The 144,179-nt window shown below is 43.3% G+C and overlaps 1 long non-coding RNA gene across 1 annotated transcript; it reads right to left on the bottom strand.

Moving 5' to 3' along the window:
• Nucleotides 1–81,565: 81,565 nt before the first annotated feature.
• Nucleotides 81,566–82,711, bottom strand: LOC137432149 (uncharacterized). Its single transcript, XR_013622487.1, has 4 exons — nucleotides 82,570–82,711; nucleotides 82,328–82,480; nucleotides 81,865–81,994; nucleotides 81,566–81,644 (listed from the first exon to the last, which is right to left on the bottom strand). It is a non-coding gene; the product is annotated as an uncharacterized LOC137432149 (long non-coding RNA).
• Nucleotides 82,712–144,179: the final 61,468 nt, after the last annotated feature.

Raw genomic sequence — 144,179 nt, 5'->3', positions numbered from 1 at the left:
GGGGGGGAGCAAGTTCCGCAGGGGAGGTGGCAGGCCCCCTGGCGGGGCAGAACCTCATCTGGACCAGACGCCTTCGTTGTGGATCCGAAACGTTGATGGACTTTCATGTTCTGAGCCCTCAGGTTCCAAGCACGCACCACACGACACGTTCCCCAAATGCACGGGCGAGGCGCTATGGGCGCACGGTACGCCCTTGGGAGATACCCGCATTACACGATTGTCTTTCAATAAAGCCCGATGTGGCAGGTTGTCTCTTGAGATACTTTGTCTCGACGAGACAAGAGGAAGGTTAATTGTCAGGTAGCTGATTTGTTACTGCATGAGCTCTGTTATAAATGTTGTTTGAAAATGTTATTTCATAGTTAATAAAAAGGTTTTCGCTTTGCCATAGTTTAAAATGAGAAATACACGCTTCATCTGTGCAGAACAGATGGCTTTGTTGTATACGTGCGTTCTTTACAGGCCAGATAGCCTTGTCGTAAAACTCTCTCCTTGGCCCGCAAACGGCGTCTCGAGCCGCGGGCAGGAATGCGGATTATATGTGTGTGAAATGTGATCCTTACGTGGGATGCTTGAATTGTAGACATAGACCTTTCCTGATAGACTGTTAAAACATTAACTATACTTCGTATAATCAAAATGACGCTTGAGTTACGATAAATATGCTCTGGATTTAAGTTTAAATAAGAAAGTGAGCTGAAAGGTACATTCAACACCTGGAACTCATCAGTACGACCTCATACATTTTATGGCCTTATCAGGACCAGGAATGCAATCCCCCTTCAGTGAGTTATATTTCCTGTCACCTCGGAGCCTTGAAAACATATCTGGTCCGGATCCTAACGGTGCTTGCTTCACTCCTCCAAGACAAAAGGACGGATGACGGTGGGGAACATGGCCCACTGGGGATGCCGGTGGAAGGACCCTTAGCCCAGTTTCTTTGTCCTCTCGGACTCTAGCAGAGATTCTCTGATAAAGTGTGCCTCTATATAAATGAACTGCGAATCGATGTGTCTTTAGGAAGGTTGACTTGGCATGTTGTCCTTTCATGCTGTAGATGTCTTGCTCCCTCCCAGCTGTGTAATTGGTATTTAATAAACGTTTGTCATTCTCAAACTGATGGTGGAATTCTGTTACGATCAAGGAGTCACTCCCGACATATATATATATATATATGTATATATATATATATATATATATATATATATATATATATATATATATATATATATATATATATATATATGTATATATATGTATATATATATATATATATATGTATATATATGTATATATATATATATATATATATATATATATATATATATATATATATATATATATAATTATATATATATATATATATATATATATATATATATATATATATATATATATATATATATATATATATATAGATACATACATACATAAACACACAAGCATATATTCATATAATATATTTATATATTTATTTATATATCTATATAAATGACATATAAAGGTAGAATGAATGAATGAGTGAATGAGTGAATGAATGGGTTGATGTTGAAACATGCTTTAATCATCAAAATTTATGCCATGAGGGATTTTTGTCCAAAGTTTGTGTATCCAAAAGGACTCACGTTTCAGAATCGTGGTGTGTGATCGATTTGTAATTGATTCAATGGCAGAGATTTGACGGTGAGTCAGCTTTAGCGTGGCTCTTCTTTTTATATGCATCTTCTACACATATCACACATCTTACACACATATCACTGTACATACTTGTCTGATATACATGTCTGTTGTTTCTGTAGACTAAGAAGAAGACCTTTGTTGGTCGAATGCTTGTCGAGAATTAAAGATCGACCGTCCTGAAGCTACGCCAGCGTCTGATTTAATCCCCCGATTATTTATTTAATGCAAATGAGACGCCCTGCTCGTACTGTGGAGTTTCTACTATTTCTCACAGTTATATATATATATATATATATATATATATATATATATATATATATATATATATATATATATATATATGATGGTATCTGTAATCTGGTTCTCCAACCTAATGAGCGGATAACATGACGTCATCACCATGCACGTCCGCCTTGCCTGCAAAGTTCCAGAGGAACCATCTAGCAGTGCGTCATTACGGATTATAAATACAGATACTGTCACAAGTGCATGCAAAACTCACAGTTACCGACCTTTTGAAGGTTTGTTTTGTTTTGTTTTGCATGTTTTGCATGTTTTGCATGCACTTGTGACAGTATCTGTATTTATAATCCGTAATGACGCACTGCTAGATGGTTCCTCTGGAACTTTGCAGGCAAGGCGGACGTGCATGGCGATGACGTCATGTTATCCGCTCATAAAACAAAACAAAAAAAAACACATGAATACTGCTCAGACTTCCAGGAAAGAAGTCGGAATTTCAAAAAAGTGGGAATGGGGTGAATTAACGGGGATATAAAAGATCAAGGTTTTGGATGGGGGAAGACAAGAGAAGGTGGTGAACAGCTGCTTTAAAGACCTGGAGGGAGGAGAGGGATTGAAGAGAGTGAGGGAGCTTGTTCCAGAGGCGGGAGAAAAGAGGAATGAAAGAGTGAAGGTGTTATTAAATTATTAAATTTACTCGTTATTAAAACTTTATCTTTGATAGAATAAGAGGATATTGCATTCATTAGGGAAATGTAAAGAAATGCTTGATGAAATAAATCCAGATCTAATTTTTATGTTAAATTTACTTGATGGTTTGTAATTGGAGGGATGTGTTGCTAACTTAGTGTTAAGTGTCTCCGAAACAGCTAAATTATCATTCCTATCAATATATATTTTTTTACAATGATCTACTTCAATATAACTCTGACGTCCTACTGTAACGGGCGTGTCTGGACAATAGCTCAGCTTCACATGTTCATTTTCAAAGTTCACATTCACACCAGTGAGGTACCCAGTATTAGACCTAAATTAATAATGTAGACTTTAAAGGCTGGCAAGATGGCGAAGAGGTACACACACTCACCTCTAAGATGCCTTGTCTGGGTTCGAATCCAGACCCAGCTATAAACTGCCATCCCAGTGTTTCACAGGTAGAATGATTAATCAATGTGTGCGCCTTGGACACATCCCCTGGATGGACATTAAGTGAGCGTTCTGTCTGCCAGGATTCGTGGTTGGATGTTTATGGTCCCATGGTGTCGTTCACCAAACGTGGTTGAGCCATTGTGAGCACCATTGCCAAATCCCTATGGTGACTCCCCAAGCTTGAGCGGCGGCCCGACCAGAAGTGTCGTGCAGCAACTATCTCGGCTGCACCAACGCTCTACATAGGGCATGGCACCTGATGAAGATGATCCTGCATTATATTGCACTGGCAGGAGTACCCAGCGTTGCCCGGTGATGTTATAAGCCTGTTGACATTTTGAAGGAATATATTTTTTTTGTACACCGCTCCTTTCCTATGCCATCTTCAGGCGCTGCATGACGTCATTGCCGGGAACCAAAGGGGTCTCGGCAATGACGCACGCTGAAAGGGCGTACTCAGTTTTCACTCTGGTTGTTTGTTTGTTTGTTTGTTTTCTTGTTTGTTTGTCCGGGCGATATCTCAGCCATCATTTGAGCTGGGAAGCTGATATTTGGACACGACAGTGACCAAGTGATTTGACTGTAAAGGGTATTTTTGATTTATTGATTAATCAATTAATCGATTAATTATTTATTAATTAATCAATTAATTCTTTAATTTTTTCGATTAATGCCCTATTTAATTAATTTTCAAAAAGTTACAGCTTCGGATGAAGCACTGGTGGTTTAGGTATGTTATTGGCCAATTGATTAAGAAAATATTTTATGATTATTATTTATTGATTTTAATTATGCAATTAATCAATCAATTATTGTATACCTCTCCCTCCCAATACAGCCTCTATGCGCTGGAGGATGTTATTAATTTATTTGGCATGGGGGCAGTGTACTGTGAATGTATCTGTACTTGTTTTCTTCTTTTCTTTCTTGTTTCTCCGGGCGATATCTCAGCCATTTGAGCTTGGAAGCTGAAATTTCGGCACAATAGTGAGCAAGTACTTTGGCAACAATGGAATATTTTGATTTTTGATTAATCAATTAATTGATTAGTTATTTAATTATTATCGATTAAATAAGTACTTATTTATTTCCTTTCTCATCTGGGTAATATCTCAGGAACCTTTTGAGCTCGGAAGCTGATATTTGGACATGACAATGACCAAGTGATTTGGCTGTAAAGGCTATTTTTGATTTATTGATTAATCAATTAATCGATTCATTATTTAATTATTCGATTAATGACTTAAATATTTTTTAAAGCTACAGATTCGGATGAAACAGTGGTCGTTTAGGTATTCCATTGGCCAATTGATTAATTATTTAATTATTTAATGATTATTATCTCTTTATTTCCATTATTAATCATTTATTTATTTTCTTTCTCATCTGGGCAATATCTCGGGCACCTTTTGAGCTAAGAAGCTAATATTTGCACAAGGCAGTGACAAAGGATATAAAGGATATTTTTCATTTATTGATTAATCAATTAATCGATTAATTTATTTATTGATGAATAAATTATTTACGTTTTTCGATTAATGACTTATTTAATTAATGTCCAAAAAGTTACAGCTTTGGATGAAGCACTGGTGGTTTAGGCTATTAGCCAATTCATTAAGAACATATTTAACGATCATTATTTATTGATTTTAATGATGCAATTAATAAATTATTGTACACCTCGACCACCCAATACAGTCTCTATGAGCTGCGCGGCGGTATTGCCGGGCACCGAACGCGCCCCGGCAATGTCGTGCTGGAGGATATTTATTACCCCCGCCAGAGGAGACGGTATTGCATTTGAGTCCGTTTGTTTGTCTGTTTGTCCGCACAGAATAAATATGATTTTCTCGTTGGTCCAACCGTTGGTCCAATTGACAGGAAATTTTCACCATAGGTGCAAATCCACCTGTGTAATTTTTTATGATAATTATGACGTCATAGGCCACGTGGTTCGGCCGCCATCTTGAAAAAATCGCAAAACTTTGCACCTCTATATCTCGGAAAGCGCTGAATAGAAAAAATTGAGACATGGCTCATTGTAAAGAACTCTCCATGGGAAATAAAATATGTTAATGATGATGTCATAGGTTCCTCCATTATGACGTCATAATTCGACAAGTACAAAACTTCATCTGATCAAGATGAAATTTCTTGAGCATAATCTAGGAATAAATTAGTTTAGAAAAAAAGAACGATGACGTCATCGGTCACATGGTTCGGCCGCCATATTCGTTTTAACACAAAAGCCTTAAAAACCACTGAAAATACATCCTGGCGAGGGTTTGCAATCGCTGATTGCTCTTGTTTATTTGGCATTAGGGAGGTGCACTTTGAATGTATCTGTACTTTTTATTTTATTTTTTCTATTCCTCTATTTATACCCAATAAGGAAAATTTATATTTAATAGGATATTACCTCCACACATACACACACACACACACACACACACTAATCGGTGATAATTAAATGTTACCTTTCATATAGCTACAAAGGCTCAGGCACTTTAAAGCGATTTTTTTTTAATCCCCTCAAAAAACACCTTTTTCTGTTTTTAATTTTTTTTTTGCCTAAACACTCCCTGATACTCACTGATGAATCTCTCAAAGTTTGATCAATATCCGTTCAGCCATCAATGGCAAAGGGCGACACACACACAGACAGACAAACGGCTCTCTTGTAGTATAGATTTGTTTTGGTAACCTTGTGCCTTCATATAGTGATTTAATAAATTGATGTCTTATTCTCATAACACACTAAAATTAGAGCTATCTTTTTGGACTTGTCATCTACAATGGATAAAAATCGAGATCTTAAAAAGCAATCCCTGGGCACACGAAAGGCCGCACGCCAAAGATGGCACATGGGCACATTTTCTTTGGTTGTCCAATCAGCCGCACACTTCGAAATGCAATTTGGTTTTTTTCACCTCGGTTTTCTGGCATGCCATTCGTTGGATTTATACTTTGTAACGTTTCAATATTCATAGTTGCGATTGTTCGCTTTTATGGGAACATTTTGTCTCGTATCGGCGGTACACTTTTAATCAGGACTGAATCGGAGGCTTATGCGACGAACCACTTTCAAGTCACGATGTACTTCCATTTGACTGCGTAACACTTCCACAAATAAACAAAACTGGTTCAGATAATGCCCATAAAGTGTCAAAAGGACATGAAATAATATCTGCTTTGCTATTAGAACAAATCTTGATGAATTGTATTTTTTAATCCAATTGGAATTTGAAAGATCGCAGTTGAGCCTTGCAAAAATAAATAAATAAATAATTAGGTAATCCTTTTAAAGATGGAAGTATAAAAAAACCGCTGTTTAAAGATGTTCTTTTTAAAGATGTTTAAATGTTTATGTTTAAATTTTTAAATGTTTAATGTTTAATTTTTAATTTAATTTTTTTAATTTAATTTAATGTTTTAATTTAAGTTTAATTTAATGTTTAAATTAAATGTTTAAATGTTTAAATAAAGATGTTTAAAGATGTTTAAAGATGGAAGTATATCAAACGAAAAAGTTTTTCTGAGTTTGTTTAATGACCTGCCAACCGAGGAATTGATGTCTCAAATCTCAAATGTAAGATATCCTGGTGTCTCCAAGAGCTGCTGAGCAGTGTAAGTGAGATGGCATAAAATGATAGAGCGGCGCTCGACAGATTTACGAGACAGCACGGAGGATTTATAAGATGAAAGCAAAACAATGTAAATGACATTCGACGTTTGACTTAGGAATCTCGTGCTCCCGACTGGCATGGCCTCTCACTTTAACAACCTTGATCTTCAACTACAGGAGCAGCACAAACTGGCTTGCATCAGTAAGAAAGCTGGAATGGACTTGTTGCAAAACTGGAAGTTGTTATTACGGAGGAGCACGTGGAACAGCGTTTGTCTGCCCGTCTAGTGTATGTATATATGTACAAACGTACACCAATCAGAGCTGAGGTCTGGTCACATGACAGGAGGACAGCATTTAGTAACCATTACAGTTGCATATTTTACAAAAAGGAAATATAATAACCTTATGTGGAACGTTTTGGGGTCTCAGCAGGTGTTGTAAGGTAAGTCGGAGGTTTCATAAATTCCACAATACAATTATGATTTTGAAATGCGATCGACACGGATCTTGTTCCCGAGTCCAGAAGTGAACAGATGAAGAACTTTTCGCTGATTTGATAATACTAGGGCATGCCCGTACTATATATATATCTAAAATTATATCCCCCCCCCTCTATTTACATGAAATGGTTTGGTCCATGAAATGTTTTGGTTCATTCGCAACGCCAAAGCGAACGGCGAACGCTTTACATGAAATGGTTTGGTCCATGAAATGTTTTGGTCCATTCGCAACGCCAAAGCGAACGGCGAACGGCTTGCGAGTACAGTGACAATCCCCCCCCCCCCCCCCCCCTCTATTTACATGAAATGGTTTTAATTAGTTTTAAAACATAGTTTAACGCCAACATATGGCATGCCCGTACCCGTACTATCCGTAATGGCGCACGCTCTCACAGGAGCTCCGGAAGGTCGCATATCGCAGGAAAGCGAAAGAATCGCAAATTAGTTTTAATTAGTTTTAAAACATAGTTTAACGCCAACATAGCGCCAACATAGTTTGCCGACGGGAAATAAATGAATACGCTCTCAAATGTGCCATCCGAGGCAGAGTCTGTTCGCCACGTTCGGCACACGTGATAGCTCGCTGCTCTCTGATTGGTTGAATCGTTTTTTGGACATAGCTCGGTAACTACTTCTGCGATTAATTTAAAACCTTGAAAAGGCACATCCTCGGGTCCCCAGCAATATACCTGGCAAGTTTCAAGTATATCGGACCGGTAGTTGTCGAGAAACAGCGGTCACAGACAAACATACATACAAACATACAAACATACAAACATACAAACATACACACAGAGATTGCTGGAATTATAGATAGATCTCAATACAATCGTGATTTAACATCATATTTTGATATTTAATATATTAATACTATAATATTAATTTCTGATTGGAATGATGAACGATGCTGTTTGGAATGAAAATATAGAGATATTGAGTTTAAAGCAGAATGAGGAAATGACGTAAGGGTTTCCATCCGTGACATTCGCGGATTCCTCATTTGCAGTTTCGCCATTCATTGGATATTGCAACATTCAGACCGAGTACGTTTTTTGTGCAAGTCATTCACGAACCTGCTGTCAATGACTGACGTTCGACTGAAGGTGGCACAGGAATGTGGAATATATCGAATATTTTAAATTAATTCTTTATTTTCGAACTGGTATCGCCACCCAGGTCATACTATCCTCTTCAACTAAAGTATCAAACAAGCCTGGCTATGCCGTTGTTAGACTTTGTCTTGTTTTCTCAGGATATTTTCCTTAAAAGTTCCACTCATAAAGGAACTAATACAAACACGTTGCGTTGTTGATACCAATGACATTTTGCAAAAATGTACACACAACAACTGCATTTTCTGAGAGGTTTCAAGATCCCAAACGTTTTTGATTGTGCAATTATATTCTTCTTTCCTCTTCATGAAAATAGCCAGCCATTGCCATATTCTTCCATGTTATCCTGTATTTTCATTCCCGATTGTTTTGATTCTCACTGACTCTCCCATTCTGTCCACCCACACGTTTCCACATTTACCCTGTTTGTCGGATTTTCATGTCTTGGCTTTTCACGCTCCTCGTTTACTCAGCCTACTCTTTATCTTGTCTTCTTCTTCTTCTTCTTCTTTAACCGCCACAACTATTCCCACATTATTGTGGGTTGACCAGAAGTTTTGTCCCAAATCTTTTTTGCTGTCCTGTCTATATGTTCCTAATCTTGCCTGTATATCTGATCCTGTTTGTTACTCCCGCCAGGGAGTGATGCATTCGATCGTGTCCGTGTGTGTGTGTGTGTGTGTCCGTGTGTGTGTGTGTGTGTGTGTGTGTGTGTGTGTGTGTGTGTGTGTGTGTGTGTGTTCGTGTGTTTGTGAACAAGATATCTGCAAAAGTTCTGAACGGATTTGGATGAAAGTTGGTGGGATGATTGCCCTTGGCATAAGGAAGAATTGATTAGTTTTTGGTGAAGCTCAGGATATTATTCCGGTTCCAGGAATTGTTTGAAGGATTGTTTACCATTGGAAGAGAGGGCTCATTTTTTTTTAACATTATCTTCTATGTATTCTATATTTAACATTGTGATATGAAAATAGTTTTCATATTTGTTGTGAATGTAGTTTAAACTCGTGGTTATGCGTTAGAGCGGTGTATTTTGTTAGCAGCGTTGTCTTCAAGGTTTTTTTTTTTCTAATAAAGACATATTCTGTCATTTTAAAAGCACCAAAGTGTGTATTCGGTTTCCCTGTTTCATAAAATGTATCGTTTGATACGTATAATGCTTTAAAACTGTTTTTTTTTTTTTTTTTTTTTTTACCTCAGAAGAGATCAACATTTACCTCAGCGAATGTCAATCGCGGTGTCAGTATTTGATGAACTTATAAAGACTTAGGTGAGTTAAAGTGTGACAAGCATGTGCACGGGATTCTTCCCAGAAGAATGAGTGGTCGCATTAGCTTGTACGACTTAAAATGAGCGAGTTTTGTTTTCACGTTTGGGCCAGTTTTACATGTTGTATCCCTAAGGAATGAAACAAACGTTTTCCTGGCTTACAATTTTATTTGAAGTCACACATGCCTCAAAATACACTCACTTATATAGAATTGAACGCTGAATCCGAAAATGTAAGTGAAATTGCCTTTTGTTTTTAACATTATCTTCTATATATTCTAAATATATATCTGTGCAGTGTCTGTCTTGTGTTGTCTTGTCTTGTGTTGTCACTGAACTACTCCCTCAAACTTTTGTGAAATCGTACTATTTCAACTTGACCCACGGCAGGAGTATGCGCTCTACTGAGTGGCGTTCTAATAATTTATAGCATGTTTCCATCCCTCCCTTGTACCAAATATATGGCTCTATATCGCCATAAGTCATCATCACTCCTTTCTCTTTCTTTTTTTCTCTTCTTCTTTCTTTCTTTCTCTTTCTCTTTCTCTTTCTCTTTCTCTCTCTCTCTCTCTCTCTCTCTCTCTCTCTCTCTCTCTCTCTATATATATGGTGACCTCGACGGTGACCTCTCTCTCTATCATAGCACTCCAGCCTCCTCAAGTTCTGATCACCAACATTCAGAGGGGTCTAGTTGACTTCTTCTGGGGAGGCCACCACTGGCTTAAGCCAGATGTGTTGTGTAGACCACGTAATTCAGGTGGTCAAAACCTGGTGCACATCCCTAGTCGAATAATGGCTTTTCGGCTAATGACAATAAAACGTCTGCTGTACAGCGAGGTTGTGCCCTGGCGTCCTCTCACGAATACCTTGCTCAGGCAAGTAGGTGGAATGGACTATGACCGGGAACTTTTCCTTATGGACTTGAAGCAGGTCGATAGAGCTCGGCTCCCTGCATTTCATCGGTCTCTCCTGAACGCCTGGCAAGCTCTAGGAGTGCAGCGGTTGGAGATCTCTTATGATCCCAGGAGGTTTGTGCATGAGCCATTGTTCCAAAACTCACTATTCGCTGAAGTATCTACCAGCCGAGCTTTTATGGAACATTTTACGAACAATGGGATTAATAAAGTGCGAGATCTTATGGAGCTATCCTTAAAGCGATGGTTGTCTGCCAGCGCTGTTTCTGGAAAAATTGGCTTGCGTTCAATTAGAATAGTGAGCAGGGTCATAAAGATTGTATCCCAGACTTTTTTAGATTTAAACATTGGGTGGAATGGGGTAAATGAAGAAGTAGACTTTCGTTTACCTTCCCTGAACTCTGTCACTGCCCAGGAACAACATGGTGTGTTTTCCTCTCACAGCGAAGAATCCAGTGTGTTCCACATCATGGGAAAAAGGGCAATGTATAGAATTTGTCTGGAGGTGTGCTTACCGGGCTGTGCAGCACCCTTAAGGAACAAGTGGAAAGAGTCTTTACCTGCAGGAGCATTTCTCACTCCAAATTGGGATGAAATGTACAGGAGTCCTACTGTTGGACGTACAGGAGACCTAAATTGGAGACTGGTCCATCACGCCCTGGCCACACAGGTGTTAGTTCAGAAGTTTAACCCTGCTGTGTCTAATTTATGTCCTTTTTGTGGTAATGTTGAACATTTGTATCATGTGTTTATTGAGTGCAAGAGATTGTCATCTCTGTTTCTGTATCTGAGCCGAATCTTTTGTAAATTCAAAATTGTTTTTTCTGTTACAATCTTTGTTTATGGACTTGCATGTAATACTAGGAAAAACTCTGTGATTTTTCTTTAGAATTTTTTGCTTGGAATTGCTAAGCTTGCAATTTATAAAACCAGAAAAGCCAGATTAGGTAGTGGAAAAAATGAAAATGCACTTTTTTGTTTCATCGGGATGGTGTCAGCACGTATAAAGCTCGAACATGCTTATCATATAAACATGGGGAACATTCTTGTGTTTGAAGAGTTATGGGGCATGGGGGGTGTTTTGTGCAAATGCATTGGAAATGAGGTTGTGATTTGTATGTGAAGTGGAGTTGGAATACTTTGGGTTTATACTTTTATAATAAAAGGACAAAAAGTCAAGTCTCTCTCTCTCTCGCTCTCTCTCTCTCTCTCTCTCGTACCATACTCTTCACAGAGCCACCAACGCAGCTTTCTAAGCAAGGCTTATACTGTTTGCCATTGTCTTACCAGCAGTTGTTATGGCAGGAATTTGGCTATGGTGCCGGCGATAGCTGGCCTACTCTTCGCAGGGAACAATGAGGGATCTTTAACGTCGATCAACTAACGCTGACAGATGGGACGCCTCTTTACCATCCAAGGGATGGCACACACATTGATGAATCACTGTTTGTGAAATACTGGGATGACGGTTTGTACAATACTGTTGTGGATATGAGAATGTTTTTTTTTTTTATTGTTGTGGTAAAATGTTGTTGTAAAAGGTTGTTGTAAAATATCACCCCTCCTCCCTCCGTTTGTGGTTGTATAAAGGTCAAAGGGCGTTCCCGTAGTTAGTCCATAAAACATACATGGAGGACACGATATATCTTTTTTTTACAGTTATATCCTTATTATGTGTATTAGTGTAAGGCTGTGTCTTCCATTAATTGAAATACTCCATTGCACCAGTGAAAGAGATAGATTCCCTTCATTCCCACTCCCAACACTTCCATTCCCCCCTTCCCGTCAATTGCAATTCGCATTGCCAACTGCATGTTGGGCGGTTTTCCCTTCATCCGCCATTGACCATGAGGCAGGGTTGGGGGAAGGAAGGCGGGTCCCCACCTCGTCAGAGAGGGGAGGAGTGATCCAGCCCCACTCGACCAACCATGAACAAGGGGTTTGGCTTGAGAGGGCGGGGAGAGAACGTTTGGGGGAGGTTCGCAAAGGTTGAGGGGCGGGGCCTATATAACCCACGGCGGGGGCGTTCCCAAGAGAGATGCACTTTGAGTTGGTCTGAGTCGGTTGCCAGAGGAGGGTCAGTGGTTGCGTTGGTTGCGGTGGTAAGGAGTCGGTGGTCAGTTGGTTGCGGTGAGGAGTCGGTGGTGAGGAGTGAGTGAACCAAGAAAGAGTTGAGGGTTTGGACCAGACGAGTGGGACAAGGCCTGGCAAAGCGATTTAATTGGAAGCACAGATTATGATTGGAAGAATATAGCTAGTTCCTTTACCCCTAATGCCAGTTGGTGTACGTTCTCGTTCTCGTTCTCGATCTCGATCTCGATCTCGATCTCTCTCTCTCTCTCTCTCTCTCTCTCTCTCTCTGTACTTTGTTGCAGCTATTTTGACTTTTGAGACCCACTTTTGAACTAAAAGCTTTCGTGGATATTTGTATGGTTCTCTAAAAAAAACTATAGTGCCTTTTTCAAGCAGTTAGGAAGAAAAGAATCAATAATTGTCAAATAATGTGTGCCATGCTGTGATTTTCTCCGAGCAATACCAAACATTCTGGTGAAGCAACCCACACAAAAATCTAACATAAGTGCTCACACAACTCTGCACCAATTAGGTATTTATCCCACTTGCACATGCTCCCTCTGTCTTAACCAAATCTTCAGTGCAGCCACTTTCAATTCATCAGCACCTCTTCCATTCAAATTTAAAGCAACTTAACTCAGTTCATGCGAAATTGTGACAAAATAACGTGCTGATTTAACAAGCGTTACGCCTAGGTCCCCCGTCATTGAAGTGATGTGAGTTGACAAAGTGGAAGACGCAAGGCGGCCCTCTTGGATTTTCACGTGGCGACCCAATTTTCAATAGCGTTCTCCCTTATGCGTAGATACACCCACCCACCAGATTAGAAGTTAGTAGTTCGTTTATTTTTCAAGATATTTCGCTCACAAGGTTCAGACATACATGGCGTCAGACATACATGGCGGCGGCCATCTTGGATTTTGACGTGGGTTGCACCCACACACCAAATTAGAATTTGGTCCTTCGCTTACGCACGCACGCACGGACGCACGCATGCACGCACGCACACACGGACGGAGGGGAAAACCATAGTCCCCCTTTTGCTCCGCGGTGCGACGGGGGACAAAAATGGCAGAGTACCCTACTGCAAAGCCACAATGAGCCGGCAAAGCCAAAGCCTCTTGCCACTATTTTACCCATCACTTTTACCCATTCACATGACATCAGTAGGTTAGGTAGTTGGTAGTAGGTAGGTGTAGTAGGTACCGTACTTAGTTCAAAATGACACCATTTGCATTCTGGGTGAGATTAAAATTTATAAAATTTCCTTCTTGATTAATTCGGTGAATTCCGTCTCAACTTCGGATATTTCCGGCCATGAAAAACTATCCCCTACGGCCTCGAGATTTCTAAAAAATAATTCTTCGTCAATTTTAGAATATTTGACGCCGTTTCCAGCCTCCAAAACGCGGTAATATTAATAAGCTTTTTTGAAATATTTTTTCAAATGCTCGAATCTCATTGGTTCCGGTGTTCGGTGATGATTTTCGTTGAAGATAACCAGGGCCTGTGTGAGCCCGGGGAACGAGGTTGGTCTTAAAGTATTTTAAATACAAATTACAGGTGCATAAGATTGTAAATCAAAAAAAGACGGGTGAAACAAACTCCTATTGAACCTTTTCTCAATTCTTATGCATACTTCCGCATCCGCAAGATGGCGGCCTCCATGGAGCGATTTGGTTTTTGAAATATTTTTTCATATGCTCCAATCTCATTGGTTCCATTGTTTGGTGACGATTTTCGTTGAAGATAAACAGGCCCGTGCGGGCCGAGGTTGGTCTTAAAGTATTTTAATTACAAATTAGAGGTGCATAGGATTGTGAATCAAAAAAAGACGGGTGAAACAAACTCCTATTGAACTTTTTTCAATTTGTTATGCATACTTCCGCATCCGCAAGATGGCGGCCTCCGTTGAGCGATTTGGTGCGTCAAAGCTTCGAAATTCTCAAGGGATCCAGCAAAATCTGGCTTTTCAACATAATACGTATGCGTTCATTCACAACACCGGCTTCACCGGCTATTATATTCACTTGAGACTAGTACCTAACCCCTACCCCTCTCCACCCCATTAACAGTTTCTGGGAAGGGTTAGGGGACAATAGATTTCACGTTTCCCCCAACCGTCTGCTTATATGTACTTAAAAGGGATAACAGTGCATTCTTTTTTGCAATATAAAATTTAAAAAATGGTGATTATGAAGGAGCTGGGGCTCCCACGTCGATCGGAAGAATGGACGCGACAAAAAGCTGGAATTCATCGAGTTGCTTTAATCAAACCAAACACTCAGGCACTCTGAAAAGCCCGTTTATCGGGCAGCAATATACATACATATTATCCCGGAGCGTTTGCCCAGGAAAAGCGAGAGGGGGCGTGGCCCAGCGTCCCGACCGAGGCCTGGCAAGTTGAGCGCGGGCCTGCCCGGGCGTCCTGGACGAGCCCGGCATGGTGATCGCTCCGCGTCCTTGATAGGTGCAAGGCGATTGTGAAAACCCAGCGGTAGCCGCTACACACGTCCCCCCAGAATCGACTTGCACCGGCAGGGTCAATTTGAGGGGGGTCCTGATGACTCGGCCGAAGCGACCCCTGGCGGGTCGTGGGAGGGGGTCCGGTGTGGTGGTGGGCGGTCGAGTGGGGGGCACCGTGGACGAGGGGCGGCCTCGCCGCGGCGGAAGGGCCACCCGTGGTGGGTGGTCGACGTCCACGTGCGCCGGCTTGAGGCGGTCCACCGCAATCCGGTCCGACCTGCCGCCGATGTCGATGACGAACGACTTGTCGTCCCGTCGCAGCACCCGGAAGGGCCCGTCGTACGGCGGCCGGAGTGGCCCCCGATGTGCGTCGTGACGCACAAAAACATACTCTGCTGTGCGAAGTGCTGGGGGGACGTAGGACTGGGGGTCACCGTGGTGGGATGTTGGCACGGGGGCAAACCGTCGGGCGGCCTCCTGGAGGTCCGAGCGCTGGTGAGCTGCGGACCAGGGACTGGTAGCGTCGGGCAGGAATTCGCCCGGGACGCGTAGCGCCTGGCCATAGACAAGCTCGGTGGTGGATGCCTGGAGGTCCTCCTTGGGGGCCGTGCGGAGGCCCAAAAGGACCCACGGCAGCCGGTCGGCGCAACCGCCGTCTTGAAGGCCGGCCATGAGCGCGGCCTTCATGGAGCGGTGGAATCGCTCGCACAACCCGTTTGCTTGGGGGTGGTAGGCCGTAGTACGGTGGAGCTTGACCCCCAGGTTGCGGGCGACCGCGCCCCACAGCTCGGAGGTGAACTGTAGTCCGCGGTCTGACGAGATGTCCGCCGGTGCGCCGAAGCGGGCGACCCAGGTGGCGATGAAAGCCTGCGCCACGTCGGCGGTGGTGGTGGAGACGAGGGGAACGGCCTCCGGCCACCTGGTGGTCCTGTCCACCATGGTGAGCAGGTGTGTGAACCCCCGTGACGGGGGGAGGGGGCCCACCAGATCCACGTTGACGTGGTCGAAACGTCGTTCGGGCACGGTGAAAGGTGCCAGCGGGGCCTGGGTGTGTCGGTGGACCTTGGCCCGTTGGCAGGCCGTGCAGGTGCTGGTCCAATCGCGGACGTCCCGACGAAGGCCGTACCAGACGAATCGCGCCGACACCAGCTTCTGGGAAGCTTTCCGGCCCGGGTGGGAAAGGCCGTGGAGGGAGGCGAAGATGCGGCGTTGCCAGGTGACGGGCACGATGGGGCGAGGCTGGCCTTGGGAGACGTCGCAGAGCAGGACAGTGTCCGCAACGGGGATGTCGGCCAGGCGGAGGCCCGTGTCCGCCGCCCGGAGGGCTTGCACCGTGGTGTCGGTGGTTTGGTCCGCCGCCATAAGCGCAAAGTCCACGCCCAGGTGGACCGCGTTCGCGCTGGCCCGGGAAAGACAGTCGGCCACGGCGTTGTTTTTGCCGGCGACGTGCCGGATGTCCGTGGTAAACTCCGACACGGCGGAGAGGTGGCGCTGTTGGCGGGCCGACCACGGCTCCGTGACCTTGGCCATGGCGTAAACCAACGGCTTGTGGTCGACGAACGCCGTGAAAGGTCGGCCCTCCAGGAGGTGGCGGAAATGGCGGACGGCCAGGTGTAGGCCGAGGAGCTCCCGGTCAAACATGCTGTATTTGAGCTCGTTCGGCCGGAGCTGCCGGCTGAAAAAAGCGAGTGGCTGCCAAACCCCGTTCACCCATTGCTCATGTACGGCGCCCACCGCGTAGTCGGAGGCATCCGTGGTGAGGGCGATGGGAGCGTTGAGCACCGGGTGAGTGAGCAGTGTTGCGTCGGCGAGGGCCCGCTTTGAGCTTTGGAAGGCCGCATCCATTGCTGCGGACCAGGCGATGTCATGCTTGGCCGGCTTGCCCCGGAGGGCTTCGTAGAGGGGCCGCATGAGTTGAGCAGCGCGGGGCACGAAGCGGTGATAAAAATTCACCATTCCCAGGAATTCCTGCAGGGCCTTTATGGTGCGGGGACGCAGGAACGTGGTGATGGCCTCGACCTTGGTTGGCAGCGGCACGGCCCCGTTCTTGGTGATGTGGTGGCCCAAAAAATCAACGGCCGTCATGCCGAAGTGGCATTTGGCCGGGTTGAAGATGAGGCCGTGCTCGCTGAGGCGCCCGAACAGTGTTCGGAGGTGGAGGAGGTGCTCGGCCCGGGACGTGCTGGCGACGAGGATGTCGTCCAGGTAAACGAAAAGGAACGGCAGGTCACGCAGCACGCCGTCCATCAAGCGCTGGAACGCCTGAGCCGCGTTCTTGAGACCAAACGGCATCCGCAAGAATTCGAATAAGCCGAACGGCGTGATGACTGCCGTTTTAGGGACGTCGGCCGCCCTGACAGGTACCTGGTGATATCCCCGTATGAGATCAATTTTCGAAAAAATGACCCGTCCCGCCAGACGGGCGGAGAAGTCTTGGATATGCGGGATCGGGTACCTGTCGGGGGTGGTAGCGTCATTGAGATGGCGGTAGTCGCCACACGGGTGCCATCCACCCCCCGGCTTTGGCACGATGTGCAGTGGCGAGGCCCACGCACTATCGGAGCGCCGCACGATGCCGAGGTGCTCCAATGCGTCGAATTCGGCCTTCGCCACGGCAAGCTTGGCTGGGTCGAGGCGGCGGGCCCTGGCGTAGACTGGCGGGCCCATGGTTGGTATGTGGTGCTCGATCCCATGCCGTACTGCGATGGCCGAAAACGTCGGCCGCGTGAGGGCCGGGAACTCCGTGAGCAGGCGAGCAAACTCGTTCGCCGCCGGGACGGCGCATGCCAGCTCGGTCGGCGCGGAGCTGCTCAATGTGCATACCAGGGAGCTGAAGGTTTCGGCGTTGATTAAATGACGCCGTTGGACGTCCACCAGCAGTCCGTGTGTGCAGAGGAAGTCGGCGCCTAGCAGAGCCATGGGCACGTTTGCGGTTACAAACGTCCAAGCAAAGCGTTGGCCGCCGAAGCAGAGGGTGACGTTGCGCAGGCCGAAGGTGCGGATGGTCGATCCGTTGGCCGCAACCAAGGAGGGGCCGCAAACTGCGGATTGCCTGTCCTGGTCAGAGGCGGGTATGACGCTCAGTTGGGCGCCGGTGTCGCACAGGAAGCGCCGTCCAGACGCTTTATCCGTGATGAACAGTAAGTTGCCTGTGTGGCCGGCACTCATGGCTGGTAATGAACGCCGCCCGGCCGTTTCCCGGCCTGCCGAAGGTGCACGGGGGTCGGCATGTCCGGGCCTTCTGTCCGAACCTGGCATGATAGTAACACCACACTTGGTCAGGTGGAGGCCCCGGTCGTCGTGCTGGAGGTGGTCGGCTCGGTGTAGCGGCCGCCAATTGCGTCGGCAGTTCGGTCGTCGACCGTGCCGGGTGCTCGGGTGCCATGGGTGTTGCGTTGGACGGCGGTGGGTCCCATGTCGCCGCTGCGATGTGCTGTCCTGCGGCGGAGATCTTGTCGGCTTCTCTGGCAAGGGCCCGGGGATCTGTGATCGTCGTGCTTGCCAGGGCGAGGCGTACCGGGTTAGGCAGCTGACAGAGGAACAGCTCCCGGAACAGGAATGCCGGAGAGTGCTCGCCGAGCAGTGAAAGCATGCAGTCCATTCGCTCGGAAGGGCGCGTGTCGCCGAGCTCGGGCAGGTCGAGCAGGCGCCGTGCGCGTTCCGCCGATGGGAGGGCGAAAGCATCGAGGAGAAGCTTCTTAATCGCGCCGTATTTGTCAGCGGCTGGCGGGCTCTCGAGGAGGCTCAGGGCGCGGGCCGCGGTGGCCGAACCGAGCGCTGCTACCACATGGTGGAAGCGGGTGTCGTCGGCCGTGATGCCTCGCAGGTCGAACAGGGAATCCGCCTGTGCGAACCAAACCGCCGCGTGAGCCTCCCAGAAGGTAGGCAGTTTAAGGGCGACTGCCGTGTCCATGTCGGTAGGTCACCAATGAAGGAGCTGGGGCTCCCACGTCGATCGGAAGAATGGACGCGACAAAAAGCTGGAATTCATCCGAGTTGCTTTAATCAAACCAAACACTCAGGCACTCTGAAAAGCCCGTTTATCGGGCAGCAATATATATACATATTATCCCGGAGCGTTTGCCCAGGAAAAGCGAGAGGGGGCGTGGCCCAGCGTCCTGGCTGCGGCCTGGCAAGTTGAGGGCGAGCCTGCCCGGGCATCCTGGACGAGCCCGGCATGGTGATCGCTCCGCGTCCTTGATAGGTGCAAGGCGATTGTGAAAACCCAGCGGTAGCCGCTACAATTACACCGTTATTTTCTCCTGGCAGATTTAAATATGAGCATCTCCATATGTAATCTAAATATCTGCATGCATTGATTATTGATATCAGCAAATATAATGTCTGCATTGACTGCACGACCTACATATTTAAAGACCAAAAGCTTTAAAGAAGAATTGTGAGGAGATAGACCAATATATCATTGTGAGGAGGCATATATCTGGGGAAGGGTATAAAACAATTTCTAGTGTTGAAAGTTCCCAAGAGCACAGTGAGCTCCATTATTAGGAAATGGAAGATATATGGAACTACCCAGACTATTCCTTGAGCTGGCCGTCTGACAAAACTAAGCAACCGAGCAAGACGGACCTTGGTTAGGGAGGTTACCAAGAACCCAATAACCATTCTGACAGAACTACAGAGTTCCTTTGCTGACAGAACTACATATACATACATATACCAACTGAAGTACCAGGCATTGCCTGGGGGAAATCAATGAAATATGTATTTCAATATTTCCTGCATGACAAATTGGGGAATGTTGGCTTTATGGATTCATATGAATTAGCAATCTTGGGCATTGTAAATTGTGCGTGGACCACTTTCCCTTCTTTTAACTTATTTTAAATCTTGTTTTCTAAATCTATCTATAATTCCAGTAATCTCTGTGTGTATGTATGTATGTATGTCTGTATGTCTGTGACCGCTGTTTCTCGACAACCACGGGTCCGATATACTTGAAACTTGCCAGGTATATTGCTGGGGACCCGAGGATGTGCCTTTTCAAGGTTTCATATTAATCGGACAAGTAGTTACCGAGCTATGTCCAAAAAACGATTCAACCAATCAGAGAGCAGCGAGTTATCACGTGTGCCGAACGTGGCGAACAGACTCTGCCTCGGACGGCACATTTGAGAGCGTATTCATTTATTTAACGTTGGCAAACTATGTTGGCGTTAAACTATGTTTTAAAACTAATTAAAACTAATTTGCGATTCTTTCGCTTTCCTGCGCGTTTGTGCACGCTATGGCGATTTCTTTACCAAACTCCGCAAGCCGTTCGCTTTGGACCAAACCATTTCATGTAAATAGAGGGGGGGGGATTGTCACCGTACTCGCAAGCCGTTCGCTTTGGACCAAACCATTTCATGTAAATAGAGGGGGGGGATTGTCACCGTACTCGCAAGCCGTTCGCTTTGGACCAAACCATTTCATGTAAATAGAGGGGGAGGATATAATTTTAGATATATATATAGTACGGGCATGCCCTAGTATAAGAAATCATTACAACCTCAACACACGATCTTCCCAAAATATATTACTCGATCACTGCCGGAAAAACCGGGCAGTGTATAGGCCACAAACTCACTCAAGGCCTGAACATGGAGGTGTTGTAATAAACCTATGTAAAGCAATCTTTTTATTAACAGGTGCACATGTAGACAATATAATAAGAAAAATTTGTATTATTGACACCAAATCACTACAACCTCAACATACGTTCTTCACAATCAATATTACTCAGTCGCACCTGGGAAAAAGAAACCCAGCAGTGTTCAAGCACGAGACCTGATCGAGGCCTGAGGGCCAATTATTTGGATTTATCTGCGGTCAATTTTTTTTTATCCAAACATAGCTCTCTACCTTCCTCTGAATGAAAGAGGAGGCCATGCAAAGTTTGGATGCACTGGTTCCTGCAGGGTCTGAATGCAAAAACGAACAAACAAACAAACAAACAAACAAACATACAACACAATATTTCACTTCCACATAAAGAACGGACTTATTTTACTCCTTAATCTTCATATTTATTAACCCTCTTGTTACATGGCAATGAACGCGAGAAAGACTTTCTTCTTTATTTATATATTAGATATGTACACTAAATAAGCAATTTCAGCTCAATTGCATTCTGTGAAAAAAACAGAAAACCACCCACTGCATGAAGCATCTGTCAGCTGCTACAATGCTAACCTCAGTATCAGTCAGGCTTCAAAAGCCTTATACTGGCAAATCGGCTTTTATTAGTCCCCTACCGGTGTACACCGGAGGGGAATATAGGTTTGCACGCCGTCCCTCCGTCTGTCCGTCCATCAGTCCGTCAGTCCGTCAGTCCATCAGTCCGTCACGCAAAGAACAGTTTTCCGGACTTTTTTTTTCTAAACTCTTAATGCTAATGATTTCAAACTTGGTACATGGTTTCCTCATGATAAGTTACAGATCAAGTTCGAACTCCACGACGTTTCGATCATTTTTGACAAAGTTATGGCACTTTCAACTTTGGTAATTCTGATAATTCTGATGATCCTTAACTCAATGCCATTTTAAGTTTTAATTTCCTTTAAAAACCAATTTCTCTGCAATAATAGGACCGATTGAGATCAAATTTTCACCATAGGGGGCATTCGGTCTGTATAATATTTTAATGGTAATTATGATGTCACAGGTCACGTGGTTCGGCCACCATATTGTTTTTCGTGAAAACACGAAAACCCCTTTTCCTCTGCAATGGCTGAACAGATTGAGGCCAAACTTTGCAGGCAAAATCGCATACCCATGACGAACAAAAAAGTCAACGAGCATGATGGCATGCGTCACACGGTTTCAGAATTATGACGTTTTTAAGCATGAACCTTTAAAACCGAGCTCCTCCGTCATTTTTGATCCAATCGAGGGGAAACTTCACAGATCTGTTCAGCACTAAAATGTCCTTTTGGAATTTGCGATAGGGCACGTGGTTTGGCAGATATCGTTAATTAAACGAAAAAAAAAAAAAAATGGATATTTCTTGTTTATTTGAGAGTTCTCCTCAAGCCGCACTGCACACCCTCAGCCTCGTCTCGCGAACGTCAATAGCGCGACAAAGCACGCACTTTCGGGGAGGGGCGGAGCCAAGCCGAGCAACATTTATATATACACATCGATCATTGATCGTGAACCGGAAAATATAATAGATTACTGATATTTAGGACTCGAAAGGTTCTTTATCAACAACCTATTTTCTCGTGCTTCTGCTGACCTGTCTGCAAGGTGTATAAATCGAAGTCCCGAGTGCGAATCACAGGTGATCCCGTCCTGAGGTAATTAGCGATTGGGAACGATTCAGAACCTGTGGGTAAATAACCCTTGGTAATTTCCCCAACAGTTTTCTGGACGACAGACTGCCGGTAGGGGACATGTATTGCAGCGCAATACTCAGAATGCTTGTTTATTTAGAGCTGCACCTTGGTGATGTGCCTTTGTTTGACCAATTGTTCTCCTCCTCCTCCTCCTGCTCCTCACCCTTCCCCTCCCCCATTCTCCTCCATCCTCCCTCTCCCCCTTTTTCCCCTCCTCCCATTCCTCAATACTCTCCCAAATTAAGTAAATAAACTGATAGATTTAATTAATTTGGTGTTGATATAACACAACCATTTTTGTCCAAATGACCTCCTACTGTGTCAATGTTCTTTGAGTATCTTTGTATTTTCAATTGCTGTTCCATTATGCCCAATATATAATTATGTAAAGATATATATTTTTAATCCACATAAGTATTTTAGTAGGGATATAAAAAGAGCTATTGGCTCAATATTGTTGCGGTTCTCTACGCCGCCCTTAATCCCCCTATCAAGGGGGGATTAATCCCCTTGTCTTTACTGGGCTCGGCGGAAGCGAGACTTGAGACGTCCCTCCCGGACACACGCGGAGTAGGGTTTCGGGACTACTTCTCGCTCGTACCTAATTCCCCGCGCTGCCCTGGGAGCGAGGAAACAAGCCTCGCATGAACCACGTGTGATGTGAGTACGCCGAGCGGATTGCGTACAAGTGGTCCATGCAGTCTTACTTAGTGGAACCCGATTGGAGCGATCTTATTTGTGCCACGCTTAGTCAAATGAAGAAACCACAGAAACGGTCGAATCAGGAAGAAAGGAAGAACAAATGGTTTAATGATTTCCCACACGTATATACAAGTTCAAGGACGAAGAGACACAGAGCAATCCTTTAGCAGTCTTAACTTATCCCTTGGACAACGGGCCCGTCTAACACTCACACAGGGAATTGCAGATGGGCAGGTGTTCCCCAACGCGTCCAGCGATGGTCCCTGTCCGGCTCTCCACGGTCCCCGGCACGTCCCACGAAGATGGTGGCAGACGAAGGCAGAGACTCGTAGCGCGTCTCTCAAACAAACAGATGATGGGGCAGAACGGCAGAGGGCGGACTTTAGCGCGGCTGGTGGTTACTCAGCCTTGCTCACTCGCGCGCCTCAAACGCGCTGTATTCGCTTTATAAGCACGTCTGGCTGCGCCTGCGTATATCTAGTGTTCGCACATGTGGCCAACTCCTCTTCTTCGATACACTCCGAGCTGGTTAGCGCGTGTGTTCTCGTGCAAGTTCTCTGCTCAACAGCTTTCACCGCTCATCAGGTTTGTGGAAGTGTAACTCAGTGTAACATATTGATTGGCCCTGGTAACTTATTAATTAACCTGGTAACAAAGCAGATACATTTTACATGCAAACTCTGTTAAAGACGAGTTTGTAAATGAGTGTCAGAATGTGTATGAACAATGTAATCTCTTGAAACACCTGGTCAAGGCCCCAGGCTAGAGCACCCCCCCCCCCCTGCTGTGTAAATGGAAATCACAGCAGGAGGGGAGCGAGCTGATGCCAGGACTCGGTGCGATGCATGACCTCGGGACATTAGCGGAGAGGAGATTAAGTCCAGTTTGGCGATATAAACGAGAGAAAACGTTGAGTAAAGTAGACTTGTCCTCAGAAGCCCTGCCCGACGGAACGATGGAATGAACGAGTACGGCGCTGCGGAAGAACATCAGCCGAACGAAAAGGACAATGGAAAAGAGTTAATCTCAGCCATTGAATAATGCGGTATTATTTGGTAAATGGAATGAAGTGAATAATAAACCAGACCTTTTGTAAACCTGAGTCCGGTCATTGGAGTCCTGTGAGTCATACACGAAATTCTTCCACAATATGGAGGCACCGCTGAAATCAATTGTACAAGCAAGTAAAAGGTGAGTGTGTCTTGTTTAGTCCAATATGATTTACGAACTTGGAAGTTATGTGTACATACATGGGGGAGCAGGTGGTCTGGGGCTTCTTTGCGCACCGATGCCGCGATATAGGTGGCGTGAGCCATCACGAATGGGATTTCGATAAACGACTGTAGCAATTTATTCGTTTTTTTTTCTAAATGATTTCTGTAAATACGTATTTTTGCGCTGGTTATTAAAGGGCCTTACTGTGACCTGGAAGCAAACGGAGCAAGTGTGCACCTTGCGACCGCTTGCTTCCAGGACGTGTAAGGCCGGTACACTCGTTTACCCACCTGCACACGTATAAAGTACTACTTTTTTTTTGCACTTGTTCAAAATACTCGACTTGCTCGTCGAGCGAGCAACTTGCTCGGCGCTCTAATTCTGTATTATTTAGTTAACCAGTTTGTGTGAAACCTCAACCTAAATATAAAAATTGATCTGCTTGATGTTAGTTTAAGGGCTGTTCCAAATTTATCCTGATTATGGTATTGCGACAAAAAGGCTTATATCTTGGGAACGACTGGTCGGATTTAGACAAATTAAAACTCGTTCGATCAACAAATAAATTCATGACAGACAATCCCACCTCATGCCGGTCCAGAATTACTGTGAAAGATGAAGATTGGATAAAAAAAAAAAAAAAACAAAAAAAAAACACTCCCTCACTGTCCCTCACTGTCCCTCATGTCCATTCTGACATGGAACCAGTGTTGTTGTTTTTTTTTTGACGAAATTTGCCAGATAAATAGCATGAGTGGCACGACGAAATGATTGGATTTTGGTGAAGACCCAGGTCACCGGGTGACGTTTCGTTGCTAGCTGTTCAGCTAGCAAAATTTATCCTGACCGATTCAGTTCAAACTTTGAACAATCGGATCCGGGCTGTTGTCAACGACTCGTCAACAACCTCAACCTAAATTTGTGGGTAACAACCACCCTCTGGTCGAGGCTCATAGAAGGGGTGATGCTTACTGATTCGGCACGCTTAAAATAGGTGTTAATGGTGGGATGTCAGAGGTTTTGGCGTGGGCTTAATAGTCACACTGTTTGGAAAATAATGCTCGATGCAACATGATCCTAAAAAGAACCCATCCCTACATCGAAGGATCAGGAAGGGAAGGAATGGAAAATTTGAAGTATTAAAGTTACGGAACTCAAAATGTCTGGGTTTGGATGGAGTCATTAAAGGATTGAGTCATTCATTGGTTTGATGATGGTCCTAATATTTTGATAAATGTTTGATAATGGTCCTGGTGATTTTAGTCCTAGGAATAATATATGCTAGTGGTTTGTCTGAAGGTTTTAATGAGATCGGATTTTTATCTATCTATAATTCCAGTAATCTCGGTGTGTGTGTCGGTCTGTCTGTATGCGACCGCTGTTTCTCAACAACTACCGGTCCGATATACTTGAAACTTGCCAGGTATATTGGTGGGGACCCGAGGATGTGCCTTTTCAAGGTTTGAAATTAATCGGACGGGTGGGTCCCAGGGTGTGGTCGCCGTGCTCGCGGGCCGTTCGCTTTGGCTCTGCGGATGGACCGAACCATTGCATGTAAATAGAAGGGGGGTTCTGTGGTCGTTCGCTTTGGCTCTGCGGATGGACCGAACCATTGCATGTAAATAGAAGGGGGATTCTGTGGTCGTTCGCTTTGGCTTTGCGAATGGACCAAACCATTGCATGTAAATAGAAGGGGGGGTTCTGTGGTCGTTACTGCCACGTGGTTTCAAAGTTTTGTTGTTGTTGTTTGCACGCATGTTTTTTGCAAGCACGTACGGGCGAGCACGTACGTGCGGGCACGCCCTAGTATATATAAATTGAGGTAATATTAAGTTATGGAATTAATTGCTTTCAACAATGCAAAGGGTGACAAAATATGGGATTTTAATGGGATTTTTTAATGGGATATTGGTTTAGGAATGTTTAGAGGTCATTGCAATGTGATAATGACTTGTGACCATTTGTTGTCGAAACGTTTGGGACCATTCAAATGTTGTGTTTTGCTAACGTTTCCACAACGTCGCTACAACGTTTCACTTTCGTTGTTGCAACGTTTTGCTCCAACGTTTTGGGAACATTCAAATGTTGTGTTTTGCTAACGTTTCCACAACGTCGCTACAACGTTTCACTTTCGTTGTTGCAACGTTTTGCTCCAACGTTTTGGGAACATTCAAATGTTGTGTTTTGCTAACGTTTCCACAACGTCGCTACAACGTTTCACTTTCGTTGTTGCAACGTTTTATTCCAACGTTTTGGGAACATTCAAATGTTGTGTTTTGCTGACGTTTCCAAAACGTCGCCACAACGTTTCACTTTCGTTGTTGCAACGTTTTGCTCCAACGTTTTGGGAACATTCAAATGTTGTGTTTTGCTGACGTTTCCACAACGTCGCCACAACGTTTCACTTTCGTTGTTGCAACGTTTTGCTCCAACGTTTTGTGAACATTTAAATGTTGGGTTTTGCTGACGTTTCCACAACGTCGCTACAACGTTTCACTTTCGTTGTTGCAACGTTTTGCTCCAACGTTTTGGGGACATTCGAATGTCAAGTGAATCGAATGAGAATTCAGGAATTATTTCATTATTAACGATTAATGAAGTACTTATTTAATTAATTACATTTCTTATTACATTACAGTAATTACATTACAGTAATTACCTGAGGTAATTACAGTAATTACAGTTCCGGTAATTACAGTAATTACAGTAATCATTACAGTAATTGCAGTAATCTTATTACAGTAATTACATTACATTAACTCAGGCACCTTTTGAGTAAGGAAGCTGATATTTGGACATGACACTGACCGAGTGATATGGCTGTCAAGGAAAAATTTGATTTATTGATTAATCATTTAATAAATTAACTCGTTGATTTATAAATGACTTATTTAATTAAAAGTCCTCAGAGACACATCTTCGGATGAAATACTTGCAGATTGGTTATGCTATGAGCCAATTGATTAAGGAAAATATTTTGTGATGGCCATATTGGCAATTTCATGGCCATATTCGTGGCAACTCAGTTAGTGCCACTGCACCTTTAAAATGCATCCCTGCGTTCATTTTTCGATCGATTGAGTTGAAATTTTGAACAATCGGATCTGGACTGTCGTTGTTAACGACTCTAGCACGCACTCGTCCAATCAGGATGGAGCGGTATGGTCCCCGGATCATCACTGCCCGCAGTTTTAATTAATTTTACTTTTTCTCTTGGGCATATAATTTTGAAGACATGCATGTCATGATAGAGGAAATGTTTGTTCTGTTAAACGGAATAAATGTTGTTTATTTGTGTGGGTGTGTATTTTTGTGTATTTGGATATATTTTTCACGACTAATTCCAGTTAACATCCTGCACAATTTGCTCGTTTGCTGGCCGAGTCGAAATTGCGTTGAGTTTCTATGGCATGCGCCATTAAAAGCGCTGTGTAATGGTTGAGCTCCCTTTATTTCGTTTTGGTCATGCGGATGAGCAAACAAAGTGACAAATGCTGCGACTGGAGCAGTAAAGGCGATGTTTTTTAAATGGAAACGATTTAATGAGGAATTAAAAGTGGGAGGGGGCAACACCACGCATACCTCTTTTGAGGTGTGTATAAACCCTGGAATATTTCAGCAATCAATACGATGCTGAAATGATGTAATTTATTGTGTAATATGGTCGACCTTGGGTTTGTTTGGGTTTGTTGTTTATTTTTGTGGGTGTCTATTTTTGAGTATTTTGGATATATTTTCACGACTAATTCCAGTTATCGTCCTGCAAAAGGTCTGCTCGTTCTTTTCCTTTGAGTCGTAAATTCCTGTTGAACTCTCATTAAAAAGCGGAATTAAGTACGCTGTGTGATGATGGAGATCCTTGATGACGAATCAGGAATAGTGAATGAGCAGACAAATATCACGGATGGTACACCAGATAGGGAAAATGTAGATGAAACCCCTTTTGCTCAGGTGCTGTGTAGCGCTGCACAAAGATCCATATGAGCGGGGCCTGGGTGCTGTGTAATTAGTACACAAAGAACCAATTACTAGGGTGCTGAATAAACACAAAGATCCATTTTTGGAGCTGGTTCTCCCGGTGCTGTGATTTATTCAAAGAACCAAAATCTTGTAAGAATTAAGATATGATTTGTCGACATCATAAATACTTTAATATATGTAACGATTTTTGTAACGATCATCCTGCAAAAGGTCTGCTCGTTCTTTTCCTTTGAGTCGTAAAATCCTGTTGAATTCTCATTAGAATGCGGAATTAAGTACGCTGTGTGATGATGGAGATCCTTGATGACGAATCAGGAATAGTGAATGAGCAAACAAATATCACGGATGCTGCGGCTGGAGCAGGGGAAGCGATTTTTGAATTGTTCAGTGATTATTCGATATTGTTATGACTTATTGTCAATAGGTATACTAAGTGGCCATGAGGTAGCCTGTTGCTATGTACAGTTTTATTCTATTGTTGATTATACCACATAGCTGTGGTGATAAAGGAAATGTTCGTTTTAAATAGATGATTATGATAGGACCATGACTATAAAATCATGATGATTATTATGAATGATATCATAGGGTTCAAATGCAGAATGCTGCATGAACTTGGGAAAGAACTTTCAAGCCCTATGGGATAAATTGGGTATTACAAGCGATGGAGTTTCAAAATTTAGCATGATTGAAGAAATTTTACAGTCTTATTTCAGGAGTTTTACGAAATTTATATTGCCAAGAGATTTTGGATACTATTAAAAGAAAAATGATGAGATGTTTTTCCCAATGAACTTTAATATCTGCCATCCATTTTGGCTGTCTCACGAATGAAGGATGAGTTGCCTTTAGTGGTTGCAAAGAAAATTTGTGGAGACCAGGCAAAATGGGGAAATATGTCAGATATGACCCTAGGACAGGACGGTGATTCATCAATTAACATGAGGTACGAACCAGAGGTGACGACCGATGAGATTCGATCTCAGTCAATGGATGGACCTGTCCTGACATCATTGGGGAAAGGGCTTAGGCAAGGAGTCATCCAAAATGATTAATTTGATTTATTGATGAATATTGATGAATTAATTGAAATTGAATAATTGATTGAATTGTTAATTGATTGAATCTAATTGATTGAATTTAATTGAATAAATTTAACTGAATAAATTGAACTGAATAAATTGAATTGAATATATTGATTGTTTGATTAATGAAAATGCGGTCTCAAGAAAGAAGCTTTGATATCTTTGCGAGATATTATCAATGTGGAGACAACCTGGGAAAATTGAGCAAGGTGGTGAGTTTATATACAGATATATATGTGCGGTTACCATTGTGTGATTTCCCCGTCAAACAGAGCGGACACCTGAGGATTCACCCATTTCATACTGACCCTCCGGCTCATCTGCAAATACTGATCTGTGAGATTGGATTGTGCAAAAGCCACAGCTGAGGGAGATTCTCTGGAAATCACCGTGTGAACAGGTGGAGAGACCCTTCCTGGAGGTACGAGTGAAGCTTTAGAGGAACAAACTACAACACATCCAACGCTACTTTGATAAAAGGCAGAATGGGAAATGGAGCCTACAAGAATACACAAGGACAACCAGAGATTCCACAAAAAGGTACTTGTACACATCATATGTACGACCGTTATGGTGCCGAAGCTATAAGGCAGGTCGAGAATTGGTATTTGTGGACAAAGGGACATGATGAGGAGTTTCCAAGATATGGTACATTTGAGCGAAGTCGATTGGAAAGATTAGAACAAAGATTGAAAGCCAGAAAGAGACAGAATCTAACGGTAGACTGGCTTGCATTCCATCTTTGGGATGGTGAATCCAGACAACGGGAACAGCAAGAACAGATAACGGATGTAGAATTTAAAATAAAAAGGATACAGGATACAGTGGAGGAGACAAATGCACAACTGCCCTCGAAATTAGGAATGAAAGTGACAGTTGTCCCATCTGATTTCCAGTTGTCTCCCCAAAAAGGACGGTACAGAGAATTTTTTCGTGTTTCAGGAGATAACGAGAGATTGCAGTGGCAACTCAGGGATGTAGAGATGCAGCCCAGCAATACAAGTGCACAGGTGCACAGCCCAGGTAACGACAGAAGCCGGTGCTTCAACTGTGGAGAGATGGGACACTGGATAAGGAGATGCCCATATCTGAGCAGAAGACAATTTCGACAGGGAAACCAAGGACAAAGAAACCAAGGACAAAGAAACCAAGATCAAGGGTACCAGTGCTGACCGATACCTCAGACAATGATTAGGCCTTCATTGCGACAAATCCCAAATGACGATTGGCCTCAACAAATTAGATTACTGGACAAACATGAATAACTGTCGATGATTCTTGTGTCTGAAAAGTTTTCAGAGCAAGAATGATTCATTTTTCTTTTTGCTTGTTAACAAATTAATAATTAATTGATCAAATGCCAAAATTGGATCTTCTATTTTGGGCACAGCAATTTTAAATTTACAAAGTTTGGAACAATTGCGTTGCAATTGTTGGCAAACCAAGTAACAAGAGTCACATGATGATCAGGTGGGAATTTCGGACTATTGTTCCGCACAATTGATAGGTCAATGGTCGACTGACATGCAAATGGGTGTGTAGTCAAAATTTGGATAGATTATTGTGAAGGCAGAAAGGGTAATTTCAATTTGACATCATAAAGGTTTTCTAAGAATGGACTTTTGGTTCATTTGTCTATAAGCATTTTGAATTTGATTGACAAATTTTATGAAATTGAAATAAAATTGACACCCATCTGATCTGTAAATAATGGTTCCAACGCAAACAAATATGCATAATGCATGTGTGTGTGTGTTTTTGTGTATCAATCTTACAAGATTGTTGACACCGACAGTGTGCCTGTCTGGAAATGGATAGTTATATGTGGATGGGATTGGGAAATGTGGATGGGATTGAATATCCAGAGAATCCATAAAATAAAATAGAAATATAATTTGATTATGAACATTATCTCTTTTGTCAAGGGAAATGGAATATAAAAAATTTGATGTGCTGGGTTATGAGCAGCCATTAATTAATAGTAAAATTGTGAGTAATTTTGGGATTCCATTTTTGATAGAATGTATATGAGAATAACATCTATTTATGGATATGAGCTTCATAAAAGGAAATGAGGAAGTACAAAATCATCCAAATTTGGGAGAGGTCTTACACTGACTTCCCAGAATACTCTGCTCATGGATTTTATATATATAAACTTGAATTTTATCAGCATATAAATTGTGCTGTATGTATGGATGTGTTTTAGGCATAGATGATATGGGAAAAGAGTAAAGAAAATTTTGCTGGTTTGAACTATTGTGGGTTTTCAGTTCTGGAGTTTAAACAAAGTCACTGGTTAACAGATGAGAAAGGATAGTAAATAAATTATTCTCTGCTGGGCAAATTAAGTACGATATTACTAAGACTTATGAGAGCTATTGTTCCGCCTTACAGCAGTGGAAAATTATTGGAAAAAATTAGATCCAACATAATGAATCTATAAAAGAATGTGATAGGGATAATATCCTCAATTTGTACTAATTATTTGATTGTGGGTAAAGGAATTAAGTCATCGTAGTGGATTGTTAACAGCAGCCTGAAAATGTCCTGAGAGTGTGCATCCATGTAATCAGAAATCCCAGATTTGTTTTTACAAACAACATTTTGGTAGAGGTCTTGTGTGGAACACTTCCTTGGTAGATAAAAAACGGTACTGCATGCTGGCAGCCACTTTTGCGGCCAGTTAGGCCAAACAAATTGAGAGGAAATTGTAGTTAAATACGTAAGTTACACATGGCTATTTGTAAAAAAAGGAAATTTGTTGAGATGGGAAACATTTTTTCGAAGGTTTATTAAGGTGTTATAATATGACATGTGGCAAGGCAAACTATTGGATGGGAAAATTAGATCTGGCTATAGAATAAATTTATTGACCCCTTGAAGTTAATCCTTCGAATCATTGTTTCACTGGCATTTTTGTTCAAATTGGAAATAGTTTGGTAGAGCTTTGGTTAAAACCTTTGGTTGCGGTATCTTGGAACGAATTGATAAACCATAGGAGATTGATAAGAATAGAAACAAATATGGACCCAAAATAGAAAGTTGGATTCATGCCTCTCATTGCAAGCAAGCACATGGGGCTAAGGTGGACGATCCCACAGAAAATGAGGCTGCACCTAGCAGCCCAGCAGAACATTCAGTGGTAGAAAAATGATAGTCGTGATTTACAGTCATTTGAATTACATTTTAACACCCCTTGCATTGATAAACATTACATTTTCAACATGTGATATTCCTACTTGGAATAGTGACATTTATTTGCCTACATGACATACAATTATCTACTGATATTAATACAGCATGAGTGAAAAAAATGTATCACAACTACACTCATGATCAGGGGATTGAGTTCAACCCCGGGAGATAGGGGGATCAGGGTAAGACAAATAATCTGATTATGTTACATATTAAGGGATTTTCTTTATTTACCTTTTAGGAAGCTTGTTAGTTTGGTATATAATGTTAAATGTCATCGACATATAACTATGTCATAGGTATGAACATATACAAGGAGTAGCAGACTTGTTTGTTGGTTTAGTAGTTATATTGGCAATTGTTTTAGTGGTGGCTTGCTTGAAAGCCTTAGTGACGGTGTGTTTGAATAAGGTAACCAACAACACGATGATAACGCATGAAGTGACAAATGAGGAAAGAAATGTGGAACCAGAAAAGGAAGACTTTTATGGCAACATAAACAGTAGAATTAAGATAATGGCATAACGACAATGTTATGAGTTGTGTCAATTACAATATCAATGAACTCATATCACCACGAGTGACACACTGTTAAAAAAAAAAGAGGGAAAAGAAAAAGTGGAGAGGAATTATGGTAATAATACATTATGCTTAATTTGTTGGTTTGGGAAAATTGTTGTTGGGAATTAGGTATTCCCGTTTGTGATTGTAATCATATACAATGCTATTCTTAGTTTAGTAATAAAATACATACCTGATTGAATATTATTTGTGTGACGCATATAAATGAATATAACTTTTTGAGTTAAGGAAAAACAACAAATTGTTGAATGTGAAACTGTCGGAAGATATACATGATTATGCTGATTTCATGGTAAGATGTACCCTATCTGATTCAGTGTGTGCGGAAAGCAGATTCAGATATGACTGAGCATAAAGATAAGACGAGATCACATTTTGGAGGGATTGCTAACGGAATTGGGAAGAAGTTCGAGAAAGAAAATTTGTGGCTAAAAAATGAAGTTAATCGTGGCATACACCCTCTTTCTCAAAGAATGATGAAGACATTCTCCCGTGTAACTTGGAGATGAATGCTTACCTTCACCAAGGAAATTTATGTGACCATTTGCCTGGATCACACTGCAACATATGAAAGAAAGGCGATCACTTACTCTTGTTCGAAGACTTCGAACATTCACCACATCAGAAGTTGCAGGACAACGACATTTTACCTGCAACCTCTGTGAAATGCGGGGACATATGTTATTACTTCACCAACGTCCGGGGAACCAGCATGGAGCTGCAAAAACGGCTGTGCCCTTGTCACAACAGCTGTGCACGATTCTGCTGGTTGCTCCTGGTAAGGACCATGAATGACCTGAACACCATGGTCCCAACATCAGTGTGGATGCATCCGGCATCCCTGTTCCACATCTTGCTGGCCAATCAACGTCACACCAATACTTGCTGCCCACTCACAATGAGGGAGGAGGCAAGTCGACTACAACTGGGTGAAGGCCTTGTTCAAGGAATCATTATGGTTCACAGCAAAAAGTGGCAAGAATGCTACATGGAGAGAAGGGTCAGTCTATGACTCCGCAGTGTTACCACAACAGCGAAATCCTACACGAAGTAGTGCAGGAGCTATGAAGACATTAGGAGAAAATGTTTCATACCTGGATTCAAACACAAGTGATCAGCCCTTCCTTTCAAACAAAGTCAACATTTGTGTGGAGGCAAACGTTTTTTGCCAGATGGTGCAGATGCTTTACAAAACTTGAAAATGAAGTGAAATTGTTGTATCTTGGTGATGGTGAAGTGTTGTTTTGAAAATATATTTGTGATGCAAATGCAATAGATTGAACGATATGGAAGAAGTCAATGACCAACGAAATGTTTTGTGATTCTTGCAGGATGACGGTGTATGCCTAAGGGAATTTGATTACCAAAGTGATTGATTATTTACTTATACTTGTAATGATGTTTACTAGTAGTGATTGATTGTTTACTTATATTGATGTTTAGATTAATGGTTAATATAAACAAAAACAAAAAGATGAGGGAATTGTGGAAGTGTAACTCAGTGTAACATATTGATTGGCCCTGGTAACTTATTAATTAACCTGGTAACAAAGCAGATACATTTTACATGCAAACTCTGTTAAAGACGAGTTTGTAAATGAGTGTCAGAATGTGTATGAACAATGTAATCTCTTGAAACACCTGGTCAAGGCCCCAGGCTAGAGCACCCCCCCCTGCTGTGTAAATGGAAATCACAGCAGGAGGGGAGCGAGCTGATGCCAGGACTCGGTGCGATGCATGACCTCGGGACATTAGCGGAGAGGAGATTAAGTCCAGTTTGGCGATATAAACGAGAGAAAACGTTGAGTAAAGTAGACTTGTCCTCAGAAGCCCTGCCCGACGGAACGATGGAATGAACGAGTACGGCGCTGCGGAAGAACATCAGCCGAACGAAAAGGACCATGGAAAAGAGTTAATCTCAGCCATTGAATAATGCGGTATTATTTGGTAAATGGAATGAAGTGAATAATAAACCAGACCTTTTGTAAACCTGAGTCCGGTCATTGGAGTCCTGTGAGTCATACACGAAATTCTTCCACAGGTTCTTTCGCCAATCCTTTTGCTGCAAGTCCTCTACTGTAAGTTCCGTGTTCCTCTGCGAGTCCTGTGTTCCTCTGTGAGTCTCTCGAGGGCTTTCGCGCAGCCGGTTTTATAGCTACGCCCCCCGAACCTTCTGGAACTCACTCGAACCTTCTCACCACGCCCTCTGACGCCACGCCGCCGTCACCACCTCCAAGCTCTGATTGGCGGCTCGTACTTACCGTCATCGCTTCTGCCGCTCCGCCCTCGACTCCGCCCCGACCTTCCTAGGCCTGCCTCGTGTTAACTCGCCCAATTAATCAACCAATGCTTAGCAAAATGGATCGAGCCTATGGATGTAGAATGATCGGTAGAAGTAGGGCCTATTCTCCTGGCTCTATTCAACGCAGCACTAATAAAGGAAAAGGACTAAGCTTACAAATACTAAGACATAACTATACTATCGCGAGGCTACATGTTGCTTATGTGACTAACTATGGGGGGCAAATTTTAACCTTTATTAGGCTCACTTGACAGACTCAAAACCGCAACAATATATAACAATTAATATAGATCCAGTTATTTCCAAACAATAAAGTCTTCTCATTTCCAGATGGAATGTGAAAACACATCATATAGAGCAGCAGGATAATTTTATCTTATTCAGTCAAGTAATTTCTTATGCAGAAGCATATTAAAAATGTATGATAGAAACGTTTGGCAATCTAGTCTATGATACGCTATATATATTTCGCTTCCACATAAAGAACGGACTTATTTTACTCCAAAATCTTCATGTTTATTAACCCTCTTGTTACATGGCAATGAACGCGAGAAAATAACGAATGTAATGATTGTCTGCATGCAAGCATGATTGCGTTGCAATTCTAAAACAGAAATGAAATTTCCATGTTGCACAGACACGGATTGGAAGAAATGAAGTTCAAGTACATTAAAGTGTTTTTCATTTCAGTTAAATTCCCCCTCCTCCCCGCCACACTCTTCCGCCCCTTAATTTACCTCCAAATATTGAAGGAAGATCGAAAAGTGCATTGCAGCGGATTTACAACATCCATTTGTTCCCCACGTCGTGCTTTTTTCCATCGGAATCCATACGAAAATAAATTCTCCAATATAAGTGCAATCTTTGGTCAAATTATGTTTCACAAGGCGAGATTTCCCCATTGTAGAACTTGAAGACATTTTAATATTCTGGAAAAATGTCTCCCAGACAATGACATCATATGTCTGTAAATTTTACATTTTCCTCTCAGGTCATCGAGGTTATGAAATCATGAAAACGAACATAATAAACTAGAACAATGCGACTGTGTCGCCAATAAGCCTCCGCATAGTCCCACAACAGGTAGATGCCATCACTCTGCATATGTATGGGTAGTGGATTACGTTTGTGAAGTTTCGTGTTGATCGGATAAGGTTCGTTTTTCTATCCAAAATGGCTGCCAAACCACATGATCTATGACATCATCATTTTCAAACTATATGCAACAGTGATGTTAGATGATATTTGTAAAATTTGCATCAATAGGGTGAGCGGTTTCAGAAATATAATTATTTTATATTTTCCTTCAATCCAAAATGGCTGTGAAACCATGTGACCTATAATGTCATAAATTTAATATTTCTATACAAATGGGTCATAGATAATGTGCATGCAATTTCAGATTTTTAGGATAAGGAGTTCGATTAAAACATTTTTGGCTGGTATACCACTTCACCTATGATGTCATCATTATCATGTTTTTGTTCACCATTGGGAGTACTTGACAATGTGCGAAGTTTCAAATTTCAAATTTTTCCATTCAGCGGTTTCCAAGAAATATTTTTTCATTATATGCATTTAATCCAAGATGGCCGCCATACCACGTGACATATGACATCACATTTATCATAAAAATATTCTGCATGGGTGTCACTCCTACCCTGAAAGTTATGTCTCAATCAGACATGTGGTTGCTGAGAAAAACGAGGTTTAGCCCGGACGGACGTACGGATGTACGGACGGGCAGACGGAAGGACGGACACCCCGAAAACATAATGCCGGAGGCATAAAAATGGCAGGTAAATCATAATCATTGTGCGAACAGCCGACTCTCATTAATATGAACACTCAGAAATGTGCCACTTCTTAGTGATTACAGGTTTATTGATTTTTTTGTGTATATAATGAATATATATATATTGTTGCGAATATGGAATTTGGCCTCCATATCCGCTTGTAAATATTCCCCTATTTTCTCCGATACTCCCCAACTCTCCCTTACCCCATTCCCTAGTCCCATTGTCTGTAAACAACACCCATTAGAGCCGATCTTCCCCTTCATCCCCCCATTAAATGTCGTGCCCAGGTCCCCCGCACCACACGTAGACAATTATAGGCCATCTTGCTAGTTATTCTTAATCTATGTCAGTTAAGGACTTGTTTCCATTAATTATGACTCTTCGTTGCACCAGAATGTGATTATATGGCACCTGTTAGGAAGTTTAGGACCTCCCCATACCTCTCCGCATCTCTTCCCCATGAAGAAGCGCCAACTACAACAACAACAACAAAAGAGGGGGGCGGCGCGGTGACGGCATGGGGAGTGGGCGTCCTCCTTCCGGCTCGGTTAGCCACCATTGACCACGCGCTCCACGGGGTTACCACGAAGGGGCTCCCTGTCGGCCCCTCGTCAAGGGCGGAGCCGGTAACCCCCGCACCCAATGAGAAGCCATGGGCCGATGCCATCTGGGGCGGCGCTAACGAGCCGAGGGCGTGTCACTCCCCGCCGGATATACGCGGCCCCGCGCCGGACGTGACGTCAGATGCGCCCCGAGCTTGGAAGGAAAAGACGCCACCCTCCCGAGCGCTGAGCGACCTCCCCAGCTTGAGACCAAAGTCGCGACCCACAAGCGCTGTGATACCTTCACGCATCTCTGGACACCACCGTACGTGATCCTGCCCTGAGCACAGGTGCACCTGGAGCGATCGCTACCCGCTTTCCTGGCCATCAAACCCCGTGTGAGTGAGCCTTGTCCCGCGTTTACCTGTCGTCTGTCCGGGGATAATATAAGTGTGTTTAAGTGCCCACCTTCCTATGTTTCCCTCTTGTCCCTGTAATCTAAACCTTCCGCAATTGTAATAACAACCTTTGAGAACCGTATCCCTGGTGTCGTATTGTGTGATTGTAATCCAGCCGGGTGTCTTCTTTTTCTTATTGAGCCAGCATAGCGCGATTAGTCAACCCCGGGTGCAATCGGGGTAACTTGTACGGATACGGCGGCCATCCCGCTCGGCCCACCATACCATCAAAGTCGTATCTGTAACAATTGGTGTCAGGAGTGGGATTCGAGGCCCGACCAAATTTTGAAGAAAAAAAAAAAACGAATAGAGGAAAAAAAAAAAATTTGGTCAAAATTTGGAGCGGCCGAAATTTGTTTTGTTTTACGAAACTCGAATTTTGCAAGTCGCGCTATGGCGGATCAAGACGGCTGGGGTCCGGTAGGGGAGAGTGAGGTAGGGTCGATCCAGGACCAAAATGAGGGACAGGAGGAGAGCGAAGCAGTGAGGGCGGCAGGTTCGCAAAATAGCGCCGTCACGCACGAAGAAGCGGGCGCGCAAAATGGCGCCTCGCTGATCACCGCGCCAGCGACCGTGGCAGCGCCCCCGATGGATTGGGGCCTTTTTTTCATACAAATGAAGGCCCTTATGGCCCAGAATAGCGAGAAAATGAGGGAGGAAACGAGGGCTGATAGTGAGCGGTTGGGAAACCGGATGGATGCTCAGGGTGAGCGATTGGAGGGCCAAATGGGGGTAATGAGGGACGAAGCGAGGGCTCGGAGTGAGCAATTGGGGGTAATGAGGGACGAAGCGAGGGGTACCAGTGAGAAGTTAGACAATAATTTTGAGGAGTTAGACAAGAAAATTGAGAAGTTAGACAATAATTTTGAGGAGTTAGACAAGAAAATTGGGAAGTTAGACAATAATTTTGAGGAGTTAGACAACGGGATAAAAGAAGTAAAGAATGGGTTAACGGGGGTAGAAAACAGAATGGCCGCTCAAGAGAATCAAATGGAAGGGATGCAAAAAGGGTTAGAGGGGTTAGAAAACAGTATGGAAGGCAAATTGAGGGACATGAGGGACCAAGCGGAAAGGGAAGTTAAACAAATGGAGCAGCAGATAGAGGGGGTCAGAATGGGGGTAGAAACCAAACTGGATGCTCACAGGGAGGAAATGGAGCAGATGAGGGTGGCATCTGGGCAGGAGATGCAAGTGATGGGAGAGCAGATCAGAAGAGGAGTGAGTGAGGAGGTCGGAGGAGTGCGCGAGGAGGTGAGGCACTGTAGGGAGCACATGGAGAAGGAGGTGAGAAAGGGGACTGTAAAGTTACAGGGGGGCATAGAGGTCCTGACGCAGGAGGTGGAACAGCTGACGGAGGGACAAAAAGAACTAACGGAGCAGGTTCAAAGGAACACTGCGGTATTAGGAGGGTTAAAAGTGACACAGAAAGAACTAAAAGACGACTTGATAGCGACGAAGAGGGAATGTCAGATGGTACGTGAGGGACTGACAACGAGGTTGGACGAGGTGGTAGAGGTAATGGAGACGAAGGACCGGCAGGTGAGGACGCACATGGAAACGGTCAAGGTAGCCTTGGAGGACGAGCTTGAGGAGACGTACCGGGGAATAAAAGAGGTGAGGCACAAATTAGAAGAAGTGGAAGAAGGGGTGAGCGAAATTAAGAAGCGACGGAGAGGGGATAACAAAGAGATAAAAGAGGAGATAAAAGAATTGGTCCAAAGTCTGTGTTTGGATCGTGATGTGCTCGTTAACCGGATGAGGGATTCGCAGGTGATGGAGGAGAAGCGAAGAGGAAGAGGACCCGGTGTAAGTGGTGACCAATATGGTCGTGCGTATGATGCGCCAGGGGATTTAAGAAGCTTGGGGGTCGAGATAGACCCGGGTGTTCGTGAGAGGCCGTTGGTGAAGTGTGCGACAGGTCTGGTGTGCGAAAATGGAGGTGTGCAAGAAAGTCCGACTCTGGGGTGTGTGAGGAAAAAGTGCGTGCCAAGGAGTGAGTGTGCTGGCGAGAGTGAGTCGGTCGTAGCGCGTGTGCGAGGGAGCACATGGAAGCGTGGTGTGGTGAGTGTTACAGAGGGTGTGACGGGAGAGTGTGCGCAGGAGTGTGCGCGAGAAAGGTGTGTGACGGACAGGTGCATGAGGAAAGAGTGCGCGGTCAGAAGTAAGGAAGAGTGTCCACCTGTGGTGAGTGTTACAGAGGGTGTAACGGGAGAGTGTGCGCGAGAAAGGTGTGTGACGGACAGGTGCACGAGGAAAGAGTGCGCTGTCAAGAGTAAGGGTGAGTGCGCTGTCAGGAATGGAGGTGGAAGTAGTGAGAGTGACATGGAGCGTGAGTTAGTTGTGACAGGTGAGGGAGGATGTACACCTGGGATGGAAGGATGCACACCTGGAATGGTAGAGCGTGAGTGGGAATGCACGCTGGAGTTGGTGGTGAGGCACGTGGTTGGGTGTGCGAATGAGAGCACACCTGTGATTGTCACAGAGGAGGTGACTGAGGAGGGGGCGCGAAGAGGTGTTTTGGTGAGGTGTGCGACCAACGAATGTGTGCCAAAGTGTTCGGTGGTCAGGTGTGTGACCAAGGCTGTGAGTGGAATGAGAGTACCTGGGTGTGTAAGGAAAGGTACGAGGAGCATGGGCACGGCTGGATGTGTGAGCAAGGAACGGGCTGCGGGGTGTAAGCATGCAGGTGAAGCATCGACGTTACACGGGTTAGAGGTTAGAGCGACTTTTAGCCGAAGCAGGCCCTCGGTGCGTGCCGGGCCTCGCTTTGAACGGCCGCGTCCAGGCTCCACTAGGCGGAGCTGGCAGCCCGATAGAAAGGGTCGTCATGGCGACCACCTTTTGTTGAGGCAATCCGGCAGGTCGAGATCGGGACATTGGATGGCTCCACGCCGAGGTGATGCGTGGGATCTCGGCCCGGGTAAGCCCCCGTCCCTGCACCGAATGCCGGACGCATCCAGCCGCCGGCACAAAACAACCCGTATCCATTGCTTGGCTTTACGAAGCCGGGCTTTGGACAGGAATTGGCGCACCGAGAGGTATTAGTGAGTCGACTGGGTGATGAGGTTAGTGTTTTGGACCCAAAATTGGAGAAAAACAAAATTTGATGATTGGCAAGGGATTGGCAGTAGTGATTGGCAGATGATGAGTAGTGATTGGCAAATTTTTGATTTATTGAAATTTGATGTGCAAAATTGGTAGTGAGAGACCCCCGATGTGGTGGGATGGCAAATCCACCATCCTTCCCATGTGTGGGGGGCAAAGGAGCAATAGCTTATGGGGTGTATGGCAGTGAAAACTAGCCCGGGTGGGTTAGGTTATATTGATAGGGATCTAGCGAAGATGACAGTAGGTGATGTTAAGTTTAGTTAGTGACTGATACCTGTAGTGGGGACGCAGGTAGATTAGTGTGGATGATAATGACGTGGGAGCGCAATAGTTTAAAGGGACGACTGGGAAGCGCAAGTTTCAGAAGGGAGTAGTTAGCTGAGATGATGCTGTGTGTGTGAGAATTGAACAGGTGTGATTGCACAGGTGTGCAACTGGACAGGTGTGTGGAGCAGTGTATGAGTAGTGAGTGTGTGGATCAGCGCGAATGCGCTTGGGGAGAGAAGGGTGCAGGTGGCACCAGGTGTGAGAGCACAGGTGTGCAGGTACAGGTGTGTGGAGAGAGTTGGAGTGAGTGGTACGGAGTGGTGTGCATGGTGCGAAGGTGTGGATGGGGGAAGAGTGGACCCCTTTCACGAGCACCCGGGGCGGGTAGTGTAAGTGTTAGGTAGAGGGTGCAGGTAAATTGTGGTTGGATATTGGCATTTGTGGTGCGGTTGCAGAATGGTGTTGTGAATGGGTGCATTAGTGTTGTGGAAATGGCTGGGCGTGTAGCCTGTTAGTGTGTGTAGTTGGTTGGGCACTCCACCACTGTGAGGATGTCGGCCAGGTGAGGCCGCAGGTGGGCTCTGGGAGCCGGTAGTTGTGAGTGGGTGCCTGAGGGTCCCGGGTGTGGATCGGGCAGCCCAGTGCCAGAGAGGGCACGGAGTGGGGAGAGAGCCAGAGGGCCTTCCCCAGGTAGTTAGGTTAGGGTGAGGAGCAGGTAAGCTCGGAGGCAACTGCAGTGGTGGAGGTGTGCAGGTGGGTAGACCCACTGGGAGAGGTACACGCCGCAGCCCAGAAATTGTGCGAGGGCACCGGGAGATGAATCGGGGGAGTGAGACCCCAAATTGAAGAGCACCACAGTTTGGCCAATGGGAATTGGTTTTTAGAACCCATAGTGTAAGAGGGCCAATGGTTTGGCCGGAGAAAGCCCCCGGGTAGTGTAAAGTTGTTAAAGTCATTTAGGAGATAGTTAGGATTGATGAACCTGTCGCACCATACGCAGCCACTTGCCTGTGGTGATGATGATGACTCCACACCTGTGTTTTCTTTGTTTGTTGCAGGAAATGAGATTGCTGTGAGGATTTGTGAGACGCATCACGACGTGGATGAGACATTGGGGTGATTCCATCTCTCCCTCCCTAGGAGGGACTGATGATGAATTGGTAATGGCAAATTATGATGTTGAGTTGGAGATGGCAAATTTTGATGAGAGTTGAAAATGGCAAATTTGATTGGTTAGGAGGGAGAGAAGACGAATTTGGTTTATGGGAGGAACGGGGAAGACAGTAGGGATGTTTGTTGATTTGTAAAGTAGATGTTTATGGGTAGTGTTGTGTTGTGTGGATACAGTAAGGGGTAAGGGAGGGGCCATGTAGGTTACCTGGTGGGGGGGGGGGCGTACGATAGGAACGTACCTGTCTCACCTGGTTCCCATGTGCCCCCAGTGTGCATCACCTTACATTGCGTGCACTTTTGCGCCCTTACCACCTTACTCACTTGTTTCTTCTGTTGTCTCCCACCTCCGAGGATCTGGCTTTGGGGTAGAGAGAGAGGAGAGAGAGGTGCTGGCGACGCAGTTGTGGGCCTGCACTTTCGCTGTTCGCTGCCTGGATCGGTACACCATATGGACCGCAATGTTTGTGGCCACCCACAATGGACCGCAGTTCGGTTGCGGCCAAGCACCACCCGGGGATGGACCTATGGGTCAACGTGGCACCTATGCCATACAGGTGAACCACTTTTAGTTAAACACCAAGTGCACCACAAGAAGAGCAAGAGACACCTGCAGGGTTAGGGGTTGTCGAATTTATTTTTATTCCAATGAACAATGGTGACTGCACCGATTGGTGGTGGGGTGGTGCTTTTGATGCTGGGGAAGGGTGCTCTGCACGTTATTAAAGGCCGTCGGCCACAGAGCACTCGTGGGTTGGTGTATCGATGTTGGCAAGCGCGCTCTCTCTATGCATAACATCTGCATGTGTTCCTCCAAAAACAGGTCCTGGATCGTAGTGTAAATAGCAGCGTAGTCTTGTAAATAATGCTCCCTACCGGCTGTATGTTTAGTTTGAGAATTCTTTCCGGATTCGGTTATCCTGTGGGTGTGTTTCTGTGAGGAGAAGGGTGCAACGTCGCAGGGGGACATATTTACTCATTTGTGAATATCTGTAAAACTGTCGCACTCAGGGTAGAGTTAATAGTAGAGGGAACTACATTGCGTGCCACACTAAAGTAGGTAAAAATTTATCGGGTCGGGACGCCCCGAGGGTAGAGAAGGGTGCAATGTTGCGAATATGGAATTTGGCCTCCATATCCGCTTGTAAATATTCCCCTATTTTCTCCGATACTCCCCAACTCTCCCTTACCCCATTCCCTAGTCCCATTGTCTGTAAACAACACCCATTAGAGCCGATCTTCCCCTTCATCCCCCCATTAAATGTCGTGCCCAGGTCCCCCGCACCACACGTAGACAATTATAGGCCATCTTGCTAGTTATTCTTAATCTATGTCAGTTAAGGACTTGTTTCCATTAATTATGACTCTTCGTTGCACCAGAATGTGATTATATGGCACCTGTTAGGAAGTTTAGGACCTCCCCATACCTCTCCGCATCTCTTCCCCATGAAGAAGCGCCAACTACAACAACAACAACAAAAGAGGGGGGCGGCGCGGTGACGGCATGGGGAGTGGGCGTCCTCCTTCCGGCTCGGTTAGCCACCATTGACCACGCGCTCCACGGGGTTACCACGAAGGGGCTCCCTGTCGGCCCCTCGTCAAGGGCGGAGCCGGTAACCCCCGCACCCAATGAGAAGCCATGGGCCGATGCCATCTGGGGCGGCGCTAACGAGCCGAGGGCGTGTCACTCCCCGCCGGATATACGCGGCCCCGCGCCGGACGTGACGTCAGATGCGCCCCGAGCTTGGAAGGAAAAGACGCCACCCTCCCGAGCGCTGAGCGACCTCCCCAGCTTGAGACCAAAGTCGCGACCCACAAGCGCTGTGATACCTTCACGCATCTCTGGACACCACCGTACGTGATCCTGCCCTGAGCACAGGTGCACCTGGAGCGATCGCTACCCGCTTTCCTGGCCATCAAACCCCGTGTGAGTGAGCCTTGTCCCGCGTTTACCTGTCGTCTGTCCGGGGATAATATAAGTGTGTTTAAGTGCCCACCTTCCTATGTTTCCCTCTTGTCCCTGTAATCTAAACCTTCCGCAATTGTAATAACAACCTTTGAGAACCGTATCCCTGGTGTCGTATTGTGTGATTGTAATCCAGCCGGGTGTCTTCTTTTTCTTATTGAGCCAGCATAGCGCGATTAGTCAACCCCGGGTGCAATCGGGGTAACTTGTACGGATACGGCGGCCATCCCGCTCGGCCCACCATACCATCAAAGTCGTATCTGTAACAATATATATATGTGTGTGCACTACTGGTCAAAAGTTTGAGAACGCCTCAATTTTTCCAGTTTTTATTGAAATTTACGCAGTTTAATGTCTCAATGTCCTCTGAAATTAAGCATAGAACAAATAAACAATTGGAGATTTAAAAAAAGAAATCATAGAATCATTTTGTTGAACAAAATTTAATTTGAATTTTTGACTCAGCAAAGTAGCCACCTTTTGCAGATATAACCCCCGAACACACTCGTGGCATTCCTTCTACAATGGAAATCAAATATTGTTCGGGAAGTTCTTCCCAACACTGTTGCAGAAGTTCCCACAAATGTGTTGCACTTGTAGGTTGCTTTGCTTTCACCCTCCTGTCCAGTTCATCCCAAACCAGCTCGATGGGGGTTTAAGTCTGGAGACTGTGCTGGCCATTCCATGATTTGAAGCCTCCCGTCTTGTTATTTTCCTCCCGAAGGAAGTTTTGACATAGCCTGGAGCGGTGTTTAGGGTCATTATCTTGCTGTAGGATGAACCCCTGACCAACTAGGCATATACCAGCATGGCGCTGCAAAATGCTGTGGTAGCCCTTTTGGTTCAGGGTGCCAGTCACTATGTGCAAGTCGCCGACTCTGGATCCAGCAAAAGAGCCCCAGACCATCAGGCTTCCTCCTCCATGTTTGACAATTGGTGTCACACACTGAGGAACCATCCTTTCGCCTACTCGACGGTGTACAAAAACCCTGCGTAATGAACCAAAGATTTCAAATTTTGATTCATCGGTCCTAAGACCGGTTTGATTCATTTTATACAGACAGGAGGTTTGTAATCATGTAATCAACAGAGGTTGGGACACCTGCAGGAAATGTTTGCATCAACTTTCAAGGCTTAATTTACTTACATTACTGCAGAATAGCTGTAAGTTGTTAACCCATTACTTGTTCTCTGAAGAAGGCCTTTTTTTTTTTCTTTTTTTTTTACAATTTAACTGTGCAATTTACATAATTTTCCCGTTTTTGCTAACCTAAACTTTTTTTTTAACCTCGAGCAGTTTACTGCTTACCTTTGTACAATTTCAGGTTATTTACTGGACATTAAACTGCATAAATTTCAATAAAAACTGGAAAAATTGAGGTGTTCTAAAACTTTTGACCGGTAGTTTATATATATATATATATATATATATATATATATATATATATATATATATATATATATATATATATATATATATATATATATACAGTCATGTGAAAAGGTAAGTACACCCCATGTAAAGTTTTGACTTTTTCAACATATTTCAACATACAGCTATTTGATCTTCATTTCAACAATATTGATAGATAAAGGTGATATAATATAACAAATATCATGAAACACTTACATTTTGTAGTCCATTTTATAATTTAAATAAACATAAATGCAAATTTCGCATGTGGAAAAAGTAAGTACACCCTTGGCTCCAATAGGTGGTATTGCCCCCTTTGGCAGAAACAACCTCAAGTAGGCATTTCTTATAACTGTCTACCAGTCTCTGACATCGACTGGGAGAAATTTTTGCCCACTCCTCCATGCAGAATTCTTTCAGGTGTGTGATGTTTGAGGGGTTTCTTGCATGCACAGCTCGTTTCAAATCCCCCCACAACATCTGGATGGGATTTAGATCCGGGCTTTGACTTGGCCATTCCAGAACCCTCCATTTCTTTCTTTTCAGCCATTCCTTGTTGGATTTACTGGTATGTTTAGGGTCATTGTGATGTTGCAAGGTCCACCTCGGTTGAGCTTCAACTTTCCGAAAGATGGCCTCACATTATCCTCAAGCACCCTCTGGTACAATGAAGAATTCATAGTGGATTTCTATGATGGTGAGCTGCCCAGGCCCTGATGCAGCAAAGCTGTCCCAAACCATAATATTTCCACCACCATGCTTTACAGTTGGTATCTGGTTCTTGTGGTCAAATGCTGTCTTTGGTTTTCGTCCAACATGTCTTCAGGTACTGTGGCCAAATATCTCCACCTTTGACTCATCTGTCCAGAGCACATTGTTCCAGAAGAGCTGGTCTTTGCCTAGGTGTTCATTGGCAACCTTTCGTCTTGCCCTGATGTTCTTTCTGGACAGCAATGGTTTCCTCCTGGCACACCTCCCATGTAGATCAAATTTGTGCAGCCTCTTTCTAATGGTTAACTCGTGCACTTTGACATCAACAGTAGCAAGAGCTACCTGTAGGTCCCGTGATGACATTCTGGGGTTCTTAGAGACTTCTTTCAGCATCTTGCGGTCTACTCTCGGGCTGAACTTGCTGGGGCGGCCTGGCCTGAACAAGTTGGCAGTTGTTTGGAATCTTCTCCACTTGTAGATGATCTTCCGGACAGTCGAATGATCGATTTCAAATTGTTTGGAGATCTTTTTAAATCCGTTGCCAGACTCGTGGGCATCTATAACCTTCTTTCTGAAGGCCTCAGAGAGCTCTTTTGATCTCGGCATGGTGACGCCGCACACTTCAACAACAAAGAGCAAACCAAACTAAATGTCTGAGGTTTAAATAAGACAGGTTCCTCCAAGATCCTCTCTAACGATGTTCTAATCATTTGCACCTGAGCTGGTGCACCTGATTCTAATTTTAGGTATTTGAAGTAGTGATAAATGTCGGGGTGTACTTACTTTTTCCACATGCGAAATTTGCATTTATGTTTATTTAAATTATACAATGGACTACAAAATGTAAATGTTTCATGATATTTGTTATATTATATCACCTTTATCTATCAATATTGTTGAAATGAAGATCAAATAGCTGTATGTTGAAATATGTTGAAAAAGTCAAAAATTTACATGGGGTGTACTTACTTTTTCACGTGACTGTATATATTACTGTCGTGTCGCCGGTGATTAAGATCACGGGTGGCAGATAGCCGAACAGTATGCTTGAGTTCCGCGATGCGTAGTCGAAACTGGTGGATGGTCTGTTGCGCGTTTGTGAGGGGACCAAAGTTCTTACCTTGGTGGCGGATGGCCGCCACACGGGTTTATTCCTCGAACCCACAACACAGGAACAAGACAAGGAAAATCAACAGCACAACAAATTGAATGCAATAAATAATCCCCCCCCCCCCTTCACATGCCTCCCCCCCTTCACATGCCTCCCCCCCTTCACATGCCTCCCCCCCAAAGCCCTCTCCCTCCCACAGATCTCTCGATGTCTCCATGTCTCTCGGTCCCTGCTCTCAAATGTTGTGTTTGTGTCCTTCCCCCTCTCTCCCCATCTTGTCTACCGCTCCCGATGTTATTTGTTTTATGTGTCTGTTTGTCTTTCTGTGTGATTAATGTTCGCTCTTTCACGAGCCTCGATCTTGTATACAAAAAAAAAAAAAAAAAAAAAAAAAATGGTTTAATGAAATAAAGCACAGAAATACAGACTTGGCATTTAATATGGATTTTTTTTTTTGTGGGGGTGAACTTACTTTTCAAGATGTCTTAGAACCAAAAGTTCATTGGAATTATGTTGAAATTATTCTAGATTTTGTTAATGTGACCTTTAAAAGAAACAAAAACCACATTTGACATTTCGAAACAAATAAATTGATCCTTGAAAGTGATGTAGACTGATATCGAACTCAATTCATGGACAGTACTGTGTTAAACTTCTGTACGTTTTCCAGAAGTATCTCTTTGTTTTGCAAATTCGCCAAAAATTTTTTAAAACAAAAACAAAAGTTAAATTACGACTGGGATTACGGACAGTAAAATTACAGTTCAGTACTCCGTGTAACCCCCACGAGCATTCAGACAGCACGTACACATCGAGGCATGCTGTTCACGAGATTTGCCAAGGTTTGGACAGGAATCGCTTGCCATGCAGTGACAATAGCCTGCTGCAATTCACGCACAGAGGTCGGGTGCTGGTCCAAGTGGTCGATTTGACGCGTTAATTCTGCCCACAAGTTCTCTATCGGATTCATATCCGGGGACATGGCAGGCCACTCCATATGCTCTACACCACGGTCAGCAAGAAAGTGTTGGATCATGCGAGCACGATGAGGCCATGCATTGTCATCTTGGAAGACAAAGTTTCCTCGAAAGGCTGCACAAGCAAATGGAAGCAATGTTTCTTCCAGAATGGCCCTGTACTTGAACTGATTCAGGTTTCCATTCAGAACAACCAGCTCAGTTTTGCCCCCTGCATGAAAAGCAGCCCAAACGGTCTCCCCACCATCTCCAGCTTGGACTCTTGGCACTATATAATCTTTGTTGTAGGCTTCCTGCACTTGTCTGCGCACTCGGACGTGGCCATCTTGAAGATAGACCAGAAATCTAGACTCGTCACTGAAGATCACGTGATTCCAGTGTCCTGGCTGCCATTGATGGTGCTCTCTGGCCCACTGCAATCGGCGCTGGCGGTGTTGTCTGGTCAGGCGTGGCTTTCTCAGGGGATGCCTGGCACGATAGCCTGCTTAAACCAGTCGTTGGTTGATTAGCCTTCTGAATACAGACACATTTGTCAGTTGCTGCCACTCAGCCCTAAGCCGATTAGCTGACTTGGTACGGCCATTGCGGACTAACCAGTGCAGCTGGCGATCATCCCTCCTTGTGGTTCTGCGGGGACGTCCTGGCCTCGGTATTGGAGTCGGGACACCCCTCTGAGCATTTCGTTTCAGGATCTTTGACACCTGACCTTGAGTGATGCCATACTGCCGAGCAATAGCACGCTGTTTCATGCCGTAATTTCGTAAAGCCACCACTCCATGACAAACAGCATTGTCGAGTTGACGGACCATCTCCAGAGGAAGCGGCAATAACTTTTGGAGATGTGCAGCAGTTGTTTTCCACTAATACAGAACACAACAACCCTTGTATACCCGACTGTGAAGCCAATCATCAAATGCACCTGTCCGTACATTTTGCCACGCCACCTGTGATATAATCCTGTTGTTGACCTCTTGCTGCAACAGACAATCAGTGACATGGTTCTTTTAACAAATAAATCACCAAAGTGTAAAAGAAACTCACCAGATTGATATACTGAGTTAAGAAAGTAAACCCAAGTCTAGAAGAAAAAAAAATTCCATATTAAATGCCTCGTCTGTATAATGAACGGTGAGGTAAATCTATAATCCTAACTTGAGACACCTCCACTCAGACACGAAAACAGACAGGGGAATGATTAAATCAAATAAAAAGAAAATCCTTCCCCCCCCCCCCCCCCCTTTTATTTGCCGGCACTCAGCTCTGGTCTCAACGAAGTCGTTGAATAACGTCGGCAGTGCGATGTGGCCCATAGCTGCGCGCGCGGGAAACGCACAAGATGGTGCGTAGTTCCTCCTCACTGCACCACAAACGTGAGGCAATTCGTGCGGATGGTCCTGCCTCACTTTCCACTCCCTCCGAAACGCAACACAGCTCTAGCTCCCACGAGAAACACCACAGTTCACCAACACCCCCTTCCTTCATGATGAGAGAGTTCCCAAAGCTCTGCAGAGTTCTCCTCATGAGCCACCCGAGAGACAAAGGACAAAGCGTGACCGCCTGATCCAACCGCCAGCACCAGAGAGAGAGAGAGAGAGAGAGAGAGAGAGATAGACTGATCCTTCTTCTTCTCTCGAACCTGCGCTCTGACATCACACTGACGTCATGCCGACCAATCGTCAATTTCAACCCAATTGCTCCAGATCGGGCTCGACAAACCACGAAGTTCAGGGCGTGGTCTGCCTGCCACGATAGTTTCAACGCCCCTCATCCCACTCTGGAGGTGTGACATTGTTCCTTAGTATTTTGGTCGGATGGAGTTCGTTGCCTGTCAGTTACGAACCTTTAGAGGCGGGGTTTAATTGTCCGATCGGGAATGTTCGGCACTATGTTGGCTGTTGTGGTCAATGTTGCTGATTGCATGGCTGGCCGAGTGAATGTAAAAAAAACATAAGGGAAAATCACAGGAAGCAATTACACACTGGGAATTATCCTTAAGCCCTATTTAACTAACACAAAACCACCCTCCATGTGGTGGCACGTAAACACTTAAGCTCACAGTTTCCCTGCTTATGTGTATCGAAATGTCTCCTACGCGTCCACGGTTCATGCTAATACTACACAATTCTACCTCCTCTATGGTATGTCATCCCTACCCCCACAAATGTAACATTATAAATGAATGATACCGGTGCTGGCGTTGCCTGGTGCTGTTCTAATCTTATTGGCATTTTTAAGCAATCGATTTATTTTATATGCTATGTTTTGTGGGTGCCTTAAACATTTCCATAAACCTACTAATGAATGGGGATGGCGATCATTTAATATTACCTTTCACATAGCAACAAAGGCTTAGGCACAACAAAGGCAGAGCGATGAAAAAAACAAAAATTCAAAAAACATCCAACTCTTTTTTTTCAAATTTTTTCTTTTTTTAAATTTGCCTAAAATACTCCCCGGCACTCACTGACGAACCTCTGAAAGTTTGATGAAGATCCGTTAAGCCATCTCTGAGAAAACTGGCGACACACACACAGACAGACACAGAAATGGCTCTCTTATAGTATAGATCAAGGCTTGTGGAATAGCTGGAGCAGAGGGGAAAGGAACTAAATGGAAAGGGGGAAAAACTACGAGCAGAGTTGAAGAGAGAGTGTAAGATCAAGGGGATGGAGAGAAGGATATTTGGAGGTGAACTAGCTGCACACAAGCTGAATGAAACTCAGCAAGAAGAGGCTGAAGGGTAATGTAGGGATGAAACAGAAAAGGAACAAACCAATTAACAAACAAAAAGAGGTGAGGGAGACAGGGTAAAACCTCAATAACCTTGAAAAATGGAGCCCTTGGGAATGGGGTTATTTGGGGTAAAAGATATCTTGAATATGGATGGGGCTGACTCAGTTAGTGGTGAAGAGCGCTCTTGAAGCCCTGGAAGACAATGGGTCTGAACATGCTGAGGAAGTTGATTCTGCAGGCGAGACAAAAGAATAACAGATGAGTGGAAGTGAGCAGTGAGCCAGGATTTTAGAGAGGGAGTCAGGGTTAGTAGCAGCCCGTGTGCACCTTGCATTAGCCTGCGAGGAACAGAATCAAGAGAGGGCGGTGGGTGCAAGACCAAAGAGGAGGTGTAATAATACAGTGCGATTTGAGAGTAACAGGCACTGTGTCTGGGCAAGGCAAGGTGTGACACAGTCAAACTTCAACCCAGTTGTTATAAGAAACACAAACAATGGCAAAATTAGAGGTGTGTTGATGTGAAAAATACTAAGCACTTTGAAAATGCCACTGTGCCAATGTTACCTGAAGCATGTTGTGATTTTATCCACCTTTGTAAGGATACACTGGGGAATGATAAATAGAGCTCATTATTAGCTGATAAAAGTTTGAATGCAATTAATCCTTGTCAGAGGCAATGTTGTAAGACTTTATTGCTTACAATACCGGTACCTCATTTGTTGCGACATGAAAGTTAATTATGCTGACAATTTTGTTTACATTTCATCAATTATACCACATTGTAAGGATTTAATAGATATTCCATTGACAATTTGAGTTAGCTTGTTTAATTACCATCCCTTTCTCCCCTCTTCCCCCATCATCCCACACTCTCTCAGCACCCTCCTCATCCCACCCCTCTTAACTTCCCCCCACCCCACACCCTCCGAACCTCCCCTCCACACCGCATCCCCTCCCCCAATTTCACCCCAGCCCCACACACCACCACAGCCACACCCATTCTCAGTTTCCTCTTGGCCCGCCCCTCTCAGCTTTCCCCGCCCCTTTACTATCACGGTTTCTCACCTGCCACTCCCTCTTACGGCTTTCACACCTCCTCACACCCTCCCAGCTTCCATCTCCCCCCTCCCCCCGGCCCCCACAAGTTCACCCCAGCCACACACCTTCCCAGGTTCACCCCAGCCCAAAACCCTCCCAGCTTCGCCCCATCCTCGCATCTTCTCAGCATCCCCTCATCCTGCCTCCTCTCGGTTTCCCCCTAGCCCTCCCTCTCACAGTTTCTCCCCGGCCCATTCCCTCTTCGGTTTCTTCCCTGCCCTTTCCCCTTCTCCCCACCCTCACCCCCCCCCCCCCCACACCTTTGCCCTAGATATGCACCCTCTCATCTTCGCCCCAGCCCTGCAATCCTTTCAGCTTCCCTCTCATCCCACCCCTACCATCCCTTCTTCCAACCTCTATCCCCGAACCTCCCAACCAATCCCCCATCCCTTACCCTCCAAGCCACGTACCAATCCTGCACCATCCCAACATCTCCTCCCCTGTCCATTACTCTGCTCCAATCTGACAGCTCTCTCAATTCAGGCTACGGTCGATAAACTGGACATCTTCTGTTGGACATAATTATTCCTCCCATAGGACATCCCTCACTCCTTAATGTCTCTACCTGCCTATTGTCTCCTTCCGTCTGATCGACCTGAGCCCCGATCTGGTGGTGAAGTCACACTCCACATCAAGAACTCCAATTTTTACTCCATGTACTGCTCTAATACCTCCCAAACCCCAGGAGTACCTCTGGCTGCGACTTCCCTTCCATTTCCACCTCATGTTTGCTGTGTTGTACCTTTCTCCAATCAGTGACGACTCCATCTACATCTGTCTCTTTTACCAACTTTTAACATGGAATTTTTTATTCAACAACATGGAGCAACTTTAAACCACTCATCCCAACTTTCATTTCCTCACATGTGGTGATTTCAGTTGTCACAATGCAACTTCGCCAGGTGATGGTACCTCTCTCACCAGCCATGGCACTTCAGCAAAGGATTTCTGTGACTCCATGGGACTCATTTAATCTGTGAACTTCACAACCCAGGTTTCCATCAATGGGAAATCCTCCCTTTTGGATTTTGTTATGACCAACTTTCCTCGCCAATGTCTGATGCTCTTCCACTACTCAAATTGGTTCATCTTAACATAATATGCTTGTGAAGGTCAAATCTCTCTACCCATTCTCAGAAAACGGTCTTCGTGCCGGCATATCTGGCAGTTCACTGAGGCAAATGACAGGGACAGCAATCAGCCATCTCTCTTCAAGACTTGTCTCCCATATCAATTGCCCCTGATATTAACTCAGCCTGGAAATTCTTCCACAGAAACCTGCTCTCCTTTATGCACAGATTCATCCCATCTTGTGTTCGAGTACCCTCCCAATACTCATGCTTAAAGTATACCAACTGAAGACTGTAGTAGGAAGGTTGACTTGAAACAACTTGCATTCTCTTCCTTGAAGATAAATCTGACCGAACGGAACTTCAGATCATTCCACAAAGTCTGCAACAAGTGCGTCTATTGTCAGGAGAGCTAGAAAACAACATCTGTCCAATCTCAAGAATTAACTTTCAAACTCGTCTCCGTCTTCTAAAACCTGGTGGTGCCTGGCTAAATCCATCACTGGTCTCCCCCTCCATCCCTTTCCTCACTTTGAATGACACCATAGCTGACTTCGCCCGTGACAGGGTTGTGTGCTTCAATTCTGTGTTTACTTCCAAATATTGTGTCCCCAGCCACTGCTCTCTGCAGCCACCCTTTTGGTGGGTACAGTCTTACACCTGAGAAGGTAGAGAAGTTTCTGGCAACGCTCGAGTCTGCAAATGGATGGACGGCATCAGCTCGTGTGTCCTAACATGACCACACTGTGGTCACAACTTGCAACACAATATTATATTATATATATATATATATAAATATATATATATATAAATATATATATATATATATATATATATATATATATATATATATATATATATATATATATATATACAGTCACGTGAAAAAGTAAGAACACCCCATGTAAAGTTTTGACTTTTTCAACATATTTCAACATACAGCTATTTGATCTTCATTTCAACAATATTGATAGATAAAGGTGATATAATATAACAAATATCATGAAACATTTACATTTTGTAGTCCATTGTATAATTTAAATAAACATAAATGCAAATTTCACATGTGGAAAAAGTAAGTACACCCTTGACACTAATAGGTGGTATTGCCCCCTTTGGCAGAAACAACCTCAAGTAGGCGTTTCGTATAACTGTCTACCAGTCTCTGACACCGACGAGGAGAAATTTTTTCCCACTCCTCCATGCAGAATTCTTTCAGCTGTGCGATGTTTGAGGGGTTTCTTGCATGCACAGCTCGTTTCAAATCCCCCCACAACATCTCGATGGGATTTAGATCCGGACTTTGACTTGGCCATTCCAGAACCCTCCATTTCTTTCTTTTCAGCCATTCCTTGGTGGATTTACTGGTATGTTTAGGGTCATTGTCATGTTGCAAGGTCCACCTTCGGTTGAGCTTCAACTTTCCGACAGATGGCCTCACATTATCTTCAAGCACACTCTGGTACAATGAAGAATTCATAGTGGATTCTATGATGGTGAGTTGCCCAGGCCCTGATGCAGCAAAGCTGCCCCAAACCATAATATTTCCACCACCATGCTTTACAGTTGGTATCAGGATCTTGTGGTCAAATGCTGTCTTAGGTTTTTGCCAAACATGTCTTCTGGTACTGTGGCCAAATAGCTCTACCTTTGACTCATCTGTCCAGAGCACATTTTTGCAGAAGTTCTGGGCTTTGCCTCGGTATTCATTGGCAAACTTTAGTCTTGCCCTGATGTTCTTTCTGGACAGCAAAGGTTTCCTCCTGGCACATCTCCCATGTAGATCAATTTTGTGCAGCCTCTTTCTAATGTTAGACTCGTGCACTTTGACATCAACAGTGGCAAGAGCTACCTGTAGGTCCCGTGATGACATTCTGGGGTTCTTAGAGACTTCTTTCAGCATCTTGCGGTATGCTCTCGGGCTGGACTTGATGGGGAAGCTTGGCCTGAACAAGTTGGCAGTTATTTGGAATCTTCTCCCCTTGTAGATGATATTCCGGACAGTCGAATGATTGATTTCACATTGTTTGGAGATCTTTTTAAATCCCTTCCCAGACTCGTAGGCATCTATAACCTTTTTCTGAAGGCCTCAGAGAGCTCTTTTGATCGAGGCATAGTGACGCCGCACACTTCAACAACAAAGAGCAAACCAAACGAAATGTCTGAGGTTTAAATAAGACAGGTTCCTCCAAGATCCTCTCTGACGATGTTCTAATCATTTGCACCTGAGCTGGTGCACCTGATTCTAATTTTAGGTATTTGAAGTAATGATAAATGTAGGGGTGTACTTACTTTTCCACATGCGAAATTTGCATTTATGTTTATTTAAATTATACAATGGACTACAAAATGTAAATGTTTCATGATATTTGTTATATTATATCACCTTTATCTATCAATATTGTTGAAAGGAAGTTCAAATAGCTGTATGTTGAAATATGTTGAAAAAGTCAAAACTTTACATGGGGTGTACTTACCTTTTCACGTGACTGTATATATATGTATGCATATATATATTGTTACCTTTGTAGGGGGTAGACAATGATTACCTTAGAACCAGGTAGATGTATAGATTAATGTGCTCTGGCTGGCGTGAAGAAGAGGAAACACCCCATGTTATAAGTAGGGAATTTGTATTGGACCGGACTGTCGGGTTAAGCTTGTACCTTCATCCCCATCACGAGGGGTGGGGCTTGTTAATTAGCTTAGCGATTATGGATAAATTAATTCCCAGTGTGTCGTTACCTATGTAATCACCCAGCACTCGCGAAGCGAAAAGCAGTGTTAAGCAATCGGGTGCGTACGTGTGCCGTATGTGTGCCGTACATGTGCCGTGTCTGCATTTTAAAAGTTCATTTTCTCGGCAACCGTTGGTCCGATTGATATTAAATTTTACCGTACGAGCGACTCTACCTGTAGATTTTTTTGCCGATAATTAGATGTCATAGGTCACGTGGTGCGGACGCCATCTTGGAAAAACGTTACACTTCTATATCTCCCAAACCTCTTAATGGAAAAAAATTGAAACATGGACCTTGATCTATGCAACAATTGCAGCTTGATCTATGCAACAATTATATTAGAGAATAGAAATTTATGATGTCATCGCTTACGTGGTCTGGCAGCCATATTGGATCAAAGAAAAAAAGAAACGTTCAAAAACAGAAGAGTTGCCTCGTACCAAGTTGACTGCGCAGGGTAGGTATTCTATGAATACCAGCTAGTTTATTCCTTTATTCCATATGACACCGCACTAGACACGAGCCAAAATCGCCCAATAACTACACTAATAAATAATAAAACTAACCGGAAACCCAGATCGAGCACTGCTGCTGATTACCCTGACTTGAAAATCGCACAGGACAGGCAGCTCCGTAAGGCCACGTCTCGAAGAGCCGTGATTGGTCAGGGTCTTGATTGACAAGCACTGGTAGAAGTGGCATGGACTGGTTGGATGAGATAGGGGCGGCGGGAGATGAGGAGAGAGTGGTGCATACAAAAAGACTTGGAGCGGCGGACATTTTCCCTTCTCGGTTTGGGTCTGGCAGTGAACGGTTGTGTACCGGAAACTTCTCCTCGTTCCCCTCTTCTTCTGGTGTTTGGGGTTTGAGAGTGAACGTTCCCTCTTGGGCCTTCTCATTCCAAAAAGCAATAGTGGTGGACGGTTGTGCTTTTCTCTCTGCACGGGGACGCTTCATCGTGAGCGGCCGTGTTGGGACATCTTGCTGGTGGTTGTAAGGAGGAAGAGCTGCGGCCTGAGAACTGCGGGTTTCCGTGCAGAGGACGGGTGGACAAGCACGGCGTGGAAGAGCGGGCTGCAAACCTGCCGTTCGCTTAGCGTGGAAGGCCGACCCCGCACCAACGAGTGCAGCCAAGTGAACAAGGGCGACTGAGGCCTCCTTCCCGCCAGGGCAGAAGCTGCGTCCGGATTGCGCTCGCGGGGCCTGGACGATTCTTGACGAGATCCCCCAGCCGATTTGAGTTAAGTCCACCACATAAATCACACATAATTATTTTCCAGTTATTTTTTTACCTTTGCCTGTGTTTGGGTCTGTTGTGAGAGCGCTCCATTTAGGAATTTAGTTTTATTTTATCGTGCATTATTTGATGACTGGTATTTCTTTAATAAAGCCCGTATTTTTGTACAGTACATTTTCGTGTTGTTAGAGTTTATTTATTACAGGTTGAAGACTGTGTTTGGACCCGTGAAGGAAAGCTCTCTGGTTTCTCCCCCGTTTGCTCCCCACGAGTATTAACTCCGCCATTGAACTGAACACCTTGGAGTGTTAATGCTTGTTTGGTCCTCCGTGTCACCTTGCGGTGTTCACCACACAGGATAGTCACACAACAATATATATATATATATATATATATATATATATATATATATATATATATATATATATATATATATATATATATATATATATATATATATATATATATTGTTGTGGATATGAGGATTGTATTTTTTTATTGTGTTGTATTGTAGTAAATTGTTGTGAATTATTGCTTAAGTCAGGACCCTCCTGCCTCCAGTGTTGTATAAAGGTCAAAGGGCGTTCCCGTAGTTAATTCCATAAAGCATACACGTTAGCCAATCATAGATTTCCCCCTGGTTGATAGTTAGATCTTTATTATGTGTATTAGGGTAAGGCCTTGTCTCCCATTAAGATGACACTCCATTGCACCAGGTGAAATAGATAGATTCCTTTCATCCCACATTCCCACTCCCAAAACTTTCATTGCCAAGCCTCGATTGCCAATTACATCCCCTCCAAAACCACCATTGAACATGTGCTCGGGTCGGGGAAGAAAGGCGTGCCCGCCTGTCGTCATCAAGGGCGGAGCCAGAGGGTCGCGCGACCAACCAGGGCCGAGGTGAGCACACCGATGGGCGTGTCCTCAAGGCCGGCGGCTTGATCGCCGGAGGCGCTATAAAAGCGCGCGCAAGGACGTTGTAGAGTGGAGTAGTTGCTAAGTTGTGTAAAAAGATCATCCAGAGAGAACCAACTGTAAGAGAACCAACTGCGAGAGTACATTGAGATCACCCAAGGAAGCTTTGTACACAGCAACGGCTGATCAAGTGGACCGATGTTTGTTCCTGAGCTGGTGCTTTTCCGAACAGAGTCCGAGACTGGCATGTGAGCAAAAGAACATAGAGAACATTAAGGAGATCATCATCCAGGGAAGCACAAAGCCTGTTGCAGTCCTGGCAAAGCACGCGACGTCCACAGCAGCAGCAGCAGCGGCGGCCACAGCAGCAACAACACTCAACAGCCGCTTGGGGCCTGGACGGCAGTTTTGAGCAGGGCCGCGAAGGAACGGTGGCTGCCAAACGCGCCGATCGTGCTGCAGGACCCCTTGGACTTTCCTCTCCCTCCAGCCGTCCACCGCCTGCCTTTCCATCCTTCTTGTGTATGTGAGTTTGTTCTGTTTGTTTTGTCCCTGGGTATTTAATTAAGTTTGTATAAGCTAGGTTGCACTGTGTCTAAAATCTTCTGTAAATTATTTTATTATCTTTCCTTCTTCCTTGGTTATTTTGAGCCTGTATATAGTAGGAATAAATTTAGGAGTATTTTCAACCTTTTTTTTCGTCTTCTTCTTCTTCTTCTTCACGTCCGTGTCGCTTTTGTCTTTTCCCTATTGAATATCTGTGGCGCGATCTGGCCAACGTTCGGGAATCGGGTTAGTCGGGGTAACTGTTAGGCCGCGGTGCCATCCGCTCGGCAAACCAACATCCTTATCCGCGGGCCGTAACAATTGGTGTCAGGAGTGGGATCGGACCCGAAGCGTGCTTAACGCACTCAAAATTACAAGCTGCCGAAATTTGTTTTGTTTAAAAAAAAAAAAAAACCCGAATTTTGAAATCGCGCCATGGATAGTCAAGGCGATCGGATGCAGGTGGGTGAACTAGGAGAGGGGTTAGGAGTAACCCAGGATCAAATGGAGGGGAGCAATGAGGAGGTGGTTGAGGAGGCTTCAGGTGCGCAAAATGGCGCTCTCGCGCACGTGGTTGAAGGATCCCAAAATAGCGGGGACGCGGAGGGCGAGCCCGCGGTGGCGGCTGGGGACGCTGGGCAAACCGGATTTGACCTCAGATTATTCTTGACCCAACTGAATGCAAAAATGGATAGGATGGGGAACCAGATGGATGCTCAGGGTGAGCAATTGAGGGGCCAAATGAGGGACGAAGCGAGGGGTACCAATGCCCGAATTGGGAAGTTAGACAAGAAATTTGAGGGGTTAGACAACAATCTAAAGGGGTTAGACAAGAAATTTGAGGGGTTAGACAAGAAATTTGAGGGGTTAGACAAGAAATTTGAGGGGTTAGACAATGGGATAGAAGGGGTGAAACATGGGTTACCGGGGGTGGAAAATAGAATGGCTGCCCAGGAGAATCAGATAGAGGGGGTGAAAAATGGGTTAGAGGGGTTAGAAAACAAGATGGAAAACAAATTGCGGGAAATAGGGGAGCAGTCCGCCCGAGAAATTAAACAAATGGGAGAGCAGATAGAGGAGGTGAAAATCGGGGTAGAAACCAAATTGGATGCTCAGAGGGATGAATTGGGACAGATGAGGGTGGCATCTACAAAAGAGAGGGAGGAGATGAAGGAGGAGATACGACGAGGTGTAAGTGAGGAGGTCTCGGGGGTACGCGAGGAGGTAAAGCGAGGCGAGAAGCGTATGGAAAAAGAGGCGAGAAATGGGACGGCAAAGTTACAAGGGGGCATAGAGGACCTGACGGAGGAGGTGGAACAGCTGACGGTGGGACAGACGGAGTTAGTGGAGCAGGTTCAAAGGAACACTGCGGTACTAGGAGGGTTAAAAGCGACACAAAACGACATTAAAAATGACTTCATAGCGACACAGAGGCAATGTCAGATGGTACGTGAGGGACTGACAACGAGGTTGGACGAGGTGACAGAAGTAATGGAGACGAAGGACCGGGAGGTGAGGACGCACATAGAGACGGTCAAGGTAGCCTTCGAGGACGAGATTGAGGAGACGCACCGGGAGATAAAAGAGGTGAAGCAAAGGTTAAAGGAGGTGGAAGAGGGGGTGAGTGAAATTAAGAAGAGACGGACAGAAACTAAGAGAGAAATACAGGAGGAGGTGATGGAATATGGACAAGGTCGGTGCTCAAATCATGATGATGTGCTCGCTAACCAAGTAAAGAGTTTGCAGGTGGTGAAGGAGGTGCGGAGGCAAGGTACCAAGGTGAGTGGCGATATATACGGAAATGTATATGATGTGAGGGGAGCTTCAGTCGGCTTGGGGGTTGATTTGGATCCGGGTGTTCGGGAGAGGCCGTTGGTGAAGTGTGTGACAGGTACGGTGTGCGAAGGAGGAGGTGTGCGAGAATGTCCGACTCTGGGGTGTGTGAGGAAAAAGTGCACGCCGAGGAGTGAGTGTGCTGTCGAGAGTGAGTCGGTCGTAGCGCGTGTGCGAGGGAGCACATGGAAGCGCGTAGTGGGGAGTGTTACAGAGGATGTAACGAGAGAGTGCACACCTGTGGTGAGTGTTACGGAGGAAGTAACGGGAGAGTGTGCGCAAGAGGATGCGCGAGAAAGGTGTGTAACAGACGGGTGCATGAGGGAAGAGTGCGCTGTCAAGAGTAAGAAAGAGTGCACACCTGTGGTGAGTGTTACGGAGGAAGTAACGAGAGAGTGTGCGCAAGAGGATGCGCGAGAAAGGTGTGTAACGGACGAGTGCATGAGGAAAGAGTGCGCTGTCGAGAGTAAGGGTGAGTGCGCTGTCAAGAGTGGTGGTGAAAGTGGTAAGAGTGACACGGAGCGTGAGTTGGTTGTGGCAGGTGAGAGAGGATGTACACCTGGAATGGAAGGATGCACACCTGGAATGGTAGAGCGTGTGTGGGAGTGCACACTTGAATTGGTCGTGAGGCACGTGGTTGGGTGTGCAAGTGAGAGCGCACCTGTGATGGTCACAGAGGAGGTGACCGAGGAGGGGGCGCGAAGAGGTGTGTTGGTGAGGTGTGCGAACGACGAGTGTGTGCAAAGGTGTGCGGTGGTCAGGTGTGTGACCAAGTCTGTGAGCGAAAGAACGAGTGCAATAGCGAAGTACGTGGGGTGTACGGGCGGCATTGGAGCACCGAGCTCGGTGAGGGTGAAAGGGGTAGCGTATGCATGTGAGCATGCAGGTGAAGCATCGACGGTGACCGGGTTAGCGGTTAGAGCGACGTATAGCCGAATCGGGCCTTCGGTGCGAACCGGGCAGCTTTGCGTGCCGCGGGGATCCACGGCGGTTTCGAAAGGACCGCCGTGCGAGATCCACGCCGGGCCGCGCTTTGAACGGCCGCGTCCGTGCTCCACTAGGCGGAGCGGGCAGCCCGATAGGAAGGGTCGTCATGGCGACCCCTTTTTGTTGAGGCGTTCCGGCAGGTCGAGATCGGGCCATTGGACGGCTCTGTGCCGAGATGGTGCGTGGGATCTCGGCCCGGGTAAGCGTCCTTCCCTTCACCGGACGCATCCAGCCGCCAGCACCAAACAACCCGCATTCATTGCAAAGCCGAGCTTTATTAGTGAATTGGCGCACCGAGAGGCACTAGTGAGTAGACTATGTGACGAGAATAGTGTTTTGGCCCGGAAATTAGAAAAAGCAAAATTTGATGATTGGCAAAGGATTGGCAGAGTGATGATTGGCAGATGATGGGTAGTGATTGGCAAATTTTTAATTGGCTGGAATTTGGACGAGCAAAATTTATAGTGAGAGATACCCGATGTGATGGGATGGCAACTTTGCCATCTCTCACAGCGGGGGCAAAGGAGCACTAGTTTTATGGGGTTTATGGCAGTGAAAACTATCCCGGGAGGGTTTGGATAATGTGTAGGGACCTAGAAGATGACCTTAGGTAACGTTAAGATTAGTTAGTGACTGATACCTGTAGTGGGGACGCAGGTAGATTAGAGTGGAAGATAATGACGTGGTATGTGCTTAGTTTAAAGGGAAGACGGGATGCACTAAGTTAGCAGGGCACCAGGTAGATTAGATGATGCCGTATGTATGGTGAACAGGTGTGATTGCACAGGTGTGCAACTGGACAGGTGAATGGAGCAGTGTATGAGTGAGTGATAGTGATGTGAGTTGTATTGACCGAATGGTCCAGGAAGGAAGGAGGATGCAGGTGGCACCAGGTGTGATTGCACAGGTGTGCAACAACAGGTGTATGGAGAATGGTTGTGTGGAATAAATGGTAGTGTGGAATATATGGAGTATTGGAATGGATGGTCGTGGAGTGAGTATGGTGGAAATTGTGGAGTGGAGTGGATGGTGCGAAGGTGTGAATGGGGGAAGAGTGGACCCCCATCACGAATACCCGGGGAGGGTAGTGTAAGCGTTAGGTAGAGGGTATAGGTAAATTGTGGTTGGATATTGGCATTTGTGGTGCGGGTAGTTGCACAGGAGTGTTGTGATGGGTGCATTAGTGTTGTGGAAATGGCTGGGCGTGTAGCCTGTTAGTGTGTGTAGTTGGTTTGGGCACTCCACCACTGTGAGGATGTCGGCCAGGTGAGGCCGCAGGTGGGCTCTGGGAGCCAGTAGAGTTGTTGTGGATGGGGCCCGAGGATCCGGAGGACGGACCCGGGTAGCCCAGTGCCAGAGGGCACCAAGGGGTGACAGAGCCAGGAGGGGCCTTCCCCAGTTAGATAGGTTAGGGTGAAGAGCTAGGTAAGCTCGGGTGGCAACTGCAGTGGTGGAGGTGTGCAGGTGGGTAGACCTGCTGGGAGAGCTACACGTCTCAGCCCGGAAATTGTGCAAGGGCACCGGGAGATGAATCCGGGGAGTGAGACCCAAAATTGAGAAGCACCACAGTTTGGTCAATGGGAATTTGGTTTTTAAAACCACATCGAGTAAGATTGCCAATGGTTTGGCAGGGAAAGACCCCGGGTAGTGTAAAGTGTGTTAAAGTCATTCAGAGGATAGTTAGGATGAAGATCTCCTCGCACCATCTGCATCCACTCACCTGAGGTGACGTAACTCCGCACCATGCCATGTTTTTATTATTTTGATGCAAATGTTTGGATTGTGAGACGCATCATGACGTGGGTGTGACATTGTGCTGATGTTCCATCTCTTCCTCCTTATGAGGATTGATGATGAATTGGGTGATGGCAAATTTTGGATAGAGGGATTGTGGTGACAATTTTGGTATAGAAGAGATATGGGGAGATGTGACAGTAGTGACGAATTTGTAAATGTGTAGATTTTGTACATATGGGGTAAGGGCAAGGGTAGTGTAGGTGACAGGGGGGGTGACGTACGGTAGGGACGAGCTTTCTCACTTCGCTCTCCGTACGCATTTCGCCTTGCATTGCCTTGTTTGATGTGTACCCTTGTGACCTTACCCCTCGCCCATCTGTCTCTCCCCCCCCCCCCTTTGTCTCCCACATGAGGACCTGTGCGCCACTGGGCGCCGAGGGGAGCATGCGTGAGTCCGCCATTGTGCGCCCGGAACTCCCAGAACCAGCTGTCTGCATCGATGCACCACATTATGGACCACATGTCTGTGGCTGAGCACCACTGATGGACCCCATGGGTTGGGGCATGGCCCCTCTGCTGGAACCGGCCATGAGGGCCCGAAATCTTGCTGGCGGACCTTGGCCACAGGGCACCGATGCCCCACAGGTGAACCATACATAGTCGGCCCCTGTGGGCCATAAATAAAAAGAAATGGACACGTTGGGTGCATTTTATTTTGATACAAATAGGCCGCCAGCAAAGAAGATGACATCAGGAAGAAATAATAATAGCCAGCAGAGGGAGCCGAAGAGCAAGAGACCACCTGCAGGGTTAGGGGTTGTTGTTTTTATTTTCATGAACAGTGATGACTGTGCACCGATTGGTGCTTGAGGGTGTGTTGGTGCGTTTTGGGTGCTTTCATGGTGCATTGATGCAGAGCAGACTGTCTCTCCCCCCCAAAAGAACAATCACAGGTCCTGGGTTAGTTTTGTAAATAAAGTAACATCATTGTAAATAATGCTCCCCACCGTAAATGTATAGTTTGAAGACCATTCCGCAATTCGGTTAGCTGTGGGCGTGCGTCTGTTAGGTAGGGTACAATGGAGCAGCGGGACATATTTATTTATGTTTTAAAACTGTCGCACTCAGGGGCAGGTTAAAAGTAGAGGGAACTACACCTACGTGTCACACTAAGCTAAAGTTATAGGCCCGGGCCGTGCCTAAGAGGAGGAGGGTGCAGTGTTGCGGATATGAGGATTGTATTTTTTTATTGTGTTGTATTGTAGTAAATTGTTGTGAATTATTGCTTAAGTCTGGACCCTCCTGCCCCCAGTGTTGTATAAAGGTCAAAGGGCGTTCCCGTAGTTAATTCCATAAAGCATACACGTTAGCCAATCATAGATTTCCCCCTGGTTGATAGTTAGATCTTTATTATGTGTATTAGGGTAAGGCCTTGTCTCCCATTAAGATGACACTCCATTGCACCAAGTGAAATAGATAGATTCCTTTCATCCCCCATTCCCACTCCCAAAACTTTCATTGCCAAGCCTCGATTGCCAATTACATCCCCTCCAAAACCACCATTGAACATGTGCTCGGGTCGGGGAAGAAAGGCGTGCCCGCCCGTCGTCATCAAGGGCGGAGCCAGAGGGTCGCGCGACCAACCAGGGCCGAGGTGAGCACACCGATGGGCGTGTCCTGAAGGCCGGCGGCTTGATCGCCGGAGGCGCTATAAAAGCGCGCGCACAAGGACGTTGTAGAGTGGAGTAGTTGCTGAGTTGTGTAAAAAGATCATCCAGAGAGAACCAACTGTAAGAGAACCAACTGCGAGAGTACATTGAGATCACCCAAGGAAGCTTTGTACACAGCAACGGCTGATCAAGTGGACCGATGTTTGTTCCTGAGCTGGTGCTTTCCGAACAGAGTACAAGGCTGGCATGTGAGCAAAAGAACATAGAGAACATTAAGGAGATCATCATCCAGGGAAGCACAAAGCCTGTTGCAGTCCTGGCAAAGCACGCGACGTCCACAGCAGCAGCAGCAGCGGCGGCCACAGCAGCAACAACACTCAACAGCCGCTTGGGGCCTGGACGGCGGTTTTGAGCAGGGCCGCGAAGGAACGGTGGCTGCCAAACGCGCCGATCGTGCTGCAGGACCCCTTGGACTTTCCTATCCCTCCAGCCATCCACCGCCTGCCTTTCCATCCTTCTTGTGTACGTGAGTTTGTTCTGTTTGTTTTGTCCCTGGGTATTTAATTAAGTTTGTATAAGCTAGGTTGCACTGTGTCTAAAATCTTCTGTAAATTATTTTATTATCTTTCCTTCTTCCTTGGTTATTTTGAGCCTGTATATAGTAGGAATAAATTTAGGAGTATTTTCAACCTTTTTTTTCGTCTTCTTTTTCTTCTTCACATCCGTGTCGCTTTTGTCTTTTCCCTATTGAATATCTGTGGCGCGATCCGGCCAACGTTCGGGAATCGGGTTAGTCGGGGTAACTGTTAGGCCGCGGTGCCATCCGCTCGGCAAACCAACATCCTTATCCGCGGGCCGTAACAATATATATATATATATATATATATATATATATATATATATATATATATATATATATATATATATATATATATATATATATATATATATAAGTAGGGTAATAATGTTGTTTCTGGGACACCTCGTTTAACATGGGAAATCCCTATCTAATGTCGTTTACCCCTATTTGGGAAAACACCCTATTAATCCAAAAGACTCTATGGGCCTTTTGACCTTATGAACCATGAGTCAATTAATCTACTTGGGCTAATACATAATGAATATATTTTAATTGGGTTGGGGGCTGTATATTATTATGACTCACACATACACAAAAGTTTAGCCTCAACTTTAGTTGAGGTTTAACTTATGTGTATGTGTGAGGGATAGGGGTTCACAGATCTCTAGTGTGAACCTGTGATCCTTTTGGACCATGAGTCAATTAATCTACTTGGGCTAATACATAATGAATATATTTTAATTGAGCTAGGGGTTCACACATACTGGAAAGTTGTGGGATCCTTCTGACCTTATGAACCTTTTACCCACTCAAACATCGATCCGACAAATATTTGTTTATGTGTGGGAAATAATTTAATTCTCCTACAACTCTCCTCACCGTCTAATATATTAACAAAAAATATGTTTGAGTTTGGTTCTTTATTAAGATATTTTAACTGAGCTAAGATAAAATGGTAAACCTCCCTCAATGTTCTTGTTTGAGCGCCTCCAGTGCCACATACCATTTTTAAATTAAAGTATATATTTTCCTGGCAACCATCAAAGTTTTCTGACCACTCAAAAATATTTCCATCTTTTTTACCCAATTCACCGGTATTTAAATTAATTCTCTTATTTGTTTTGTGAACTTTTTTACCAGTTGCCTTTTCAATTATACCTATTTGATATTTTTCACATTCGTTATGTTTTCCATTTATATACCAAGGTTGATTACACCTCCACTCTTTAGTCTGGTTAATACTTGGTTCTATCATTTATATAATAGTAAAAAAGGCGGCGGTAGCCCTTAAAATCCCTAACCCCATTAACTTATCACTTATATACTTATATATCCATAAGGGAGACTATCAATTCCATTTTCTAAAATAAACCTCTTATCATCAAAAGCCCCCAATGCTTTCTTATTTATCTCTTCTGAATATAATTGATGTTTATAACTTCTTATTCCATTAATCTTTCTAAACTCTTCTTTCTTTGTTGTTAAACAGTTATAATAATCCTTAAAGTTTATTGTTTCTTTTATGACATTTTTCTTTATGCCTTTTAACTTCTTATCAGTTTTTTCAACGTTATTCACAATATATTTATAAGCATAAGCCTTAGACCTCAATCCCACAAATTCACTCATGACATTTCCTCCTAATTCATCCTTAAACTTTCCAATCACCTTTTTATTTTTGGAGGAGAACAACTCACTCTCTAGGCTGTAATTACTAGTGTCATAGATATTAATGTCCTTTTTCATGTCTGAATAAACATCATCAGTATTAATTTGCAAAATAAAACTATCTGTATCCATATAAAGTAGATTAACATCATTTTGATATTTCTTCCTCAAGTTATTATAAAAGTAATCATACATTAATGACTTTGATAAATCAAGAATTGTTGTTCCAATATAAATAGGTTTGTTCATTTCAATACTCTCTTTAACCAAATGGATCGCACAAAAGTTCTCAGTAAAGACCTCAGCTCTAGTAAAACTCGGTCTATTAATTAATTTTGATGCTTGTTCCCAAGATGTTGATAGTCTGATATTTTGTCTTTTCCTCACATTCTCCATGGTCTTACCAAAGACCGCATTATTCATCAATTTATAAAAGTCTTTCTCAAAATCGGTTTTTGACTGTTCTTCTTTGTGTATTAAAATCAATGTACCCCCTTAACCAATGACTTTGATTGAACTTTAGAACCCTATGGATCTTCTCTACTCTTAGACCTTTTGATAAATATTGTCGCAAATTTCTTTGGTGTAGAACATAATTTTTCTTGTTATATAATGTAGTAAGTAATTTTTCTGTTGATTCACCTATATTAAATGATCGCTGATAATCACTTAACCACTCCTTCTTTGGACTTTCTTTCTCACAAGCAAATGGGAGATCTTTGTGTAGGTTATGGAGTTCCTCTGGATATTTTAAATCAATTTCAAAATAATAACCAACCTTTGAATCATCCAATTCTTTTTGTGTAGAGATACATACATCTTGTAAAACCTTTTTGTAATCTTTTTCCTTTACCCATCTAAGTTTTCCATAAGGAAGAGCCTGAGACATTGCCCAGCCATACAGGTTGTTTGCGTCATAGTACATCAAGTAAGAACTCTCTTTCGTTGAATCATAATTTGGAAGATATTTGTTATTTGCTTTTGCGTATCTCTTTGAACAGACTTGTGAAATTCCTCCTCTCTTTGCCTTTTCAATCATCAAAAGCATATCAACATCGGTTATCAAATCCAAATCTTGTTTTGTCATTTTCAACATCGCACTCCAGGCCAATCCAGGTGCTGTGTAGTAGTGAGCAGGATCCAATCCATATCCAGTGCGACAAACAGATCTAAAGGCTTCAAATACATCGGCCAATAAAAGGACATCAGTTTTGAGATACAAATCATGATACTCGCCAAGATTCTTGATGTTATATTTTTTCCAAACATTTTGTGCGTGTACATAATCTTTATCAGATATATTACTGTTGTTTAATTTGTTATAGAAATTTTCTTTTGAAGGAAGTTGTGTTTCATTGAATCTCTCAAATGAGTCCATATAGTCATAGGGATAAATTCCCTTTTGTGTTAGAAAATCTTTATCTAAAAAATACTCTGAAAGACATGGAAACTCTTTTAGATTTTGAACCAAGTTAACCAATGGACTTGCCATGAATTTAAATGTATCAAGAAATCTGATATGAGTAATAGGAGATGTGTGAATTGTTTTTGTGAATGAAATGTATTTCTGATCCGTGTTTGGAATTGCTGAGATATTTCCAGAAGTCTTTGAGAGTTCCTTGATAAATAGATGTGTATCATAATGGGCGTTGTTATGAAGAAAGACAGGAATGAAAGAGGGGAGTTGATAATTAATATTACAACTTTGATGAGCCGGACCTCTATATTTACCAGTGAGATGACAATGATCTCTAACCTTTAGACCTTCACCAATTTTTTCCTCACAAATATGACAGGCAGCCTTTGGTTGTCTAAATTCTCTTTTTTCTTTACTCGTCAAGGACATTGGTTTATTGGTTTCTCTCATTATCTTGGTTAATCGAACACAGTCTTTTTCTAGTCGTTTCACAAACTCCTCTGGGGTATTTGAGCCTCTATACATCTCTAACTTGTTATATTTATCACCAACGGATGATTTGATATAATAACAAAAACCGCAAGGAGTATGTTTTTGATATTTATTTGTGTATGATTCTTTTGGATCTGGAGAAGCAGTATCAATTTTTTCTAAAATACTTTCAAAATCAGCATATATAACAAATGGATGTTTGATCTTTTTCTTTGCATCTTTGAATGTGATCTTTGAGCCTTTTTTAGGCATGTTGATTACCGTTGATTTATGTTCGCCACAATAATTTGAATGTTTATCTAATCTTTCTTGTGTATGGAAGAAGTTAAGACAACGCAAACAAATATATATTTTATTTGTTCTCTTACAGACTTGTGGTTTTATTAATTTAGCAATATCTTTGATGTATGTATAATGTGAATTTTCGTCTGAATTAAAATATAGAAGATTAATATGAGTTTGTTTACAATTGTCAGAAAGCTTTAAAACCTGAATGTTGTTTGTTTCTGTTAGACCATAAACATTAACTGATAAATTATTCATCTTTTCAAATTTAGGAATATCATTTAAAGTCATCGGAAACTTTAGATCTTTCGTATTTAATGTATTCTCATATTTTTTATAATGAGATACTCTTTCATCATGAAAATGTGGAGGATGTAAGTGTGCTAAAATAGACCAGAGAAAACATTTATTGTCTTTATTTTTGATATTGATAACTGCTTTTCTATTTTTGATAACACTGGGTAAATCAATGTAAGAAGAAGCTTTTAGAGGATCTGATTTAAGAATATGAATGTCTATGTAAATAATTTCTCCTATAGTGAATCCACTTCCTACGAGTGAATTACCCACACTTTCCTCTTGTTTAATAAGTTCACCATAGACTCCTGATGTTTTAAAATCTTGATATGAAGAAATAAAGTGTGGCTCTGTTCTCATGTATGGTTTAAATATTTCTCCTGTATCCCTTGTCATTTCAAATTTTATTCCCATATAAAATTTAAGTGGTTTCATTTCTTTTAGTGTTTTTTCAATCAACGTTTGAACAGCAGGTTTAACTATTTCTACAGCTTCAACTATAGACTCTGGTGTAGGAGATTTGAATTTAAAGATTCGAATCCTGATATGTCCTTTGAATGCTCCATCAGTATTTTTAATAGTGATTAAATTTGACAAGTGTTTGTTTGTTTTAAGATGGGCTTTGAACCCCTTCTTTAGGATATCTCTATTACAGTGAATACAATTTTTTTTGTTCTTAGGAAATGGTGATAATTGATTTAGAATGTTGTATGTATGTTTTGCGGTGAGAATATGTTGTTTATAATATTTTACTTCCTTCTCGCAAGTATCACAATAAACCATATTTATAGGTGAACAATCTTGTGAGATTTTGACACTCATTTAACTATGAATCTTTCCTTAAAGCCACGCACATTTGGCACCAAGCCAACTTTTAATCTGACTCAGAACTTTGAGATTCAAGGAAGCTCGAGAAATCACTCGTTGTGTCATCATCAATAAAGCTTGACTCATATTCATCATTTGAGCACAAGCTATCAGAATCATACTCAGAGTCATCAATAAAGCTACTCTCATAACTATCATTTGAGCACAAACTATTAGTATTATAACTATCATCTGTGTTCAATGAAATACTATCATCACCATCATCCAAGTTCAATGAAATAGTAAAATCTTCACTGCTGTATTGACTCATATTTATAGGTCAACAAAGAGTTTATTGTGTCCAAAATTAGTTTATTTATTTTTTCATTAAGAACTGTTAATTGATCTGGATTTAATATTTCCATTGTTAATTTAAAAAGATCATTATCGAGCTTAGTATATCTTGGTGGCATTCCATCTCGATTATGATCAGAATCTTCAGAGTCATCCGAATCTTCAGAGTCATCCGAATCTTCAGAGTCAGATGAATCCTCTGAGTCAGATGAATCTTCAACTATTGATGGGCATTCTTCTTCAGAGTCATATTTTTTTAAAACACTTAATAATTTAAACCCAAAGATAACTCTTCTTCCATTATGTCTTTTGCAAAGATAATCTATTTTCATTTCACCCTCAAAATCACAACAAATTTCCATAGTATTCAAGTTAACATATGGGAGTATTTTTTCAAAATCAACAGCATTCTCAATATCTCCTCTATAAAACTCGGGAGCAAATTTTTCATAGAATGTTGTTTCACTATATTCTTTTTCTTCATCTTCAAGCAAATCATAAGCCTTTTTAAGCTGATCAATAATTATTGAATCAACACTGATTAATTTATTATTCCTCATCCTAAATTTAATTCTACCATTATTCCAACTAAACGAATCTATTGATTCATCTTCAATGCGGTAATCAAGTAGGGAGTCAGTTTTTCCATGATTACAAAGAACTCCGCTAAGAGATTCAATTGTGTCTTGGATTGTTCGCACCATTTATATATGAAAACTTTACTTAAACTAAATTACATTTCCATCGAGCCCAATAATTTTTCTTTCAATATCCTTTTGGATAATAATATTTTTAACATTAAAAGTTATCTTCAAATAATCTTTAATTATCATTGACCTAAATGTCATCTCTCCGGTTATGATTTTATTATTAACATCAATATCTGTTTTATTAAAAAATATACATACATCTCCTTTACTTGAGTTGATGGTCTTATCATTAAGTTCCAAAGAAGTGGCGTCCAATTTTTCACCAATCTTTTCATAAATAGCCATTAGAAGGGGGGAGACATGATCCAAATGGACTTTTATCGATTTTTTAGCTGGAATAGAAAATCCGCGGCCTTTAAACATAATTGATGGACTAATATTATCATTTAATTCGGGATAAACCCAAAAATTACCATATTTATCTTTGTTCAACTTTACATCTTTGACACAATCAATAGAACCTTCGGTAATAGATTGAAACTGGTCTTTTGTGTTGTGAAACATTGTATTTATTAGTGAATAAACTTGCGTTTAGTTTAAGTAAAAATTTACTATATAAATATGATAAGTTCTGAAGGATATTTAGAATTTCCAGACTCTCCATATGATAAATTAGAGAATTGTCCGGCTTGTGATAGAGTGGGGCTTAATGATGAGGATTCATATAAACAATGTATTTTCTGTGATTTAATTTTAATTAATGATAATAAAAAATATAAAAAAATATATAACTCTTTTAAATTAGAACCAAAAATGAATTACTTTACAAGATTAATAAGAGAGATGAATGTTAAGTATTGTAATGATAATACACCATTTCTTTCAAGGGAAGAGACTAATTGTATTGAGGAAATGTATAAGGGTTTAATGATATTTATTATTCAAAATAATTTTAATGGAAATGTTAATACAAGATACTATATAAATAAAATAATGAATTATTTTGAAATTAAACCCGAACTCAGGATAAAATATAGAGTTTCTCAAATAGCTCAAAAAAAGTTGGATAACTTGTTTTCCAAATATATAAATGAATGATTTTTTACCCGTTTGGGAAAATAAGATAAAATTTAATAACCATAAAAACATTCCAAATTCATTGAGATGTCTAATAGTTGGTTCAAGCGGATGTGGGAAAACCTGTTTACTTTTAAAGATGCTCCTTGGTCCTAATTTTTTAGATTATGATAATTTAATAATTTTTACAAAGTCAAGTTTTCAACCCGAGTATCAACTACTCTCACAGGGTTTTAATGCGGGTCTTAAAAAGGAAGACATTATCGGTTTATTTAAACTTCAAAACAAACTAAATGATTATAATATTGATGATATAATACAATTATTTTGTGATACACAGAAATCAAAATCGAAACCCATAACTTGTATTCTCAGTGATAATACGGATGATATACCTTCACCTCAAGATTTAGATAAATCAAAAAAGAACCTCGTCATCTTTGATGATTGTGTTAATGAGAGAAACCAAACAGTAATGGATAGCTACTATACAAGAGGGAGACATTCTTCTTGTAATTGTATATATCTTAGTCAATCATATTTTCAACTCCCTCGACGCTCAATAAGAAACAATGCCAATACTTTTATTTTATTTAAGTTAAATTCAATAGATGTAAATAATTTTTGGAGAGATAATTGCTCTACGTTATGTAGTAAAAAAGAATTTGAAAATTATATGAAACACACGATTGGAAAATATAAATATATTGTTGTGAAACAAGATGAGATACTAAATGATATTTTTCAATAAATAAATACAGAAAATGAATACTGAAGAAAGAGAAAGAAAGTTTAAGGAACATCAACAATTAGTTTCAAAAGTTGTTAAACAACAGGAAGAGATAAAGAAGAAACGGAGACAGAAACTAACTGGTGAAGAAGCCTTTGAAAGAAAACAAGAGAAATTCTTTAAACCACTTTTGAAAACTCAACACTCACCTACAGTACCCACGGTAGAATTTACTCCGAAAAAACTTCAAATGCTCAAAGATTTTAGTCAGATAACAAAACAAGAACTTGGTGAATTAGAATATGATGACGAGGGATTATTTCGGAAACTTGAGGAGGTAAATCAACCCCCTAATTATGTTGTGGAAGCTCTTCAAAACAATGAATATTCGGCGGGTTCAAAAACCAGAGCAGGTCTCATTCCAACAGAAGAACCAGCAGTGTTTCATCTTGTGGAAGAAAAGGTATTGATATTTAATGATGAATTGATGTTCTTGAGTTCTACTCAACCAAATGTTAAATTAACTCCAAGATTAATGTTTCTTCTAACAAACCCCGGATTCAGCGGTTCAAAATATTTTGAGGAACCACTTGATATGGAAAGAGAGGAAGATAGGGTATATATTGAGTTGCTAAATGCACTTGATTATGGAGTTTCTGTTGCTGGTAAAAGTAAGAAGAATGAGAAGGAGAAACATATTATTGATGCTTTAAGTAAGCTTGGTTCGGGTGTTAGTTTTCTTCCAAATGACCCATCACAATTAGTTAATAGGCTATTATTGTTGTTAGGTAGTAAGAAGGCTGGAAACAACAATTGTTTTAATGAATCCTCAGCCATTTTAGATCAGTTGATGAACATGAAAATAATTAATAAATGTCAATACAAAGATATTTTATTAGATATTAAATAAGATGAGAAGCACAATTCTTAGTTTTAATTTCACAACGAGCGATTACACAGCTTCATTCCCTTACCCACTACAACTTGACCCCCTTACCTCATATGAGGCATCTTTGTTGTCAATGGAAACTTACAATACCCTTTTTAATATCACAGAGAAAAACAACAAGTTTAGTTATAATCCAGGAAGTGGATATAAAACTATAACCGTTTCACCTGGAGCTTACGAGATTTCTCAAATATCTTCAGAAGTCTCTCGCCTTATGAAAGAAAAAGGTGATGAACCAAAAAATATTGTAATAGATATTCAAAAACACACTTCAAAATCAACTATTAAACTTAAAAATAATTATAAAGTTGATTTCACGATTGAAAATTCGTTTAGAGAGCTATTGGGTTTCTCTTCAAAAAAGATTGAAAATAACGGGACGTTTTACAGTGATAATGTTATCCAAATATCCTCCGGTATAAATTCAGTATTAATTCATTGTGATTTGATTGATGGTGCTTATAACGATGGAATAAGAACAAATACAATATTTTCATTCAGTGCATACTCAACCCCGATTGGTTATAAATTTAATATGGAACCAAAAAATCTTGTCTATTTACCTGTGTCAGGAAAAACCATATACAGAGTAAATTTTAGGATAACCGACCAAGATAATCGTATGATATCCTTTAATGATGAAATTATATCCATCAGAATTCACCTACGTGAAGTTTTTCAATAAATAAATAATGGTTATTGTGAGAAAACACGAGTTGGGAAAATATAAAATAATTACAGGGGAGGGCATGTTCCTTTCACCAGACTATACAAGGTATGTGGGTAGAGGATACTATAAACCTAAGAGACAACGAGGTGTAGGTCATCAATTTCGAAATAAAGGAGATGGGATAATTGATACTCTAATGGGTATTGGTTCAACCATCCTTAAACATAAAGACCTAATTGGTTCAACTGCTTCTGCCGTGGGCTCCGTTGCGGGTGCTATAAAGAGTATAAAAGATGCTCAAAAGGAGTCTCATAAATTACAAGCAATCAAAGAAATAAAAAAAGGTAAAACTCAACTATCTTCACAAGAACGACAAAAAATCATTAAAATACTTGGGTCAGGGTTTCAACAATTTTAATGCTATATAAATACAAGTATGGAAGCGATTGATAGTATCTATGATTTGGATGATACGATTATCATTTCAAACTCCACTAAAAAGGAAGACTATTTTAAGGTAAATGCTATAACAGGAACAGACTGGAATTCAAACGGAACAAAAAGTTTTGAAATAAATAATCAACAAACTTACTTGAATATAGCTGATAGTTTCTTGCTGTGTAAATTTAAATTCACTAAGGCTGCGAATAATACTAATGCTACACTCGTAAATGATTTCTTCTGGAAAATGTTTGACAGTGTCCGCCTGTATATTGGAACACAAGAGGTTGAAGCGGTTGATTATGTCTCTGCTACATCTGAAATGATGAAATTTACACTATATTCGTTTAGTGATAGAATGGGTAAGGGAGCTGTTGAGGGTTTTATTCCTGATATGTCAACGGGTACAAACGCAGACCCTGGTTATAGTCAAAGGAAGTCAATGTATAATGATGACGCAAAAGCTGAGAATAGTTTTACCGTAGCAGTACCTCTGAAAGGTATATTTGGATTTTGTGATTATGATAAAGTTTTGTATGGGCTTAAAATTAGATTTCAACTACAAAGGAATGATAATGTAAATAGATTGCTTTTTGGGGATGAAAATGCTTTTGGAGAAAATAATAAATTTGTTATTAATGATTTGTGTTGGTATATCAGTGAATATACTCCTAATCTTAAAACGGAAGAGATGTTAAATAGAAGACTTAACTCAAAGAAACCGCTAAATGTATCATACCTTAAAAGAAGATGTCAACACGTTAAACTGGAACACACTACCTACACTTGGAATTTAGGTGTTCTTCAAGGAAAGCCACGATACCTCTGGCTCATTTTTAAAAAACCAGATGGAGAGGACGGTACTAATAAGAATAATGCCCTGAGTGATAATGCAAAGGTGAAACAACTTCGGGTTTCTCTTGATGGCACATTTTATCCGCGAGATAGATTGGAAATTGATTGGGAAAAAAATGATTATGCGGAAGCCTACAAGTCCTACCAAAAGGTGTGTGAAAGTAATGGTAATAATGATCCTATTTTGGATATGGTTGCGTTTCAAAAACTTTATACAATCTACGCAATTGACCTGAGTTCTCAAAAGGAAACTATAAAGTCTAATCGAGTGGATACTTCTCTATACATTGAAAGAGGGGAGAGTGAAGAGGTTAATGCATATTGTTTGCTTTTGGAGGAAACAGAATTACAGATTAATACAGATAATGGTGTTATGATTAATATCACATAGGTTTTTTCTCATAAATAAATGGTTGGGGTATATGTTAATCAAATCAATCTTAATAAATTAACATCTTGTATTCAAAATCAAAAGCCTTGTATTATTAATGTTAATACAATTCAAAGAAAAGGAGCTGTAAGAATTGATGTTTTACTCACTCACACACAAGCAAAAACACTAAATGATGTTGGATCACTTAAAATTAAAATGACGAAACCTATGTTAAAGAAATATTCAATAGACGAGTCAAGAGGAGGATTTCTCCCGTTTCTAATTCCTTTATTTGCTGGTTTAAGTGCGGCGGGAGCATTGACTGGTGGTATTTCAGCAGCGGTAAAAACTGCTAACGAAAGGAAGGCACAACTAAAAGCTCAAAAAGAATTGGAAAGACATAACAAGGAGTTGGAGAAACAAATTAGTGGAAGTGGTGTAATTGTAGATTTTGCTCAAAAACTTGAAAGTCTACCTGATAAAGCTAGATTGTTGGTTGGAGATATGCTTTCCTCTATCGCTCAAGCGGGTGTTAAACTAACTAAACGGGGTAATGGATTGTATCTTTCTCATAAATAAATGGATAAATGGTTTAAACAATTTGGAAAGAATACAACGTCAAATATAGAACTAGCTAAGTATTGTAAAACACTAAAAATTGATAATGTGGTTATTTGTATGAGAGATGAATTAACACATATAAATAAGAATACAAAGAATATTATTATGAATTTAGACACACAGAATGGTTCTCATTGGGTTTGTATTCATAATAGTCAGGATAAATATTATTTTGATAGTTATGGTATGCCACCACCTGTTGAAGTAATACAATTCTTACAGAATGGTGTTTATCAAACATTCCAAGTTCAAGAAATTAATTCTAAATGTTGTGGCCAATTATGTTTATATGTATTATTTCAACTCAACAATAATGAAAATTTTTATGATATCATTTTTTATCTAATATAAATGACCTATGTTGGAAAAGATGGTTCTATCTTTGGAAAATCCTCTCAGGATATTGATTTATCAAATTATTATACAAAGGCACAGGCTGAACGACAAAAATATAGTGTAAGTAAAAATATTAATATGAAGAATACTTATAAATTAATCAATTATCCAAACCCTACAGATGCGAATGACTTGATTAGATTCAGTGATTTATCACAATATATATCTTTAAAGAAAACAGCACGTTTTGTGAAACAAGTAAAATTTACAACCACAACACCTGGTTATACTGACCATACACCTTTCCTCATTGAATTTAACTACCTGCTCACAATTAAATTTTATAAAGAAGGACATTTAGTTAATATGCGAATTAATAAATGGGGGTATGATATGCCTGATTTAGGGTATAATTGGTCTTTTTCAATAAACATAGAAGACCTACATGATTTAAATCAGTCTCGTAAAGAAGAATATTATCCACTTGGTGAAGATAAGGATTTATGTGGAAGTACAATTAGTAAACAACAAATACGTGATTTTAAGAAAATAAAAATATATGATAGTATAGCGATGGTTCGCATGACAAAGAAGGAAGGTAATGAGATAAGGATAGAAAGCCGAGGAATACAAACCGATTTGGTAGTGGGAAGATGGGGTGGTATTACCTGTCATAATATTAATCTCACATATATTTCTGATACATAAATGGCAGGAAGAAGACTACAAGAGAATTATAATTTTTGTATTCAAGGATACCTACAAGAAAAGGGTGCTCGGTATTACATACCTTATGATTTGGAGCATATACATGGGAATTTTGTCATAAAAAACTGGCCTTATACTGATATTGTTAAACCCACAAATAGAGACTTGTTTAAAATATTAAATAAAAATGAACTTCTCAAAGTTATGAAATATAAAACTCTTTTAGAAATCGTCAACAAATCTTATTGGTATCCTATTATGAGAAAAATAATTATAGATACAAGAATATCTCAAAATCCAGATGAGTATATGTATAATATTCTTTGGGGTTCAAACTCAAGGGTAGCAAGGGATGAGGAAGGAGTTGAAGAAGAGAAGGAGGAAAGAGAGAAAAAGGAGAAGGAGGAAAGGGAGAGGGAGGAGAAGGAGGAGAGGGAGAAAAAGGAGGAGAAGGAGGAGAGGGAGAAAAAGGAGAAGGAGGAAAGGGAGAAAAGGGAGAAGGAGGAAAGGGAGAAAAGGGAGAAAAAGGAGAAGGAGGAGAGGGAGAAAATGGAGGAGGAGGAGAGGGAGCAAAGAGAGAGGGAGGAAAAATATAAAAAGATGGAAATCACTGAGATTCATAAAAGATTGAGTGTATTAAAGCAAATAAATCAATCTCAACGCACCGAAGAGGAAATTAAAGAATTAACAACTCTTATGAAGATAATGGTTTCAAAAATAAGAACGTCAATGTCTTCAATTTCAGGGAGGAGATTTAAACGAGAAAGTGGTGAAGAAGAAGAAGAAGAAGAAGAAGGAAAAGATTATGTGATTGATGATGTTGGTGTCATTGACTTTAGTTAGTTTTTATTTGTAAATAAATGGAGGAGAGAGTGAAGGCATTCCTTAGGATTCTTTATGTTTTAAAAATAAAGATTGAAATGTATATGTTGAAAACCAAAAAGGTTTTGATACTCTGTCGGAATTTTTCTGATAAATAAATATGAGTTATTGTCTCAAATGTAAAAAGAAAACTAAATCAAAATATCTCTTATGTTAAAGCTAAAAATAATAGAGTTTATCAAAAAGGAATATGTCAAGTATGTGGCTCTAAAAAGTGCCAATTCATCTCTCCTAAAAGAGGAGGAGACATACAAAAGTTTCTGTCAGGAAGTAAATTTACAACAACTGGAATTCCAGGGGAATTACACCTTCCAGGGTATTCTTTCTGTGGTCCAGGAACAAACTTGGATAAAAGATTAGATGAGGCTGACAATCCTAAACCTTGGTCTAAACCTACAAATAGGGTTGACGAAGTGTGTATGAAGCATGATATTGCTTATGGGAAAACCACTACGTTGACTGAAAAACATAAAGCCGACAGCGAAATGTTGTATAATTTGTCTTTGATACAAAATCCAACGTTGAGAGAGAAAGTTGATAGGTTTATTGTGAGAAATTTGATAAATGCTAAATTGAAACTTGGTCTTGGTTATTCCTCAAAAAACGATTAGGCTCTAATGATGTTATCAAGACTGAGGAGCTTTTGGCTGAAGAATTACACAAACCTATAATCACAAAGTTTAAAAGAAGGAAGGTTTATTCTAAATACACCGACCACATATGGTCCGCTGATTTAATTGAATTGAATAATGACAGGGGATACAGGTATGCTTTAACCGTTATTGATTTGAGGAGTAGATTTGCCTGGGTTGTCCCTTTAAAAAATAAAAGGGGTGATACTTTAATGTTAGCCTTTAAGCTAATATTTGATCGGGATAAAAGGAAACCAAAGAAGTTATGGACTGATGAGGGAACAGAGTTCTATAACAAAATATTCATGAAATTTCTTAAGGGGAAGGGTATTAAATTATACAGCACCTTTAATGAAGGAAAGGCAGTTGTTATTGAGCGTTTTAATCGTACTTTGAAAGAGAAATTATATAAAAAATTCACACAACTCGGTTCTCAAAAATGGGTGTATTTAATTCAGGATATTGTAGATAATTACAATAATACAGTTCATTCATCAACAAAATCAAAACCATCAGAAACATTTACAAAATTAGAATATGAAAAGGAGATTAATTTGAGAAAGCCCAAGTTCAAAGTTGGTGATATGGTAAGGATATACAAATGGAAAAGCCATTTTGAGAAAGGTTATACACAAAAATGGACTCGTGAATTATTTAAAATCATTGATGTAATGGATACAGTCCCTTGGACTTACAAATTAAATGATTTAAATGGAGAAGAAATCTTGGGTTCATTTTACTCGCAAGAATTACAAAAAACAAAGCTAATAATTCATTAAACAACATTTCTATTCACCCCACCCAGATTAGCTAATTTAATTAGTGGTAATAAAAAAAATATTAAATAAACAAAAATCATAAGCCACACCCACACAGACCACGCCCACACAGACCCCACCCACACAGACCCCGCCCACACAGACCCCGCCCACACAGACCACACCCATCATCCCCCACCCCCAGTGCGTCCCCCACCCTTGATCCCCCCTCATCCCACCCCCACCTTCCCCACACACACAAGGGGAGGGGAGGGGTGGGATGAGGGGGGGCCAAGGGAGGGGGACGCACCTTCCTGTCCCTTTTCCTTTATTCTCTTTTTGTAATTAAGAATTAAATAATTGTAAACAAAACAAATATATATAAATATTGAAAACATTAAAATCTTTATATTATTAAAACATTTTTCTTGAGGTATACATTCAACTTCTCCCCAGCATAAGTCATCAATTTCTTCCCAGCACAAGTCAAAGGTTGGTTCAGCAGATGTCTTCAGGTTTTGAATCTCTTTCTATTAAAGACAAGAGGGGAGAGATATTTATTTCATATTTATGTTCCATGTCAAAGCGTCTTGAAAAGCGCTATACAAAATAAATGTATTATTATTATTATTATTAATATAGGGTCGGATGCCCTTCCTGACACCAACCCTGAATCACCTCTTACGATGCGCAGGGATATGGTGTACCTATTATAAACGGTGAACCACACACACGTACACACATGCTTACCTCGAAAAAATCCAGCTTAGCGTCAAGATCGTTGAGTTGAAAATGTAGAGGTTCACAGGTTGGTAGGAAATAACCACTCCTTGGGGGATCAAAATCATCCCACTCAAAATTTTGGTCTTCGAGGTTAATACTGCAAACAAAATAAGGAGAAATTACTATTATATGCTGAAGTAAGCCTGACAAAACATCACACACACGCACACACACACACACACACACACATTCACAGATACATACACACACACACACACACACACACATACACACACACATACACACACACACACACATACACACACACACACACACACACACACACACACAATCTCATTTTTTCATTTCTGTTCCTCACAATTCGATCTCTCTATTTTAATCACAGACACACATGCACACACATACACATACACACACACACATGCACACACACATGCACACACCTCTCGTTTTTTATTTTCTATCATACCTTTCACGTGAATTTTCTAAGAACGGTGAAACATTGAATTCATTCTGAGCCCACCATCTCGGAGGTAGGTTATTCAAACCCGTATTCAGTTCGTTGTGGAACTCTTGAGAAACAACTTGAAATTCTGCCAGGATATTTACAATATTTGAATTGCTGCAATGAATAGGAAAAAAAATTATTAGTTGTATAATTAATCACATACAAAGCTCTCATTAACAGTGTTTAATACCAAATGAACTTACCAATGTCCTGGCGAGTATTCTTCATCAGAGGAAAGACTGGAATAAGACAAGCTCATCTTCGTTCACAATGTTTAAATGTCCCATTCGGAGACCTCTCTTTTTATAATGAACAAAATGTATTTCGGGGAACTGAAGTGCTTGTCAGCTTTTGGAAACTGAGGGCGTGTGTTTGTGAAAAACAGGAAACAAGACAAAGAGAATTCCTTGGAAGTTATCCAAGTGAAACAACGTCATTTCTCAACAGTGAGCTATTAATTAGAAAAGGTTCGAGTGGTATATAAATGGAAAACAAAATGAATGTAAAAAATATCAAATAAGTATAATTGAAAAGGCAACTGGTAAAAAAGTTCACAAAACAAATAAGAGAATTAATTTAAATACCGGTGAGTTGGATGAGACGGTGAGGAGAGTTGTAGGAGAATTAAATTATTTCCCACACATAAACAAATATTTGTCGGATCGATGTTTGAGTGGGTAAAAGGTTCATAAGGTCAGAAGGATCCCACAACTTTCCAGTATGTGTGAACCCCTAGCTCAATTAAAATATATTCATTATGTATTAGCCCAAGTAGATTAATTGACTCATGGTCCAAAAGGATCACAGGTTCACACTAGAGATCTGTGAACCCCTATCCCTCACACATACACATAAGTTAAACCTCAACTAAAGTTGAGGCTAAACTTTTGTGTATGTGTGAGTCATAATAATATACAGCCCCCAACCCAATTAAAATATATTCATTATGTATTAGCCCAAGTAGATTAATTGACTCATGGTTCATAAGGTCAAAAGGCCCATAGAGTCTTTTGGATTAATAGGGTGTTTTCCCAAATAGGGGTAAACGACATTAGATAGGGATTTCCCATGTTAAACGAGGTGTCCCAGAAACAACATTATTACCCTACTTATATATATATATATATATATATATATATATATATATATATATATATATACATATGCATATATATACATATATATATATATACATATATATATATATATATATACATATATATATATATATATATATATATATATATATATACATATATATATATATATATACATATATATGTACATATATATATATATACATAAATGCATTTATATATATATATATATATATATATATATATATATATATATATATATATATATATATATATATATATATATATATATATATATATATATATACATACATATATATATATATATATATATATATATATATATATATATATATATATACATACATATATATATATATATATATATATATATATATATATATATATATATATATATATATATATATATATATATATACAGACTTGGCATTTAATATGGAATAATTGTTTTTTCTTGACGGGTTTACCTTCTGAACTCAGTATATCAATCTGGTGAGTTTATTTTACCCTTCGGTGATGTCTTTGTTGAAAGAACCATGTCACTGATTGTCTTTGGCAGCAAGAAGTCAATAACAGGATTATATCACAGGTGGCGTGACAAAATGTAAGGACAGGTACATTTGACGATTGGCTTCACAATCGGGTATATAAGGGTTGTTGCGTTCTGTATTAGTGGAAAACAACTGCTGCATGTCTACAAAAGTTATTGCCGCTTCCTCTGGAGATGGTCTGTCAACTTGACAATGCTGTTTGTCATGGAGTGGTGGCTTTACGAAATTCTGGCATGAAACAGCGTGCTATTGCTCGGAAGTATGGCATCACTCAAGGTCAGGTGTCAAAGATCCTGAAACGGAATGCTCAGAGGGGTGTCCCTACTCCAATACCGAGGCCAGGCCATCCACACAGAACCACAAGGAGAGATGATCGCCAGCTGCACCGGTTAGTCTGCAATGGCCGTACCAAGTCAGCTAATCGGCTTTGGGCTGAGTGGCAGCAACTGACAAATGTGCCTGTATCCAGAAGGCTAGTCAACCAACGACTGGTTCAAGCAGGCTATCGTGCCACGCGTCCCCTGAGAAAGCCACGCCTGACCAGACAACACAGCCAGCGCCGATTGCAGTGGGCCAGAGAGCACCGTCAATGGCAGCCAGGACACTGGAATCACGTGACCTTCAGTGACGAGTCTAGATTTCTGGTCTATCGTCAAGAAGGCCGCGTCCGAGTGTGCAGGCAAGTGCATGAAGCCCACAACGAAGATTGTATAGTGCCAAGAGTCCAAGCTGGAGGTGGTGGGGTGACCGTTTGGGCTGCTTTTCATGCAGGGGGCAAAACTGACCTGGTTGTTCTGAATAGAAACCTGAACCAGTTCAAGAACAGGGTCATTCTGGAAGAGACATTGCTTCCATTTGCTCGTGCAGCCTTTCGAGGAAACTTTGTCTTCCAAGATGACAATGCACAGCCTCATCGTGCTCGCATGATCCAACACTTTCTTTCTGACCGTGGTGTAGAGCATATGGAGTGGCCTGCCATGTCCCCGGATATGAATCCGATAGAGAACTTGTGGGCAGAATTAACGCGTCAAATCGACAACTTGGACCAGCAGCCTACCTCTGTGCGTGAATTGCAGCAGGCTATTGTCATTGCATGGCAAGCGATTCCTGTCCAAACCTTGGCAAATCTCGTGAACAGCATGCCTCGACGTGTACGTGCTCTCCTGAATGCTCGTGGGGGTTACACGAAGTACTGAACTGTAATTTTACTGTCCGTAATCCCAGTCATAATTTAGCTTTTGTTTTTGTTGAGAAAGAATTTGGCTAATGTGCAAAATAAAGAGATACGTCTGGAAAACGTACAGAAGTTTAACACAGTACTGTCCGTGAATTGAGTTCGATATCAGTTTGCATCACTTTCAAGGATCAATTTATTTGCTTCGAAATGTCAAATGTGGTTTTTGTTTCTTTTAAAGGTCACATTAACAAAATCTAGAATAATTTCAACATAATTCCAATGAACTTTTGGTTCTAAGACATCTTGAAAAGTATGTTCACCCCCACAAAAAAAATATTCCATATTAAATGCCAAGTCTGTATATATATATATATATATATACATACATACATACATACATACATACATACATACATACATACATACATACATACATACTGCCTCCTCTGTCCACTCAAATCCCTGATCCTTGGTGTTGAAGGTATTATATGTGTGTCATCTCTGAGGGTTTTCCAGATTTGGTTGAATATCAATTGTGGGTCTGATGGACAGCTGGGTCTGTGTTTAGGCAACTAGTTCACCCACTCCAGTCTCCGCACAGGAGCGGCAGGAAGGGTCATGTTATTATCCTGTGACAACGAGGGTGTGTGACAAGGACAAATCGATTCAATTTTGGTGAAGATCTGAATACGGATCTGGATACAACAAAATTTTCAATTTTTACTTGACCGCCGCTTCCGGTCTTGCCGGCGAGGTTTCGTTTATTCGCAGCTCTCCATCGAAATCGAAGTTAAGTAATTGTTCCCATTTGTATTTTCGTTATAACTGTATTTATTTTATGGTGTGTGTACGTATATTGTGTCCCGAGGAAGATTTTCGGTGCAAATCTTTCATACCTGTATTGAAAATCGTGTTAATTTGTGTCGTGTCTTGAGGCCTTGTACAGTGTACAACCTTGAGGCTTTGTTTTTCTCTCAGCGGTCCGTCGTTTGTTCTCCAATAACTTTCGTTCTCTGATTTTCCCAGTCTTTTCACCCCATACCCTAATTCCTTTTATAAATTTCAACTAAAAAAAAAACAAAAAAACAAAGAAAAACATTTCCTTCTCTGTTCTTATTCTTTGTTCTCATTCATTTATTCGTTCATATTCGTTCGCTCGTTCTTCGACCACGTGTTTCTCCCCCATTTCCCCAGATAGTTTTCACTGTTATTAACCTTACAATGTTTACACTTTCCCCTCAAGTTCTGTACTCCGTCGTATATTATAACACCTTTTTCTTCTTCTTCTTCTTTAAAAGGCTGCTTTCGACTTGCTCACCAAATCTATTCATTCCAAAAAAAAATTCCATCTCTTATAGTGCCTTTTTTCTACATTCCCTAAACTCTCCTGCACTCCATCCTCCATCCAGCGTCCTCAAACGTATTTTTGACTCGAAGGTCACAAGAAACTCATTTTGCAATAAATGTTCGTTTCCCATTAATCATACACTTTCTAAAATCCAATCTCACCCCTCCCCTCCAAATCTTCCCCATAACCCATCCCCTCCAAATCTTCCCCATCACCCCTCTCCTCCAAATATTCCCCATCACCCATCCCTTTCAAATCTTCCCCCTTTCCCCTCCCCTCCTAATCCTCCCCATCACCCATCCCGTTCAAATCTCCCCCCTTGCCCCTCCCTCCTAAACTACCCCCTCACCCCTCCCCTCCAAGACTCCCCCTCACCCCTCCCCTCCAAATCTCCCCCATATCCCATCCCTTTCAAATCCCTCCCCTTGTCCCTTCCCTCCTAAACTCCCCCCTCGCCCCTCCCCTTCAAATCTCCCCACCCTCATTTCTGCTCAATTTCCTCCCTCTCACTCCCCCTCCTCAAAGCGTCCTCCCCGCTTTTTCCCCCTTCCAACTCTCACCTCCATCTCCCCCAACCTTCTGCCTCGCTCTTCCCCCTCCTCAAATAAGACCTCATTGTGCCTCACCCAATCACCATCAAACCTTTTGTCCGCCGCATCCTTCCCTTTCTCCGAGCTATTCTGAAATCTCTGACACACCTTCAAAAGCTCTCCTTACCTCTTCCACCTCTTCCACATCTTACCCGACCCCTCCTCCCCTCTGTTCTGTATCCGATGCTCCCCCTTCCTCTTCATTAACGGTATGGACCTCAAACATCCGGGGCCTTCGTTCAAACTTAACTGATCTCTCCATACAGGTTGCTTCTGTCAAACCAGACATGATCTGCTTAACAGAAACTTTCCTCCTTCATGATGTCTCTGATTCCTTAGTATCTCTCCCGGGTTACTCCCTCCTCCGGTATGATAGACCTGAGCCTCGTCCTGGAGGCGGGGTTGCTATCTTTATCAAAAACTCTCTTCCTCACTCGCCCTGCACTGCACTCTCTCCACCTCACCCCCAAGAATACCTCTGGCTATGGCATCCCCTTCGCTCCCACCTCTTGTTCATATGTGTTGTACCGTCCACCAAACAGTGATGACTCCATCTACATCTCGCTGTCTGATAATATGGACCAACTTCTATCTACTCATCCCAACTCTCTCTTCCTCATATGTGGTGATTTCAATTGTCACCATGCCAGTTGGTTGGGTGTAGGTACCTCTCTCACCAGCCATGGCTCCTCAGCAAAGGACTTCTGCGACTCACTGGGACTGACACAATCTGTCAATTTCCCAACCCGGATCTCAGTCAACGGAGCATCTTCTCTTCTGGACTTGGTTATGACTAACTTCCCTGAAAATGTCTGCTGCTCTTCTTCTGCTCCAATAGGATCATCTGATCATGTGCTTGTTAAAGTGGACATCTCTCTGACCATTCTCAGGGAGCCTGCTCAGCGTCGACGAGTCTGGCATTTCACTCAGGCCAACTGGTACGGTCTTCAAGCAGCCATCAATCATCTGGACTGGTCTCCCATCTCGACCACCTCTGACATCAACTCATCCTGGGAATTCTTCCAAAGTAAATTGCTCTCTCTCATGCACAGATTTATCCCATCTCGTCTTCAGTTGTCATACCCTTCCTCCCGTCCATGGTACACGGAATCTTGTGGTGAGGCTGTTGCCCAGAAACAACTTGCCTTCGTCTCCTGGAAAGCAAATCCAACGGAAGGAAATCTCATTTCCTTTCACAAAGCCCAAAACAAGTGTGTGTCCACCCTCAGGAGAGCCAGGAAACAATATCTCTCCGTTCTCAAGACCGAACTCTCTTATCTGCCTCCCTCTTGCAAATCCTGGTGGCATCTGGTCAAATCTGTTTCTGGTGTTTGTTCCCGATCCATCCCCTCCCTTACCTCAAATGGCTACACAGCTGACTCCGCACGTGAAAAAGCTGAATGCCTCAACTCTGTGTTTCCCTCTAAATATTGTGTCCCAAACCCATCCCTCTCTGTACCCACCATACCCAGTCGTACCCAGCTGCTCCTGGACTCCGTGTCCTTTCCTCCTGACAAGGTGGAAAAGTTTCTGTCAACCCTCGACTCTGATTCTGCAACTGGACCTGAGGGCATCAGCCCACGGGTCCTAAAATCCTGTTCTTCCGCTCTTTCACTCCCTCTCTCTGTTCTCTTCACCCTCTCTTTTGCTCAAGGTCAACTGCCATCTGCTTGGAAATCAGCCAACATCACCGCTTTGCACAAAAAAGGCGCAAAATCAGATCCTAGCAACTACAGACCAATCAGCCTTCTCCCAATTATCAGCAAAGTCATGGATCCATCATTGCTTCGGATATGAAATCTTTCCTCTTCTCCAATGGCTTGATCTCTGATCATCAATTTGGTTTTAGACCAGGTCACTCTACTCTGGACATGCTGCTTCTGCTGTCTCAACAATGGATGGAGGTCCTCAATGCCAAACAGGAAATTAGAGCTGTCTCCCTCGACATATCACGTGCCTTCGATACGGTCTGGCACCCCGCTCTGCTCACCAAACTCTCCTCCTTTGGTATCCATGGAAATCTCCACGCATGGCTGGCGGACTTCCTCTCTAGTCGTAGTCAACGTGTGGCCCTGAATGGGTTTCTCTCATCTCCCCTTCCTGTTCAGGCTGGAGTTCCCCAAGGCAGTGTTCTGGGCCCTGTGCTTTTTCTGGTCTTCATCAATGATCTCTCTGACTCTCTTGAAAATCCTCTCTATCTCTTTGCTGATGACTCCACTCTCTGCCGCTCCATTCCTCATCCCTCAGATCGGCAGTCTGCAGCCTCCTCACTCTCTGCAGACCTGGACAAAATCACAGACTGGGCAAACAAGTGGAACATGTCTTTCAATCCTGACAAATCTCACATTCTTACGATGTCTCTCCGAAAAGACCGACTGGACAACCCTCCCATCTACTTTCTGAATAATCCTCTCCAAGAAGTTCTGTCACTCAAGCTTTTGGGTCTCACTATCTGCCATGATCTTTCCTGGGAAAACCACATTTCCAAGCTGGCCTCCAAAGCCAGTCGCCGACTGGGCATCTTCCATCGTGCGAAGTCCTTCCTTGGCACACCTGAGCTCCTCACCACATACAAGGCTTTCATCCACAGCTCAATGGAGTACTGCTCTCCACTCTGGGCTGGTGCTCCTGCCTCACACCTAGCTCGTCTTCACGCTGTTGAAACCAAAGCGTTCAGAATCATTGGAATCTCCCGCGATGACGCTATCTCCGAGGGCCTTTCACTTAATCACCGCAGGCAGGTTGGTGGTCTTTCCGTCTTCTACCGACTCCTCTCCGGCTTTGCTCCACCAGCTCTCTCTGGGCTCTGTCCCCCAAATATTCCTGCAGGTCGCACAAGATCTGCCTGCAACCCTCTTATGGTTAAAGTGCCAAAATCAAGACTCTCTGCTCATCTTCACTCCTTCATTCCTCTTTTCTCCCACGTCTGGAACAAACTCCCTCACTCTCTTCAATCCCATTCCTCCCTCCAGGTCTTTAAAGCGGCTGTTCACCACCATCTCTTATCTTTCCCAATCCAAAACCTTGATCTTTTCTACCCCCGCTAATTTCACCCCAAATCCACTTTTTTGAGGTGACTTTTGACTTCTTTCCTGGAAGTCCTTGGTGTCCTTGCGTTTTATTGCTATCCTGCCTCCCCCCAGGCCCTCTCCCTCCAAAAACATCTCCCGATGTCCCTGCTCTCAAATGTTGTGTTTGTGTGCTTCCTCCCCTTCTCTCCCCATCTTGTCGACCGCTCCTCTTTTTATATACTTTGTTTGCTTGTTTGTTTGATTTGTTTGTTTGATAAATGTTAGCTCTTTCACGAGCCTCGACTCTGTATACAAAAAAAAAAATTATTTAAGTGATTTGTAGCCTTATGTTGGCTTAGCGGTTAGGGTGCTGACTTGGGATCCTATGATCGCGAGTTCGAATCCCGGTTGATCGTTGAACGCCAGGTGGGTTGACTCAGGGTTGACTCAGCCTGCTCATCCTTCCGAGGTTGGCAAATCGTGTACCAGCTTGCTAGGATGAATGAGCCATTCGGGTATCCTGTGTTGGAGTGGCGACCCATCCAGGATTGACCCCAATAGCCATGGCAACTGCTTCGACAGCCCGATGCATCGCCACGGTGAAAAAAGGAATGGTCATGATCATCCTCAAGTGATTCGTCACCATAGAGAGATGGGGCAAAAGCATGACAATATGTAGCATGATATTTCAAAGTTATGGACGACTTATGACAAAACTTGGTGGATGAGTTGGGTAAGTTACAAAAACAAGACGATTAGATTTTGATTTCCGTCCGGAGGCAGATATGATCTATCATTGGGATGCAAAAGATAAACTATTCAGCCTGGTGGAGGTATGTGCGCTACCGAGTGCCCTTCGTGTGTTGTTAGTTTTATGGACTTCATTTTGAGCAGGTAATTGTCAGATTCAAGGAACATCAGAATTGCTATGATTATATGTAGGTGCCCTGGTGTTGTATTATGTGAGCGGTTAGCCTGAAGGTTGAAAAATGTATTGCTATGAATTTGAGTGGTGAGTCCCTACACAGAGCTGGAAATCATTCTGGAATTTCGCCTTTGGGGAAGTGGCACATATCCACCATGGTGCAGTTCCTGCTGTAGATCAAGAATTCTCAATAACAGTCTGTTTCCTACTGCAATTCTCAATAACAGTCTCAATCTCAATAACAGCCAGATATGACATTTCAGTGGGATGCAAAAGATAAACTGTTCAGCCTGGTGGAGGTATGTGCTCTACCGAGTGCCCTTCGTGTGTTGTTAGTTTTATGGACTTCATTTTGAGCAGGTAATTGTCAGATTCAAGGAACATCAGAATTGCTATGATTATATGTAGGTGCCCTGGTGTTGTATTATGTGAGCGGTTAGCCTGAAGGTTGAAAAATGTATTGCTATGAATTTGAGTGGTGAGTCCCTACACAGAGCTGGAAATCATTCTGGAATTTCGCCTTTGGGGAAGTGGCACATATCCACCATGGTGCAGTTCCTGCTGTAGATCAAGAATTCTCAATAACAGTCTGTTTCCTACTGCAATTCTCAATAACAGTCTCAATCTCAATAACAGCCAGATATGACATTTCAGTGGGATGCAAAAGATAAACTGTTCAGCCTGGTGGAGGTATGTGCTCTACCGAGTGCCCTTCTAGTGTTGTTAGTTTTATGGACTTCATTTTGAGCAGGTAATTGTCAGATTCAAGAAACATCAGAATTGCTATGATTATATGTACAGTCACGTGAAAAAGTAAGAACACCCCATGTAAAGTTTTGACTTTTTCAACATATTTCAACATAGAGCTATTTGATCTTCATTTCAACAATATTGATAGATAAAAGTGATATAATATAACAAATATCATGAAACATTTACATTTTGTAGTCCATTGTATAATTTAAATAAACATAAATGCAAATTTCGCATGTGGAAAAAGTAACTACACCCTTTGCTCTAATAGGTGGTATTGCCCCCTTTGGCAGAAACAACCTCAAGTAGGCGTTTCTTAAAACTGTCGACCAGTCTCTGACATCGACTGGGAGAAATTTTTGCCCACTCGTCGATGCAGAATTCTTTCAGCTGTGCGATGTTTGAGGGGTTTCTTGCATGCACAGCTCGTTTCAAATCCCCGCACAACATCTCGATGGGATTTAGATCCAGGCTTTGACTTGGCCATTCCAGAACCCTCCATTTCTTTCTTTTCAGCCATTCCTTGGTGGATTTACTGGTATGTTTAGGGTCATTGTCATGTTGCAAGGTCTACCTTCGGTTGAGCTTCAACTCTCCGACAGATGGTCTCACATTATCCTCAAGCACCCTCTGGTACAATGACGAATTCATAGTGGATTCTATGATGGTGAGCTGCCTCGGCCCTGATGCAGCAAAGCTGCCCCAAACCATAATATTTCCACCACCATGCTGCTTTACAGTTGGTATCAGGTTCTTGTGGTCAAATACTGTCTTTGGTTTTCGTCAAACATGTCTTCTGTTACTGTGGCCAAATAGTTCTACCTTTGACTCATCTGTCCAGAGCACATTGTTCCAGAAGTGCTGGTCTTTGCCGAGGTGTTCATTGGCAAACTCGAGTCTTGCCCTGATGTTCTTTCTGGACAGTAAAGGTTTCCTCCTGGCACACCTCCCATGTAGATCAAATATGTGCAGCCTCTTTCTAATGGTAGACTCGTGCACTTTGACATCAACAGTGGCAAGAGCTACCTGTAGGTCCCGTGATGACATTCTGGGGGCTCTTAGAGACTTCTTTCAGCATCTTGCGGTCTGCTCTCGGGCTGAACCTGCTGGGGCAGCCTGGACTGAACAAGTTTGCAGTTGTTTGGAATCTTCTCCACTTGTAGATGATCTTCCGGACAGTCGAATAATGGATTTAAAATTGTTTGGAGATCTTTTTAAATCCCTTCCCAGACTCGTAGGCATCTATAACCTTCTTTCTGAAGGCCTCAGAGAGCTCTTTTGATCTAGGCATGGTGACGCCGCACACTTCAACAACAAAGAGCAAACCAAACTGAATGTCTGAGGTTTAAATAAGACAGGTTCCTCCAAGATCCTCTCTAATGATGTTCTAATCATTTGCACCTGAGCTGGTGCACCTGATTCTAATTTTAGGTATTTGAAGTTGTAATAAATGTAGGGGTGTACTTACTTTTTCCACATGCGAAATTTGCATTTATGTTTATTTAAATTATACAATGGACTACAAAATGTAAATGTTTCATGATATTTGTTATGTTATATCACCTTTATCTTTCAATATTGTTGAAATGAAGATCAAATAGCTGTATGTTGAAATATGTTGAAAAAGTCAAAACTTTACATGGGGTGTACTTACTTTTTCACGTGACTGTAGGTGCCGTGGCGTTGTATTATCTGAGCGGTTAGTCTGAAGGTTGAAAAATTTATTGCTATGAATTTGAGTAGTGAGTCCCGAAACAGAGTTGTAAATCATTCTGGAATTTCGCCTTTGGGGAAGTGGCATATATCCAACATGTTGCAGTTCCTGCTGTAGATCAAGAATTCTCAATAACAGTCCGTTTCCTCCTGCAATTCCCAATAACAGTCTCAATAACAGTAAATTCCTGATGAAGGTGCCAGCTGAATGATGTTAATTCCTTCCTTCATGAATGGCCAAATTTCCAAGATGTAGACAACAGTGGAAAATTGAATGCTGAATTTAAATGCTGTGATCATTTCTCTTTCCAGGATAATCGAAATATCCTGAACAAGAATTGTTTTTCCCTGAACCAGAACGCTGCCACCAGCAGTTTCTCTGGATTTCCTGAACTTTATATAAGAGGTGAGATGATGATATCAACATTCATTTTCACATCTTTTTGAGCTTTCCCATCTGTCGACCATTTTACAATTCACAAACTAAAGTCCAATTTTTTTTTAATCTGAAATTATTACTTGACAAGATTTTTGAATGTGGTAGTTCATGCTTGGTAAAGCTATTTTAAAAAACAACAACAAAGGGAGACTGATGTCGGATATCCTGAAATGAATGTTTTTCATTCAATTGAACCTTGATTTAAAAACTGTCAGTCGTAGAAAACTCTCTCTAAGCATCTTTTCCATTTTTTTTTTACTGTTCAATAACGTGGGCATCTACAGCTGCCTTTCTCGGTTACTACTTTCTCTTAATGATGTAATGAGCAATTACATTCACGAATGGTTTTTGACCAATCTGTTGCATCTCCTCCACTCGCTGACTTTGTAAGAAACAGCTGCAGTACCAGCTGAGACATTAAGAGCACTGCACCCTTGTGTACATTCCAATATGTCCATCATCAGGCCATGTGCCCACCTGAGACAGAAAATCTATTTTTTGATCTAATATAATTGAGTTGATGCAGCATGAATTGGGATTTTTGTATACCACCAAAGTGGCAAGTATCTAACCGCCCCCACCCCCCCTCCGAGTAAATATACAGTAGAAAGGTGTGTAAACTATAAATATATATGTTAATAGAAGGTACGTCACCCCTCTACCACCAAAACACATACACACACACACAAGGATACATAGATACCTGGGAAGGCTTCATTCCACCTTCTGATATCCGCATTATGGAGATAACAACCAACACCACCACAGAGATCACCACCACCACAGTGAATAACCACAAGAAACCTTGCCAGAACCTGAAATCAAAAACATTGCAACCACAAACGAGCAGGTTGTCCTGTCTTGGCTTACACACATATTGATATGTGCCTATACACATATTACACGTGGTTATGCGTATTACCAGGAAGAGCACCAGTCCCGAGTGAAGGGAAAAGTTTAAGTTAATCTATCAATTTGAATGACTTCACGTAGTTTGAAAAGGTTAATTGTTTTTGCACTCTCGGTTTCACTCAGAGCCAAAGCTCTGAGCTACTTACACCGCCCACAGCGAAATAGTGGTGCAATGTTGGGCGGTGAAGGGTCAATTTGTCTCAAAAGAGAGCAGAATATCCTGCTTGCGTAACAAAATTTGGCATCAACATTATTCATGCCTGATCTCCCATCATTTTAAAAATGAATGTTGTGCTTTTAAAATTAAGTCTGCGAAATGGCTGCTGTAAACGGGCGACAGACGAATGCATGGACAGACACCATGGTTTACAATATGTACATAATAGAGTAGCTGTACCCATGGAACATCCGCGCAATGTGAAATGTGACTTCGACAATATTATGCAAAGACCTCTCTCTCCCCCTCCCTTTCTCTCTTTCTACACCACCCATCTCTCTCATCTCTCCCCCCCCCCCCCCCTCCTCCCACCCCAACACCCCTCACTCCCACCTCCCCACACACATCCTCTCCTCTCCCTCACCTTCCCTCCCCCCTCACCTTCACTCTCTCCTCCCCCCCCTCCCCCTCTCTCCACCGTCCCCTCTCCCCTCCCCACGACTCGATTTCAAAACCATGACTTTTAAACCTTCCATTTTCATTATTTATAGAATCTTAGAGCTTTTAATGTCAGGCACATAATGAAATTAATCATTTGTTGAAAAAATTAATTTAGACCCATTTATTTGTGAAAATCCGGCGTGGCCTATGCGACCTTCAGGACTCAAACGACGCAAAATTTTGAAACATTCAAAAATCAAACCTAATACCCCACAAACACTCCACTTATGTTGTTTTACTAAGGAAACGCTCGTCTCTCCAAATATCTGCATGTAGACCTATTCAGATAACCACAGCACTGATGCAGGCGACTTGCCATCTGCACACCAGAGGCCGATGAAGCCAGAGAACTAACACAGAGCGAACAAAATAGTGGCAATTTGATTTTTAAGCGCTGCCCTGAACAGAAGACAGAGGTATGGACAGACAGACCAGCAAAGTATAGGCGGAGGGTTATGTGTGTGTATATGCATGTATGTATGTATGTATGTATGTATGCATGTATGTATATATATACGTCGTCAAGGCTCGTGGAAGAGCTAGAACACAGAACGGATCAGGACACCACATAACAAAAAGAACAGCAGGAGACATGGGAAATACCAACCGCAGGGCGGAGGCAGAAAATAGACGGAGAAGGACAAACAAGGGATGCGGGAAATGATGGAGAGGGAGAATGCAAGGAGTGGACAAGAAGGATACAGAAGCAAACTTTCTGTCGGGGTTGGGGTGGTTTAATGGGTGTTGAGAAGATCATGGCTTTGGATGGGGGATAGGGTGCATCAAATGCCCTGTTTTTACAAAAATATTCTCATATTGATCTAGTTACACTTTTTTATTTTGTTACACGAGCCCTATAGACCATTTCTTTCATACGGATTTTCGATTTTATTTAGACCCCTCACCAGGAGCGGGTAAAAATTGGGTACCTCTGCTAATGGGCACCATATTCCATGTACCTTGCTGATGATTGAAAATAAGCTAATTGGTTTGTAGCTAAAGGGATCCGTTTTGCAACTTTTTATGTAATGGTGTGATGTTGGCTGACTTCCAAGCAGATGGAAGATGTCTGAGGGCAAATGATAGGGCGAAAATAGTTAGACTCGGTGGTGTAATGGTTGGAGCATCTGCTCCGAGTCTGAGAGGTTGGCGGTTCAAACCCTGGCCGAGTCATACCAAGGACTTTTAAAATGGTGTGTGCTGCTTCCTTGCTTAATTATCAGCATCCTAAGGGTAGAACATGGACAATAGCCATTGGTTGGCATCCATTGGTAGGAGGAAATGCTTCCTGTGGAAATGTCCTGCTCAGTGCAGTGAGAAAAGACGTACCATTTGTTATGACATCTTTGTATCTTGGGCAGTGACGGCACTTCCCCCAAGGTGAAGGCTGGGTTAAATTTTTGTGTCATCTTGTGTGTGTGTGTGTGTGTGTGTGTGTGTGTGTAGAGGGGGGGGGGGGGTGAGGTGCAGTTCCAATACGAGCCTTAGACCATGTATAAAAAGGGCAGATAGAGGAAGTGCAAGAGTAGCAGAGCAGGTTTTTAGTACCGGAACTGTGAGCTTATGCTGTCAGGTCCATTTGCCGGAATTGAAATGCCCTCTAGGGCCAAAAATAAAGGCAGGAAAATCAAAAACAAAGGAAAACCGTGCAAGTAACATTTTAAAGAAAACAAATAAAGGAGTTAACCAGTCACAGCGTACATATGCATGGGGCAAGGTTTCAGTTTGTCCACAAAATGGACATTGCTCACTTATCGCTTGCGAGAAGCGGTGAATTATGGAATTTGTAGGTAGGATCCAATGAGCAATTCTCCATTGAAGACCACCAACACGTTTCGGCACAGGCTGTTTATAGTACCACCCCAAAATAGGGTAAAGGGGAGGGGTATTCGGCAGGACTGCAGGCCATCTACAGGGTACAGGGGAGGACAATGATGGAAAATGGATTTTAAGCATTGCATATACAGGACAGGGTCTTTCGATTGTTCCCAGAAAAGGATAGAGTGGCCAAAACTAATCGGTTCCAAACTAAGAGAACCAGATAGACAAAGATTGGGGAAGGGTGGAGAAGATTCAGAGGTGGGTACAGGAGGGTTGCTTGCCCAGCCATTTGAGGCACAGTAAATGCAAAGCACCATTTTCAAAATGCTGTCAACTCTGCGACACGATCTAATGCCAACCGTCGAAGTCAGAGCGGTAGTACTGATCCACCTGTCATTGGTGGCATTTCTCAAATGACACACTTTTGTTACTGAGGCATTTATAAACTTTTGAATGAAGGTGCTTTCATTCACACACTCACCAAATAAAGAGTTGTGAAATAATGGTTTGTTGAAGGACATGGATCGAACATAAGTCGAGGGGTCACGGTGACAGATAAAGGCTTGCCACGCATTCAGTAGGCTTTGGTGAAAGGCAGGCAGCATCGATAGGTCTATCTTGGTCGAATCCATCAGGAACAGCTCCTGTGCAAGGTCCAACTTCCCCGCTTGACGCAAGATGCAGCTGGTAAGCCGTCTCCAGGCCAAACAAGGTTCAAACAAGAAGTGCCATGTTGTTCGTAGGCGGAAAGCCATGATGTGGCACTTGACATTGACAAGCCCTTGGCCACCCTCTGCAGTTGGTAAGTTTAGAATCTCTGGTCTCAGCCAATGCTTTCCGGACCAGAAGAAATGGGTGATGCATTTTTGTATGTCTTCCACCAGAGTTTTGGGCGGGTGCAGGGAAAGAACCTTGTACCATAACGTAGAGGTGACCAGACTGTTGATGACTAGTACCCTACCTTGGTAGGGCAGTTGGCAGAGCAAGTTCTTCCATTTTAGTAACAGTACTTCAATGTGTGCCAACAAGTCTTCCCAGTTATGCCTCACAAAATTTCCAGGGCCAAGAAACACCCCTAGGAACTTAATCCCATCTCTTCTCCATGAAAGATTGGCAGAGAGAGGAGGAGGGAGAGGAAATGGGGGGCAGGTATGGGATAGGTAAAGGGTTGAAGCCACAGTGCTTCTGTTTTTGTCCAATTTATCTTGGCCAATGATGCCCTGCTGAAGAGATCCATCCATTGCACTCATCATCAAATCAACGTCTTCTGACTGTCTGATGCAGGCACAGATGTCATCTGCATAAGCAATGCTTTTTAAGGAGTGGGTTCCAATAGTAACATTAGACAAGGACTTCCGAAAGGTATTTAAGAGGGGCTCAAGGGATAAAGCATACAAAATTCCTGACAGAGGGCAGCCCTGCCTTGCCCCTCTACCAATACAAAAGGGAGGTACTAGTTCATTATTTATCTTTAAAATAGCCGATATGTTTGAATAACATAACTGTATATGGGATAGAAAGAGAGGTCCAAAACCAAAACATTTTAGCACTTCAAAAAGATATGTATGAGAAACACAGTCAAAAGCTTTCTCCTGGTCGAGGAAGATCAAGCCACAATTTTCATAATTAATTTCACAGGATGACATCTCGGACAACATTGATATTATCCTGAATATTGCGACCAGGAACACAATAAGTCTGGTCCATGTGAATAATGTCTCCTAGTAGGGGCGAGATGCAAGGCCAAAGCCTTTGAGAAAATTTTATAGTCCGTACACAATAAGGACACTGGCCTCCACTGTGATATGAGCAATGAATTTGCTTTTTTATGAAGCAAAGTAAGCACGGCTCTCCTGCAGCTCAGTGGAAGTTCACCCTTCTTCAAGCTCTCCAGGAAAACCAGAAGCAATTCAGGTCCAATCAAGTCCCAAAATTTCTCGAAGAACTCCACTATCAGACCATCCAAGCCAGGTGATTTCCCTCTGTCTAGGCTTTTAAGGGGATAGAAAGTTTCCCTCTTTGGGGAGCATTGTTCAAGTTTTCCTTTGTGGATGTGTGGAGGCTCCAGAATCCATCCGCATGTCAATATACATGGTGCCGCTGTGCAAATGGCCGGCTGTCTCTTGCGAGGCTGGACAGAATATATGTCAACAGTGACTCCTTAAATGTTGTGGGCCACTCTGATGTAGCCCCGAGCGGTTTTTCGGACCACCATATGGCTATTCTTCATATCCTTTCTCCAACCCGGAATCGCGGTGCTGCTTACTGGACTTTCAACGTCGGCCTCTTGCAAAATGAAGCGTTTCTTGATGCTTTCCGGGCCTTTTGGGAAGTTATAAAGTTGCGAAAGCCTTCCTTCTCTTGCCTCGGGCAATGGTGGGATAACGCAAAGGCCCAGATTAGGTCATTTTGCCAACAATATAACTCCTTTTGTATGAAGAATGAAATAGCGATGCAAACTCTCATCGCCAAAGAGATCTTGTGTCTGCAATCAAACCTTCCGGCCCAGAGCGCTGAAAGGACTTGTTCTTTAATTGTGAAGAAGAAAGCCCTCCTTGCTGAGCTCTGTGCAAAGCGGGCTCGAGGGGCTCTAATACGATTACGAATGGAGAACCTGCGTTTCATTGATACCTCTTCGAAATTCTTCTTCGGTTTGGAACTGCGAGCGAAGAGAAATCAGCAAATAACTTCGCTGTGCACGCAAGGAGGTCAAACGACTCAGGACCAAAACGAGATCAGAACTTTGGCCAAAGCAAATTTTTCAGATTTGTATTGTGCTAGGAACACAAAGAAGAATGTGATTCTTTCAATGACTGCTTCTCTGCCAACCCTGTCTGAGTCTGCACGGCAGCAACTGGACGAAGAAGTTACCCTTGGGGAACACTTTGTCGCTTTGCAAACTTTGCCCACGGGCAAGGCTTCGGGGCTGGATGGAATCCCTGCGGAGGTCTATAAGGCCTTCTGGGACCAACTGGGACCCGAACTGCTCGGCCTCTTAATTGAGGGCCTGCATTCAGGCTTATTACCACTCAGTTGCCGTAGGGCTGTACTTGCCCTTATACCCAAGAAGGGAGACCTACATCAACTTCGGAATTGGCGTCCAATTTCCCTCCTTTGCACGGACTATAAAATTATTTCAAAAACTCTCGCAAACCGCCTCAAGCCTGTCATCGGGGATATTGTACACCCCAATCAATCATATTGTATCCCGAAAAGAACAATACATGATTGTATTTTTATTGTGCGTGACGCGATCGACATTCGTATCCCGGAACAAAGAAATGTTGGTCTAGTGTTTTTAGATCAAGAAAAGGCTTTTGATGCCATTGATCATTTTTACCTCTTTGCTGTTTTACGGGGGTTTGGTTTTTGGGAAACTTTCATCGGTCACATCAAGTTATTGTATAATAATATTTTTAGCCTGCTTAAGGTGAATAATATTTTAAGTCAGGCTTTTTCTGTGACTCAGGGTATTCGCCAAGGGTGCCCTTTGTCCGGCCTTCTTTATTCCCTCTCCGTTGAGCCTCTTCTGAATCGGTTGCGCACATGGCTTCGTGGTTTTTGTCCTCTGCCCCTGGCCAACCCGGTAAAGACCATCGCTTATGCGGATGCCCTATGCGCGTTTGTTAATTCCGATGAAGCTGGATCTATAAGGCTATATAAGGCTATATATAAGGCTATATATAAGGCTATATAAGGCTATAAGGCTATATAAGATCTATGGCGCCAGTACTTCGTAACCAATGACGTCCTAATTATCACAAAAAAAAAGAATATCTATAAATAAAGGAGGAGTGTCTGTGTGTGTGTGTGTGTGTGTCTGTCTGGATGTCCGCTTATAACTTATAACTTCTAACTTTTTTGGATCCAATCGAGGGGAAAATTCACAGATCTGTTCAGATCTGTGCCCTGGTCGAGTCCACCAATGAGTTTACCTTGGCTAGGTCTGTAAAGGTCAACTAGCAGAAGACCAAAGCTCTTTACTTCGGTCCACAGAATGGTATCCTCCCTCCGACCCTGCCAATGCAGCTTGAGTGGGCACATGATGGGATACGCTACCTCGGGGTCTTTCTCGGCACTCAGGATTTCATTTCTAAAAACTGGGAATCGCTGATTACCAAGACTGAACAGCGGTTGCAAAAATGGAGGGGACTATTGAGACAGCTTTCCTATCGGGGTCGTACTCTGGTCTTCAATAACCTTGCGGCATCAATGCTGTGGCATATGTTTATGGCACTACGGGCCCCAGGTTCTATTCTTAAAAAGCTCCAAAGTATTTTTTATCAATTTATTTTGGGATGGGAAGCACTGGCTCTGGCCCGGCGTAATAAGTCTGCCCATTGCTGAAGGTGGACAGGGATTGATAGACGTAACAAGTAAAGTGATGGCTTTTCGCCTCCTTGCATTATGAAGGCTGCTGTATTCTGATGTACCATGGAAAGCCTTCGCTCACTGCTTGCTCAGGCAAGCAGGGAGACTTGACTTCGGTGGCGAAATCTTTCTTCTTGACGCAGCGAGGGTGGACATAACATCGATCCCCTTGTTTTACAGAAGTATGCTGGAAGCATGGCGGACAGTTGCGTTTTGCCATGACACCAGTGCCTATACTCTCCAAATGTTTTTAAATGAACCAATTTTCTTTAATCCCTTTTTTAAAGGGGTCTGTAGTGACCGTTCTTTTGTGCAAAAGTTAATTGATGTCAACTTTACCAGGGTCAAGCACCTTAGGAATCCCTTTACATATAGATGGAAGCCGGGTATTAATGTTGCCGTGGCCACTGGTGTGAGATCCATCAGAGTTATTGGAAGGATTTTCTCTGTGATTTCATGAGCTTTTAAACTAACTGGGCTAAAGTGGGATCCAGAGATTGAGGCTGCCCTCCCTCTGTCCCAATGTCCTTTTCCTCATCTTTTAATTTCATTTCGGGGTTTTATCTCCTTTACCTCGATGGAGAAATCCTCGGTGTATAGTCTAAGTGTTAACACTCTCATTCCTGATAGACCTGCAGAGCCACGAGGTCATTGGAAAGCGTTGCTTCAAGCTGGCCATTCCGCAACAATCAAATGGCACGTGATGTATAAGAAGCCAATCGTCAAGCGCTCTGGGGATTTACAATGGCGGCTGGCGCACTACATCTTGCCTTGCAATGTTCTGTCTCATCGCATATGTTCCGAAAATTCAGAATTGTGCCCCTTTTGCGATGCCCCTGAAATCATTTTTCATGCCTTCATTGAGTGTTCGAGACTGTCCTCCCTTTTTAATATTTTATTACGTGTGACTCAGGGGCTCGGTTTGATTTTCACACATTGTGTTTTTATATATGATTTTAATATTTATCATTTAAGTAAAAATGAATGTTTTTTAGGGAACTTCTTGTGCTCCGAAGCAAAGCTTGCCATTTATCTATCAAGAAAACGGAAATTGCAGAACATTGATATTTTAGCTGATGGCGTTTTAAAGATTTTTAAAGCGTCGGTTACATCTCGTGTCCATTTTGAGTTTGAAACCCATGATTCTGCTGTCTTTGAAAAACGATGGTGTGCCAAACAATCTTTACGTAGCTTGGTCAATGGTGTTCTCGTAATTAATTTATAATCTGGAATTTTGCCTCTATGTTACCCCATCCACCATGCTCTTCCTCTGCATGTGTTGCATGCATTTTTATTTTGAAGTAAGCCATAACCCTTTTGTTTGGACATAATTGTCTGGAATCACATTGAATGATATTGAACGATTCCTTTCAATAAAGAGGAGCAAAAATCTCTCTCTCTCTTTCTCTTTCTCTTTCTCTTTCTCTTCCTTTTCGTCTTCCTCTTCCTCTTCCTCTTCCTCTGCCTCTTCCTCTTCCTCTTCATTTGCATTTGCTGTTTTTAAAACTCAAAATCGTTTTGATGTTCTTGCTCCGGAGAATGATGACATTCCTACTTGTGGGGACCCGTGAACACGAGCAGGAAATTGGTATTGTGCAGCAGGAAGCACACGTGACCGCTCCCGTCATCACAAGCCACATGGATATTAACATCGAATCCACTATTACCCCCCTCCCTGCTGAGAGTGACGTGTGTTCAATTTCTGAGTCACGAATAACTCCGGACCTGGTTGAATCAATATGCAAAGCTTCAAATGGTGAAATACCAGGTTTGGCACAAGTGGATTGCAAAGCTCCTCCCATTAATATACCTCCTCCTCACCTTCCTCCTCTTCATCCTCCCTCTCCTCCTCCTCCTATCAGCCCTCTTCCCCTCACCCCTCCCAATCCTCTTCCCCTTCCCACTCCTCTTCCTTCTCCCACTCCTCTTCCTTCTCCCACTCCTCTTCTTCCTCCCACTCCCCCTCCTCCTCCCACTCCTCCTGCTCCCACTCCTCCTCCCACTTTGGAAGCAGAACATGAGGCCTCCTTTATTAAACCACCAGCTCCGCCTTTGGAGCATGACATTGATGTAATGGACACAGTGAGGAGGCAAGTCGACTACAACTGGACGAAGGCTTTATTCAAGGACTACTATGGCTTACGGCAAGAGTGGCAAGGATGTTACATGCAGAGCAGGGTCAGTTTATGATTGTGCCCAGCTACCACAACAGTGGAAACCCTATGCAAAATAGTGTTGGTGCTATGAAGACATCAGAAGAAAATGTTTCATACTTGATTTTCAAACACAAGCGATCAGCCTCTTCTTTTCAAACAGAAGTTCAGCATTTGTTCTGCAGCAAAACACATTTTGGAAGAATAATTGCCAAATGTTGCAGATGTTTTATATGGAATTATCCAGACAGTATTATTTGGAAAATGGTGAAATGAATGGAAAGAAATAACTGTGAAAATGTTTATGGTGAACTGAAAATTGTTGTGCATTGGTAAAAGGTGAAGTTTGTTTGCAGAGACATTGATGATGCAAATGAAATGAACTGAACTATCAACATGGAAAGAGTCAACGAACAAAGAAATGTTTTTATGATCCAATTCTTCCAGGATGATGGTGTATGCCTTAGGTATTGAAAATTGGATTTCCAAATTTTTGTAATTTGAGTATTTTGCAATTGGTGTTTAGATTAATTGTTTAATATAAACAAAAATAAAAAGTGAGGGATTGTAGAATTATAAAGGATATATGGGTGAAGTGCAGGTGAATTATTACCTGCACTTTCTGATTCGAAATTGCAGAGACTCCATTTTTACATTCTTACTGGGAGCATAAATGTTTACAAAAACAAAGATTTGATTATTGGCAGTGAATTGAAGACAAGCCAGATGTCCAGGAATTATTTAATTATATTGAACTTGTGAGAGTGTTAATGAGGAGGAGACAAAGAAAGCAATTCCAGCAGTGAGACAATTGATATCACTGAAGAACCACTGGCCCTTCATTGGCCTTCTCCACTGGGCTTGGCCATTCAGATCTCCATGCGTTTCTTGCAGTAACAAGACATCCAGGTGCAAACGCCGGGTCAGATCTTTTACCTGAACTTTGCGTTCTAAACTAGCACCACCGTTAATGGTGCTAGTTGGGGTTATTTGGGAGGAATCTGGACATCCGTGAGGATTTGCCTGATCTTTCGGAAAAAGAAAGAAGATAAATAATTAAATGGATCAAACAACCCATAGGGACCTCATTTACGAAGCTCCTGCCGAGCTTTCTGGATCATTTTTCTTAACCTGTGCTTCTGAGCATCAGTGAAATTTAGAGTGTCAGGGTTACGCACAATTTCCTTCAATTTAAAAATCAACACTTGAAGATCGGGGAAATGATCTTTCAGTTAAATGTTCCTTTTCCAATAGGAATCTCTCAAAAAGTCCCGAAGCTCGTCATCCGAAGGGTTATTTACAGCCTTTAGAATCTGAGAGGACTCCTCTTGACCCTCACCATCAGATTCCTCATATGGGGAATCAATTGGTGTTTCAGCTTCCTAGCACACATCACATGATTGCTCAGTTTCAATAAAAGAAACTTCTTCAGTAATGTTTTGTGCCGGAGTCACATTTGAAGCTTCTTCGGGATGTGAGGTGGGGGACTTCAAGCCTGTTTGTGACATGACCACGATGACCACGATGACATGACCATGACCATGGATGTCACTCTCCTTCAGTGGATTTAAATTATCCTCTTTTATTCTCCCTGTGCCCTTATTTTCCTCATTTATTCCTTTTTTAGGGGGAGATTTTAGGTGCTTTTCCTCCTCTTGCGATTGACAGGGGGAAGCTGCACAATGAACGTCCTCGTGTGAGATGACACTGTCTGAGGGATCAGGAACACTCACTGGGATTCGAAAATTAGAATCCCCTTTTTCCTTGATAATGTTTGTACTCGTGGAGGTATCCTTTTCCTCTAATAAGGCAAACCTGTTATCACATTGAATTCCAGTGATGGAGTTTTCACTGATTTGCCTTTTCCCAGAAGGTGATGCACTTCTTACAGCCGATTTACGTTTTTTAACTTTAAAAATGGTAACAAACCCCTCATTTGCGCTGTCCATTGGTTCAATGGGAGGGGGGGGGTGTCCACTTGTTTACCTGGTTTATCCTGCACATTTGTCGAGCAGGAAACGTTAAAATTAATCTGTGAGTCATTGTTACCCGTTTCGACCATGTTAGGCTGTTCCTTCTGAAGGCGGCAAAACCGTTTCATGTGTCCCACTGCACCACAACCAAAGCACTTTAGGGTGTCGGTGGTGATGTATACTTGATAATCGCGACCATTGGCGGTGAATTTTAAGGCAACATTCAAGGAGGGATATTCCTTTTTGAGAACCATAAATACCTGTCTACGGAAACTCATCACGTGACTAACATGTTCATCCTTACAGCTCAAAGGGAGCATTATTAATGGGGACACACATTGACCATATCGCTGCAGCGCTGCAAGGATGGTATCGCTATCCAGGAATGGTGGTACATTCGAAATAACCACTTTCTGAGCAGGAGTATCCAAGGGATAAACCATAACAAAGTGTCCGGAGTCGAGGGACAAACCTTGTTGTACGATGAGAGCAACGTGCTCTACATCGGACACAAACACAATAACCCATTTGTTCATATGTGACGCGGCACGTACCTTATCAAACCCGATCATGTTCCCGATCACGAGAACAATAACTTCTACTGAAACACCCTCGGGTGGAGAACACGCAATGCCATGCTCGCGTGATAATTGCTCAAACGCTGTATATCGCTGTGAGTGAGCAGCCGCCATGTTTGAACACACGAGGCTCGACCTCGTCCTCCCAGCTCGGGAAGAGGAAGTTAGTAATGCACTCCGACTTTCCCAGCTTAGGGAAAGGGAGCGTTAAATAAACAAACGAAGGAAATATAAGCGGGAAAAAAAGGTTTGAAGTGAAGAAAATAAGTCGGGGGGAAAAACAACAGGGAACCGCCCAAAAACGACGATTACCTTAACCTACACGATAAGTGTGCTCTAAGGCTCTCTCTCTCTCTCTCACTCTCTCTCATCTCAACATAGAAGGGAAACACAGGGAAGCTTTACAAATAGAAACAAGGACACGAAGGAGCGAAATGGGGGGAGGGGGGTGGTAGGACAAACAACCAAGACAGAGCACTCACGACACAAAGCGGGAAGCTGCCATGACACCGCACCCAACGCACCAGCCAGCAGGTGGCGACAGAGAGAGAGACACACACACACACACACACACACACACACACACACACACACACAGACACAGAAAGACAGAGAGAGATAGAGAGAGAGGGAGAGAGGGAGAGAGAGAGAGAGAGAGAGAGAGAGAGACTTGACTTTAAAGGGCTTTTATTACAAAAGTATAAAAAAGCACAACAAACCAAGTAATTCAATAGCAGTCAACAAAATAATTAAATCAAGGAATTTAAAAACATGACATTAATTATAATTCGAGCAGCAAAAAAAGTTCATCTCCCTCCACCTTACACAGGATTTCAGCTTTGCACCATTTTTGAACAAAGTGATCAAGCCGAGAAGTCTCTCGGTAAAAATTAAATTCAATTTTAAGGCGGGCAGACACAAGGCCTTTAAAGGCTAACAAAATACTGCATTCCGGTGAGCTTGTCCCAGAGACCCGACTCTTCCGTGTAATATATATCGCGAGTTTCGCCTCGGCAAGTAAAAAATTAACGATTTGAGAACCGACATTCTCGTTAGACACAGGCAAGAGAGAGAGAGAGAGAGAGAGAGAGAGCGAGAGAGAGACACACACACACAGACAGAGAGAGAGAGAGACAGAGACAGAGTCAGAGACAGGGACAGAGGCATTGAAAGAGAAAGAAAGAGAGAAAGAGAGAGAACAAGGTCAGAACCTCTAGGTTCAGGAACGGCACCTATGCTACTGCCATCCGCATTCTGAATGCACAGTACCACTCCTATAACTACTCATGAGCATATAATGCACTCGGCACTTTAGCTACAGGCCATTTTAAATGCTCTTTTACGCACCTTATAATGTATACTATGACCACTGTATGTTTGGAGGTTTACCATGCCCCATTAATGTATGGTTTTTTTTTGTCTTTAAGAACACACTACCTCAAATTCCTAACAACTGTCAGGTTGATGTGGTAATAAAGTATTGAATCTTGAATCTTGAATCTTGAAGAGAGAAAGAAAGGGGGACACAAAATTTGGAAGCAAACAGAATTGAGGCATTCAGCTTTCTCACGAGTAGAGTCGGTTTTCGCCATTTGAAGAGAGTGAATGGATGGAAGGAGAGCATACTCCAGAGACAGACTTAGCAAGGCACTACCAAGTTTTAGGGGAGGGAGACACGTTTATTTTATTATAACATTAATATATAATGCTATTATCAATAGTGTTGTTAGTGCTTTTGTTATAAGAAGCGGCCTTAGAAAAATGCCATGCTAACAGCAGGAAGGTCGTGTATACCCTTGTGAGGTATATAGACTACAGTAGATCTTCGCTCAGTTCCGTTCATCGACACTCCGTTCAGTTCGCATAGATTTCCTCACGGATGTCCAGATTCCTCCCAATTTATTTCAATCTAGTGTTAAACAGCGTTAGCGACTGTTTCAAAAGGTACTCATATATGTGTTTGTATGCTCAGTGTGGTGATTAGTTCCAGGTATGTCAGTCATGATGCAGCAATGAAGGTGTTAATACCATTCGGCAGCACCTACCTGTGTGAGACTGGCTTTCAGCCATGACCACACTTAAAACTAAATATAGGTCAAGATTGAAGATCGACACGTGTCTGCTTATCAAAGATCTCCCTGCACATTGACAGTATTATTGCTCGTCACCAGCAGCAGGCCTCGCATTAGGTCAAGCTTGTATTGGTTCACGAGTTATCAAGTGACCACTATATTCGTCATGGATGTGCGTCTGTCTGTCTGTCTGTCTGTCCGCAGCATAACTCATTCTCTGTGCTCATTCGTTTATTCATTCTTATTCGTTCGTTCGTTCTTCGACCACGTGTTTCTCCCCCATTTCCCCAGATAGATTGTCAAATTTCAATTCGTTATTTTATCGTCCATGTGATATTGTTTGATTATTGTTAGTTTTGGTTTGAATTTCCTGTAACTCGTAATTAATTAATCGTTTTCTGCCCTTGTGTGTGGCCTTGTAGTTGTACCCCCGTCGGTGTTTTGTTAACTTAAGTGTGTTTTGCTTGGCTCTTGGTTTTTTCCCTTCTACCCCGAACATAATACTGTCTAACGTTCTAATTCCCCACCCCCCCCCCCAAAAAAACAAAAAAAAACAAAAACATTTATTTTCTTTTCTCCACGTGTACTGTTGTCTCATCCTGTATTTTCTGTCCAGGTGTGCTGTTCGCCCCACCCCCATTATCTCCTTGCCATCCACCGTTTGCCCTGTTCACGTGACTCGTGGTGGTCCCTCTCGGCTCTCCCCCCGTTGGTATTTTTGTGCATATAAGATTGTTCATAGTTCTGTTTAAATATTTTTAAATATGTTTAACCTTTCCCCTTCTGTTTTTTATTCAGTGGTATATTACAACACGCTGTTTTTCTTCCTATTTAAAAGGCTTTTCTCAATTTCCTCTCCAACTCATTCCACTTCAAAAAAAAGAAATTCAATATCTTATACGTCTCCCTCACTACATGGTCTAAATTCACATTCATTCCATCCCTCCTCCATCATAGTGAACCGGATTGCTAACTTGAAAATCACAACAAACCCAATTTGTTATGAATGTTCGTCTTTCATGAATCATCCACTTTCTAAACTCCCCTCTTGCCCCTCCCATCCAAATCCCCCCCCTTGCACCTACACTCCGAAACTTCCCCCTTGCCCCTCCACTCTTAAACTCCCCCCTTGCCCCTCCACTCCTGAACTCCCCCCTTGCCCTTCCCCTCCTAAACTTCCCCTTTGCCCCTCCCCTCCTAATCCCCCCCTTGCCCCTCCACTCCTGATCTCCCCCCTTTCCCCTTCCCTCCAAAACTCCCCCCTTGCCCCTCCCCTCCTAAACTCCCCCCTCACTCCTCCCCTTCAAAACTCCCCCCCAATCCCTCCCATTCAATTCTCCCCCCATACCATTCCTCTCCAATTCTCTCTCCTCCCCCCTCCTCCTCCAAGCTGCCTCCTCCCCACTTCGTCTCCCTTCTATCTCATACCTCCACCCCCCCAAACCTTCTACTTTCCTCTGCCCCCCCTCAAACAACCCCTCACTGTGCCGCATCCCTTCACCAGCAAACCTTTCATCCTCCTCATCCTTCCCTTTCTTGGAACTCTTCTGCAACATCTGAAACACTATCAACTGCTCTCCCTACCTCCCCCTCTCATCCTTCATCTTACCCTACTCCTCCCCTCCCCTGTCCTGTACCCGATGCTCCCCCTCTCTCTTCATTAACGGTATGGACCTCAAACATCCGGGGCCTTCGCTCAAACCTGACTGATCTCTCCATACAGGTTGCTTCTGACAATCCAGACTTGATCTGCTTAACAGAGACTTTCCTCCTTCAAGATGTCTCTGATTCCTTAATATCTCTTCCTGGTTACTCCCTCCTCTGGTATGATAGACCTGAGCCTCGGCCTGGTGGTGGGGTGGCTATCTTTGTCAAAAACTCTCTTCCTCACTCTCCTTGCACTGCTCTCTTTCCTCCGCACCCGCAGGAGTACCTCTGGTTACGGCTTCCTCTCCGCTCCCACCTTTTGTTCATATGTGTTCTGTACCGTCCCCCAAACAGTGATGACTCCATCTACATTTCAATGTCTGACAACATGGACCAACTTCTATCCACTCATCCCAACTCTCTCTTCCTCATATGTGGTGACTTCAACTGTCATCATGCCACCTGGTTGGGTGTGGGTTCCTCTCTCACTAGTCATGGCACCTCAGCAAAGGACTTCTGTGACTCACTGGGATTGACACAATCTGTCAATTTCCCGACCCGGATCTCAGCCAATGGAGTATCTTCTCTTCTAGACTTGGTTATGACAAACTTCCCTGCTAATGTCTGCTGCTCTTCTTCTGCTCCAATCGGTTCTTCTGATCATGTGCTTGTCAAAGTGGACATCTCTCTGGCCATTCTCAGAGAGCCTCCTCAGCGTCGACGAGTCTGGCATTTCACTCAGGCCGACTGGGACGGTCTTCAAGCAGCCATCAATCGTCTGGATTGGTCTCCCATCTCCACTGCCTCTGACATCAATTCTTCCTGGGAATTCTTCCAAAGCAAACTGATCTCTCTCATGCACAGATTTATCCCATCTCGCCTTCAATTGTCTTACCCTTCCTCCCGTCCATGGTACACTGAATCTTGTGGTGAGGCAGTTGCCCTGAAACAACTTGCCTTTGCCTCTTGGAAGGCTAATCCAACTGAAGGAAATCTCAGTTCCTTCCACCAAGCTCGGAACAAGTGTGTGTCTACCCTCAGGAGTGCCAGGAAGCACTATCTCTCCTCACTCAAGAATGAACTCTCAAACCTGTCTCCTTCCTCCAAATCCTGGTGGCATCTGGTCAAATCCGTTTCTGGTGTTTGTTCCCCCTCCATCCCCTCCCTTACCTCAAATGGCCACACAGTTGACATCGCACGTGACAAAGCCGAATGCCTCAACTCTGTGTTCGCCTCGAAATCCTTAGTCCCAAACCCATCTCTCTCTGTTCCCACCTTTCCCAGTCGAACCCAAATGCTCCTGGACTCTGTGTCCTTCTCTCCTGACAAGGTGGAGGAGTTTTTGTCAAACCTCGACTCTGATTCTGCAACTGGACCAGACGGCATCAGCCCACGGGTCCTAAAATCCTGCTCTGCCACTCTATCTCACCCTCTCTCTGTTCTTTTCACCCTATCTTTTGCTCAAGGTCATCTGCCAGCATCCTGGAAATCAGCTAACATTACCGCTTTACACAAAAAAGGTGCAAAAACAGATCCTTGCAACTACAGACCAATCAGCCTGCTCCCAATTATCAGCAAAGTCATGGAATCCATCATTGCTTCGGATATGAAATCTTTCCTCTTCTCCAATGGCTTGATCTCTGATCATCAATTTGGTTTCAGACCAGGTCACTCTACTCTGGACATGCTGCTTCTGCTGTCTCAACAATGGATGGAGGTCCTGAATGCCAAACAGGAAATCAGAGCTGTCTCCCTTGACATATCAAGGGCCTTTGATACGGTCTGGCACCCAGCTCTGCTCACCAAACTCTCCTCCTATGGTATCCATGGAAATCTCCATGCATGGCTTGCGGACTTCCTCTCTGGTCGTAGTCAACGTGTGGCCCTGAATGGATTTCTCTCATCTCCCCTTCCTGTTCAGGCTGGAGTTCCCCAAGGAAGTGTGCTGGGCCCTGTGCTTTTTCTGGTCTTTATCAATGATCTCTCTGACTCTCTGGAAAATCCTCTCTATCTCTTTGCCGATGACTCCACTCTCTGCCGCTCCATTCCTCTTCCCTCAGATAGGCAGTCTGCAGCCTCCTCACTCTCTGAAGACCTGGACAAAATCACAGACTGGTCAAACAAGTGGAACATGTCTTTCAATCCTGCCAAATCTCACTCTCTTACTATGTCTCTCCGAAAAGATCGACTGGACAACCCTCCCATCTACTTTCTCAACAATCCTCTCCAAGAAGTTCTGTCACTCAAGCTTTTGGGTCTCACTATCTGCCATGATCTTTCTTGGGAAAACCACATTTCCAAGCTGGCCTCCAAAGCCAGTCGCCGACTGGGCATCCTCCGTCGTGCGAAGTCCTTCCTCGGCACACCTGAGCTCCTCACCACATACAAGGCTTTCATCCGCAGCTCAATGGAATACTGTTCTCCCCTATGGGCTGGTGCTCCTGCCTCACACCTGGCTCGGCTTCACGCTGTTGAATCCAAAGCTTTCAAAATCATTGGAATCTCCCGCGATGAAGCTATCTCTGAGGGCCTTTCACTCACTCACCGCAGGCAGGTAGGTGGTCTTTCTGTCTTCTACCGACTCCTCTCCGGCCTTGCTCCCCCAGCTCTCTCCGTGCTCTGTCCCCCAAATATTCCTACAGGTCGCACAAGATCTGCCAGCAACCCTCTGATGGTTAAACTGCCGAAATCTCGGCTCTCTGCTCACCTTCACTCTTTCATTCCTCTTTTCTCCCGCATGTGGAACAAACTCCCACACTCCCTTCAATCCCTCTCCTCCCTCCAGGTCTTTAAAACAGCTGTTCACCACCATCTCTTATCTTCCCCCATCCATAACCTTGATCTTTTCTACCCCCACTAATTCACCCCAGATCCACCTTGTTTGAAATTCCAACTTATTTCCTGGAAATCCTGGCAGTGTCCATATGTTTATACCTCTCCCACCCCCCCCCTTCACATGCTACCCCCCCTTCACATGCCTCCCCCCTTCACATGCCTCCCCCCCAAAGCCCTCTCCCTCCCACAGATCTCTCGATGTCTCCATGTCTCTCGGTCCCTGCTCTCAAATGTTGTGTTTGTGTCCTTCCCCCTCTCTCCCCATCTTGTCTACCGCTCCCGATGTTATTTGTTTTATGTGTCTGTTTGTCTTTCTGTGTGATTAATTTTCGCTCTTTCACGAGCCTCGATGTTGTATACAAAAAAAAAAAAAAAAAAAAAAAAAAAAAAAACTACCCGATGATATCATCCGATCTTGATGAAACTTGGGTGGGAGGTTGATATCATGATCTAGTTGTGTCCTGCCTGTTGTGTCTCCGAGGGAGTTGGTGGAATCTGACAAGGGTTTCGATATTTGGTTAGGCCAATGTCATGTGTCTAGCCCCACGGAGCTCGATTTTTCATTTTCGCCCAAAAGGTCAAGGTCACAAGGTCACAAAATTTAGAAAAGTCGATTTTTGATGGTTTTATTACAGTGTTCGCTTCCTGATAGGGTGAAATGTCGTACATGATCTTATATTATCATTTATCACATACATCATGAAATACAAGTTTTCCAACAAATTTCAGAATCTTCGACCTTTGACCTTTGAAGGTCGCAAAGGTCAAATTTTCAAAAGTTGTCGGAATCGAACCGAATTTTCGGTATTGTGTAGCTAACTAACCTCATAACATTGCTCATTGAGCATTGTCATTGAACACCGCTCGCTCGTGAACCATCGTCGTCTCCTGACTTTTTTAGGCTACAATTAGAAAAGTCCACAGTGATTATTAGGAAAGCTTGAATTTGTTTTTGTTTTGAAATGCCATTTGATATGTATCAGGTTTCACAGGCAGTTTAACATGCTTGTCATTGAGCAAGTAAACCTTTGATTCCATTTTTAGCTCAACTGGACTTTAGTCCTGTGAGCTTATGCGATCGAGTAGTGTCCGTGGGTCAGTCCGTCAGTGAGTTTGTAAACACTTCAGTCATTATCGTTTCAACTACACACACGATTTTGATGAAACTTGGCCACAAGCTTCAAATGTGATGCCTAACGAAGGTGTGTTGACCACATCAAAATCTGCACTCGTCGAGGGGGTCGAGGGTCGAGGGAGGAGGAGTGGGATTGACCGCCCTCAAAATAGGAATTTGCTCTCTTCTCTGAAACTACACACACAATTTTGATGAAACTTGGCCACAAGCTTCAAATCTGATGCCTAATAACAGTGTATTGACCGAATCAAAATCTGCACCCATTAAAGGGGTCCAGGGGGGGGGGGGTAGTGGGATTGACCTCCTCAAAATAGTAATTTGCTCTCTTCTCTGAAACTACACACACAATTTTGATGAAACTTGGCCACAAACTTCAAATCTGATGCCTAATGAAGTTGTGCTGACTGCATTAAAACCGACACTTATTACAGGGGTCCTGGGGGGGGGGGGGGGGGGGGAGGAGTGGGATTGACCTCCTCAAAATAGGATTTTTCTCTCTTCTCTGAAACTACACACACAATTTTGATGAAACTTGGCCACAAGCTTCATATCTGATGGCTAATGACAGTGTATTGACCGCAGCAACATCTGCACTCATTAAGGGGGATTACGGTAGGGGTGAGGGGTGGGGGTATTTGACCTCCCCCCAAATACGTATTTTCTCTCTTCTCTGAAACTACACACACGATTTCAATGAAACTTGATCACAACCTTCATCGCCCATGATGTACCAAAGTTTGTTCACGGTATTAAAAATATCACGGTCTGAGGGGGTTTGTGGGGGAGGAAGGTGTTGCACGACTTGCTCCTGATCCAGGTGAGCTTCTGGACCTGCGGTCCTATTTTTTGTATTGGTCTGATGTGCCAATTTATGTGTATCATGTTTAACAAGCATTCTGAGTATTGCGCTGCAATACCTGTCCCCTAACGGCAGTCTGTCATCCGGAAAACTGTTGGGGAAATTACCAAGGGTTATTTATCCACAGGTTCTGAATCGTTCCCAATCGCTAATTACCTCAGGACGGGCTCACCTGTGATTCGCACTTGGAACTTCGATTTATACACCTTGCAGACAGGTCAGCAGAAGCACGAGAAAATAAGTTCTTGATAAAGAACCTTTCGAGTCGCTAAATATCAGTAATTTATTATATTTTCCGGTTCACGATCAATGATCGATGTGTATATATATTGTTGCGGATCTGGGGGTCGGCGCTCCCCTTATAAAGGGGGGGGGGTTAATCCCCTTGTCCTTTAAGCTGGCCGTCCCCCCAGTCCTTTAGAAGATATCGTGCTCCTTCCGGTCGGAAGCAGGGCGATACTCCTGCCCGAGCCACGGACAAGATGGAATATTGCCGAGCGGTTTTAGCAATCCGAAGCTCGAGCCGTTAGCGGCAGTCTAATCCCGATTCTAAGCGGTTCCTATATCGTGCCACAGGTATTCAATGGAGAAATCACTAAAACGACCGGATGAGAGGAAACCCAAAGAATAAGAAGGAAGAACACAGGTATATTAACTATGTACAATACCAAAACAAGAGAAGAAACGGAAGGGCAGAATGTACAGGGAAGAAGAAGAAGCAGATACACAGGGCAATCCTTATACACTCGTAATTATCATGCCCAGGACAATACAGACAGACTCACATGGGAGTTGGTAATGGTAGGAAGGAAGGAGGAGAAGGGTCCAAGCAGATGGTAGGCGTCGAGGTCCGGCCCCAGGTTCACGCTCCACGCTGGTCCACGCTTTGGTTCGCGGCGAAACCCGGCAGACAGTGCGGTCACTATTGTCGCGGTGGCGGACTGACCTTCTCACCGTCTCTCTCTCTGCTCTCGACCCTCGGCTTCAATAGCGGTCTAGAGGGCCTCAGCCTATTGCAGCAATGCGAGCACCCCCACTCTCCTCTCTCTTCTCTCCACTTGTCACAGTGCGTCCTCCCTTCTCTCTCTGTGGGGGCCTCACGCAAAGGATTTTATTGCCACGCCTGGCGAACCCTCTGGAACCTCTAGCCACACCCTGTCAGGCGATGTCGCCTCAGCCCTGATTGGCGGTGGCCCTAAAGCCCCCCGCCCCCCCCCCCCCCGCTGCTGATCCGATCTCAGCCTCGCTGCCGCTCCACCCCCTATTCGGGCCTTACCTCGTGGCTGGGCTAGTTCCAGCAAACCAAGAGCAGCAAATGCTGCTGGAAGCCAAAGCGTACCAAACTGCGAGCATCCCAAACTGTGAGCATCCCAAACTGTGAGCATCCCAAGCGTAACAAATTGCGAGTTGTCAAATGGGGGCACCCAACGAGGTGGAATTTGGAGGGTGGAAGCTAAATGGAACGGGACCTACTCTTATTTATTTAATGCAACGCAGAGTCAAACTATTGGGAACACAGCCTTACCTGAAACATAGACTAAGGAAATAACTATAGAAGGTCCTATGGTGTCCTACGTGTTGCTGTGGACTAACTAGGGTGCTCTCGTTTAACATTAGAAAATGGGGATATTTACAGGGGATTATTTATAAGGGATTATTACAAATATTTACAAAGTGGAGGGTTCTCCAAACCACAACACAGCACCCTCATTTCCTCCAGGGCCGTCCCGGCCCAAAATAACTTTAACTTAGTGTGACACTCAGGTGTGGTAACCCTCTACTCTTAACTTCACCCTGAGTGCGACATTTTAAAAACAATTAAGTATGTCCTGCCTGCTGCATTGCATTCTATCTATCAGACTCACGCCCACAGAATAACTGAATTACAGAATTAATTTTCAAGCTAAACATTGACGGTGGGGAGCATTATTTACAAGAACACTATTTGGTATTTACAAAACTACACCCAGGACCTGTCTTTTTGGGAGACAAAAGAAGAACTTTTGAAAAGGAGAAAATCATGCCATGCACTGCACTGTACCAGTACCACCAGCACCAATCACCAAAATAAGCACCAAAAGCACAATAAAGCACCAAAACACAAAAAGCACCAAAACACCACCATGCACAAAAAGCACCATCCAGTGCACAGTCATACATTTCAAATAATAATAACGATGCCTTGCGATGTCTTCTCTGCTGGGCCGCTGGTTCTTGATGTTTTCCTGCTTGCTGCCTATTTAAAAATAAAAGGGCACAAAACGCGTCCACTTCTTCTTTAATTATGGCCAGCAGGGGCCAACTAAGGGTGGTCCACCTGCTTGGCTTAGGTGCCACCTCAACCGTGGTCCGCAAGCAAGATCTTACTGGCCACAATGGCCAGTCCCCAGCAGAGGTGCCAGGCCCCAAAACATAGGGTCCATACGTGGTGCTCGGCCACAGACATGCGGTCCATATGGTGCTAGGCCGCAAGACGTGTGGTCCATAAGTGGGGTACCGGTCCAGGCAGGCAGCAGCAAGGGTGTGGGCACACAACTGCGATCACTTGCGCACTCCCCCCGGGCCCAAAATGAACAAATCCGTGAGTGGGGGAAGGAGGACAAGCAAGCAGCGGGGCAAGATCGCAAGGGTAGAGCAAAACAAGGCAATGCAAGGTGAGGTGCGCTGGAGAACGAGCGGAGAAAGCTCGTCCCTAGCGTACGTTCCCCCCCTGTCACCTCATCTACCCCTGCCCCTACCCCGTATTTACACAATTTACAAATCCGTCGCTATGTCCTGTCTTCCCCATATCTCCCCTAATACCAAATTCGTCAACAATCCCTCAAACCCAAATTTGCCATTAATCAATTTATCATCAATCCCTCCTAAGGAGGAAGAGATGGAACATAAGCACAATGTCACCCCCACGTCATGATGCGTCTTACATCCCAGATATTTGCACAAACCGGTGGTGTGGAGTCCTGCCACCTTGGTGAGTGGATGCGGATGGTGCGAAGAGACTTTCAATCCTAACTACCTTCTAAATGACTTTAACACACTTTACATGACCAGGGGTCTTTCCCTGTAAAACCATTGGCCATTTTTACTCTATGTGGTTCGAAGACCGAACTCCCATTGACCAAACTGTGGTGCTCACCAATTTGGGGTCTCACTCCCCCGATTCTACCCCCTATGCCCTCGCACAATTTCCGGGCTGGGTCGTGTGGCGCTCCCAGCAGGTCCGCTCACCTGCACACCTCCGCCACGGTAGTTGCCTCCTGAGCTTACCTGCTCCTCACCCTAACCTACCTGGGGAAGGCCCTCTGGCTCCCTTACCCCACTACCGCCCTCTCTGGCGTCGGGCTACCCGGGTCCGTCCTCAGGAACCTCGGGCCCCATTGAACACTATTGGCTCCCAGAGCCTACATGTGGCCTCACCTGGCCGACAGACTAACAGTGGCAGAGTGCCAATTTAATCACACACACTAACAGGCCACATGCCCAGCCAATTTACTCCACTAATGCACCCCTCAAGCAGTACTCTGCTACTCTCGCACCACAGATGCCAATATCCAACCACAATTTACCTACTCCCTCTACCTACTTTTAAACTACCCTGCCCGGGTATTCGTGAAGGGGTCCATCCTTCCCCATTCACTACTTTCCCACCAAACTCTCCACTCCACGTATTCCACACTCCACTCACTCCACACCATCCATTCCATACCCCATTTATTCCATGCTCCATTCACTCCAGACCATTTATTCCATACAACCATTCTCCACAAACCTGTATTGCACTTGCACACCTGGTGCCCACACACCTGGTGGCACTTGCACCCTCCTTTCCTCCAGGACCATTCACTCATTACAATGCACACTCACCCACTGCATCATCTGATCTAACTAGTGCCCTTCTATAACTCGTGCTCCCTGTCTTCCCTTATACTAAGCACTCCCTCATCGTTATCATCCATACTAATCTCTCTACGTCCCCTCTACAGGTATCATGTCGCTACTTAGATCTAACATTACCTATGGTCATATCTAGATCCCTAATCAATAACCTAACCCTCCCGGGCTAGTTTGTACTGCCAATCCCCATAAAACTACTGCTCATGTGCCCCATTGATGTGAGGCGAATGGTAAAACTACCATTTGCCATCACCATCACTACTACCATCAATCGTCCACTACTCTGAGCCTCTCGGTGCGTCAATGCATTTTCAAAGCTTGGCTTCGCAAAGCCGAGCAATGAATACGGGTGGTTTGTCGCCTGCAGGTTGTGTCCGTCCGGCATTCGGATTCAGGGGAGGAGGTTTGGTCGGGCCAAGGCTCCAGGCACCATCCTGGCGCAACGCCTTGCGCTGCCAAGTTGCCCGGCCTTGCCCGGCCGAAACGTCACCACCGAAAGGGGGTGCCGTTCCAACCCCTCCTACCTCCCCTCGAACCGGGCCGGTCACTTTGCCTGGCAAAGCGCGGATTCGACCGTGCAGGGCGGGGCCCGGCCCGAATCGTGCACGGCGCCCCGTGCATGGGCGACGCGACACCGATCACCGCCGGCTCCCGCAGCAAACAACGAACACCACGCACCGAGAGCTCGCGTCGGCTATACATCGGCCTAAATGCTGCCCCGGTCAGCATCGATGCCCGACTTGCATGCTCACATCACATGTTCCTTTTTACATTCTCATTCGCACACCAAGTCATCCTCACGCACTCCGCACATTCCGTCACCGCACTCTCTCCCCGTGCACACTCTTGCGCACACTCCCCCGGTACGTACTCCGTACCACTCACGGGTGTGTACTCCTGCATACACCCACTCAGTGCACATCTACCCAGGGGTGTGCAATCTGTTGCACACCAAATAACGCACTCCACAACCAACTCAGGTGTGCATCCCCGCACACTCTCTCCATCCATCTCACTCTCCATGTCACAATCACACTCTGTCGTGCATTCATTCTCACTCACTGTAACACACTGGCGCTCCGGCGCCATCCGCACACGCCCGCCATTCACCTTCACACACCTTTTCCTCACACACGCGCCATTCGTACCGCAGCACACCAAGGACCTTCCACCAACGCCCGGGTGCCGCCTCGATCCCAACCGCGCGAAAAACCCTCTCGCGCCAAACACTCTCCCGAAAAATCTCTTCGCCCCATATACTACCCGACTCATTTTGGGGATTCTTCTTCTTCGCTTCTCCACCACCTGCAAATCTTTATTGGGGTTAAGCACGGCATCACAATGCGAATACAGACTTTGCATGCATTCCATTTCCCCACCCCGCGAGTGCTTTTCTACGTCTGCGGTCTCCTGAATTCCAATTTCCACTATTATTAATTCTTTAATTTCTTTCTCCTCGACGACCGCTGGCTCTAATAAAATTTTCTTTTCTACCTCAGCGGTCGCCGGCTTCCCCATACCCCGGGTCGCGATCTCTACACCGGTCCACGTGACCATGCTTTGTTCCAACTCGCTTTTCCCGTGCTCCTCACACCGCGCTACCTCGTCGCGTACCAATGTGCCTCTCCCACTTGCCATGCAGTCTATGTTCTCCCCACATTTTGTATGAGGTCACCCATTTCATTTCCACACCCTTCAATTAGATTTCCCAATTGCTCCCCCATTTTTTTTATGTTCCTGGTGGATTCGTCCCCGTGTTCGTCTATTTTTGCCATTAATTGGTCCATAAAAAATCGCATGTACCCTGGTATTTCGGGTTCGGCTGCCGCGGCCATGTGCGAGGCGCCGCCATTTTGTGCGCCTGCAACCCCCTCTACCCCACCTTCTTCAATCTCCTCTTCCATTACCCCCAATTGTTCCCTGGGGTCCTGGGTCGACTCTAACTCTTCCTCTTCTATCTCCCCCACCAGCATCCGATCGCCTTGACCATCCATGGCACGATATAAATTTGGATGTTAATAATAAATTTTGGCCGCTCATAATTTTTTTTGACCAAATTTTTCCAGAATATTTAAAATTTGGTTAGTGTCCAAATCCCACTCCTGACACCAATTGTTGTGGATCTGGGGGTCGGCGCTCCCTTTATAAAGGGGGGGGGTTAATCCCCTTGTCCTTTAAGCTGGCCACCCCCCCAGTCCTTTCGAAGATATCGCGCTCCTTCTGGTCGGAAGCAGGGCGATACTCCTGCCCGAGCCACGGACAAGATGGAATATTGCCGAGCGGTTTTAGCAATCCGAAGCTTGAGCCATTAGTGGCAGTCTAATCCCGATTCTAAGCGTTTCCTATATCGTGCCACAGGTATTCAATGGAGAAATCACTAAAATGACCGGATGAGAGGAAACCCAAAGAATAAGAAGGAAGAACACAGGTTTATTAACTATGTACAATACCAAAACAAGAGAAGAAACGGAAGGGCAGAATGTACAGGGAAGAAGAAGAAGCAGATACACAGGGCAATCCTTATACACTCTTAATTATCATGCCCAGGACAATACAGACAGACTTACATGGGAGTTGGTAATGGTAGGAAGGAAGGAGGAGAAGGGTCCAAGCAGATGGTAGGCGTTCGAGGTCCGGCCCCAGGTTCACGCCCCACTCCGGTCCACGCTTTGGTTCGTGGCGAAACCCGGCAGGGAGTGCGGTCAGTATTGTCATGGTGGCGGACCGACCTTCTCACGATCTCTCTCTCTGCTCTCGACCCTCGGCTTCAATAGCGGTCTAGAGGGCCTCAGCCTATTGCAGCAATGCGAGCACCCCCACTCTCCTCTCGCTTCTCTCCACTTGTCACAGCGCGTCCTCTCTTGTGGGGGCCTCGCGCAAAGGGTTTTATTGCCATGCCCGGCGAACCCTCTGGAACCTCTAGCCACACCCTGTCAGGTGATGTCGCCTCAGCCTTGATTGGCTGGTGGCCCTTACCGCCCCCCCCCCCCTGCTGCCGATCTGATCTCAGCCTCGCTGCCGCTCCATCCCCTTTTTGGGCCTTACCTCGTGGCTGGGCTAGTTCCAGCAAACCAAGCGCAGCAAACGCTGCTGGCAGCCAAAGCGTAACAAACTGCGAGCATCCCAAACTGCGAGCATCCCAAACTGTGAGCATCCCAAACTGCGAGCATCCCAAGAGTAACAAACTTCGAGTTGTCAAATGGGGCGCGGGATGGATTCTGCACAACGAGGTGGAATTTGGAGGGTGGAGGCACAATGGAACGGGACCTACTCTTATTTATTTAATGCAACGCAGAGTCAAACTATTGGGAACACAGCCTTACCTGAAACATAGACTAAGGAAATAACTATAGAAGGTCCTATGGTGTCCTACGTGTTGCTGTGGACTAACTAGGGTGCTCTCATTTAACATTAGAAAATGGGGATATTTACAGGGGATTATTTATAAGGGATTATTACAAATATTTACAAAGTGGAGGGTTCTCAAAACCGCAACAATATGTTGCTCGGCTTGGCTCCTCCCCTCCGGAAAGCGCGCGCTGTGTCGCGCTGTTGACGTTCGCGAGACGAGGCTGAGGGCGCGCGGTGCGGCTTGAGGAGAACTCTAGAATAAACAAGAGATATCCATTTTTTAAAAATATTTTCGTTTAATTAACGATATCTGCCAAACGACGCGCCCTATCGCAAATTCCAAAAAGACGTTTTAGTAGAGTGACATGCTGAACAGATCTGTGGACTTTCCCCTTGATTGGAACAAAAATGATGGAGGAGCTCGGTTTTAAAGGTTCATGCTTTAAAACGTCATAACTCTGAAACCATGTGATGCATGACGTCATGCTCGCTGACTTTTTTGTTCACCATGGGTATGCGATTCTGCCTGAAAAGTTTGGCCTCGATCTGTTCAGCCGTTGCAGAGAAAAAGGGGTTTTCGTGTTTTCATGAAAAAAAATATGGCGGCGGAACCACGTGACCTGTGACGTCATAATTACCATTAAAATATTATACAGACCGAGTCCCTCATATGGTGAAAATTTGTTCTCAATCCGTCCAATTATTTCAGAGAAAATCTTTTTTAAAGGAAATTAAAACTTAAAATGGCACTGAGTTAAGGATCATCAGAATTATCAGAATTCCCAAAGTTCAAAGTGCCGTAACTTTGTCAGAAATGATCGAAACGTCGTGAAGTTCGAACTTGATCTGTAACCTATCACGAGGAAACCATGTGCCAAGTTTGAAATCATTAGCATTAAGCGTTTAGAAAAAAAAGTCTGGAAAACTGTTCTTTGCGTGACGGACTGAAGGACGGAGGGACTGACGGACTGACAGACTGACGGACGGAGGGACGGCCTGCAAACCTATAGTCCCCTCCGGTGTACACCGGTAAAGGACTAACAAGCAGGCTAACAGCACTCTCAGTAAACTGAAATTAACAAAAGCTGTTAAGTTTATATAGTTCAGTTATGTTTGTCGGATTACTTACTAATAGCTATCAAGCAGTGTAGTAGTGCAAACAGCAACCAATTTTCATTTAATAAATATATATTTTTAAAGCAAGCACTTTTGATATCATTGTAGCAAAATAGGGGACGGGTATCTTATCTAGGCCGAGCCCTGAGGGTCCCTGGAATTTTTTATTGGACACACGGGGGCCGCAGAGGCAAAAAGGTTGAGAAACCCTGGCCTAGAGGCATGCGCACTCTCCTCGAAGATGTCTAGCATGGGTTTGAATCTCGGCCGAACTATAAACTGTCATCCCGGTGTTTCACAGCCCGGGTGATTCAGCAATGTGTGTGCCGTCCCTTGTACAACACCCGATTTATGTTCATGGATGTTACATATAAATAGATGAACCAAAGGATCAGGAGGCGGGTTTTTTCCAAGGGCAGTGTATTCAATCCAGAACCGTACAGCATAAATTACTCCAAAGCAAGCACAGCACACACTGAGCGTTCAATATCCAACCACCAAAAGTCCCTCCAAGAACATCCGAGCATTCAAATAACTAACTAACGAATTTTTGTGTTTACATATTATAACTAACTATTGTGTTACACTTGGATGGGCTAAACTGTGCTTCTCGTCTGCCAGCATTAGTTTGTGAATGTTAAAGATCCCACGGTGTCCTTCGCATAGAGTAGCCGAGCAATCGCTGGCACCATGAACAAATTACCTGCTCGAATATACAGAGGCCATTGCATCACAACCACGTCTTCAGGCAATGATGCTACTCCCCTTCCTTGTGCTGCATACAAAATAAGAAGAAGAAGACGACGAAGCAGAGGAAAACGAAGAAGAAGCAGTGTTCTCGACCGATCCTTTGGTGTTTCTTTTAGGCTAAAATAGAGTAATTATTATTATTGGGACTCAAATCATGCATGTTTTCCTTCCACCCTGGAAGGATTCACCACTACAGAGGTCGTAACTGTCAGGAAAAAAAAATTCCTTGAGACTTTCTGAACCGATACAGCTTCCTCAAACGTCACCCATTGGAAACATGTTTTTTTTTGTTGTTGTTGTTGTTAGTCATGTAACATGTTGTAACATTCACTATGTTCACAGTCGCATTGTTCTAGTTTAATTTGCGTTTAATCCAAGATGGCTGCCATACCACGTGACCTATGACGTCACAATTATTACAAAAATATTCTGCATGGGTGTTACTCCTACCCTGGAAGGTTCGTCTCAATTGGACATGTGGTTGCTGAGAAAAACGAGGTAAACCCGCACGGACGGACAACCTGAAAACATAATTTGGGTATTCGGTGTCTTCGGTAACCCACATTCGGGGGCGTAGGCATAAAAATGTTTGGAACAAACTAGTTACAAAGAAAGTGTGAACATGATGCTTTATGGGGAAAAAGAGAGATCATTCCTTGCATGGATAACATCTTACATATTTGAGACAAACATGGTTGATGTTGTAATAATCATTGTGTGGCCAAAATCTGAGTATTATTATTAAATTAAATTCAAAATTAAAGAGCAAAATGGAAAAATGAAGGTTATGTAGGACAATGTAAAGAAGCTTATGACAGAGCATTATATGAACAGAGATAGGATGTAGAGTGTCACTCTGTTGCACAAAAGTTGGTAGAGAAAGCTTGACAGAGTAGATTATAAATAAAAGCACACCAATGCGCAAAGCGAGCTCACAATGGAAAAGAGGATCTTTGATGTTCTTATCAGAAAGCTATGCCTTTTAGGGCCTTGGACCTGCCATTGCCCGAGGCACAGAAAATGTCTTGAATTTTGAAAGTTCAGAACATCAGTCTCTCAGTAAGCCATTAGAAATGTCATTTGTAGTGTGGATAAAACAGGCCTTCCATAGTTTTTGTAAAAGCTGAAAATTGTTTACTGTCAATAATTAATGGGCGTAGGAAGTTCACTTCAACACTGAGATGATTGAATATTATGATTTTAGAGAATAGGTGGAAAATGTTTGAATGTTTAATCAGCGTGCAACGTGCTGGCTGGACATTTGATACCTTGCGCGTGTGAAGCGAAAAGCGGGGTTAAGCAATTGGTTCATGTCCGTCCGTCTGTCATCAGTTTATGATCGAGGAACAACTTATTTAAATCAAATGTGATATTTTGAACAAGAATTGGACCGTGAACAGGACGAAACGTTTGCCGTTTTACAGTACTTTAGCTCTGAATTCATTCCGATCGCACATTCACATATATATATATATATATATATATATATATATATATATATATATATATATATATATATATACTGTATATATATATATATATATATATATATATATGTATATATATATATATATATATATATATATATATATATATACATATATATATATATATATATATATATATATATATATATATATATATACATATACATATATATATATATATATATATATATATATATACATATATATATATATATATATATATATATATATATACATATATATATATATATATATATATATATATATATATATATATATATATATATATATATATATACATATATATATATATATATATATATATATATATATATATATATACATATATATATATATATATATATATATATATATATATATATACATATATATATATATATATATATATATATATATATATATATATATATATATATATCAGTCATTATGGGACTCCATGACTCCACACTATCAGTGGTGAACCGCCATAAAGGTATAACAATCCAGCTCTCGCTGTACCTTAATTGGGGCGATAAGCACCGCCTGCCACACGGTGCATTACCTCTGGTATACACTCGTCATATGGGGTCGCCTGGATGCGGCCTGTAGTAACCAATCAGAATATAATTTCAGTTATCCAACCTAATGAGCGCACGATGTGACGTCACCGTCACGTACGTGTGCTTTGCCTGCCAAGCTCCGGAAGAGCCATCCATCCAACAGTGCGTAATTTAGATCTTAGTTCAGATACTATCACAAGTGCATACAAAACTCACAGTTACCGACCTAGTTTCGCCCTTGTTGGGGCTTCAGCGGCGGATCCAGGGGGGGGGGGGGTGCAGGGGATGCGCACCCCCCTTCGATCATGGAGGAGGGTGCAGGGGTTGCGCAGCCCCCCCCCCTCTGCAACGCAACGGCATGGATGTGATGGAGGCATACTCTATGATTGATGACAAGAAGGACGCGCTCACTCAACTACGGTCAAATGCAGAAACTGAATTCTCTCTTTGGTTCGATCACGCTGAGACCATGATAGAATCTGTAGGAGGTGATGTCACAATGCCGAGAGTTGTAAAACGACAAATCCATCGTCCAAACACTGCCGCCAATACTCCCTTGCTCTTCTACCTCAGAAACATGTGCATTCCATCACCTCAGCCAGGAAATGGACACCTGATTCTGTGCTGAAAATCGGGAAGGTAGTGATCTGTTTCTGCTGATGCCATCTGCAATAATCGCCGATACCTGCGACATTCCAGCCCGACATCAGAAGCTGTTGCGTTGGAAAAACGACATGGAACATCCCGCAGGACTAATAAATGAGCTTAGAGACTGGCAGATGTTTTGGAGAAGGAAGCCCAACAACACGCTTCCAAGCACATTCATGGATTGTTTCTGCGCAGTAGATGGAGACGAATTTCCATCCATCAAAGTCCGACTCCATATTGGATGCACCCTCCCTATCGGCTCCTCTGAGGCCGAACGCTCATTTTCTTGCCTGCGTCGTCTGAAGACCTACCTAAGAAATTCCACGTCAGAAAGTCGGATGGCATCTCTGGCCCTCATGAACATACACCATGACTTCACCATATCCCCACATGATGTGTGTGACATTTTCATTCAGAAACACAAGCGCCGTCAATTCCAAAATAGCATAATTTACGAGGAATAAAATAATTCACATTTCGCTGTCCTATCTGATCTCTTTTGTGGGGAGAACCCCCTGCCTTGAGCTTCACAACCTCGACGCATGGTGGTGCCGAGCTTTGCCCAGCACCTATTAAGCTGCTTTATACACCTTAACATGGCGTGCGTTTAGAAACATGGGAATTCTTCTGGATTCTTTGTAGTTAATTCCCCTAATTAACTCAGGAGATGATAACAATCATTTCGCGAGAACTACACAAAAGAGAAATTCCATATCAGAAAGCTCCAGTAGAACTACACAAAAAAAGATGCCGCACGCTTGCACACCACAGACACCCACACTCAAACACACACCCACAGACACACACATACAGAGACACACACACACACACACACAGACACACACACACACACACACACACACACACACACACAGACACACACACACTTCATCAATTTATAGCAGAAGGAACAGCTGGGAAAGTTGTTTCACCAGTTCCTCTATTTGACCATCAGTCATCGCGAATCTGTTGAACTCTTCGACCAGGGAAGAACGCAAGGAACTGCAGAAACTTCCAAGAACGCACGAAATGCCGTTTCTGACGATCAATTAAAAAAACATTCCTGGGGGAGGACCCCCACACCCCCCCTTACCTCCCCTTCCCCCAGCGCTTTTGTCTCATGCACCCCCCCCCCCCCCGTCTTGAAATTCCTGGATCTGCTGAGTCCTGCATACACTTGTGAATCTGAAAACCTTTCGGTTATTTTTGTGGTGGTGACGTGTCACAGCGTGCGCTCATTAGGTTGGAGAACTGAAATTATATTATGATATATTATATCTACCTTAATGGGAGCGATAAGTACCGATCATTATGAGCGATCATTACGTGCGCTCATTAAAATCTGGAGAACTGAAATTATATTTGGATTGGTTGCTCCCGGCTGCATCCAGGCGATTCCATATAATGAGTGGATACCAGAGATAATGTGCCATGTGGCAGACGGTACTTATCGCTCCCATTAAGGTACAGCATAGCTGGATGGGATACCTTAATGGTGGTTCACCACTGATGCCATTAAATCGCATAATAACTGGTTTTTTTAACCGAAAGGTTTTCAGAGTCATAAGTGTATGCAGGACTTACTGCGTTGCCCTGATGAGCCCCAACAGGGCGAAACCAGGTCGGTAACTGTGAGTTTTTCATACACTTATGACAGTATCTGAACTAAGATCAAAATGATGCTCTGTCGGATGGTTCTCCTGAGAGCTTGATAGGCAGAGCATACGTACATGGTGGTGACGTCATTACGTGCGCTCATTAAAAGCTGGAGAACTGAAATTATATATATATATATATATATATATATATATATATATATATATATATATATATATATATATATATATATATATATATATATATATATATATACAGTATACAGTATATATATATATTCAGCCGTTGCAGAGAAAAAGGGGTTTTCGTGTTTTCACGAAAAACAATATGGCGGCCGAACCACGTGACCTGTGACATCATAATTACCATTACAATATTCCACAGACCGAGTCCCTCATATGGTGAAAATTTGATCTCAATCGGTATAATTATTGCAGAGAAAATCTTTTTCAAAGGAAATTAAAACTTAAAATGGCACTGAGTTTAGGAGCATCAGAATTATCAGAATTCCCAAAGTTCAAAGTGCCATAACTTTGTCAAAAATGATCGAAACGTCGTGAAGTTCGTACTTGATCTGTAACTTATCATGAGGAAACCAAGTGCCAAGTTTGAAATCATTAGCATTAAGAGTTTAGAAAAAAAAAGTCCGGAAAACTGTTCTTTGCGTGACGGACTGACGGACGGAGGGACGGCGTGCAAACCTATAGTCCCCTCCGGTGTACACCGGTAGGGGACTAATAACGCAGTGAGATTACATGGAAAAGAGAACGTGTTAATTTATTATTTACCTTGTTACTATTATTTTTATTTGCTCCAAAAATGTATTTAGAAGAAGAAAAAAGAAGAGGATATTTTAAGTTCGAGTAGATTTAGCAATTTTAGATTGAAGATCCATGTGCATATTATTTACACTATTAAGTCCATGGCAGAATACAAAAATAAACTGTTAAACTGCAAATATAACACAGGTTCAATGATGAGCTACACACACCTGGATCAACAGATCAACCTAACAAGTACCAATTACTTTTAATTACTAACCATCATGTAAGTGAGTCACCGCAGGTATACACAGATTGTCCTTGAACTCAACAGTGCACAAGGAGTGAGATTCTGAAGATTCTGAACCATTTTCTGAGATTCTGAACCATTTGTTCCACAGATCAGAAATTCTGAATATGTTTGCAGAGATTCAAGCATTCTAACACAAAGCAAAGGACACGATCAACACTTTTACGGAAACAAAGGCAGTTCTTTGTTGTTGTTGTTGTTGTTGTTGTTGTTGTTGTTGTTGTTGTTGTATAGCCCCAGACAGTTCTCTCGAACAAGCCCGCGGCACCGAGACAACCGATCGATCTCCCAGGAGCGACCCAGATATCCCCCAAATCTAGGATAGTGTACCCCCGCCTTCACGAAGTCAGGGCCTTGACAGAGTTAGAGAGAGAAGAGACAAGAGGGAAAGGGCTACCCTGACAAATCGGGGAAACAGGGAATATTGGGGAAGATTTGGCCACCGACTTGCGTTGGGGGGTGATGGGGGGGGGGCGGGTGGGGATACAGCCATTGCGAAAAGGCGTCCCCGATAGTTGTTCAGCTCTTTGTTGGCAAAGCTCCTGCTTTTCCTATTTTTGGCTAAATATAGTGATCAGAACGGGGTCTACGTCTGGCTATTATAACATCAAGGACAAATCAGATGGATGCATAAGGAGTAGTCGTCTTCTTCTTCTTATTCCTCTCCTTCATATCCATTGGGTTTGTATAAATTTTATAATCGATATGCTTTCTGATGACCTGTCAGGCCCTACGTGCACTGGGTTGGGTATGATCTTATCAAATGAATTTATTCAACAACACTTCTCCAAGCCAGACAAAATGTCTGGCTTTGGGAAGTGATCCCGTGTTTCCTGCTGTCTCCTTTACATCCATTGCTGTGTCTTCACACTTTACATCCATCCGTGTTCATGTTATTCATCTCTATTGGGGAAGTAAAGCAGAAGGTATTTTCCACGTAACAGGTAGAAGAGGAAATAATACGATGGGGATGAGGTTAATATTGGTGGATGAGGATGGGGTGGATATTTGTGATTAGTTGGTCTCTTTCCATGTATTTATTTGAATATGTTAACTAACACGTTGGGGCCGTCAGGATGGCCTAGACGTACGCAGACTAAGCTGTCTAGCCTGGGTTTGAATCCCGACCCAGCTACAAACTGCCATCCCGGGGCTTCACAGGCAGAGTGTGTGTCTTTATCGATGTGTCTGCCGTCCCCCAGATGGACGTTAAACTGGGTCTTCCGTCTGTTCGTGGACGTTACGGGTCATATGGTGTTCTTCACGAAGAGTGGCCACAGTCACAAGCAGTCATCCTGTTTTCATGATCCGCATCTGACAATTCACAAATGACAGTTGGTTTATATCGTTTCATGTGAAGGTCTCCTTTCATTGGGCGACGTAAGGATGAATACGAAAACACCCAACTCTGCAGAACGTTTCTGTAATGATTTATTTCGGAGGCCTGAGAATGGATGTTTTAACGTTTCGAATTCCCAAATCACGAATTTTTGGTCCTTCGCTGCGCTTGCTCTCGAGTACACTTACAGTCTGAAATACCTTTTCCCCCAAAGATGAGGATTTGAATTGGATGGTCCTGACTTTCCAAAGCGCTCCTCGAAGTCTTCTTGCACCTGTTTCATCGTCTCATATGTGTTTCTCCTCTCGTGGTACCACACCGCTGCTACCGCCCTCTATTCCACTGTAAATGGACTGGTGTCTGCCATCTTGGTTTAATGCATTACAGTATTTGTATTATCTGAAAAAAAAGAAAACAACATGAATACATGCATGGTGTAAACTAATCTTGTACAAGCACCTAAAACCGTGTCCTGGGACTTATGACTCACCCTGTAGTTAATTTCACAACGCGTGGGGATCGAGGAGAACAGTAAAGCTGCCTCACACTATCTCCCATGTTTCTCCGTGCATATGTTATTCCAGTTTAAGGGAATCTCTTGATTCTGCCTCCGCTACTTTTCCAGAGGGACCATTCCATGCATGCACTCTTCTCCAAGATCCTGGCTTTACTACAGCCCTCTCTTCTTTACTCTCAGGCTTTGGCGCCTAGGGGCCTATCACTATACATTCTGCTGAAAAACTGTTTTGCATTTATCGGTCCACGTGTGCGGCTTTTACTAAGCAGCCTCGCAACACGTAAACATGAAGCAAACACAAAGCTACCCTTATTGTCACACTCCATTTTTCTGTTTGCCTGTCTGTTTATTCGCTTATGTCATATATATCTTGAGAAGGGAGATTTTATGGCCACCAAACTTGGCAAATATAATTAGGGTCCATGAGGAGTGGCAAAGGTGTGTGTGTGTGTGTGTGTGTGTGTGTGTGTGTGTGTGTGCCCGCCCTATCTGTATCTCAGCTAATTAGACGTAATTAAAAATATATATTCTAATTCCTTTAATTTTTGATCAATAATCTGCGAGAATTGTGCCAAAATTCCATCGTCTCATCGAAATATGTAATTTTATCGCATTACTCATATTAGACGCACCTGCCACTTTTGGCAGTTTTTCTGAAAATGTTCCCAATTCACAGTTAATTGTACTCGCTTTACTCGACTCTTCTCATTAAACACGAATCGGACAGACTTCTCTAGAAATTCCGCAGTTTAATCGAATTACGTGTGATTTTCACTTCTGAATGATATAACATTCACTTCTAACAAAAATATCACTTCTAACATGTGAATATTTCATTTTCTAACCCAGAGGCTTCGCTATTCCCACTCGTAGCATAGTTTTCTTAATCTGTCTGTCCATTCCCTCATATCTTGTATATCTTGAGAATGTAACTTTTTCCATGTTTCCAATGAGGTTATTTTGCCACTCTATCCATACTAAAGATTTGGATATTTTTCCTTTAAGTTGATGTAATCAATAATGACTGACTACATTCGACTGCAATAAAATTAAGATTCTTATTTAATCTCACTTTGTGTCACTTTATGCCATTGTGTCACTTTGTGCCACTTTATGCAACTTTGTGTCACTTTATGCCACTTTGTGTCACTTTATGCCACTTTGTGTCACTTTATGTCACTTTATGCCACTTTGTGTCATTTTATGTCACTTTATGCCACTTTGTGTCACTTTGTCACTTTGTGCCACTTTATGCCACTTTATGCAACTTTGTCACTGTTGGGCTAGCGGCTAGGGTGCCGGCTTAGGATCCCAGGATCCTGGGTTCGAATCTCGGTCGATCGCCGAATTAATGCCAGGGGGGTTGACTCAGCCTGTCATCCTTCCGAGGTCGGCTAATTGAGTACCAGTTCACTGGTAATTCCCTGTTTGTCGTTGAAGGCGGCAAAAAGGGTTGGCGTCAGGAAGGGCATCCGGCCGTAAAACATTGCTTCAAAAAGGGGACCAAAAAACAACAACTACCACGGTCCCCGAAAAGGCCAACCCCCGCTTCGCGGGGAAAAATGGCCTCTAAACGGTGGTTTTTTTTTTTTTTTTTATGCTGCTTTATGCAACCTTGTGTCATTTTGTGCCACTTTATGCCACTTTGTGAGATTTTATGCCACTTTGTGTCACATTGTGTCACATTGTGCCACTTTGTGTCACTTTATGCCACTTTGTGTCACTTTGTGTCACATTGTGTCACATTGTGCCACTTTGTGCCACTTTATGCCACTTTGTATCACTTTGTCACATTATGCCACTTTGTGCCACTTTATGCCACTTTATGCAACTTTGTGTCACTTTGTGCCACTTTATGCCACTTTGTGCCACTTTATGCCACTTTGTGTCACTTTGTGTCATCTACAGTTTTTACTTATTTTCTGTGGCCTGAGTTGACACATTAAACTCGACTTCGGAAATATTCTGATTGGTTAAAAGTAACTGAACGTCATTTTGATGACTTTTTATCTCAGCATTCACACGTGACCATTCATCATCTGATTGTTATAAATACTTTATTTGTAGGTGCATGGTCCACATGTTACGTGTTTGCTGACCAGTCTCGCATAACCCATATTGGAGTGCCCCACAATACCACTCCCTTCTCTCAGAGTGGAACAGGGAAAGCTGAAACGAATGCAAATCTGCCTTTATTATCACACTCCATTTTCTCCTTGTCTCTCTGCTGTCTAATGTCTGTCTGTACCCAATTATATCTTGTGTATCTGGATAATGGAACATTGTCGGGCCACCAAACCTGGCATTATTATTATTTGCCCGAACTCAATTAAGATCAGTTTGTTACTTTTTTTCCTTTTTTTTGCAGTATGTCGAGCAAAAAAAGGAAGTGGTCGGAGGATTACGTGCGGTACGGGTTCACGTGTTTGACAGAAGTCAGCGTCCTCAATGCATGGTTTGCAATGTCAAGTTGAGCAACTCCAGCCGAGCACCAGCAAAACTAGGGGAACACTTCAAAAAACTGCACGGCGAGGGGCAGTACAAAGACGCAACGCTGGATGAATTCAAATTGAAGAGAGTCCGATTTCCGATTCGACGCAAGTGCTACCTTGCAAGAAACGAGTTCGACGCAAGAAACGAGTCCGATTCGACGCAAGTGCTACCTTGCCCATTCTCGGCTCCGTTCCAATTGACAAACCGATCCTCACCGCGTCGTATGATGTTGCGTACCTGATCGCAAAGCAGGGCAAACCGGCCGCGTTGAAGATGGCCAACATCATGCTGGGAAAAGCTGCTGAAAACATGTTCTCTCGTTCCACTCTCAAATGACACCATCAGATGCAGAATGGACGACATGAGCGACAACATCTTCGCCCAGGTAGTTGCAGATTTAGTCGCGAGCCCGAAGAAATTCAGCCTTCAACTCGACGAGACCACCAGCGTTTCGAATTTGAGCCAGCTCATCTTATTTGTGCGTTATGTCAAAGGAGACGAGATCAAGGAAGACTTTCTGTTCTGCAAGCCTCTCACAACAACGACGAAGGCAGCTGACGTGAAGAAGCTTGTGGACGACTTCTTCAGAAGCAACGGCCTCTCGTGGAACATGGTGTCTGCAGTTTGCTCGGATGGAGCTCCAGCCATGCTGGGATGCAACTCCGGTTTTGGACCGCTGGTGAAGGCCGATGCACCACACATCATCGTCACGCACTGTGTCCTGCACAGACACGCGCTGGCATCAAAAACCCTGCCTCCAAAACTGGCCAATGTTCTGAAAATCGTCATTGAAACTGTGAATTACGTGCGAAGCCGTGCTCTGAATCATCGCATCTTCAAAGAGCTGTGCAATGAAATCGGCTCTGAATTCGAAGTCCTTCTCTACCACTCTAACGTTCGATGGTTATCACGAGGGAAGGTAGTGAGCCGTGTTTTTGCCTTGCGTGTAGAATTAGCCCTGTTTTTGCGAGAACCCCAGCATTGCCATGCAACGCACTTCCAAGAGTCAGAGTTCATCCTCGCCTTGGCGTACTTGGCTGACATCCTCGACGCACTGAATCATCTCAATTACCAGATGCAGGGCGGTGGAGTGAATGTCATCGAATCTGAAGAAAAGCTGAGCGCTTTCCGAAAGAAGTTACCATTGTGGAGGCGGCGAACAGAGAACGACAACTTCGCGAACTTTTCACTACTGGACGAATGCGTGAGCGGGATCGAAGATGAGTCTGAAGTTGGAGGCACTGCTGTACCGGGTGAGCTGAAGCAAGCGATTGCCACGCACTTGGATGAGCTGGGAAAGTCATTCGACGGCTACTTCCCCGACCGAGAGCAATACCCAGCATGGGTGCGGCAGCCGTTTACTTTCGACGTTGCAACGGCAGATGTCAACGACCAATACCTCGACGACCTCATCAAACTTCAGCAGAGCCAGACTCAACAACAACTCTTCAGCACAACAACGCTCTCAACGTTTTGGTGCCGCCAAATGGAAGGGTATCCTTACATCGCTAAAATTGCCCTTGAGATCCTCACGCCGTTCGTTACAACGTATCTCTGCGAACATGCGTTTTCGAAACTGGTGGACATTAAAACAAAGAAAAGGAGCAGGCTTGCATGCGAAAATGATTTGAGGGTGGCTCTTGCCAAAACAAAACCACGCATTTCCCAGATCGCCTCCCGAAAAGAAGAACAGAAAACGCATTAAGATGCAATTCTTCTTAATTTTTTGGTCAAATTTGAGGGGTTCCACGAGTGTTCGGTGGGTTTCGTTAGGGTTCGGTGCCTTTAAAAAGGTTAAGAACCACTGACCTGGAACGAAGTTCAGGGGAGCTTATGCGATGACACCTCGTCAGTCCGTCCGTCAGTCCGTAAACACTTGAAACTTTTTCTCCGAAACCGCTGATGGGATTGCGACCAAATCTGGCACAAATGATATTTGTTGTGTTTTAAGTAAAGTTTGTTCACGGCATTGAAATAATCGGGGTATAAGGGGGTTTACCGGGGTCAAAGTCGATCCAGGTTTGACCCCCAAAATAGGAATTTGCTTTTTCCTCTGAAACTACACACACTATTTCAATGAAACTTCACCACAACCTATATCACCCGTGATGTTCCGAAGTTTGTTCACGGCATTAAAATATTTTTCCCCATTCTGGGTTTACGTGGGGGGAGGGGGGGCGGGGGGGGTTCTTCCCAAAATCGGTGTTTGCTTTCTTCTCTGAACCTACAAACACTATTTGGATGAAACTTTACCACAACCTTCATCAACCATGATGTATCAAAGTTTGTTCACAGCATTAAAAAAAATCTGCCCCTTTTGGGGTCTACGAGGGGTCAACGTAGGTCCAGGTTTAACCCCCCAAAATAGGTATTTTTTTGTTTGTTTATTTAAAGTCTTATGATTATGTTACTATGATTCTACATACTGCCCTGTCTTCTAGCAACCATGAAATTGGTTTAAAATACCTTCAGTCATTGCAGTATACTGTTTATTCTACCAGGTGATCGCCAGGGGTATTGCCCCTTTGTTTATTATTTTATGGGCCTGTGACACAAGCTTGCAGTAGTAATTATTTGTGTGTATGTAGCAGTAGTGGTGGTGGTAGATATATTTATATATTCTTTGCAGATAACTGTAAATTAAAGATGGAGCCAGTGGTTGTGTTGAGAGGCCGACACAAGAGGGAAAGTGAAATTGATTGGTGGAAATGTTTTATTTCCCAGGAAGAAAAGAAGACAGGAAAAACTCCACCAGGCAACATAAAATGGTATAATTATATTGTTTCAAGGATTGTGTATCCAAAAGACTGCAACACCACGATCATGGCTATATCAACACATTGGAGAGGGTACTGACAGTGGACATTGATGCTGGATCCTGTATCATCTGTCAAAGGTCATGTTACTCCCAATTGACCCATACAAACCACATCAAGAGATTACAAACACGTTATGAAAAATACAGGACCCATTTGGTCATTACCAGAGGCCCTACTCCATTTGGATCCTCGAGATCAAGTCAACAAAATCCACAGATCAGCTATTCCTTCAGAAGTGCCATTTCAACAACTTCCTGGAAAATATCTATTTTTGTCAAGAGGAAAATATTGACAAAAAGGTGAGGAATGTTGCTACGTTTAATGTTTCAAACAAAATACTGGATATAACACAACAAGATTCCACTATGAGATGCCGTTTAGCAGCGGTTACTGATCTCATAGAAAGGAGGTATCATCTTCAATGCTAGACACTTTTCATGAGGAAGTACTAGAAAAGTGAAAGTATTGAAGATCATTCTTCTGATATATGCTTCAAAAGTGTGATGGAGGAGGTTTAAAGTGGGATATCTTAAGGAGCTTTCTACAGTCACCACTATATGGGAGAGGTACACTCATTTGCTTGAAATTGATGTCAACATTTGAGATGGGCGATCACCTGGAAAGACGAAAGCTTAGAAACAAAATGAAGAGATCCCTTGGTGAACAAGTATACTTTGTGCAGTCGCTCAATTCCACAGGAATCAATGCTAGCCTTCTGTGCAGTATCAGCTGGTGTTGCTGTCCAAAGTCTCCAGGAGATGACTGATGAATTGCCAAATAGTGAGGATTAAGCCACCCTCGCATTGGAAGATAATTTCCAATATCCTGCACACAAAGATCTTGAACTACTAAGCTGGGTGTACCGTGATTCCATCAAAATCAAAGCAGACATGAAATCCACACCAAGCCATACCTGCATTGGAGACATTAATTTAGCAGTCGAAGTGCAGAAAGTGTAGTCACCGAGAGTTTGTATCTATTTTTTCGAATTATCTGCTCTGGGGTTGACTTGGATGAGGAACGTGAGATTGCTGATCGCTGCGCAAGATTACTGAGTATTGCACAGGACATTGTGTTCTTGGCCACAGACGGAAAGCCTTCATTGATTGATCTAAATGAAAACAAAGAATCTCTTGTTGCATGCCACAAGCAGCTGCTCCTGGCAACAAAGAATTTGTAATCAGTGGTGGGATTGCTAATGCTGCGTGCTCAACAGGAAAAAACATGGACACACTTTTCTAGACCAGCATCATTTTCTACCTGACCAGACGGTGCAGGCAGCATCAATTCACCAAGCTTGTTCCTCAAATACTGGCCCGCTCCTTGCGGGAGTGGTTTAAAATCAGGAACAACCAATGAAATCTGAGTATGTGAGGAGGAAGCACGAGGATGAAGATGAAGAAGGGGTTTTACATAGACTTTTTCTCTCCAGAAGTCTAGGAGTTAAAAGGACGCGATAATGTGGAGCGATCAAATACTGAACTGCACTTTTCTTTGGTTTCCCATGAGACTATCAGCAGAGTGCTGCTTCACCATCCGCTTGCTGTTCACGACAACCCGACAAACTTTTCTACTTCACGGGGTTATTTCTTTCTTCCGCCATTTTAGATCGTTTTTTGCTGGTGGAATATTAATTTTGTTTTAACCACCGCTCGCTCTGGTAACCCGGAAGCATTGGTAATATTCGTCTCCTGAAAATCAACATTTCACGACGGGTTTACGGTCCGTTTACCCACCGACACCTTGGACCAGCTTCTGGGGAGCATTGGCTGCCTCTCGGTGGAATATCCACTTTTACTCTTGCTTCGCCATGTTCATCGAGCATAACGGACATGGAGGAATGCCTTGATTGCCTTGACAATGTGCCAAGTTCTAAAAAAATTCCATTCAGCGGTTTCCGAGAAATATTTTTTAATTATTCGCGTTTAATCCAAGATGGCTGCCATACTACGACCACGTGACTTTTGACATCACAATTATCATAAAAAACATTATGCATGGGTGTCACTCCTACCCTGAAAGTTTCTTCTCAATCGGACATGTAGTTGCTGAGAAAAACGAGGTTTAACCCGCACGGATGGACGTACGGACGGACGGACAACCCAAAATCATAATTCCTCCGGCCACATTCGGGGGCGGAGGTATACAAACTTTCTAAAAAGCAGGACTAGATCTAAAAAAATCCTCATCTGCTCTACCCTTACCCTGTTGCTCATCACAATCTATCCCTGGCAAATTGAAATCTCCCATAATCAATACGCCTCTTTTACCACATGCCTTCCTGTATTCTTCCTGCACCATTCCATCCTGCTCTTCCTTCACTCCAGGACTCCTATGAAAACATCCTATTATTCCTGAGTATTCTGAACATCCCTAACTTAGATCTGCACAGAATCCTCTTTATTAACTTCCTTTTTAATGCTCCTCTTCTCGAGGTAAAATACATTACACTCTTTTACTCAAATTGCAATGCCACCTCCTATTTTTAATTTTCTATCACAACTATAGTTATCGTCTTGTGAATCCTGTCCTCCATTTTATTTATTCATTAAACAGTCTCAGTTACTGCAACTATATCATACACGTCACAATCTAGTTTAGCTTCAACCTTCTCCATCTTATTATTATAAACTCCAGGTTTGTGAAGAATATTTTAAAACGTTTAGCTTCCTGTACAATTTCGTTTCTGCCTGCTTTTACCAATCATGTTATCAGTTGCAGTTCCTTCCTTTTAGCATCCCCACTCTCTTCTATCCTGTAAAAAAGCACGAATTCCTTCCTCAGTTCCTACTGCCAACTTTGCTTCCCCTTTCTGTTTAGCATACAGAGGTCATTCTGAAAACACTTCCTTTGTCCCTTAATTATTAGCCCATCCCCTATGCAGCGGGAGACGGGGTTTTGCAATAACTTTGGTGTCGGGTTGTCTGTCTATCTGTCTGTCTGGGCCGAAAGGTTTTTTTTTTTTTTTTTACCATTTGAGCTTTTGCCATCAAATTTTCAACAAAGCTCTATTATCAGAATATGGAGGTCAAAAGTCAAAGGGTCAAAAGGTAAAAGGTCAATGTCACAAAAGCATCAATTTTCATGTGATTGACCTGAAATTTTAAGAATTTGCATATTGGATCACTTGGTTTAACTTAATTGGTTCACCAATCGAAAGCTATAAGCCCATTGGTTTTTTTTATCAAAAGGTAAAAGGTCATGTTTGCATAAAATGTCAATATGTCAGTGACCTAATATGACCCAATTCATCGAATGTAACCTGTGCTGGTCAAGAAGGTCAAAGGTCAGGGTTACAAAATCGTTAATTTCCATCTGATTGACTTAAAATTTGAGCAGGGTTTGCATATTGGGTCACTGAAGTATATCGTTTTTTTGAGATCAAAAGGTCAAAGGTCAAGGCTGCATAAAATCATCAAATGTTCTCCTTTTTTTTTTTTTTTTTTTGCTGTTTTCGTCATGTTTAGCATACAGAAGAAGAAGTCCAATAACAAAGCAGACTGAACGGACTTTGGATTTTCACATGCTTTCTAGTTCCTATTGCTTTCTAAATGCAAAATCTTGCTAGCTAGCTCCCCCCATTATTTCAACCAGAGGTTGGCATGTATTTCTAAACTCATACATACAATTCTCTTATTTTCAGAAGACTACCAGAAAACATTACTCCACAACCATTTGCTTGCAGTCGGCTACCCAATTAACTGTAAATATTTTTCGAATCCTCTGAGTAAACTTTCCCCTATATCATTCACTCCTACATATACTACGACCAACATTTTCCTGTTTGAATCCGACACTATCTCATTTAACCTCTCCACAAAAACCCTTACTACTCCTCAAAAAATCTTCAAAACAACACACAACTCTGGGTGCATGATCTAACCTGCATAATTAAGAATAAACATACAGTATTCAATCGTTTAATCCCCGAACAGAACCATCACTCTGACGTTTTTTGTTTTTTTTTTGTATACAAGATCGAGGCTCGTGAAAGAGCCAACATTAATCACACAGAAAGTCAAACCGACACAAACCGACACATAAAACACAAAATAAGGGGAGCGGTAGACAAGATGGGGAGAGAGGGGGAAGAAAAAAAAGCACAACATTTGAGAGCAGGGACATCGAGAGAACTGTGGGAGGGAGAGGGCTTGGGGGGAGGTGGGAGAGGGCTTGGGGGGGAGGTGGGAGAGGTATAAAACATATGGACACTGCAAGGACTTCCAGGAAAGAAGTTGGAATTTCGAAAAAAAGTGTATCTGGGGTGAAATAGCGGGGGTAGAAAAGATCAAGGTTTTGGATGGGGGAATATAAGAGATGGTGGTGAACAGCTGTTTTAAAGACCTGGAGGGAGGAGTGGGATTGGAGGGAGTGGGGGAGTTTGTTCCAGAGGCGGGAGAAAAGGGGAATGAAAGAGTGAAGGTTATGCATGCCTATCTGCTTGCCTCGCCACGTCACCCTATATCAACTGGATCCTCATCACAATTGGTATAATCACTATTCCTTTCAATTTTCAAAATTCCAGATTCCTGCCTTAACCAGCAGAGGGCATTGCATCAGTGGCACATCCACGCCCCCAGCCAATGATGCCACCCCACAACCTTGTGATGCGTAGGAACGGAGATGACAGTCACACTAAGATTAAAAACTACCTCTGCACCATTTTGTCAAGAATATAAACTTGTGATACTTTCTGACAATTCCCCGTTCAGGTTGATGACAATTAATTATAATTAATTATACAACAAACGAATTTTATTTATTTATTTGGGATACAAGATCGAGGCTCGTGTAAGAATTAACATTAATCACAACCCCCCACCCCCCCCCCACCCCCCCAAAAAAAAAACGGACACACAAAACATACAATACATAAAGTATTATATAAAAACATAAAGGGAGCGAGAGACAAGATGGGGAGAGAGAGGGAAGCGCACAAGTACAACAGCAGAGAACAGGGACATTGGGAGATCTGTAGGAGGGAGGGGGCTTGGGGGAGGAGGCATGGGATGGGGGGGGGGAGGCGTGGGAGAGGTATATGACACATGGCCACTGCTAAGACTTCCAGGAAAGAGGTCGGTATTTCAAAAAAGTGGATCTGGGGTGAATTAACAGGCGTAGAAAAGATCTAGGTTTTGGATGGGGGAAGATAATGCCTAAGTCACACATAGGCGGATTTGTCGGCGACTACTGGCGACTGGAAAAATCGCCACCACCCGCCGACAATCGTAATGAAACCGTAATGGACGGTCGCCTGTAGTCGTGGTTATCCTCCCCAGGTCGGCTGCAGTCGGCAAGAGCCGCAAAGGGCCCAAATATTTTTTTAAATGTTTAAAAACGGCACGCTCAGTCGCACTCGAAAAAAATCCGCCATGCTGTCGTGATGGAACCGCCATGCTGTCATCGGTATCCGTAATAAGAGCGTAAAGCGGCCGCAACCCAGTCGCTCATAGTCTTCCGCAATCGCCCCAGCATCGCCCCACCAGCTAGCACGGCAGAGATGCGAATGCCATACGGCCTTCCTGCGGCATCTTCCCGACTACGGGCCGACACTGTTGCGGCTGCATATCGACTACAGAAGAACTGCCTCGTCTCCCCTGCGGCTATGGGAGACTGACGACGACAGCAGTAGGACTAGTGGCGGCCGAGTTACGGCCACTGGAGACAGAGATACGACTGCCTGGCGACTGCATTACGACATACCACGATTCCATGGCAAGACAGGATGGTGTGAGGGTCTCCGTGGAGTGAGGTCCTGTGGTGCCGACAAGGATATGGCTTTATTGTTTGGACTTGGGACTTTTGGGAACTTTATTTTTGGGACTTTGGTCCTTTGGAAACTTTATTTATGGGACTTGGGACCAGTGGAAATAATTTGTTGGACTTTATTTCCATTCTCTCTCCCTGCAGAAAAGTTTGATTATTACATTACAATGATACATCTTTATTAACTTTCTTATTGTACATCAAACATCTTTATGCTTCATGTCATACATCATTGAAATGAATAAAGTGAAATGTAAAATAGAGAAATAAAGATTTAAAAAGTTGTGTGAATCGTCTCCAATCGCCGGCGGTCTTATTGCAGTCTTGCGGACGTCGGAGTAAACCGCCACCCGGCCACAATGCAGTCGCCGCGATCCGCCATCGGTCGTAATCTAGCCGCCAGACTGTCGCCACGCTGCCGCCGTGCATCCGCAATGCAGTCGTCGTCGATCTTCAACAGTCGCCATCCCACTCGGGGCGTCGTCGCAATGTGGCCGCCTGCAGTCGCCATACTGCCGCCTGACCATATTTGACCGCCCGAAATCGCCAGTAGTCGCCGAAAAATCTTGATCGCCGGCAGTGGCCAGTAGTCGCCAAAATATCCGCCTATGTGTGACTTAGGCATAAGAGATGGTGGTGAACAGCTGTTTTAAAGACCTGGAGGGAGTGCGGTGTCAGCTGTGTATCCGTTTGAGGTATGGGAGGGGATGGAGGGGGAACAAACACCAGAAACAGATTTGAACAGACGCCCCCAGGATTTGGAGGAGGGAGACAGGTTTGAAGGTTCAGTCTTTTTTTTTTTTCTTTTTTTTTTGTATACAAGATCGAGGCTCGTGAAAGAGCTAACATTAATCACACAGAACGACAAACCGACACATAAAACATATAACATGGGGAGCGGTAGACAAGATGGGGCGAGAGGGGGAGGAACACAAACACAACATCTGAGAGCAGGGACATCGAGAGATCTATGGGAGGGAGAGGGCTTTGGGCGGGGGGGGGGGGAGGCATGGGAAGGGGAGGGGGGGGTGGGAGAGGTATAAAACATATGGACACTGCCGGGACTTCCAGGAAAGAAGTTGGAATTTCAAACAAGGTGGATCTGGGGTGAATTATTGGTGGTAGAAAAGATAAAGGTTTTGGATGGGGGAAGATAAGAGATGGTGGTGAACAGCTGTTTTAAAGACCTGGATGGAGGAGTGGGATTGAATGGAGTGTGGGAGTTTGTTCCAGAGGCGGGAGAAAAGAGGATTGGAAGAGTGAAGGTGAGCAGAGAGCCGAGATTTCGGCAGTTTAACCATCAGAGGGTTGCTGGCAGATCTTGTGCGACCTGTAGGAATATTTGGGGGACAAAGCACAGAGAGAGCTGGGGGAGCAAGGCCAGAGAGGAGTCGGTAGAAGACAGAAAGATCACCTACCTGTCTGCGGTGAGTGAGTGAAAGGCCCTCGGAGATAGCTTCATGACGGGAGATTCTAATGATTCTGAAAGCTTTGGTTTCAACAGCGTGAAGCCGAGCTAGGTGTGAGGTAGGTGCACCGGCCCATAGGGGAGAACAGTATTCCATTGAGCTGCGGATGAAAGCCTTGTATGTGGTGAGGAGCTCAGGTGTGCCGAGGAAGGACTTCGCACGACGGAGGATGCCCGGTCGGCGACTGGGTTTGGAGGCCAGCTTGGAAATGTGGTTTTCCCAAGAAAGATCATGGCAGATAGTGAGACCCAAAAGCTTGAGCGACAGAACTTCTTGG

The sequence above is a fragment of the Myxine glutinosa genome, chromosome 2 (genome assembly GCF_964187855.1).
Source record: "Myxine glutinosa chromosome 2, kmMyxGlut1.1, whole genome shotgun sequence".
NCBI lineage: Eukaryota > Metazoa > Chordata > Myxini > Myxiniformes > Myxinidae > Myxine > Myxine glutinosa.
This window is presented reverse-complemented; position numbering and strand designations above follow the sequence as displayed.